The sequence below is a fragment of the Delphinus delphis genome, chromosome 17, assembly GCF_949987515.2.
Source record: "Delphinus delphis chromosome 17, mDelDel1.2, whole genome shotgun sequence".
Classification (NCBI taxonomy): domain Eukaryota; kingdom Metazoa; phylum Chordata; class Mammalia; order Artiodactyla; family Delphinidae; genus Delphinus; species Delphinus delphis.
The window spans coordinates 72,406,751-72,549,470 of NC_082699.1; the positions used below are offsets into that span (position 1 = coordinate 72,406,751).

Sequence of the window (142,720 nt, forward strand, 5' to 3'; positions counted from 1 at the left end):
CATGGGGAGACAGCTCCAGTACCCAAGGGCTTCAGGCTAAAAGCAGGGGCGGGAACGCCTGTAAGTTGGAAACCAGAGCTTTAATTTGTAGAGGAGGTGGTGATGGTAACCAGGGCCCCAGCCCTGAGCTCATTTGTGAATTCATACCATTTCATGATCAGTGGACTAAAGCCACCCTCCTTTGCTTGCAGCCAGGGAGAGAGGAGCGAAAGATGACAAATGCAAACCAGAAGTAGGAGCAGCCGGGAGGGAATGGAAGGGAGTTGATTTTCTCCACTGGGAGCGCTTTCAAAGCCCGTGCCAGCGCTGGTCCCTGTAACTGTATCTCCACTTCCGCCTGGTACCCTCCCACCGTCTCCCCCGCCCCACCTTTGAGAAACGCCTAGGCAGGATGACCCCAGCTCCTTCTGTGAGAATTTACCGCCCTGATGTGAAATCATAGCCCTGTAACTTTCCCTTTAAGAGCTGTCAGAGCCGGGGAGGCTGGCCAAGCTTGGGCTGGAGGTGGGGACAGAGGGAAGAAAGAAAAAAAAAAAAGAGAGAGAGCGAGAGGCAGGAAAAGTTTTTTCAGAGGAAAATGCAGGGCTTGTCCTTAACCCTGACGTCAGATCTTGCTTTAATAAAACCCCCTCAGGGCTGCGGGAAGAGGCATATCTGGCACTCCTGATGGGCCAGGTCAGTCTCGGCCCAGCTCCCCCGAGAGGTGGCCGGATCCTCTGGGCTGCTCCGTAGATGCCTTGGCCACTGACCTCCAGGCATGAGGTGGTTCCTGCCGTGGGCGCTGGTGGCAGTGACAGCAGTAGGAGCAGTGGGCAGCACCCCAGCCATGGTGAGTCCTGCCCGGAGGGGCATGGAGAGGGGTCCCAGCTCCCATCTCCACTGGTCCTGCTGCATGGGTGGGCAGGATGAGAAGGACTGGAATGTTAGGGGGCAGGGAGGTGTCCACTGAGGAGCAAGGGCGAGGCCCAGGGAGAGGAGTAGGGCTGCTGGGGACAGCTGATCCCGGCAAGGGGAGGAGCAGAGCCAGCACCTGGGGAAACAAAACGAACAGGACTTCCACGCCTTTTATTCCCACCTGAAATGCAGCAGAAAGGGACACTCGAAGGAACAGAGTCAGGGAGCCTGGACTCCAGACGTAGGAATGCCCAGACTGGCTGTGTGACCTTGGGCTAGTCACTCACCCTCTCTGAGCAGCATAAAGTAAGGAAAACTATTGTTAGACTTCTAGTCTTTGAGTTTGGAAAATGAGTTTCCAAGTGTCGGAGATGCTACAAGGCAGGGGGTGGGGGGTGGGGGAGTTAGTAAAAGCCAAGAAAAGTTGGAAGGGATAATATCAGCTCTCAACAAAAGCACTAACTTGCACAAACAGTGCTTGTGTTGATTCTCTAACCCAAATGCGGCCGCCTTGGGCTTGCACAGCCCTCTACAGTTTATGAAGCATGTACATTCGGGTCTGCAGAGGAAGCCCGCTGTTTCAGGGGAACCCTAAGGGTTCTCTCTCTCCCACCTCCATCCCAAGGCACACGGAGGGGAAGGGAGGAAGGTCTGCACCTCCGAGAAGCCAGGGAGTAAGACACGTGGCAGCACAGAGCCAGGCGGCTGGCTCGAGGCTTGGAGCAGGCACGGGGCGGGCAGGAGGTGGGCAGCTGTGAAGAGCTTCTGAATCCAAGATCCCACAGCCCGGGCCAGGGCCTGCTGCCAATAGTAAGGCCAAGAGAACGAGGGAGGATGGCAAGAGGGAGTTTATTACCCATGGACGGCTTTCTTGGGGACTGATGTGCCCCATTCCTAGATGAGGAAGCTGAGGCTTGGGGGTAAGCTACTTGCCCGTGGGCTCAAAGACGCTGGTTCTGAATCAACCAGATCTGAGGCTGAGAGCTGACGGCTGACCACAGGCCAGTTGCTCATAGGCGCTGGGTGATGGATATTCCTCCAAGCACGGTCGTGTGCATTGATGAGATCAGGGAGGGCGTCTGGGTGACTTGCTGTTAAATCCTCCATAACTTGTGCGGCTTCTGAATGTAGTTGATGCTGAACCATCCTACCAAAAAAAAAAAAAAAGAAGAAGGGACTTCCCTGGCAGTCCATTGGTTAAGACTCTGCCCTCCCAATTCAGCGGGCATGGGTTCCATCCCTGGTCAGGGAACTTTTAGGGAGTTTGGAGTTTGGGGTTGACATGTACACTCTGCTGTATGTAAAATGGACGACCAACAAGGACCTACTGTATAGAACAGGGAACTCTGCTCAATATTCTGTAACAAGCTAACTGGGAAAAGGATTTGAAAAAGAATAGATACATTATACGTATAACCGAATCACTTTGTTGTACACCTGAAACTGACACAACATTGTTAATCAAGTATGCTCCAATATAAAATAAAAAGTTTTTTAAAAAAGGATATTAATTCCATTTTACAAATGAAAGAAATGGAGACAGGGCAAATCAGGGACTTGCCCAGGGTCTCACAATTAATAAGTGGGAGGGCTCAGACTCAGATCGTTTCCTGCCAAATCCCACTCTCTCTTCCATAGCTTTCCTGAAAACTGGAGCACCCAGAAGACGCCATATCAGCCTTTATTTCAGGGTTGCAATGTCTGGGAGGACAGGGGGTGGATGGTGAAGAGGTGAGAGGGGTAGGGTAGTGAGGTCTGAGTGAGGAGAAGGAGAGAAGTATGTGGGGGGTCCAAGTACACGGGAACCCCAGGTACCTCCTCAGAGCAATCTGCACTAGGGAAGAGGTTGTACAGGCCCACAGACTCAGCGGAGGGGACGCACAGCACAGGAGCTGGGAGTCCAGACAGACCCAGGCAGCAGGATGGAGGGAAGGTTTCTGGGAGGAGACAAGTTACCTCTCTTCTGTGCCCCTGTCCAGGGACCTTCTGTGGGGACCCATACTTCCCCCCTACAACACTGTTATCTGATTCAGGAGCTCTCCGGATAGAGCCTTAACCCCCCCGTGAGGGCTGGGAGACAAAGGTCAACCTGTACTTTCCTTCAGAGCCAAGTTCCATCTGTGGTCATCTTCCCCAAACTCATACATAAAGGGAATGTGAGTCCATTCAAGGTCCCACTGAGGTTTTAATGGGAAAAAATGATGATAGATGTGTCCATATGGAAGAAAAGGTTCATGAGAATTGCCAAGAAAACTTCTAGGAAGTCGAATTGTGAGGGGGGACTTGTCCTGTCGGATAGTAAAACATTATCGAAAAGTTCCGTAATTGAAGGAGGAAGAGGCCAACCCAGGAAGAGATAAATCCAGGAGCGGGACAGGGCAGTGAGCTCAGAAACGTAGCCAAGTGTACTCAGGAATGTAACATATGATAAAGGTGAGCTACAGACAGACCTTGTTTTTCCATCTCTTTGTTCTTTTCTTCATTCTACATGTAGTGAGTACCTCCCTTGTGCTAAGAGAGAGGGTCTACATTTGGGGGGGGGGGGCGGTTGCCAAGCACTGCGCCAAAGCCTATATATTTATATACGTAAGACCTTCCTCAGTTCATCCACATGACATTTATGATTATTTATTAAGCATCTCCTAAATTCTCATAGCAATACTATTAAGCAGATGTAATCATCTTCCTTTGTAGATAAAAACTAAAGCTCAGAGAGGTTAAGTAATTTGCCCAAGGTCACACAGCTAGTAATCTGTGGAGCTGACCTTTGAACCTAGGTCAGCTCTCAACAATACAGCCTCTTGCCTCCCTGGTCCATGTACGTGTGCACATATGAGAAGCACAAAGTCCGTGACCCTACTGAGCTTACAGGCTGGCGAGGCAGGTGACAGCCACTCATACGTTGGAATGAGAGGAGGCAGGGGTGACGTCATCCAGGAAAGAGAGGCCGGGTGCAAGCTCTGTCACTGGCTGAGGCAGCTCCAGCAGGTCCCCAACCACTCGGACCTTCCCGTCCTCTCTTGTTAATCGGGGCTGACGACCGAGCCCCGTCAATTCCCCGTTGCCGAGGAGTGAACACAGGGCTGCTTGAGGGAAGCCTCTCAGAAGCACATGACCAGGTACATGAACGCTGTGCAGATAAATTCCGGGGCACACATTAGGTCTCTGGTTGTCTGTGTACAGCTGAGACCCATATACCTTTTCCCACAGAAATGTGTGTTGGTGTGCACAGGGGTAAAAGCATGCATGTGTAAGGGACTGTGGCTTGTCTGAAGGTATAAAGCCCCATGGTGTGTGTGTGTGTGTGTGTGCTTGAGGATACGTGGGCTGAGTGTGAAATGCAAACCCACTTTCAGCCCCTCAGACCAACTACAGAATCGCGTGGCCCCGGGTAAGCGGCACACCCCTTTTAAAAGATTGCAGGAGCATACGCGACATGGCTTCTTTACACTTCCTGTGTATAGCTGGGAACTGAGCTACATTTCAAACCCCACACCCACCAGCTCCCTGCTCAGAGCCTCTTCCGTCAGATTGGACACTCTGCTCCCAGCTCTGGGCCCCTCCCGCCCACTGCTTGTCCAGGATGCTGGCGAGAGCGCGGCTCGGACTGGCATTTTGCACCTGGGCACGGCCCTTGGTGAGGGCTCACCCTCTGGAATGGGCACGGGAACGGTGCTCCTTGGGAGACCCGATCCTGACCTTGGGCTGGGCAGTACGTCCAGGCTGTCAGCGGCATCATCTCCCCAGGCTTCAGGAAAGGCCCCTGCCCCACGCCTGCAAAGCAGCCAAACGCCAGGAGGCTGTCTTTGTACAAACAGAAACCCTGGAGTTCCTCCCGGGAAGCTTTGCCATCTCTCTGAGCGGTGGGAATGGGCTGCTCCACACACTGTAGGTTACATATGGGAGCAGGGAGGTGAGCCAGCAGTGGTCCAGGGTGGGATCGTGGGAGGAGCTGGGAGGGATGCCAACCACAGCCCAGGAAGTAAAGCCGGGTAGGAAGGCCCACAAGAGGACCGTATAACACTGCAGACGTCTGCGGGCGAGGCTTCAGCACACTGTCCATTCATTCAGCAACTCCCGTGGAGCACACTCTGTCCCAGGAACACGGATGACGATGAGGGCTAACACTGATCCAGCGCTCACCGTGTCCTGGGCACTGTATCCGCGGCATCTGCGTACATCAGCTCCCTTGAAAACCACACACCTACAAGGCAGGCTTATTATAGTCCAGACCTGCACTGCCCAACCAGTAGCCACTTGTTACATGAGGCCGCTGGGCAGCTGAGATGTGGCTGTGTCCCAGCTGAGCCGAAAGGCTAAAATACACACTGGATTTCAAAGACTTAGTGTGAATACAAGACCGTGAAATTCTCAGGATAATTTTTTTCTGTTGGCTCCATGTTGAAATGATAATACTTTCAAGATATTGGGCTAAACAAAATACATCATGAAAATAAATTTCACCTTTACGTTTTAGTGTGGCTGCTAGAAAATGTAAAATTCCATTCAGAACTCACATTATGTTTTACTAGACAATGTTGTCCTGGAAAGACACAAGTGTACATAGAACGATCGTGATAGGTGGGGAAGGGAAAATACTGAGCTCCTCTCCTTGCAAGCTGTGCACCCTCAGACAAGTAACCCAGCCTCTCTGAGCCAGTTTCTTCATCTGTAAAATGGCATAATGTTAGTACTCACTTCTTGGGTGCTAATCCTCTTGGGAGGCTTAAAGAATAAAGGGTAAAGACCCCAGGCTCAGTACCAGCTGGGCAAGATGGGGGGGGCAGAGTAATTGGTGGGCTGTGCTGGGCTCAGTGCTGAGTTGGTCTTCAGAAGATCTCGAGGTTTCCACATCCTGGCCAGCTTCCCAGAACATGTAGAGGGAGTCAGTGAACGCTTCTGGATTATCACGTAGGAGAAAGAAATACTGATGATGATGATGGTGGTAATGTTGACGATGATGGTGGTGATGGTGATGGTGGTGATGATGATGCTTGAAGGGGAGACTTGTGTCTTACAACCCTGAGTCAGGTTGACAATGACAGTGATTTTCATGCCCATCCACTCACTTGTTCCATGGATGTTAACAGTGCGGCTATGTGCCCAGCCCCTTCCTATTGCTAGAGATGTGGCGATAGATGGTTAACTCAGTCCCTACCGACAAGGACGGCTCACGTGCTGGAGGTAGATTTTTTCCCTAGCACAGACGAATGTGTTGAAAATCTGACAGGGAAGCTTAGAGGGCTTGCAGAAGAAAAAAAACTAACGTTGGGGCCCTGAGCCTGAATTCCTGGGGAGACTTCCCACCCCCACCCCCAGGCACCTGTACATTAACTGGCACCTTGAAGATTCTTACACACACATCGTTTCCAAAACCATCGAATTAGAGAGACTCTGGTATCTCCTCCAGCCGTGACGTCCTGATAATCTACCAGCTCTCCTACCCTTCTTCCTTCCATCATGGCGGGGGCGGGGGGTGGGGGGAAGAGAGACAGAATCAGAGGAGGAGCTGGGCCTCTCAAATGTGGATAATGGGCATTCCAGGGGATGTGATAAAATCTTCCCATCTCATCCCCCTCATCTGGAAGCAAGTCCAGGCTTGGGGCATGGGCCTGGGCTCTGCTCGGCCTTGGTGGTGGTATAAGGGGGAAGACGGAGGAAACGAGCGCCCAGGCCCAAAGGACAGGAAGGGAGGGGTCCTCCCCTGCCCCTCCCATAATCCCGCGTCGAGTCTTAGAGTGGAGAGAAGGGCCATGTGCCCTGAGCCCGCCCAGGGCTGGAAGGGGCAGGAGGAAGGAAGTGGTCTAAGGGTGGAGGAATGTTCTGAGAGAGCTGGGACTCACATCCTGCTCCTGGGGCAGAATAATGTTGCGGAAAGAGCTAGTCATCACCGTGACATCAGACAAGCCACTTGCCTTCATAGCGCTCATCTGTTAATCTTGAAAATGAGGAGGTTGGACTTGACCCCAAACTTGCTTCCAGCTGGAGGCGTGAGCCACTCCTAGGGGCCACAACTCATTCATCAGGTGGGCCAGTCACAGGGCTCGGGTGCCATGATTCTTGTAAGGGAACGCATACTGCTGCCTCTTCATTAAGAGTACGGTTGGCCTGACACCCCAAAAGCCCATGCTCTGGAATGTTCCTCTAGATATGCTTCTGCCCTTCAAGGTGTCCCCAGATATTCTCCCTTTTTCCCACGTCTCCTCTTTCAACTCTCAGAGCGTACACCTGGTCTCATAAAACTGGAAAGCATACCACCAGCTTCATCTCCAAGGGTCCCGCCATCTCAGTGGTACCCGGTCAGGCCTGGTCCTTAGGATGCCCGGACGCTGCTGGTCTTTACCAGTGGCGGCTCCCCTGGGCCTACTGAGCTGGTTGAGTCGCCATCCAGGACTCCAGAGTTTTGATACTTTCGACCACAGTCAATCCCTGAGGCCTCGCACGTTCGAGAAGCATCCTTGTAAATACCATTAAGAGCTCAGTCCCACCTGCCTCCCCATCTCCGTGAATAATGCCTCCATCTGCCCCGTGAGAAAACTGCACCATTATGCACCCTTTTCTCCCTCCCAGGGCCTCCAGCTCCCCGCTCGGACCCGGTCACTAAGAGGACTGATCAGCGAGCCATAGCCATGGGCGTGGTTCCTGAGCACAGAGCAAGGAGTCGCAGACCCCATTCTAGGCTAGGCTTTGGTTTCATCTCTGAGCCTGGATTTCTTCATCTGAAAGTGGAGACGAGAAACCCATCTGCCCGTGCTCTCGGCAGGATGGAGTGGTGGCCGAGGGGAGATGGCGGTACAGCATCTGGGGCTGAGAGCCAGCCCCCCACCTCCGGGCTGGGCCTCAGCTTTTCATCCATACAAGGGACCTAAAAGCCCGACTCACAGAGCCCCAGCGACAGAGGCAGAGAATGCAGGTTGGATGCTGAGCGCGCGTCGAGAAGGAGCTTGGGGGCCGCGATGAGAGAGTGATGATCAGGGTGCTTTGGGGTTGGGGTGCTGTCTTCTAGGCTTTTCTGAGAGCTCCTGGACAGCAGAAGCTGGTGGGTGCGTGCTATGTGGACTGGGGACTGCAGCCGTCTACCCGTCCTCCCTACTGCTGCCCTTGGTGTTCACATCTGCCCCCCATACACACACACACTCACTCCAGCTGTCTCTGGCCCTATACCCCAAGTAGCCACATCCTGACAACTGCAAACTTCAGCTCTTAAAGGATCAAAAGCATCAACCCTTGCTGGGACCTCGCTGGGGGCTGAGGACCACACGGAGCTCACTGAGTCTCACTGAGTCTCACCCCCACTTTACAGACTTGGAGACTGAGGCACACGTTTTGATGACCTCCCTGCGATCCACGCTTCAAGAACACCCCCAAGCTCCCCACACAGGGCTGGCAGGACCCCTTCCCAGGGTGTCCAGTGCCCCAGCCTCTTGTCCACGTTCTGCCCTCCCCACCCGAGACAGGGCCCCATCCAGGAGGAGGGGGGGGGCGGTCGGGGTCCAGGCGGTGGATGGAGGGGAGGCCTTGTCGGAGGCCCAGCTCAGTGAGCTGATGGTCAGAGTCAGACAGCGCCAGAGGGATTGCCTCAGCCCACTTGCCCCTGCCCTGTCAGGGGGGCAAGCAACTCGTCCAAGGCCACAGTCTCAGCATCAGGGCTGCAGCCCAGGGCCTCCCACCTACAGGTCCACCCGTAGGGGCTGAAGACCGTTCCCTCTGTCCTACTGGACGGCTGCTAGCTCTTCCCTTGTATGCAGAACAGGCTTAAGCTCAGAGGGCAGTTTCTTCCCCCTGTGTCTGTACTGGCTCTTGCTCCAGGGCTGGTCCCCTCCCTGGTCAGCCATGGCCACCACCACAGCCAAGCCTGGGATGTGGAAGGCTCTCTGCTCCTTTTCGTGAGTTGAATGAACTGGAAATCAGGCAAGAACAGGGTCTCTTAGAGGTTGCTGGGGGAATACGAGACCCAGAGTCAGAACAGAGTGTATAATTGTCTTGCTGTGTCTCTAACCTCCGTGGGCCTCAGTTTTCCCATCTGTCAAATGGGGACCCGCAGCACTGCCCTTACAGGGGTGTTCTGGTCATTGCCTGGCACAATGGGTTGGCTGACTCAGGAGAGATCCCCGTTTTCCCCCCAGCAGGCGCACACGTCCCAGGCATGGCCCTTAGGTCCTCTGGCCATGAGGCCTGCTTGCCTTCCCCGTGTCCTTGAGCCCTAAGCCCCAGCAACGCTGACCACTGGTCATTCCTGCTCCATGCCACTTTTCAGCACCCGCACGCCCCTGCTCATGCCGTTCCTCAGCTTGGATGTTCTCTTTGCCATTCTGGTCAATTCTCACTCATCCTTTAAAGATGCAGACCAAATGACTCCTCCTCCAGGAAGCCCTCCCTGCTTCCACGGCCCCATCCTTTCCCTTCTCACCTTGCTCTCATAGCCCCTAGACTCTGCTGAGACACCCCGCCGTGTGGCCCTTGGGTGTGATGCCTTAAGAGACTGATACTGGTTCAGATCCCAACTCTGCCACTTGTGAACGGTCTTGGGCAAATGATCTGACCTTTCTGTGGCTCAGTTTACTTATCTGTAAACTGGGGGAGATGGTTATAAAAGCAGCCTGCCTCTTAGGGTTCTCACAACGACTAGATGACTTAGCGTGGAAACCAATAAAAGAGGCATAAAAGGCAAGACGCAGACAATGTAGACCTCATTTTGATCTTGATTCGTAGAAACCATCTGATTTTTTTTTTTAAAGCTTTGAGATAATCAGTGAAGTCTGAATATGGACTAAGTATTTGCTATAGGGAAGATTACAAAATTGTAACCAAACTAAGTTAATCGGTGTGAAAATTGTTTGTTTGTTTGTTTTTAATTCTCCACACTTTAGAGACACTCTCTGAAGAATCTCAGGTACAATCACATGATGTCTGAGATTTGCTTTGAAATCCTCAAGAATGAAAAAGCATGTGTGTAGGCGGGAGAAATGGAGGAAAGGAGGTGGACAGAGGTAGGTTGATAATTATTGAAGCGGGAATAGGTATGTGAGATTCACTATATTATTCTCCCAACAGTGTGAATATTTGAACACGTCCCCAAAAAAGAATGAACACGTTTTAAGTTTGATTATACGTAACCCTGGTAGAAATGCCCACCACTGGCTATGCACTCCGTCAGGGTTAGCTCTTATTAATAGCGCTGTCACTCTGTAACAGAAGTTAGCGATCATTTACTAAAAAAGGACCAGAGAGTAAATATTCTAAGCTTTGTGGACTATAGGCTTTCCATGGAATCTTTCTTTTTGTTTTTTTTACAGCCTTTTAAAAGTGTAGACACCGTTCTAGTCTGTTACAAAAAATGCTGTGGGCGGGATGTCCCTGGGGGCTGGTTTCTGATCCTTGCTCTATAATGCAATTGCCTTTTTCATACTCCTGTCTCCTGGGGAGGCTGGGTGCTCCCTGAGACTTTATACGGGGAACTTTGTAGATGCTTTATATTCAGTTGATGAATGAACAAATTCATGAGGGCTCGTTATTTGGAAAGAAATCTGGCTTCCTGCCCTTTCTACCTTCTCCATATAAAGTCGACTTTTCCAAACAGACGCTCATAAGACTGCATGTTTGCAAAACTAATTAGCAGAAAAGCTCTACAAACCTTCCACCTCCCAAGACGTGCAGCCTGGCCAGCGCTGGGCCTCACGTCCCTAGAGATCCTGCCATCGGAACCGGAGTGAACATGGAAGGCTCTGGGCAGTGCTGGGTCCTCCAAACACTCAGGCCAGGTGCCTTGGTGGGGTTTGAGCTAAGAGTTTTCCAAGACGGTGACCCCACCTGCAGGGCATTCCTACCAAGCCCTGGGTACAGACCCCTAGGGGTATCCTCGGAGGAGGAGATGCTCAGAAAATGTGTCCACCAGGTCACATGGTGGCCGCCTGTTAGTTACACCAGAAAAGTGAGAGCAAACGGTCGGAGAGGGCTGACCACAGGGCATCCCCAGCTCTGGACCCAGGTCTGTGTCCACATTCTCCCACTGCCCATCGAGGCCTCTTTTCAGGGAAGGAGCAAACAGAAACTGCTTCCAGACAAGGCAGCCCTTTCCTAAAACCCCCAGGGCCCAGCTGAGGCTGGCTCAGGCCATTCCTGTCTCAACCCTGCCCCCTGGTGGAGCATCTGGGGGTGGCCGCCCAAACGTGGGCAAGCCCAAGCTCTCTACCATCCCTTCCATTCACGAAGCACTAGCCCACGGTGTGCCAGGCTCAGTGTTGAGCACCTAGGAGTCAAGAAAGGGCAATCTGTCCCTGAAAAGCCCCGCGAGAGGCTCCCATCTCCTCTTCCGGGGACCCCGGAAGCTTGGGCTCAAATGAATTACAATTGTCACCACCCCGTGTTGTAATCTTGTGTGTGTGTCCATACTGTGACTGCCTTCGGGTAAGAACCACATGCCTTGTTCATCTGAGCACCAACCGCGCAGGAGATGCTTAGTACATGTGTGTGATGGGAGGATGGAGGAATGAATGTACGGATATGAATGTGAAGGAATGAAGGAGTAGGGCAGCATGGTGATAAGTCCCTCTGGAGGGACACTCTGGGGACACTCAGAGACCCCTTCTCAGCTGCGAGACTGTGAGCAAGTTACTTAAGCTCTCTGAGCTTCAGTTTCCTCATCCGTAAAATGGAGGTAAGACTGTAACTGCATTAGGGCTGCTGGAGGATGCTGTCATCATTACTATTTTACAAATGAGGAAACTGAAGCTCAGAGAGGGTGAGCACGGCCCTAGGTCACAGAGCCTTGGGAAATGGGTTCCACTCACTGCAGATGCCCTGCCCTTTCCTCCTGGTCCCAGGGCCCTGCTCATCGATGAACCACACACACTCTCAGAGGATGGTGGGGTCTGGCTCCATCATCGATCAGGATGGTTAAGGTCTCAGGGTGGCACCCCACCACTGCCAGCTCCTACTCTCTGCTCCCATGCCTACCACCATTTATTGTTGTAAAAATGTTTTCCTTCTTAATTTTCATCTGCTTAAGTTTGTCCAATAAATATGATTAAATGGATTGATTCACGGCTTTCAACCTGCCGACTGATTACCCTCCCTGCCCAGAGGGTTAAGTAGCAGACATGGTCTTAGCCCCTTTGGGCTTCTTTAGGAAACCACACACCGGGTGGCCACAAACACCAATTTATTGCTTATAGTTCTGGAGGCTGGAAGTCCACGGTCAAGGCCAGCATGGTCACATTCTACATGAGGACCCTTTTCATAACTGGCATCTTCTCATTGTGTCTTCACATGGTGGAAGGAGCCAGGGAGCTCTCTGCAATCCTTTTTATAAGGGTACTAATCTCTGCCATAAGGGCTCCACCCTTATGACCTCATCACCCCCCCCCAAAGACCTCACCTCCTAATACCATGACCTTTAGAGAGGTTAGAACGTCAACATATAAATTTGAGGGGACACATTCATTCAGTACCCAGCTGACACTTAGGGGCCTTATCATGGGGAGCTGCTCCTTTTCTATTTCTTTCATTTTTCAGTCTTTCTCACAAAACAGTAAAAGCAAAGTACATCATTTTCAATTAACTACATGAGGCCTGCTTACCGAAAACGGTGTGTGTTCTGCAGTCTGGCCTGGACTGCTTTGTGGAAGGTTGATCAAGCTGCCGACAGGTTAGGCGTGTAAGTGATGTTCTAGAAAAGTCATGTTAAGACAGGAAAATGGCCTAGAATCTCCCCATCGTACCCTCCCCTGGCCCAGTTCTCTAAGACAACGGTTCCCATTCTCACGAGAATCACCAGGGGTGCAGGTCAACATACACATTCTGGGCCCAGCATAGAAGAGCTGAAGCTGAATATTCCAAGTGGGCTTCAGGCATCTGTATCTTAACCAGGTCCTTAGGCAAGTGGACCCTTGTCACCCTCGGCTGCGTTCAGTGCCCAGGATTCTTCCCAGACCACTTCAGTCAGGCTGTCTGCGGACAGTGGCCAGGCATCAGAGTTTATCAAAGCTTCTGGGTGGTTCTAACATGCGGCAAAGTTTGGGAGCCACTGTAGGAAGTGACTGCGTGAGGCACTGCCCTGGGGGCTCTGAGGATGGAGGTGGGCCGTGGGCTCAGCCCGGGAGCTGAGGGGCTGAGCGGGCAGAACCAGGCAGGAGCCTGAGCCCTGGGTGCCCAGCCTGGGAAGCATCAGGGCACAGCCCCACCCTCCTGTCTTTCCTGTAAACACAGTGGTGTCTGCGGGGAGTCCGCATGCAGAAGCACATTGTAAAAGAGGCTCTTATGTGAACAGCTGCAATTTGCAAGTACCCAAGGCTCTTCTTGATTCTCTTTGGCTTTTTCTCCAGACGATAGATATTCTCCTTGCTTTCTGACTGCTTTCCTTCCCTTTGTTCACCCTTAGCTTCTGCTGTTATAAAAAATGATGTAGGCCCAGTGAGTTTGCAATAGTCCCTGTACCGTGACCAAGGGCAGGCAGACGTGCAGTGCCGTCTTGGGTATTCAAGGTGGCTGATGCGTGTGTGTGTGTGTGTGTGTGTGTGTGTGTGTGTGTGTGCAGTCACTTTCCCTGGGGGGTGGGTGCTGGACAAGGCAGTCGGGATTCAGAGGGTCATGCACCAAAATGAGGAGTCCTCAGGCCCTGGGGTCTAAAGGTCTTCCCAACCCACAGCTCTCATCCAGGACCTTCTAGGGATGGCAGATTTCTACCACTAGATGGCGCCAGCAGCAAGGGCTTGGCTCAGCGGACCCGGGGCCCCTCCCTCCACTGCCCCACGGCGCCATCACCTGCTTCCCTCATCCAGGGCGGGGGCCTTCTCTGCAGCTCCCCTTGAGGAGCTGAGTGCCCTGGGGCTCCCGGCATGCACTTGGAAAGGAGGCTTCCTTCTGGGGAGGTTTAACTTGGTATGGAGACAGCAGGATGGATAGTAACCACGTGGAGGTGGTTACTATCCAGATTCCAGACCATCCCAGCTCAGTTCAAAGTGTCCAGACCCCCAAGTCTTGTGCTGGGCTGTGTGGGTGCGAGGCAGGGCGCACAAGCACGGGAGCGCAAGGGCGAAGTCGTGCTTTCGAGCGTCTGCCCTTTGCCAGGCCTGCATACACAGTGCTTCTGCATACACAGTGCCTCCACCCTCCCAACAGTTCCCGAGGGGGCATTACTGTGGCCATTTCACAGATGGGGATGTGGAGGCTCAGAAAGGTTGTCCAAGGACACAGAGAACCCACTTCTGACTGTCTCGGGTCCCATGCTGTTTTCTTGACCCTCAAACTTAGAGCAGAGAAAAAAGCTTCCAAGATGGTAGACCCTGAAAAATCAAGAGACACCAAAGCCCCTTAGAGTCAACAATTCCCCATCCATCCATTCCACCAGGTGACACTGACACAGCCCTGCTGTGGGCCGTGAGCCGTGTTTCAGGCCCACAGAGAGAAGTAAGGCACAGGCTCTGTCCTTTACAAGTTCACATTTTAGTAGGGGAGGCAGCACCTCTAATACAACCTGGGAAAGGCATGGAAGGCTTCCTGGAGGAGAGGGTTTTTTTTTATTTCCTCTGCCAGGAGTAGGTCTTGAGGGTCTAGAGACTGTCAGAGGTGGTCTGGGGGATTCATAAAGCTCCAGGCCTCCACTGTCACAGACTGACAAGGAAAAGTCTCTCTGCACAGAGTCAGAAAGATGAGGGTGTGTGAGTGTGTGTGTGTGTGTGTGTGTGTGTGTGTGTGTGTGTGAGCGTGTGGTTTCATTGATTTGGGGGTTTGGGGTTTTGTGTGTCACGTTGTACTTTTCGAGGAAAAGCGAACGAGGGAAGGTAACCTAAATGCTTTCCCGATGAACACAGACCAGCCCTGCCAACCTGCAGAGCAGTCTGCTCCCCACCAGCAAACCTGCCTGAAACCAAGCCTAGAGGCGACGAAAGCCTCAAATCAAGGTTTGCAGTTTTGACTTTCAAAGTCCCTTAATGTGTCAAATCAATATTTACTGCACTTGTTATGTGCCGAGCACAGAACCAAGAGCCCAGCTAATCCAGCACTTCAGCCTGGACCATCTCTCCTGGCCTCTGGTTCTCACAGCCAGGCACTCAAGGATGTCCACCACTCACCTCGGCAGAGAGCTCCCGGGGCCGCCCCGGTGCCCAGCACTCACACACGGCCTCACATTGTGATAAATCACCTCGAATAACTGTCTCTCCTATGAGCTGCGGCGCCACAAGCACAGGACATTTTTAATAACTTCATCTTCAAGTGCCTAAAACTTAAGAGAGACGGTGAGCTAGCTCAGCAAACGTTTGTGGAGTGACTGAAAGAGCCCAGAGGGGGCAGAGGTAAAGGTCCCAGAAATGAGAGCTTGGAGAGTCATTTGTGCCTACGCCCTGACATGGCCCGTGTCATCCTGGAGGTGTCCCTCTGCCTTTTGGATCTCGCTTTCCTCCTCAGGAAAAGAAGGAATCTGTCGGAATATCTCAGCATCTATTGTTCAAAGAATGAAGCGCAGATCTGTAAGCCCACAGAGCAGGCTCTGGTTCAAGACGGAGGAGCTGGCCCGTGGGGCACCCCGCGCAAGCCCTGGCTCCACCTCCGCTAACCTCAGAATTCAGGAGCCCCAGACAGGAGGCTCCCCAGCAGGGACCACCGCCTGGGGGTGGGAAAATGCAGCCTCCACTCTCCATCCTCAGGCAATTCCCTTCCTCCCTGGGCCTAGGTTTCCTCCAGTATAAAGAGTGAGGGGCCAGGAGGGCCGTTCAGGAAGGCAGCCGGAGGGGCCGGGCGGGGGACTGGATCCCTGAGATACAGGCAGTTGGAAGTTCCTAATACAGGCCGGCACCCCACAGCAGCCTCCCGTTCTATCTGCCTGATCTTCAGCGCAGCGGGGGCTCTTTGGGACTTATGTCTCCTTCCCCGCTGGCCTGTTGTCCTGTCCATCATATTTGCCAGCATAAAGATGAATATATGGGCTCGGGGATGGGAATGGGGTTCTGGGGAGGAGTGCAGGTTGGGGAAGCGGAGTGGTGGTCCGTTACCCTTAGCGCAAAATAAGACCCCTCTCTGCATGGTTTGCACCAGCAACAAGAGCATGACTCCCTTCGCTACGGAGGCAGAGCAAGCCAGCTGCAGGAGCCACCCATGCAGCCCTTTCCTGGGGCTCAGAGGGGAAATAAGAAGGAGAAGAAAATTCATAAAAATACCTGCCTGAAACCCGATGTTAAATATGCATATCACTTACATGTGGAATCTGAAAATAAAAAGATACAAATGAACTTATTTACAAAACAGAAGTAGACCTACAGCCATAGAAAACAAATGTATGGCTACCAAAGGGAAAGGGGGTGGAGGGATAAATTAGGAGTTTCGGATTAACAGATACACACTACTATATCTAAAATAGGTAACTAACAAGGACCTACTGTAGAGCACAGGGAACTATACTCAATATCTCCTAATAACCTGTAAGGGGATATAATCTGAAAAAGAATGTACATATATGTGCATGTGTCTATGTATGTATGTGTAACTGAATCACCGTGCTGTACACCTGAAACCTCAGTGGAGAGGGTAGATCTTTAGGACGCAGAGAAAAGAGCAACCGGTGGATGGGGTGTGGGCCGTGCCACACGGCGTGACTCATCAGAAGGCATTTCCTCAAAGCTGTAGCTTCCTCATCTTCAATCGAGGCCAACTCAAGGACCTCCCAGGTTTCGGGATGATCAGAAGGGAAGGAAACACCCATGGGGCTCAGAGGTCTGACCTAGAGTCTGCCCCCTGCCCCCTGGCCTACCAGCTGGGGAATTTGGGCGACGGGCTTAAGTCTCTGAACTCCGGCTCCTCCTGTGGTTGCACTGAGGAGAAAGGAGACGTCTGGCTAGTAAAAGTATGGTGGAGAAACATAATTTCGCGTAAACCTTTTGAACACCGTGAAGATGGGAAGGTGACTGCAGACCTTTGGCCTCTGAACCCCTTACCTGGCAGCTCCCTTTATGTCTGCCCTTCCCCTGCAGGCCCTCTCTCCAGCTCCCACGGCCACGGTCTTCACCCCGGCTCCCCTGGAGGACACCTCTGCACACCCCCAGTTCTGCAAGTGGCCGTGCGAGTGCCCGTCCTCCCCGCCCCGCTGCCCGCTGGGGGTCAGCCTCATCACAGACGGCTGCGAATGCTGCAAGATGTGTGCTCAGCAGCTCGGGGACAACTGCACGGAGGCTGCTGTCTGTGACCCCCACCGGGGCCTCTACTGTGACTACAGTGGGGACAGCCCGAGGTACGCAGTAGGAGTATGTGCACGTAAGTGACACCCCACACACACCATCCGGCCAGCCCCCAGCATCCCCAGCTCTGGCCCAGGGACCCCCACCCATTGCCCTTCCTCTGGCCTGGCTCCAGTTCTGCAGGAAATACCCCCCGCCCCCTACCCCAGGCCGTGATTAGAGGCCAGAGGCTGGGCTCTTCCTGAGGAGGGAGGGATGCTGCATTCCTCTGGCACCCAGAACCTGGCTGTCTTCTCTGTTCTCCATCCATGGATGAGTCCAGGGAAGAGGTATCCACCAGTCAAGCCTGGTTCTGTTTTCTTAGTGGTAGAACTCTTTGCTGGTTGCCCATGACCTCCCAGGGGCACCAGGACCCTGCAGAGCTCCAGATATTTCAGTAATATTGTAAATTAAAATAACATGGCTTTAAAACATTTAGTAGCCTTGAAAGGATAAAACCCAGCAGGCTGAAACCATCCCTTCCTACCACCCACCCATGTTCCTCTGGTTACTACAGTCACTTTCAGCTTTCAGCCCTTTCTTCTGGTAGTTGCAAATCCTCAATACATGTCTTCAGTTATACATTGATCAGCTTTAAATATCAATTGTGGATAATCTATGAATGATCCCTATATGATAGCTAATGTCTGAGTTCCTTACTACCACCTGACGTCTCCCCCATCTTCCAATATCATTGTCATATTTTTGGTTATAAACCACTATTTACAATATTAGGATTATGTAAATGTTTTTCACTGTGACATGAGACAGTGCACTTGTTTGAATTTCCTTTATTATGAAGGCTTTTGTTTTTCCTGGGGTTTCTATTTGCCTTTGCTTTTGCTTTACTCTTTGTCCTTATAATAGCCCCATGCCAGGGGAGAGGCTGTTTGTTGTTTGTTTGCTCTTCACAGGGTTCTACCATTTCCTTTGTTGTTCTCAGAGACCTCCTTTCTGGGACTTTCTGGTCTCCTGCTTCTATCTGGACTGTTATTCACTTAGCTTGAATCATCTAAGCATTTATTCAAGATACCTGATCCAGCATGATGAAAAGACGTCACTAGGCATCATGACACAGCAGCCTAACTTCTGAAAAGTTACTCAAAGCCTCATAAACCCAAGAACTCCCTTCTTCCCTAATGCTGAATCCAGCTTTCCCCGTAACTATGATTCTAACACACACCACTGCATATTCACCCACAGCAGACTCCCTCACCCTCAGTTAACCCATTATATTCCCTGAAGTGGGTTGCTGACGAGGGTTATGCACAAAATTCCAAGTCAAAACAATCATGGTTAACTTACGAGCACTTTCTGCTCTTTCGACCTCAGTTCATGCCTCAGCTTTCACACCAAGTCATCTGTCTTTCGCGGTCCAAGTAACCACCATTGATTCTGCCATCTTTCCATCTTCCCCCCTTTTACTGAAACTCATTATTAACCCCACAAAACTCTGTTCAGTGAAAACTTGCAGATTCCATCCGCATAGAATCATCTGACGTGTTGGTTAAAAATGTTATTCCTGAGCCCCACCCCAGACTTACTCATTCCAGTTCTCTGCAAGTGGAGATGGGAATCTACAACTTTAACAAGCTCCTTGGACCACTCCCGTACTCAGGTCTGAGACTGACTGCTGACGTATATAGTCACTCATATACTCTCTCCCCCTACCCAGGTAAGGAAACCAGGCTGAGCCCTCCCGCAGTAGAATCCCCTCCACGTCTCTGAGACCGTCTCATCATTCCTTTCCCCTTTTACAACTGTTCCTTAAGGTCATTAAAAGGAAATTCATTGTGACTATATGATTCCCTAAAGTTGCAAAGACATCTCACCACGTGCTAGGCACCACAACTTTATAGACATTCCCTCATGGACCCATAGACTGTACAGACCCCGGGACTGCCTATCCTGCCTGCCTTTGCCACCAGGGGCCTAGAAAGCCAGCTTCCCAATCTAGCACCAGCCCTCTCTCTTTAAATGTCAGCTCCTGTCTTCACCTGGCTCCCTCTCGTCATGAGTCTCTATTTCCATTCCTTGTATTTGAAAAGAAGACTGGTTTTCAGGAGACTGTAATGAGTACTACACTTGCCAAGGGTTCTCTGGTCATATAGGTCTACAGACTTCGGAATAAATAAGGTTCAATAAGTGAAACAGAACTTTTCAGAGGTTTTAAACGTTCACGTCCATTGTCAAATTCCAAAAAGAGAGCTGACATGAGAGGACTTTTCTTTTTGAACTTATTTGCACAGTGAACACGTTTTTCCAGGCAGAATTTTACCCAATGACCCACCTACCCCACCACACACACTCAGATACACACACAGCATGCATACATGTGCGCGCACGCACACACACACAATTCACCAGTGTGCTACTGAACATCTTCCCGGAAATGCTGCCATAGTGTCTGAATTCATGAGACCCTAATGCGAGAAACAAGAGAGTCCAGGGTCTGAGACGCTAGAGAGGAAGAGGCTTTGGGGCGAGAGGGGAAAGAGAAAGAAGTGTTCCTCTACACACACAATCTGTCAGCAAATGGCCAACAACCAATGGACGATCCCCAGGCCAGGCTAAATCTGTCCTCAGAGATGTGCGTGTCATTAAGCCAGGACAAGGAAATAAAAATGAGCAGGTGCAACACTGGCACAAATAACTCCAAGAGAGGATCACAGGGATTATGGCAAACTAGTGAATGCAAGCTTTGGCCACTGCGGCCAGGCGGAAAAGTGAGCTTGGTCTGATCCCGTCTGCTCCGTTTTCAAGTGAATCCAGAAAGAAATCCAGATTTGTGTATGATTCGTAAATGTTGGCAACACATTGAAAACTTTTTTTAAAAACACTCCACGGGCCAAACTAAACACCTCTGTGGGCAGCGAGTGACCTCTGGATTAAACTGTTTGGCTATTTTCGTGGACAAACATGACTGCATTCAATACAGCTGGGTCAGGATTGAGGGCAGTGTGGTTTGCTGGAAGGATCATGGAATTTACAGGCAGACAGACTTGGGTTTTGCCTCCTGGCTCTGCCACTTACTGGCTACGTGACCTTGGGCACGTCACTTAAGGAGCTTGATCCAACCAGCTTCGCGTGGTGGTTGAGGCTGCTCTTGGTGAGTGTCTCATGTGCTTCAACTTTCCTTTGTAGAAGTTCCCTTAGCCTTGTCCACGGTCATCCTCAGAGTCTGGGGGCAGGGCTGGTTCCAAGCGCAGACTCTCCCATCTGAAGAGTGAGGGAGTAGAAAACCCATGCATGGGGTTTGGAGCTAGACAACCTAAGTTCGAAGCCCAGCGCCGTAACTAACTAGTACAATGGTCTTAGGAAAGCTGCTTAACCTTTTTAAGTGTCAGTTTCCTCATCAAGGAAAAATGCAATGAATGAATAACGCCTACCTCTCTGGGTGATTAGGATGTCAAGTGCCTGATACACAGTAGAAGCCCAATACGGAGTAGGTCTCACCCCATCTGACATCCACCCATCCGTCCACTGATTCATTCACGCGGTGAACACAGGTTAGTGATAATACAGCAATGGGGTTACAAGGCATGGCCCACTGTCCCTGCTCCCAGGCAGGTGACAGTCCAGCAGGGGTGGGGCAAGGGGAGTAGATGTCCAGACGGCACAGCAAGGTGACTTGAGTTCCTTGAAGTCCGTCAATAAAATGAAAGCCCACCCGTTCATGCCTGGACTTGCACATCTGAATGGGGAAGGAAACTCAGCCAGCTTCCCCATCTAGCCAGGAGCTAGCTGGTCCTTCAATTAGTCAGGAAGAAATCGAATAAGGAAGGGGTGCCAGAGTCCGCTGACGAGACAACCCACAGCCATCACACATACCAGCCATCGCTTGTCCCTACCCCCTAAACCTCCCAGGAGACTGCGAACAACTTCTAGAGGCAACGGTTCCCAAGCCTGGCTGCAAACTGGATTCACCTGGGAGCTACCAAGGGCAAAACAATAAAAAATACTGAAACCCAGGTCCACCCTCATATACTGGAGCATGGTGTGGGCATCAAAATTTTAAAGAGCTCCCCCGGTGGTGCTATCGTGCAGCTGGTGTTGAGAACCACTGTGCTAAGGGCTCCCAGCACCCAGCGCTGCCCTCTCCACCAGAAGTTCCTACACACGGGCAGAGACGGGCTTCAGCACTCCTTTCTCCCCCTCCACCAATACACACGCGCATGCGCACACGCTCCCTGGAGCAAAAGCGCACCGGCAGGGGTGACTCAGAGGCAAAGATCAGTGATTCACCCAGCGCTTCCTCTGCTTTGTTTTGTTTTCCTATTTCCCCTCCTTTATTGGTGTCTGGTGGAAGGAAATGGATGGTGGAGTCAGAGCCCCCAGACTTTGGGAGCAGCTCCATCAGTCACCTGTTGGGTGACCTCAAGCACTAACCCCACACCCCCAGTTCCCGTCTCTGCCAAAGGAAGAAAACAAAGCTCTCCTAGGGCAGTCCCTGCGAGGACTGCGTGAGATACCAGATGGTGCCTGGCTCCAGATCAGAGGGGCAGTAAGTGTTAGCGCCTTTCCTTTCTGTACCTTCTCCAGCACAATCACCTCCCAAGGAAACAGGCAGTCACCCCAGTATTCCCACAGGCTGCCCTCACTGCTCTGCTGAGCCGAGCTCTGTGACCTTAGGTGTGTGACGCAACATCGCAGAGACTCAGGTTTGCTGTAGGTGAAAATGCAGGTGATGATGTGGTATCGTTTCCTTATGGGATGAAATCAGCAAAGCAAGGAAGGCTAACACAAAGCAGGTCAGGCAACCAAGAACCCTCACTCCTGTTAGATACAGGGATGATGATCACGATGACGATGACGACGATGACGATGATGACGATGATGATGATAATGACGACGATGATGATGATGGTGATGATGATGATGATGATGGTGATGATGACGATGATGATGATGATGATGATGATGATTCACCTTCGGGTGAATCCAGGAGATAAGCTGGAACTCTTGGCAGACTAGCCCTCCTCGGGTGAATGCCCTTGCCACCCTGGGCTCTCTGCTTGCACTTCCAGACACTGTCCTCAGGGTGGGACCCGGCATCAAGGGTGGGAATGCTGGTGGGGGCCCAGCAGCCCCAGATCTCTCCTGGAACTCCAGGCTTGCAGAACAAGCTCCACACGGCCACTCTGATGTCAACCAGGCATCTCGTGTCTAGTGAGGAACTTGAGTCCACCCACCCCAACCTTGCTCCTCTGAGGACAGAGCATCCCTCTCCTTCCAGGGCTCAGGACATAGAACTAGGAGTCCTTCTTGATGCTTCTCCTCTCATCCTTGCATCCTATCTGTCAGCGTGTCCTTCCAAATATACCCAGAAGCTGAGCCCTTCTCCTCCTGGCTGTCCCTCACTGGTCCAATCACCATCACCTCTTATCTGGATTCCTAGTGTGGCCTCCTGACACCACCCATACCCATCAGTCTGTTCTCAACTCAGCACTACGAGTGTTTTTGTGAAACATAATTCGTATCATTGATTCAACAGTTACTCATTGAGCACCTACTGTGTGCCAGCCTCAGTTCTAAGCTCTAAGAGCTTTGTATTTTCCACTGAGCCTCCAGGGAAGCCCCCTCTCACCTCATCTCCTGCCTCCTGACTTTCTCTCACCCTTCCCTGCCCTCTCCCACATCCCAGGCTGCTCCCACCTCAGGCCTTCCCGCCTACAGCCCCTCCCGGCCTGGGCAGCTCACCTCCTTCCCATCTTTGCTGAATCATCCTCACCACCGTGAGGCTTTGCTGGCCCACCTTGTTTAAATCTGCAAACCATCCCCCCCCCCCACCCCCCCGCACTCCCATCAACTAGACGACTATATAAATTTGCATTGAATGAACTGAGTCTTTGTTTCAAAGTGTTCGAATTGGCTTTACTGCCGGGCTCAGAACCGTGACCCTGGAGGCAGAAAATTGTCAGGACCAGGTTTTGTGCCCCTTGATGGGACAGGACCAGGGGCTAGCCACCTGGCTCCCCGTCCCGGCCTCCCACCCCGCTCCAGGGTGGCACTGCGTATTTCTCCGCGGGTTAAATGAACTGGCGCTGCCTCTGCTCAGGTGCCACCGAACTCCCCCCACGCCGCCGGCTGGGCCCAGTAGCTTCTCACTGCTCTACCTTCGCCCCTCCCCTACGACGTGAACGTGGGGGGGCGTGGCCCAGCGGGGGCGGGGCTGCCCTGCGGGGGACGCCGGAGCCCACCTGCCTGACCTTCAGCGCCTGTGTCCGCAGAGGTGGTCGGCGTGGGCTGCGTGCTGGACGGCGTGCGCTACAACAACGGCCAGTCCTTCCAGCCCAACTGCAAGTACAACTGCACGTGCGTGGGCGGCGCGGTGGGCTGCACGCCGCTCTGCCTCCGCGCGCGCCCCCCGCGCGTCTGGTGCCGCCACGCCCGGCGGGTGAGCGTGCCCGGGCGCTGCTGCGAGCAGTGGGTGTGCGACGACGACGCCAGGAGGCCACGCAAGACCGCGCCGCGCCACACGGGCGCCTTCGGTGGGTGCTGCGCGCGCGGCGCGGGGCGCAGGGCGCGGGGGGGAGGGCAGGCCCTGGGGTCCGGGGGTGTGGGGGCGGACACTCCCGAAGCTCTGACTGCCCACCTGTGATTGACAGGAGCCCCCGGCCCCCAGTCCACCACTCAGGAGCGGTGTGACCTTGGGAAAGTCACATTTCCTCCGGGATCCTATTTCTCCACTGGTAAAATGGAAATAAGACCACCTGTCCACCTGTCTTATGGGATCCTTCATGCGTAAAAGGAGGAAGTGCTTTGTAAAGAAGGAAGCAGAGGCCTGCGGTTCCTTATTCTCTTACTAAGGAGTTTAGGAGGGGAGGGGTGGAGGCTGAGGAAGGACCGGTGTGAGGGGACCCCGGGAGGAGAGGCTTGAGCAGCAGGTGGAAGGGCAGAGAGGGAGTGGATGGCTTCCCGCTCACTCTGGGGGATGGGTGGACAGGTGAGACTTCAGCCAGGTAGGCCAGGCCAGAGGAAGCTCCGGAAACAGAGGACAGGGACAGACCTATTTGTTTCAGCCACAGCTTACATGAGCCTAGCCAATGCCAGACACTTAGCTGGTACCAAATCATTGTTCGTCATATGGATGGATGAATGGATGGAGGGATGCAGGGATGGGTATGTGGGCCGAGGAGACCTGAACTGGGGCAGGAGCAGAGGTATCAAGGAAGGGACAGATGCAAGAGGAACTGAACAAGTAAGACTGAAGGGCTCGGCGTCAATACAACGGGTGGGGGGAAGGAGAGAGAGGGGTAACAGAGACTCCCGGGGCTCGTCATTACTTAGGACAGAAAGCAGGGAGTACTTCTGGGGAGGAGAGCACCCTTGCTGGAGACAGGCTGAGGCTGAGGCTGGGTGCCCTGCCCATGAGATCACCCAGAGGAGCGTCCTGTGGGGAAAGCACTGGAGGAGGGAGGTGGGGCGGAGAGAGAGCTCCGGAAGTCTCCGGCCCAGAACTGCTGAGGGCCTAGGGGTAATGTGTTGGGGGGGCCTGGGGCAGAGGTCTGGGGGGCTGATGTTTGAGGGAGGACAGAAGAGGAGACCGAGGGGGAGACAGAGAAGGAGAGCCAAGCATGTAATGGGAAAACCAGGAGCGTCTGATGACGTGGGAGACAGCAGATGAGGACACTTCTAGAAGGAAAGTGTCCACCAGGCAAGTGGACATGAGGGAGTGAAGAAATGGCAATGGAGTTTGGGCGTTCTGAGGGTACTGGTTGTTTTTTTAAAGTTATAAGTGCATGAGAGATTGTGCTCAGAGAGAAGTGCTCAGAGAGACTGCGTAGAGCAGGGTTTCTCGACCTCAGTGCTGACCTCATTTTGGACAGGATCATTCTTTATAGAGGGGACAGTCCTGGGCTTTGTAGGAGGAGGTTTACACCTGGCCCCCACCTACTAGGCGCCAGTAGCACCTTCCAGCCAAGTAGCGACAACCAAAAATACCCCCAGACTTTGCTAGTTGTGACCTGGGGGGCAAAATTGCCTCTATGGAGTACCAGTGATGTGGCCCTGCGACACCACCATGTAAGGTGAGAGAGGGAATGAAGCTGAGGAAGACGAATCCAAGAGGCAGGACGGATACAGGAGAAAGAGGGTTTCAGAAGCCAAGTGAGGGAGGATTTCAGAGAAGAACAAACTGGACAGGAGAGGGGAGGAGAAGGGAGGGGAGGGGAGGGGAGGGGAGGGGGGAGTGTAAAGGCCAGAATAGAGACCTGTCCCCAGGCTGCCTGCCCCCAGGGGTCTGACTGGACCAAGAAGGAGGGTGGTACTGCCACCCCTACAGTTCAGGGATGCACAGCCTTTCTGGGTGGGGCCTGGGGTGCCCCATCCGGGGCTGAGCAGCTCCCGGAAGCAGCAATCCCCTGCCCATGGAGGAGGTGGCCGGGGAAGTTCTGTCCCCAGCAGGCCTCCAGGGCAGAGCACAGGAGGGTCACGGGGTGAGGGTGCAGGGCAGCGGCTGTCTGCCCATCATGTCATTGTGTGTGGCCCAGTGACCCCGTTCTGACCGAGCACAAGCAGAGCCCCTGCTGAGTGGCTGACCCAGAAACCAAAGCCCTTTCATCCTTCCAAGCAGATCCCCCCCCACTGCCCTCTCCATCCGTGCTCGCAGCCCCAGCTCATCCCAGCCCGGACCCTCCTCCCTTCTGTCCTCAGAGGCCTCTTTTTCCTCTCTTCTGTCTTGTCCGTCCTCTTCTCTTACTCATGTATTCCCGCGTTCATTCACCCGTCTCCCCTGCACGGCTGCTGTCCCTGCCCGTTTCTGTCTCTGGTTGCCATGCGTGTGTGTGCCAGGTTGGACCAGCTTCCTCTTCCAGTCTTTCTCTTGGGTACCGTGTTCCATCTCTCTGTGAGATCTCTCCTTGGTCTTCCTGGCTTTTTACCTGCCTCCATCTCTAGCTCACTCCAGTTACACATGCATCTGGATGCCAGGATATACGCGTTGATAGAACCAGCCAAGAGTTGGGGTTCAGTCCACCTTGACTGAGGGCTCACTAAGGGCCAGGGACAGCTTGAACGCTGTCACGTGTCTGAACCCATCTTTTCTGTCCCCAGCCTGGGACAGGAGGGAGAGAGGTGCTACTGTCAGCCCCTCTTACAGGTGGGGACACGGAGGTGGGAGCTAGTTTATTGGAAGCTATCCAGCTACTAAGTGGTGGTGCTCAGAGCTGAACCCAGGCCATTTGCCTCTGAAGCCTGTGTGTCCCCTTAACCACGATGCCCACAGCATCGCCCAGATGAAATGCTGGTACTACAGTGCGGGCATTTCCCTTTGACCTTTCCCGCATAGCATAATCTCTGCAGGGGCAGGAACAGTGTCTTTTAACCTTTTATTCCCAGCCCCTTGCAGATGCCTGATGTGTACTCAGTCAGTATCTGGACCCTTTTATTGCCGTACTAGCCCTGCAGGGCAGATGTTATTATTCTAGTGAAGAGCCTAAGGCCCAGAGGGGCACAGCCTCTCGGTGCTCAAGCAGGAATTGAACTTAGGTCCACCTGTCTCTAAAGATGGTCCTCCCTCCGGAGAGGTGTAAGGAGCTCAGAACAGCCCTCCTCTCCCTGGGAAACTGTGCTGAAGCCAACTTGCCCTCTGTGCTGAGGGACAGCCCACCTCTGTCCTGCCTGAGGTTCAGGGACCCCAGCCCTTAGGGCGGTGGCGACAGGAATTGGGGGCTGACAGAGACTGGAAACTGACAGGGCATCTGGTTCCCATCCGCAGCAGCCATGGATGAGGTAGAGCCGTGGCACAGGAACTGCATAGCCTACAGCAGCCCCTGGAGCCCCTGCTCCGCCAGCTGCGGCCTGGGGGTCTCCACGCGCATCTCCAACATCAATGCCCGGTGCTGGCCTGAGCAGGAGAGTCGCCTCTGCAACCTGCGGCCGTGTGACGTGGACCTCTGGCCACACGTCAAGGTGGGTCCGCCTCCCAGGGTGGGGCAGGTGTCTTGGGCGTAACAGACAAGCCTGGCTTTGAGCCCGGCTCCTGAGCTTGCTTGTGGGGGGCCGTTTGTATAATAATTAAGCCCACGTTGTAGCAGTTTCTTGGGATAACATGTGTCACTGGGTTGGTGGGTTGTGAATTTCACTCAGTGGAAGTGGTGACCGTGTTATTACAATCAAGGTGACTCTGGAGAGATCCCAGGGTCCCTCAGAAGTGCTCTCCTGTGGTGATTCCAAGGACCCCTCACTGACTGCTCCTGGGCCAGCCCCCACTCACGTGACAGCCACACGGGGCGGTAGGGGACAACGGGACTCAGGACTGCTGGAGTCAAATGCCCATCTGCTGCTGACTCTGTGTGACTATGGCCAACCTCCTTGCATCTCTGAGCCCCAGTCCCCTCATTGGTAAAACACCAGAAATGATCTCGGACATCCCTTCCAGCTTTGAGAGTCAAAGATAATTAAAATAAAGGATCAAGGGTGTAGTGGCCACAGGAGACTAAGACCCAGTCCTTGGAGTTAGAAACGGATCTGATTTGCTTAACCCAGGACCTCCTTGCTAACGCCTTAGGACTGGTCATCTGCCTTGGTGTCATGTGAAAAATAAAGAGAAAGAAAAACTCGGCACTGATTCCATTTGGGGAGCACTGCTGGTTTCTTGGGGATGCTGAGGAGAGGGTTGTCCAGCAGGCGAGATAGCCTAGCTTCCCACAGTTCCTCCCCTTGTCTCTTTTCCCTCTCTGAATTTCCCCTGCCCTACTAGCCTTTGTATTCTTGGTGCTTGGTACTCAGCAAACATCTCTTAACCGAAAGCATGGGAGGGAAATTTACCAGCCACAGGACAGAGAGTCCTAAGCTGGGTGAATGCACGGTGCGTGCGAGGTAGGGGTGGGCTCACCACCAAACGAATCCACGTCCCGTGCTGTTGCCTCATGCTTTCCACCCAAGTTCATTTCCATAATTCTGTGCCTAAGAGAGCTCTCAGATCAATCATACAAGCCTCAGACCCACCCCACATCGCCTGGATCTGCTCTACCTCCGTTTCTGGCATGGTGCCGGTACAGAGTAGACCCCGACGACCATTCATTCAGTGAGTTTAGTAAGTGCCTACTATGCACCAGGCACAGAATTAGACTGCAGGGACACAGAAGGAGCCCCATCTCGAGTGGCCCACAGCCCGGTGGAGAGACAGAGCTCCCTTTGGATAATGGCAATCCAGTTGCGTGGATTGTGAATGAATCCATTGCATGGAAAGGGTGTGTGGGAGAGTCTGTCAGAGGCAGAGGAGGAGCAGAGTTTAGGGTAAAATGCATCCCCCAGTCAGGGAGGCCATGATGGTTCTGCCCCTAACCAGCGAGGGGTACTTGATGGGCTAAAGCGGCCGCAAAGGCATTCCGTGTTAGTGAAACTGACCAGGGACTGGGCATTGGCAAGGCAGGAACACAGGAGAGAAAGGAAATTGCAGCTTGAGAGGTACCACCACCGCAAGGCAGCCCCCTCCTGTGCTCTTGTTTCCTCCTGCGTAATATGACTGGGTCTTGCTGTATTCGGGGTGATCCTTCCCAGTTGGAAGATGCCGCAAATCTGAAAGGGAGGCGGAGCGCGTGGAGAGTGAAAAGGGAAGAATTGAGGGCTTGGAGGGAAGAAAGTGGCTGTTGATCCTCTGAGCATCTCAACTGAAACCTCCTTTCCTGCAGGAAGGGAAGAAGTGTCTGGCCGTGTACCAGCCAGAAGCGCCCGTGAACTTTACACTGGCCGGCTGCACCAGCACACGTTCGTACCGGCCCAAGTACTGTGGGGTCTGCACGGACAACAGGTGCTGCATCCCCTACAAGTCCAAAACCATCGACATCTCCTTCCAGTGTCCCGACGGGCCTGGCTTCTCCCGCCAGGCCCTGTGGATTAATGCTTGCTTCTGCAACCTGAGCTGTCGGAATCCCAACGATATTTTTGCCGACTTGGATTCCTACCCTGACTTCTCAGAAATTGCCAATTAGGCAGGCACAAAACACGAGCTCGAGGCCTGGCCCCATGCTTGTAAAGCAGGCAGCCTTCTGAGGCCCACACTGAGCCTTCTTTTGTCCACCTTAACCCTGATCCGGACCCGTGGCCCCCTTTCCTGTCTCCGACCGCCCAAAGCACCCATCGTGGTGCCGCTCAAGCCCAGACAATGGGTGCTCTCCTGGACAATTCCACGCACACTCCAAGGAAAGTGCCAGTCTCCAGCCGTTCTGGTCGGTACCCGAGGCTGGTCCGGCCTGTCCAAGTCACTGGACGTCTGGCTGGATCTTGCCCAAGTCTCAAGGAACAGAATCAGCTAGGCATTCAGTGTCACTAATTCCTTCTTTAAATACCAAATCGTAAGGCTCTCTGGGTCCATTCAGAAGGATAGATGGGATTTAGAGCTACTCCGATCGACGGTTGTGACCACCGCACACCAAAGTGTCTCTCATTCCAAAGATTGTGCCTCCCGAGGTCACCCAGCATTTGCCAAGTGAGGTGAATTGCTGTTTGGGTTTGGTTTTTTTAATGAACAGTTGTATCCATTATTCCGGGCATTGTTGAGGTCAGGTTTCTCTTCACCCCTGCCCTGTGAGGGGTGTACATTGGGTTCATCCCAGTCAGAAATGCAAGACGATAAACGTCCTTCTTGTTCCTGGGAGAAGTCCCCAGTCAATACTCCAGGGTCAGAGCAAGGTCCGCCAACTGTCAGAAGGAGCGATTGACTCCAGCACTGAATCTGCTGCTCGTGGACAGGGCAGAGTGCTGGGCAATTGGCCGGGCTCCTCACTTCTGGATCCTCTCCCTGCACGGGAGCTCGTGAGAGTTGGTGGAGTCCCCTGGGGTGATGTCTCTGACCCCTGAGAATGGTGCCCTGTGACATTCCTGTGCTCTTAGGGAGCCTTGGGTCCAGCGTGAGTGTGGGTCAAACCAAGAAGTGGTTTCAGAAACAAGAAGTGGGTCCAGTCTGCATCAGCCTAGGGTGGCAAGGGTCCCTGGGCCCAGGACATGTCTCTTTCTGCCTCAGTGACCCATTTCACAGACTGGGGGTCTACTGACCCGTAAAACCCGGTTCTGGTACAAAGACAGAGGTTAACCAGTTGTTTCAAAACAGAAGTATATTTAACAGGGATGAAAAGCTGAAAGGGCTTGAAGCTATTCAACAAAAGGAAGAGAAAGTTGCTATTAATGGAAATGAGGCTATTATTTATTTTATTAGTAAAATATAAATATTTACTGCTATAATTCTTTTATATAGTACCTTCTATGTGTCAGACATTGTTCTCAGTGCTGTACGTAACCGTTAACACTAGCTCATGGAAACTTCGAGGCCGTGTTGAAAAGTGCCGTTACTATTTCTGTTCTTACAAATGTGAAACAGAAGCTCAGAAAGGGAAGGGAGCTTGACTGAAGTCACCCAGATGGCCAGTGGAGGAGTCGGAATGCAAATCCAAGTTGAAGTGACTCTATAACCCATCTTTTCCCTCTACTTTTAGAGCTTCCAAATGTGTCAGAGCAGGAAAACATGTCAGGACAGGCGATTCTCGCATCATTTTTGCTTCTTCTTGGTGTCTCTCTGGCTCTTTTCACAAGAGAAGAGAGTGTCTGACTTTCAGATTATTTACGTGCCTAAGCGTCAAACAGAATCTGGGCTAAACCAAAATCCATTGAATCCCCTACAGATCGTTCCCTCCTTCAGATCTGAACCAGCTCTCATGTGTGTTTGAAGATGATTTTGTTACCCAGTGCTGCAGACTGAGTGACGGGGCGGTTATTCATGAGGGAATTCTGGGTGGCGAATTGTGGGTGGGATTCCTAGACAGGGAAGAAGGGTTGAGAATGTGCCCTCCTTAACGGTGACCTCCGGAATGCCCGATGCAAGGCATACAGTGGTGCTCAATGTGTATTTGATGAATAAAGGAAATTGTGTACATGTTCCTACTTGTATTCAGAAGATCTCTTTCTTCCAAAGGTACATGACAATCCGATTTTTATCAGCCAAGTCTTAAATGCCGTAGAAAGACATTTACTATTGAAAGAAGTGTACATTTTTATTGGAAAAAAAACAAAACAAAAGAAGAATTCCTGTGTGAAGAGAATTTATCCCATGAATAATCTCTTCTCTGAGTCTTCATGGAACATGTTGGATTTTCGTAGAAATCACCTGCCACCTACAAGCTACAAAGACTAGATGAACGCTGACCCCATTTGAAATTCAGCAGACACCCAAGAGCTAGGTTCTTACTGAATTTGCTTCCCAGTTTGGGAAAGTGAGCATGGCTTCCAAGATCCTAGGAAGCCTGCTTGGTGGAATTGGGGGTTTTATCCTGGGAATGGGTGGGATGGCGTGGCCGGAATGCTCCGGTTTGAGAAATGGATCTGTCCTATGCAGGCCCCAGACGGAACGTCTCAGCCCCGTGTTTTGAAGTCGTGGGGAAGGAGCTATGGGCCCAGCCGTGGTGTGCCCTGAGTCAGTAAAAGTTACAAATAATAATCATAATGAAAAGCTGTCCCTTTACTTAGAGTGCTTGCTTGGTACCAAGCGCTCTTAAGTTTTGAATTATAGTACTAATCATCACAGCGATTTTGAGGAAGCATCTCTTGCCTGTTTTATAAATGGAAAGTCTGGGACTCAAAGAGGCTGGGAAATCTGCCTCCCAAAGTAGCGACCCAAATCCCAGCTTATTCCACTCTTCCTTGCTCTTGGGGAGGCCTCCGGGGAGAGCCTGAATGAGCCCTATCGGAGTGTCACGTTGGCGGGGGGCTCAAATAGAGCAGGAAGCTTGCCACTCTAGTCCTCTGTGACCCCGTGTTCTGGGGGAAGGGAAAGGTATGCTAAAGATTTGTCAACTTTTGGTGAAGAAATTCATGTAGGTGCTTGGAGTGAACATCTCGTGTGTGTGTAGGTGTGTAGGGGAAAGAGGAAACCTGAATTTACTGAACCACCGATGCTTGCTAAACCTTATCATTAGCATCTGTTGAGCACTTACCAGGCCTTATACTGGGTGCTTTACTGCAGTGTCTTATTTAATCCTCAGAGCAAACCTATGAGATATGGCCTTATTATCATTTACCCATTTTAGAAATAAGATAGCTGCGGCTATTAGAGGTTAAGTTATTTGCTCAATGTCTTACCAGCTAATGAATTACAGACCAGGATTGCACACCAAGGTTAGTCTGACGTCCGAATCAAAAGGCACAAGACGTGCTTTACTGACAATAGCTGCAATTTTAACTTTGAAAGGGATTCAGAGAGTGATCAAAGAAGGTCGATTCAAGTGATATGATTGTCTAGACTCTCACTGACATTGTAAGTACTGTGTATACCTAGAGATCGTGGGGAGGTAATGTAGCCTGTGACTATTATACTGAATCAGGTCACTGATTTTTAAAGACTTACCTTGATCCAAAGTAACTGCAATGATAACCCTGCACAGCTGGGAATCATGAATGGTCAGAATGGCCAGCTGTGTATTTCTGCACGTACACATAGGTGTTGTATGTATGTGTGTGTGTGTGTGTGTGTGTGTGTCTGTTTTCAGACTATGACTTAATATTTAAGTATCCCTACTGCCATTTTGGGGACTACAAAATACATATGAAGAAATGTCTTGGAATTTCCCAATAGCGGAGAAGTAGCACTTGGGCAATCTGTCATGTTTTACAACAGTCCTCATTTTTCTCATGATTTGGGTAGCACGGAACGTGTTTATTTAATGTGAAGGGTTTTCATTGCTCAAATTCCCTGTTCATAGCTTTTCGCCTTAAAGCAATATATCATCCGCAAAGTGACTTACTGGACTGGGTGAATTTCTTGTATATTCAGTTATTATGAGGCAATGATGGAACATTGAACACGTTCAATAAATGTGCAGCTGGTGGAAATTAGGTCCCAGATATTTTATACATGACAATAAAAATAGCTAAAAGTTTGGAAATGCACTGAGAAACATGAATTCTGGCATGTAGAAAACACCAGGGGTACAAATGTGTCCAGGCCGGAAGACATCTCATGTAAATATAAAATGAACATTTGGCATTCATTCACTTACTCATTTATTCCATGCCTTTTTATATCCCCAACCGCCCTGTGGGTACCTGGAGGTCAGAGACCATGACTGCATCCTCTGAGCCTCGTACGTGTCAGGGACTGGGTAGCAGGGGTTGGATGGATGGAGGGATGGGTGGATAGAGGTCCATTGCCAGCTGCCTTGGGAACCAAGGGGAGTGAAATGAAGTATAAGGAGGGTTGCAGGACGCAGTGGGACCAGTTCTGACTTCGGGAGGCCGGCGGACCTTTCTTTTATTCTTTACTGGAATTCCTCACTTAACCGATCTGTGCTTCAGCGTCCTCAGCTGTGAAATGCAAAATATGACAGTACCTTCCTCGTGGGGGTGATGATGTGATAACCAAAATGCACGACCAGCTTTAGAATAGCGCTTGGTACGTGGCAAGCACTTAACAAACGCATCTATTATTTAGCTGAGTCTGTTTCCTTATGAACTGGGAAGAACCCGCAAGGCGATGGTAAGAATTGAAGTCAGTGTTTGTGTCTGCATATTTTCAGTCCTATCACAAAGGTAAAGGAAACGTGTCACCGATATTCAGTTGAATGCTTTAATATTTCCATCCTATGCTTCTCGATCCCTTAACTTTTTATGTTTTCATTTTATGCTGTAATTTGATTAAGCCCCCGGCTTCTTGAAGGCAGGAAGGGTGCCGTACTTTTCTGTGTCTCCCAAACCCAGTGCTGTGCGTAGCACACGCTCAGCTCTTTGAACAGGTGTGCAGATGGCTGAGTAAATGAAGGGAATGATGCACTTGATACCTTCCCGCTAAATCCCCCTCATCAACCCAAAACACGTTATGTTATTATAATAAAGTCTAGGGCAGAATCCATTCCAGGACAAAAATAATTGCCCCATGAATCATTTCCAAGTACACTTCTATCCTGAAACATACTTTTTTCAAAATTGGAATTCAGATCGTGGAGTCCAATGGATGCCTCCAATTAAGGTGCATGTGTGGACTCTGGGAAGGATTTCAGATGATATCAGGTGGATGAAGTTTTGGGAAAATGGGATTCAGGGAAAATGGCCAGAGCATTTTATTATGAAGGCTAGAAAGCATATAGCAGAGAAGCCACTGTTCTCTCTCACCCTCCACCGATGAAATGAAGATGCAGAAGCATCCTATGTATTCAGAGGTCCCAGTTCCAGCTGAACCTGGGCTCTTTCCAATGTAGAACTGAGCAAAAATGATTTCTAAGGAGATGAAAAGGCTGGCACCAAACCCAGGTATGGTTTCGTATATTATATGCTGTAAAGAATGTTTCCAGATCTCCATGCTAAATCTTGTTTTTCACACACCACTAGCGAAAGTGGGTTTCTTAGTCCATTCCATAAAGAGGAAAAGGAAGCTGCTAAACCTGGCTTATTGATGGCCATGAGAAAAATGTCAGCCTGCCAGCGAAGGAGGAGACAGAAGAATTAAGAACCAGATGAAAGATACGGTAAAGGCTGGTCACCGCCTGGGTGGGACTACTGAATGGAGGGACAGATGTCCCCATGGGCAGTAAAAGCCGCAAGGTCCTCCAGTTTATTAGTCCCAGGAACTAACCAATGTTCTACAGTCCCAAGACGGCAGTAGGTGGCTGCATTAGTCACGTTCTCAGCCAACTGTTTTCCAGACCAGAGGGACGTAATCCATTTTAGAAATCGTTGCACAAGCCATTTCGTCTCTGTGAGTCTTGGCTTTCTTATCTGTGAAGCAGATAAAGATAAAAAGGGAAAAGAAACTATAATAAACGCTACATATTACTATTATTAGTGATGCATTCTCTGCAGGGTGCCCTTGTCACGAGGTCACATGGTCAGTGCTTCCTGGGGAGGGCGGGGTGTTCAGGAAATTTCTCAGAGCAGGAATGAGGAAGGGCCTTTCCTGCAACAGTGAGTTTGGCTGTCAGTGGGTTTAATGGCAAAGCACATAGCAATTCACCGGCTACAGCTGCACCAACTACTCGGAATCCTGCCGTGTGTATGTGAGGGAGGGGATGGAAGTAGTGTGAACTAACCTCTGATTACAATGTAGCATCTCCTCCGACCTAAAGGTGGGCCACAAACCGTAACGTCACCAGTTGAAATCACATATATTATCACAATGGTGGCAGTTATCTCGAGATGCTCTTATGCTCATAGTTGATTGGACAGCGGCTGGACACTTGAATCAAGCTGGTCCCATTCAATTCTTACCCTTGAAAGACACAAAGACCCATTTAGTTCCAGGTCCAAGAACCAGAAGGTCAAGGATCCCATCGTTTTATGCTTTAGAGATGCAGGGAAATCTGTGCTTAGAAAGAAGGAGGCTCATCTGCTCACTAGGCCCCCTCCCTAACCCATCTCCAAACCCATAAGGCCAAGCTTCCCCTCTGCCCTTGGATTCCATGTGGAACACAGTTGAAGGGTTTGCATGCAGCCTGAGAAGCCCAAGATGGATTTAAGCTATATCTAGGGACCCATCCAGTGACCGATAGTGAGGTGGTGTCTGAGAAGCGGAATGAGGAAGGTGGCAGATGGGCCTCTGTTGCCCCTATAGAGCCTGCACGTGGTTGGTCTTGGTGCACACTTGTCTCCCAGCTGCTGCTGACACCCAAGGGTCTGGGGATCGAAACCAAAATAAGCAGCTAGGAAAACAGAAATAGATCCCCAGCTGGCAAAACAGCCTCTGGGCAAACCATCTCTAAATAGCATCTGATACATGCAAACACCTGCAACGGTTCATTTCTCTCGATGGAAGCCTGAGCTCCAGGGAGCTGATCGTGGCAGGTCCAGGGCGTCTCTGCGCCACACGTGCGCCCACTGCCATGGTGATTCCCCGCTGGCTCTTCTATGCCTGACTTTCCTTTGCTCCTGACCCTCACACAGGATCCGTCACGGAAAAGGCCCTTATTGTGAATGTAGAATAAGGATGAGCCTACACGCTCCTCCTCCTGCATCTACAGCAGGGCTCCTTAACCTCGGGTCCTCGGACCAGGGATCCCTGGGTTAAATTCAGGGGTCGTGTGCTTGGATGGGGGGAAACGAATCTTTGTTTTTACTAATCTCTAATTGCAGTGTGGCATTGTGGGCCACAAACCCTAATGTCACCAGCTGAAATCACATGTATTTTTCTTACCACAGTTGTGGCAGTTTTCTCGAACTGCTATGATGCTCATCACTACCTTGAAATTATATTGAGACCTGCCTCCACATCACTATTTAACTTACTAATAAAGAAACGTCACACAATCGGAACATTTGGAGAACTACACTTCACCATCAGTGGTTTCTTTTGCACTGTTATGTGCTGTATTTCATGCGTTAAAACCCTTCCTGACGGGCACACCACACACGGTCACCTCATCCTTCCCTGCCCAGGCACTTGCTGCATGATGGTGCAGGCTGCAACAGTGTTTATAGCTAATTATGCTAAGAAACTCTTCAAGGTACGCGAAGAAAAAAACCAATATAATAAACAGTAAGATAGTTGCTTAAAAAGGAGGGGGATGTTAAGTGTGGGCTGCATTTAGGGACTTGCTTCCAAAGAACAAGTATGGGGCTTCCCTGGTGGCGCAGTGGTTGGGAGTCCGCCTGCCGATGCAGGGGACACGGGTTCGTGCCCCGGTCCAGGAGGATTCCACATGCCATGGGGCCGCTGAGCCTGCGCATCCGGAGCCTATGCTCCGCGGTGGGAGAGGCCACAGCAGTGAGAAGCCCGCATACCGCAAAAAAAACACCACCACCAACAACAAAAAGAACAAGTATGGAAAAGCAGAAAAAGTAACTTAACAGTTGAGACACCTGGCAAACACGACCTCAGCCAGGCGATCAAAGTCAACCTCATCCGTGTTCAATCACGTTGGCCCATCATGCTGACAGCACGAGGTGATGAGAATGGCACTGAGCCTCCAGGGTCTTCATTCCAAAAACTCAGAACCCCAACTGGACCATGAGAAAACCATATACGCAAACCTCAATTGAAGGCCATTCTACAAAATGCCCCACCAGGGCTTCTCAAAACCGTCAAGGTCATCAAAAGCAAGGATAGTCTGAGAATCTCTTACAGGCCAGAGGAAGCAAAGCAGGCATGATGACAAAATGTAACCTGGTATCTGGACGGGATCCTGGGACAGAAAAAGGACAACAGGGAAAAACTAGTGAAATCCCAAGAAAGTAGGGAGCTTAGTTAATAGTAATCTATCAATGTTGATTTCTCAGCTGTGACCAATGCACTGCAGTATCATGAGATGATAACAATAATAGGGGAAACTGGAGGTGGGGTATATGGAAACTCTCTGTACTATCTTTGCAACTGTTTTGAAAATTTTAAACTAATTTTAAATAGAAATGGGAGGTGGTACTGAAACCTGTTGTGTCTACATTTTTTTTTTAAATACAAGGGCCAGAAGCATTACAGGGATTGTCACTGGGTGGTCTTTCCACACGCTTTTCTATAATAAAAATAAAATGTGAAAAAGATGTTTCCTTCTAATTACAGGTCGAAAAGCTTGATCCCCTTGTCACTGTATTATTCAGCTATTGAGCGCTTGAAACAGGGCTGGTCCGAATTGAGATGTGCTGTGACGTAAAACACACCCTGGATTTCTTAGTAGGAAGGAAAGAATGCATGAGACCTTAATAATTACATTGATCCTATGTTGAAGTGATAATACTTTGGATATGTTGGGTTAAATTATTAAAGTTAATTTCACTTGTGTCTACCTTTTTTAATGTGGCTACTTGAAAATTTGAAGTTACATCTGTGGTTCGTATTATATTTTTACTGGACAGGGATGCTGTAAAGCAAAGAATTCCAAAGGTGAGGGGCACGTGGTAGGAAGCCCCAGGTAAGAAAGACCCATCCCAATGCACGACCTCTCAGGCGGAGGAAAAGAACACAAGCCACTGCAAAGTTACAAATTTATTGGTCTGGAAATAAATACAAATATCTCATTAAGAAACTCCTCTGGAAAGACTTGTACACAACAGTTTCTTGTTCTGATTCAGCCATTTCTGCCTCCCAGGGGGTAGGTCGCAGGTAAACTGAGTCATTATTCCCCCCAAGCTACCTAGAAGGCTTGACTATTCCTCCCAGTAACCACTAGGCCCCGGCGGCTGACTCACAATGTTCCCTTCACTCTGATCAAACTTCCTATAAGATCCACGGTTAGCCAAAGTAAAAATCAAAAGGCAGTAAGTAGTACAGGAACTCGACAGCTACGCTGACGTTGCCCAGAAATGTCAGTGATGCCACCCGGTTCAGCGAGAGGGTAGAGGGGCAGGAAGGCGGGAGAGGGAAGGAAAGCCCATGGAATACACATTCCAGAATCCTTGCATCTTCTGGGCCACCACTCCCCAAGGGAATCCCCACCCCCTACAAGAGCGAACAGTTCTATCTGAAGATCCCGGAAGGTCACCAGGTCAGAAATGTTTGGCAGTCAAGTTCAGATTCAACCCAGGTTGTCCAAGATTGGAAGCTAGATTTAACTCAATCACACATGGTTCCTGGGAACCAGATGGGATCAACTGAAATCACAACTGCACTGGACTCCATCACAACCACGAGGAATCCTTTACATCTAATAACCAAAAATACCAGCCCACCTCAATGCCCCTGCCCCCCTCCCCCGGCCGCTGCCTGGAGACGCAGCACAGCCAGGCGCGGCCCTCCATTTCAAAGCAGCAGCTACAAATCTACACGATCTTCCCCATGAATGAAATGATCACTCGTCCATGTATTTGGGGTAGGAAGTAGGTGACGTGGAGGAAGAGGCAGGCAGCAGAATCAAAGCCTCAAACCCCCGATACCAAACGTTTGCCAAGACCGTCTCTTTGAAAAACTGGGAGATTTTGTCACCTGCTTCTGTTGTCCATTAAAAAAATGCCAGAAAAACAGGCTTCTGGCATCGGCACTGAAAGTGTATATATGCGCAGACGTTAAAAATCTACTTCTTCAAGTTCACGACAGAGATTTGCTCTTCCAAACACTTCGGAGCCGCTGCATAAATTCCACCTCTTTCCCCGCTTCCTGTTTGGCTTTGCTAAAAGAGCTCGCCACCATTCCCCCCTCTCCCCCTCTCCAAATCAGAAGGGGTTTGGTTTCCAGAAACTGGGTCTGTTTTTTCTTTAGTTGGAAAGGAAACAGGAAGTAGGTGGGCTGGGCTTCCAACAAAACGTCCCTTCGCGCCAGGATGCTCAGGTCAGCCTAGCCTTGGATTGATCAAGTGTTTGCTCTGTGTTTCTTGTTTTTGGCAGTTTGGTGTCTCTGAGGGAGGGTAAGACAGTGGCCTCTAGGCCGCTCGCTAGTGGAAACAGGACACTGAGATGCTTCTTTCCCTTTGGTCCACTCCACCCCGCCCTCGCCGGAAGGGGAGCCCTCCACAAACCCAATCTCACTTTGTCCTCACCAGAGCTCACTCGTACAAAATAAGCTTTGGATTAATACCGAGCTACATGTGGTTGGCAGGCAGGGGCGGGGAGGGGCCGGAGGAGGGGCAGCTACAGCGATTGATCCCAGAGTCCAGGGGCGGCCGTCCCCAAGGCCACCTAGCAGGACACCTCCGTGGAGTTGGGCCCTGCGCTGCTCCCGGGGCCGCCGGAGTTGGGGACGATGTCCAGCCGGGCGCCCTCGCTGGTGTGGGAGCGGCTGCGGGCGCCCTCCAGGGACGTGACGCTGGAGCCTGAGGCTGTGCGGGACCTCATCAGGCGCGTCATGCTGGCGGAGGGCACTGCGAGAGAGGAGAGAGACCCGTGAGGGGATGGGCCAGCGCTGGAAGCACCTGCACACCGGGGATGCTGCCTGCTGTGCGCCCCACCCGCCTGGGCACCTTTGCTCCTGTCCATCCTCGCAGCCATCCGGCTGCTGGGCTCCGCATCGTTTCTGTCTCTGCCCACAGAGGTGGAGCGCAAGACCCAGGTGGAGTAAGGACTGGCTGCGATCCCACAGCGGCGTGAACCCACAGCTGGTCTGAATCCCAGCTCTGTCTGCTACCTGCTACTTGAATCCCAGCTCTGGGGCTTTGGGAGTGTCCCTCTCTGAGCCCCCGGCCCCCCCTATAAAATGGGAATACTACCACTGACGCCCTGGTAGCAGCGCCGGGGTGTGTGCCCACCACCCCGTAAGGCCAACAATGACCAGAGCGGGGAGGACGTTCAAGGTTGGCCAGGCTAATCCCCGCACGCCACAGACTGGAAACCAAGGCCACACAGAGTGGTCAGCTGTCGTCTCTCCCTCCAGGAAACCTGCGAGCTCCCAGGTGCTATCAACGGCACTGTCCCTTCCAAAGGATTTAAAATGCCCTTGAACACAGCAGGTGGCTTACAAGGTGGAATGAAGACAAAAAATCGCCCCGCCTGTACTGGGTGGAATGGCATCCCCCCAAACTCACGTCCACCGGCACCTCAGACTGTAACCTTCTTTGGAAATAAGGTCTTTTCAGATCTATTTAGATACGATGAGGTCACCCTGGGTTGGGGTGAACTCTGATGCCATGGCTGGTTTCCTCTTAAGAGGAGGAGACACAGGTGCACACGGGGAGAAGCCATGTGAAGACCGGGCAGAGGTCAGAGTGATGCAGCTAAAAGCCAAGGACTGCTGGCAACCACCAGCAGCTGGGACAAGGCAAGGAAGGATTCTTCTTAGAATCTCTGGAGGGAGCGTGACCCTGCCCACATCTTGATTTTGGACTTCTAGCCTCTAGAACTGTAGCACCGTGAGAGAATAAATTTCTGTTGTTCCAGGCCACCCAGTTTGTGGGGATTTGTTATGGCAGCCCTGGGAAAGTACTACACCACCCGACTGAAGCGTCATTGCCAAGGCCATACTGAATAATGGATATCACACACTGAGGCAGCTGATAAATACAGAGGCATGTAAGGGCTACACTGTTCACTCAGTGGGCACAGGTGTTGGCTTTCTGTGGCAGACACCCACAGACAGAATTCATTCTTGCTGTACCGAATCCTCTTCTTACAGAGCTAGTTGCTGAATCTGGAGAAAAATTGGGATCAGTCCTATATCTGTTGCTCACATATTCTCTCTGAGCCCCTGTTTCTTGACCCCAGATCTGGGGGCTTACTGACCTTGCGGGGCTCTGGTGACCCTAGCATGGTGTCATGGGTGCTGGGGGCTCATCATTCTGCCCACTGCTGTGAGCAGACACTCAGTAAATGAATGACTACTCTGTCTTTAGTTGATGCCTCCAGCTCGCTCTGCTGTCTCTCCCTACGACCTGCAGGATGCTTCAGCTTTCTGGAAATAGAAGCTTATGTGGGGGGGGAAAACAAGGCCTGCCTTTCACTTCCTTTCTCCCCAGAATGCACTTTCAAAGCAGAAATCTAAACCCAGGGCAGGTCCAAGACAAACGAGTTGCAATTCATGGCTGCAAGGTAAATGAAGGCCTTCTCCAGTTACTGCCTTTGCCTGCACATTTCCTCGGAGGGAGAGAGGCTGGAAAGGCAGGAGACCCACGAGCAGATGTTTTCTGTTGGAAGAGGGCACGTTGGGACAGGGATCCTGTCCGAAGCATGTAAATCAGGCTCGTCCACTCTCAGTCACTCCAGAAACTAAGGACGGCTGAGGCCAACCTTAGACTGCATTGCAGTCTGTTGACCAAACATAACATTACTATTTTAAATGAGCAAACGGTTTAAGCCTCAGCAAAAAAAAAGGAGGGGGGAGTGATGAGACGCTCAGACTTCCTTGTGAAGGTGGGCACATGAATTATAATTCCAGGCAGCAGACAAAGAACCCAAAGAACCACACCGGGGCCGGAACCGTGGCCGACACACCAACATATACCAACGGTGGCTGCTGCCCAGCAGTGTGCTTACACTTGGTGTTGTCTGTCCTGGTCATGGGACCGCATTTCTGAAAATGTGTCTGTGAATAAATGTCTGTAAATAAACGATAATCATAACGCGAGAAGCTCCAAGTTCTTTAATTGTGCTTCTATTTATCCTTCAATTCCCACATCTAATGATTTAGCAAAGACATGCTCTGTCTTGAATGTAAGTGGCTTTATCACCCACTTGTTCAGAGCTTTACAGTTTTCAAAGAACTTTCGCAGATCCCCACTCTGCTCCTTACTTAATCTCTCAAAGCCTCAGTTTCGTCATTTGTAAATGAGGATAAGAGTATCTCCTAGGATTACTGTGATGATTAAAGAAGAAAAAAATAAAGGATTTATTAATCTTTCATCACCACCACCACCACCACCACCACCATCATCATCATCATCATTGCCATTTTACCAGCATCGCCATCATCACTGCAAGTCTCTTAGAAAGAATGTAACCAAAATTTAAAAGATTTTCATGGTCTCATTGTTTGTTGTCTTCTTGGTGCTCAAGGGATAATCCTCACCTAAACCTTAAAACATTCCCTGGTGTGAAACAGCTTCTGTTCAACAATGGAGGGAGAATGAGGCACTGTGGTATGAGGAGACACTGGAACCCCTGCCCTGGGGCCCATCCTCCACACACCTAAATACTTCTTCCCTGACCTGCCCAGTTTGCAAAAAGGCTGAAGCTGGCCAAGGTGATACAGAATACTGTACTCATCCCAACCTGGTTCCAGTTCCCACAGCTGCCCTTCAACCCACCGCCTGCCAGGAAAGGCCATACTCACTGTATCCCATGCCCTGCACGAAGTACTTGAAGGCCTCGGCAAGCTTGGCCGGCTGCAAGAGAAAAGAGGGGAAGTGCTGTCAGTCACCAGAGGTCCAGATCATGCAGCCGTGCCTGTGGTCACCTTCGTTAAAGAGCTTGGCCCAAGACAGAAGGCCACCTCGGGTGGATAGGACAAAACACGAAAGGAAAGGAAAGACTATGGGATACTTATGGAGACCAAAATTAGCTTTGACCAGAAGTTACATGACCTGTCTGAGCCAGTTTTCTCACCTCTAAAATATGGGCAGAGTGCCACACCTACTCCTGAGGGCTTCTCTAAAGAAGACATCATTGGATAAAGTGATGTGTCCAACTCAGGGTCTAGAATGTAATAGCCACTCACTGTGCTAAGGGCTTTGCAGCATTATCTCATCTTCCCGACAATGGCCTTATGAGGTTAGTACCATCTTCATATATGTTTCACAGCTGAGCAGACTTGGAGAGATAAATAATCCGTCCAAGGTCTTATGATTAATCAGTGGTCTTGTATATTAACCCAGGGCTTTCCAAACCCCATAACAGTTTACTCTCAGCCTCAGTAGCAGGCTGGCTGGCTGGCTGGCTGGATGAAAGGATGGTGGATAAATGGATAGATGAAAACGAAAAAAGATCGATGGAAAGAAGGAAGGAAGGAAGGGAAAAAGGAAGGAAGGATGATGGATAGATTAATGAAAAGAGAGGCTGTATGGATGGAAGGAAAGAAAAAGATGGTCAAAGAAGGAAGAATAGATGAATGGATGAATGGATGGATGGATAGATGGATAGGTGGACAGACAAATCAATCGACTGGGCTACTTTAAGTAAAATGAGTTGGGAATGCTGAGAACACACCCAGTTCTACCAATTACACTCAAAAATTTAATCTAAACGGGAGGTGAAGGCCATATTCGCAGGCTAATTAATTCCAACTCTTTTTTTTTTTTTTTTTTTTTTGGTGGTACACGGGCCTCTCACTGTTGTGGCCTCTCCCGTTGCGGAGCACAGGCTCCGGACGCACAGTCTCAGCAGCTATGGCTCACGGGCCCAGCCGCTCCGCGGCCATGTGGGATCTTCCCGGACCAGGGCACGAACCGGTGTCCCCTGCATCAGCAGGCGGACTCTCAACCACTGCGCCACCAGGGAAGCCCTAATTCCAACTCTTAAATGCAATGTCCTGGGTCTATTCTCACACCCTCTCATTTCACTGGTGAGCAGTCATCGGGGAGGGAGTGTCCCTGCCCACCTCCACCAGCTCCTGCCGCTGTTCTCAAAGAGCCAAATGACATTTAAAGAAGAGCCTGTGCTGCAATTGGCCTCTGGGGGTCACGTGATGATTGTAAGAAGGGGACGAGAGTTGCAGGGACATCTGTGTTCAACATGGCGGACAGAAACAAGAGGACAGGCTTGGAAAGGAGAATATCTGGGCCCAAACTCGGCTCCCCTGGGTAACCAAGGGCAATCTCTCCCATCTGTTAGCCTCAGTTTCCCTTCTGTGACTGTGATAGAATGCATGCTCTTCCTTCCTCTAAAGACTGTTGCAAGGATTGAATGGAATGAAGGATGGGAACGCCCTTTGTAAAAACACACCCAACTTGCAAGGGCAGGAGGAGGAGGGATTACACAGTTACTGGTCCTCATTGGGCTGCTCTCCTGGGAGCCTGGGCTAGCTCAGCTCCTGCCATGACATATAAAACGTGTTTTCACTAAGGATAGAGTTAGATTTCTCTCATTTCAAGTAGAGAAAGGAATAAAGGGAGGAAGGAAGTATAGGTGGAAAGAAAAATGGCGCCCCTTCTCTGCAGCCAACTTTTGCTGCACTGTCTCAGTAGCAGTGTCAAGCGGGCTGGGTGGATGAACTAGTCACTAGTGTGCAGGTATTAATCCTGTTTACATCCAAGCAGGGCTCTACTGGAAAGCCATCTGTTCCCTCTAGAAACTGAGACATCCCATCCTTCTCTGGCTACTCCAGCTATCAACTGGGCAAAACACAACAGCAGATAAAAAGCTGAAAATATTTTGTTCTTTGCCAGTGGGAGCAGAGAGAGACACTGGAAACAGAAGTTAAGAGAGCCACCCGAGGCCACTTGTGCCGCTCACTCTGCAAGGGAGGCTCCCAGGGAGCTCAGCGGGACTTGTCAGGACTGGGGGGGCACCTAGAGCTAGAAAAAGGCACACATCCGATTGAGAAATCACTGGATTACCGAAGCTCTGAAGTCCCTTTCAGGACTGGAGGGAGAAAGAAGGTTAGGGGACAGTTTGGTGGAAAAGACAACCCAAAATGCACAAAATATTTCATAGTAAGATAGAGTGCAAAACTGTACTGATAGAAAATTATAAGAAGAGATAAAAAATTCATTCACTTGTTAGGTTGGGGGGTGGTATTTATGGGTGGAGACTTGGAGGGGACAGTTATTGTGCTGCAAACACAGTACAATGATTGATATGTTTATACGTGCACACACACATATGCATACATGCATACACACTCACACGCACACATATGCATACATGCATACACACGCACACACACATATGCATACACGCACACACATATGCATACATGCATACACACTCACATACACACATATGCATACATGCATACACGCATACACACTCACACACATATGCATACATGTATACACACTCACATACACACATATGCATACATGCATACACACTCACATACACACATATGCATACATGTATACACACTCACACACACATATACACATGTGCATGCACACACACACACACAGAAACACACACACACACACACACACAAACACAGAAACACACACACACACACACACACAGAAACACACCCTTTGGTCCAGCTCCTCTCTGCGCTCCCTGCTTTGCCCCTGGGCTCCAGGAGCCTGTGGCTCCAGCGGAAGCCTGTGGTCTTTGGGGTCAGACACACCTAGATTCTGATGCACGACTGCCAAGCTGTGTCCACTTGGCAAATCCCTTCACCCCTGTGAACGCCAGCATCAACTACTCCACAGGGGCTTCTGGGGGACGACCAAGCAAGTCCTGACATGCAAGCACCTTTTATAAACGGTAGCAGGTCCAAATGTGTCATCAGATGTAGCAGCAAAGTGGGCGGCCAGCAGGCAGTGAGGGAAAGGGGGGTAACGGGTCCCAGAGGCACATGCCCTCCACCTGGGGAGCGGGGACAGGTGTCACTCACCTGGGAGATCTGTGGGAGGCCGCCACAATCCGCCATCTGGGAGAAAGAAAGCTGGTTAGTGCCAAAGGCCTCACGTGGAGGGGATGCCGGCTCTGTGGACCAGCTCCAAACGGGCACCCACTCTGCCCGCTGCCCTGCCCCGGGCCTGCCTTGCTGAGGGGGGCCTGGACATGTTACAGGTGGGGAAACACCCACCTCACCTGGCGCGCCTGCTTTGGTTACCATCCGTCTCGGCGTTAACCATTACTTGCAGCTTCCAACAGGCCGGGCGCTGTGCTAGGCCCCGTAGATGATTTCTCTGCTCCCCCAAAACCCTGGAAGGGACGACTGTCCCACTTTAGAGGCAGAAACTGGGCCAGAGAGAACTTGAGGAACTTGCAAAGTTCTCGCCAGGGTCTGTCTGACCGGAAAGCATTCACTGCACGAGGCCCTGGACACACAATCTCTTTAAAGACCCCTCAGAAGGAAACTGCAGGATTCAAGGCTTCAGGCCTGACGGGGCTCCTGGTTGGCCACGCTTGGTAAATGCTATAATTTCCAGAGTTGCTAGTAAATCACCAAACCCAAAGCCATCATCACTGCTTAAAGCCATTCCAGGCATGTGTGAATACTTATCCAAAGCCCAGGGTTCTGGAGCACTTGGGCAGCGAGGTGAGGATGGGGAAATAGGACTGGAAGGTCTCGGTGAGACTGAGTGGGGCTGTGGCCAGCCTACAGCCCAGAGTCTCAAGACTAAATCCCAAGGGCTAGCCTCAAGGTCAGCTAACTTGGGGCAGCCTTCAGCCCAACGGGAATGCAGCGACAGAACTCCAGGGGCCCATTCAGCAGGGCAGGGTGGTGCAGTGGGGACAGTCTGTCTAGAATCAGGCCCCACCCACACAATTCCTATCCATCCCTCTTCAGAGCACCATGGCCGGCAGCCCGTAAACTCCTGGGGTACCAGAGAGGGATCCCCTCATCTTTGCAGCCTTGGGTTACCAGCCAGCACCCAATAGATGTTTGTGAACAGACACATTAATTCACCATTTCTGTGATTTCTGACCACCAGCTTTGCCATAATCAGGCACAACTCAAGTTTGCAGGAAACTTAGGGATTTCTGAGAGAACAAATGTAACCCTCCATCATTTTCCCTGTACCTTGAGAAGAGTGGTCTTCGTTGGGTCCAGTTTCGAGTTGCACTCCACCTAGACAAGAGGAGGGAGAAGAAATTTGCAAATTGTCTACCTGGAGCCAAAGTCATAAATTTTCCCCCTCTCCCTGCCACCCTGCCACCATCACCAGGAGCTCCAGTATTCCTACGGTCATGGAAGAAAGAATGTGGGCTTTGGGATTCAACAGATGTGGCTTTAAATTCCAGCCCTACCATCACTAGCTATGTGACCTTGGACAAGTTACTTAACTTCTTTGAGCCTCAGTTTCCTCATCAATAAAATGGGGATAATATCTTTTTCAAAGGGCTGTTGTGAAGATGAGCTAAAATGTAGAAGGTGCTCCAGAAACGGCTACTAAACGAATGGGCTTGTTTCACCAGCTGCTGCCAGTAATTCTTCAGATTCAACAACCCCAGTCCCAACAACCATTCTTCAAATGAAATCATACCCACCAGGATGGTTTCTTTCTTCAGTTTGTCAATGACCCTCTTAAAAGTGCATCTAGAAGTGGGCAAAATACCCGCCCGTAACGTGTGATGTTCAAAATGCCTATGGTAGAATTATCACCTCCCTTAATGTAAAGAATATATCCTTATCGATGCATCTTATGATTATGTCCAGTGGACTAGATTGCAAGTAATTCATGGTTCATTTGGATTCCCCAGGTCTCTACTAAATGAACATTTGCTGACCCTGCTCTAGCCTACTGCACAAGGCATGTCACTACTCTAGGACTCTGCCCACTAGCCCCCAAGTCTCCCGTGTCCTCGGCTATGGGGGTGTTGGAAAGATGGAGTCCTGTTTTGCCTCCACCACATCACAGGTGGGAATTAAGGGGTGAAACGAGCCAGAAAACCTTTCCTAAGCCCCGCCCCCCAGATGCCTGTCTGCCCCACCAGACGGATCAGGCTCCAACCAGGTCTGAAAGCTCCACCTGATTCCCAAACACGCAGACAGTCTCCTAGCCAGGAAGCCAAGCAGAAACACGCCCGTATAAACAAGCCAATGGGAGGCAGGTGAGGGGGCCTGGGAGAGGAGACAGAGGCCCCACTGCCAAGCAACTAGGGCTGGCAGTCACCAGGGAAGGAGGCTGGTGGCTGGACCCTCTGACCAAAGGCCAATATGGCATCTAGAAGATGTCACTTGCCCTGATGGGGAGCAGAGGAGGGGAAGAGGGTGGGCAGGGAGACTTCATACCAAGGTAACTAAAATTGGACCGTTGAGTTAAGCACAGAAACCAGTGGTTGATTTCTACATACCACAGCGTCCACAGCAGGAGAACTGTCCCCAACCACCAACAAAGCAGGACACCTGGGGGCAGGGAGACAAGGGGGAGTTAACACAAGGTTCACTGAGAGATTCTCATGCTCCCAGCCCTGCCAGGCTGGGGCCAGAATTCTAAAAAAAAAAAAAAGATTGACTTTGTTTTCCCCAGTACCTTTGGCTCTTTTTACTACCTTCATTCTCTATCCTCTGCTTTATTCTTAGGAAAAAACGGGTTAGTAGTCATTTACACCTTAGTGTGAATTTCAGCCAGAGAACTTCTATGCCCTGATGTTTTATTTTCAAGCACCCTCTCCGCAGGGAAGGATGAGTAGGACTTTGCCAGCAATAAAAAACAGAGATGCAAACGACATGCCTGACAGAGAAAATGGCATGTGCGAAGTTCAGGTGTCAAATAATATGGTTCACTTAAGGAACTATAAAAAGACATAGTTGTTACTATTGGAATCCAGGTGGCTGTACCCACAACTGTCTTTTCCTTCTAGCTCTATAGGGCACTTCAGGGTGGGTCCTATGTCTTATTCATCTCCAGGCTCTGTGAAGCAAAGCCTCACACAGCATTGGGCATAGCGTAGGTGCTTCATAAATTCTGTCCCGCTGTGGTTATTAGCATTCCTTGTTGGAGGTCCAAGGCTCCCCCCACAGCTCTCAGGGACACCCTACAAACCAAATTCCTGCACAAGGGGAAGACCAGTGAGGCTGGGCTGTGCTCAAGCCCTGGGCAGGATCCACGCAGTTCTCGCTGACTGGGCTGTCCTAGCACAAGGGGGGCAGTCCTGCCAAACTCAGAACTGAGGTGCTGCTGGCAACGGTAAGCACAGCTAAAGAGACGGTGCAGGAGAGAAGGGCAACTCACTGCAGGGTGACCGTGTGGGTTCCGGGCATCGGCCGCTCAATCTCCAGGTCCCGCCGGCTACGGACAAACAACAAACAAACATACCTGTACATCAGCAGACCCTCCCCTGGAGGAAGCCCCTCCCACCGAGCCAATCCCAGGAGCTCCTGCACTGGCCGCTCTGGCAAACACCCACCTACATCCCAAGCTGTGTCAGGTCCCACCCCAGCCTCTCTGGGTCCATAGAGGTGGCTTCAGAGACAGCGGGACTCATGGATCCCACCTCATTGTCCCCCAGGTGCTTTTTTCCTTTTATGTACAAATCGCACCCTCCTCTACAGAAGGTCCCTGCTTCCCATCCCCCCTCGTAGGAGCCTCTACCTCCCAAATGGTGTCCAGGTTCTTCTCTTAGCCTCACTCTCACTCTCGCTCCCGACTCTGAGTCCTCTACATAGTAACCAAACCAACTCTTTAGAACTCAGACCTGATCCTTTCACTCCCTCGTTTTAAACCCTCCCACTGTACCCAGTGCGGCTCCATTACTCTCCCCTGCAGACAGACACCAGCCTCTCCCTGCCGGCAGCTCCCACCATGAGACACCCTTTCCCGGCTCACAGCCCGGAGCCAGCCCGGCTGCATTCAAATCACGCTCCTCTGCTTCCTAGCTGTGTGACCTTGGGCAGGATGCCGAACCTCTCTGTGCCTTCACTTCCTCAGCAGGAAATGACGGTGAGAGCACCCTCATCATAGGGTTTTTCAGAGGCACCAGTTCGTCCCTGCAGCATGTGGGGCAGCGAGGGGTTGTTGCTCGTCTCCTCTGGGTGCCCACTACCCAGCTGAAAGCCTGCCCTCTCCAGTCCTCACTTAGCGCTTGCTGAATAAATGAGCACTCAGCCTCCGTGTCTTTGGTTACACGCTGGGGCCATTACCAGTCACCCCTGCACTGAGAGGCTGGGTGGAGGGTAAGAGGAAAGGGACACGAATGCCCTTCGTGAAGCCAAGTTATTAACATGTGAGAGACACAGAGCCCAGGAGGCTTATTCCTGCCCCCTCTGTGGGAGCTGCAGGCTGAGTTCCCTGGAGATTTCAGAACCCCTGGCTGCTCCCAGGGGCCCCGAGCTGTCCCCTCCCCTAGCTGAGCCCCAGACCAGCACTCAACTATCTTTAAGAGGGCTGCGCCCTCGCCAAAGACCATGCTCGTGTGTCCTTATCCTTGGAGTGACTCCTTCGCCTCCCAGCAGCCTCCCTGGATTCTTCCCGTCCTCCCCCAGGGCTTTGCTGCCTCCCTCTCGGCTCTCCCCACACCCGGACCTTCCTTAGGGTCAGCGTTGGCACAGGCGTGGACGCAAACCCTTTGCGATGTGACTGTTCCCACTCGTACGTGCGCCCCTGGTGGTCTGGAGTAGAAGTTCAGTTTGCTCCTTGCAAAGCACTCAAAACTCCAGGAGGCACCTGACTTCCCAGGGGCCCTTACTGGGCACCCTTGTTCTGTTCATCTATTTGCTCAGGGGCTGCATCTTATATTAATTTTATAATCCCTCCTCTCTTGCCCCATGTTCGTTCCGGAACTACAAAAGGAGCCTGACAAGTGGCCATCGTGTGGCCCAGCGGCATCCTGGTACCTGTTGTAGACGTTGATGAACAGGTGCAGGTTGCCGGGGTTCATGTCGTTCACGATGTGCTGGCGGCAGGTGTGGACCACCTCCACGTTATTCTGCATTTCCTCCTGCATTGACAGAGGGGAGAACGTCGTTCGTGGGAACTGCGGCCACGGGCCGGTCACTACCCTCACCATCCTTCAGGTTATCCAGCTACGTCGTGAAGGCAGTAATGCCTATTCCACGAGCCTGCTGTGGAGCCTGAGGGAACCTTCAGGAAAGCGGGAGCCGCACCCAGATGCAGACTGGTGTCTGGATATCAGCTGGGAGCAGAGCGAACGCAAAGCTGGGGGGCTAGCACGCCCTGCTGGGCTCAGACTTCAGGAGTTTTGATCTGAAGTCGGTCCTCTCGGCTCCGTCACTGCCCCTTAATTGGGCGAGTGCTTCACCTCTCTGAGCCTCAGCTCCCTTTTAAAAAAAAGAGTGGGGATGACGTTACCCGCCTTCATCAAATTGTAGGATTTATCAGAGGTTGGCCACTCTGGAAAGCCCACTGTCAAGAGTAAGCATGGAGGCGACTGTTAGCAATTACTATTATTTTCTTTTTAATGGGGAGAGGTGAAAAGAAGTTTTTCATGTTTGCAAAACAAAACCAACTCATGCAACAGGAAGTTGCCGGAATGAAGGGCAATGTTGATTTCCAGGAGGGCCAACCAGACCCTTGCAGAAGGCTGGCCTCAGCCTTCCCTCTCCCTGGTTCCTTTCTGAATGTGAGTTGGGACAAACAAACAAGTTATGAGCTTGCTCTGTTTCTCATTTGTGCAACAGCGGATGCTACAGTTTTCACGAAAGGGTCTGATGTGATTGACAACAACCAGATCAGGAGCGAGAGGGAGAAAAGGGGGCCCAGTGTCTCCCTGAGCTGTGTCAAGACAGTCCACGGTCACTGAAGCAACAAAGAGACCAGCTTTTCCCCAAAAAACATCAGGAAAAAAATAGTCCGAGGAATTGTGCTGGGGTTACAGATGGAAACACAGCTGCAGCAACTCGGGGGTACCAACATATACCCCAGGTAATTTGCGGTACAGTCAGGCAAAGTTCTTACTCTATACTTGACACCCCTCTTCCAGGAAAACACAGATGCTGGCTCCGATCTTTCCCATATTGCTGTCAGATTCAGATTATACACTCAGGGTGGAGAAAATGTATTGCAAACCGTGAAAGGAAGCATGAGAAAGGAAAGGGGACTCTAGTAGGCTACAAGGTGGCCCCAAGGACATGTTTCACATCAAATTCCTGGACTCTGCGAACGTTATTTGGAAAAGGTCTTTGCAGACGTAATTTAAGTTAAGGATCCAGAGATGAGGTCATCCTGCCTTATGCCGGTAGGTTCTAAATCCAGTGACAAGTGTCCTTGTAAGACAGAAGGAGATTTGAAACAGACACAGAGAAAGCCGCGCAAAGATGGAGGCAGAGACCGGAGTGAGAAGCCACAAGCCGAGGAAGGCTGAGGCTACCAGAAGCCGAAAGAAGCAAGGAAGGTCCTCCCCTAGGACCACGGGAGGAGTGTGGCCCGGCCAACACTCGGTTTCAGATTTCTGGCCCCCAGAACTGAGAGAGGATATATTTCGGTTGTTTTAAGCCACCCAGTTTGTGGTCCTTTGTTACCACAAACTAATACAAGGACCAAACACAGTGCACACTTCAGCAGCCCAGCAAAACCTCTGCTTCCCTGGGTGTCATATGGTCACACGCCAGACGGTCACTCTTCAGCTAAGGAGCAAACAGTGGTGTGTAGGCCACACACAGTGAACAGACAAGTCACCTCAAGCTGGGCAACTTGAAGGCCACGTCAGACCCCTGCATCAGAGCAGTACCTCCTCCAGCCCAGCAGGAGGCACAAAGCCAGAGTCAGGGGCCACGCTGGCCGGGTGGCAGGGCAGAACCACACACCACTCGCGTGCTGCCCGGGGCTTGGTTCAGCCCATGCTCAGTGGGGATAAGTGCACCACAACCCGCCTGAGAGCCAGGCACCAGCAGAGGCACAGATGGTTACCGGAACCCACACTGGAGCGAGACTCGTAGGTTCCAACCCCAGCCCCTCTCGCTGGCTGCAAGACCTCACACAGCTCACTCAACCTCTCTGGTCTCAGCTTCCCCATGTACAACTGGGGAAAAAAACAGATCCATAACTAGGAATAAAAGGTCCTCCTCATACGGTCATAGAGTCCTTAGGACCAAGGCCGACGCACAGCAAATTCCATGGATGTGTTTGCTGTAGGCTTTGTTATAGCCCAGAACTGGAAAGAACCCAAATGTCCATCAACAGGTGAGCGGAGAAGCAGCCTCTGGTACACCCATACCACAGAACACCACTCAGCACTAAAAAGGGACGAACTCTTGATTCGCCCAATGACATGGATGGATGGCAAAATACTTTAACGCTGAGTGAAAGAAGTCAGATTTAAAAATAAAAGAGCACGTACTGATACTGTTTACATAAAAATCTAGGAAATGCAGATGAACCTACAGTGACCCAAAGCAGATCAGAGGTTACCTGAGGAGGAGAGAAGGATTACCAAGCGTCACAGGGCAAGTTCTGGGGGTTACGGTATTTCCTTAGTCATCTGTGATGGCTTCAGTGATGGTTTTAAGAATGTCAAAATTTGTCAAATTTGTCAAATTTCAATATGTGCAGTGTACTGTACTTCAACAAAGCTGTTAAAAAAAGACTTCTGTTAAAGGGAGAGCAAGAGAGAAGGAATGGAGTGACGATTGTGAATGAGTAACGATGGGCTATTTCAGGAGGGTCAGACGGAGCGGCCCCTCGCTGTGCCTGGGCCGTCTCTGCACTCTACAGGCCTGGCAGTACACGACTGAACAACACAACGACAGGCCACGCTGCTCACCTTCCCGAAGAGGTGAGACATCACCATGTCTGGAAGGGCTTGGGTCCATCCGGAGATCTGGGAGGACAGAAACAGGGATTAGAAAGCCGGCGTTCTAGTAGCCGGACAAGGTCAGGCCAATCCCACTGCCCTGGGGGCGGAGCAGCAGTGTGGGCTCCCTGGCACTCAGGTCTGAGGACGCCCCTTTGATGGGAAGGCGGTTACCTGTCTCCAGTTACTTACTTACTGAACCTGGGGCCCTGGAAGGCAGGGTCATCGATTCCTTACTCTCAGAGCCCGGGGCACAGGAGATGCGGAGAAAATGCATCTGAACAAAGACCCCACGTACTCCCAGCTTTTTCAGGCCTCAGTTCACCAAGTCCTCGGTAAAGGACTTCTAAACACACACTGAGCTCCCAGTCTACATGCCAGCATCTGCTTACCTCAAACTATATCACCCTCTAGATTTTCCCTCTTAAGCCAGTTTCCTCTCTCTGAATATACTGACCTTCTCTTCTCTACCTGCTCCTACTGACAATCCTAGGTATACAGCAGGAGCTCCATAAATGCTAGGCATACAGCAGGAGCTCCATAAATGCTAGCTGTGCAGGAGAAGCTCCATAAATGCTAGGTACACAGTGAGAGCACTGTAAATGCTAGGCATACAGCAGAAGCCCCATAAATGTGTGTTGGCCAACTTGAGTGTCAGGCAGGAACCCATAGGGGAGAGAAGCTCTAGACCTGGGGGACCTAGGCTGACCCATCTGCCACCTCCCGGCTGTGTGGCCCTGGGAGGGTAGCAGAGCCACTGGACCTCAGACCCCTCATCTGTAACCAGGATGCCAGGAGCTTCAGAGTCACAAGGCCAAGGTGAGGGTTACACACGGCAACTACACATGTCACAGGATAAGACCCCAGTGCCTGACACACACTAGACCCCCAAGAGAGGTCTTCCTCTTCCAGGGCTGGGGCTGGAAAGGAAGGATACGGTGCAAATACTAAAAACCCCCAAACAGCCCTCGGGCTCCACTTTAGCCAGTGGTCAACGTCCCAGCCCCCACGTCTGGCTCAGAACAGCTACCAAGAAGCCAAACTGGCCAACTGCAGTGCCATTGCCTTTGCTGGAAAAAAAAAACAACCAGGGAGTGTGTTCTGCTTCTGAATATCACGCCGGTGGGAGGAAAGGGCTCCCTCATCCTGGCGGAATGTTCCAGGAAGGAATGAAATATCACAGTGGCCAGGATGGGGTGGGAAGCAGGGGGAGGGAGACCCCTTCAAACCCCCTGTCCCCAAGAGCCGTCCCAAACTTGGCAAAAACACACTTTCAAAATGAGAAGCCAGGATCACCCCGGCTTGAAAGTCTGTCCTGTTAGAGTTGGAATGGTTTCCCCCTCTCCTTGGCAAATACTGGGGCCTTTATGAAAAAAAACAATCATCTTTTTAAAAGATAAACAAGGAACCCAGCCAGAGCACAGCTTCCTGAGACAGCTCGGGCCCTTTCCCCAGCCAGGGATGTGTCCTGCTAGCTCTGCATTCCCAGACCTGCAGTGCTTGGGTCTCGGCGGGCATCTGACACCTGCTGATGGAGAGACGGGGCCGGCGGTGAGCCCAGCTCAGAGGTGATTCCAAGCACCACAGAGCCCAAGGGATCTTGTTTGGCCCCAGTTCTCCCACTACCTGGCTCTGTGCGGCCCTAGGCAGCTTCCTAACCCCTGCGACCCTCAGTCTCCTCCTCTGTAAAATGGTTTTAACAATCCCCACTCCTGGAGTGATTGAGGATTGAATGAGGTCATGAAGGTATAGCCACGGAGAGTAGAAAGAGAACTCGATAAACATTCAACACTTGTTAGCTAATTATTATTATCGTAAAGTTAAGTGGCATAGAATCAGTACCAGATACGTTATTTCTTTTTCATTAATAACATGTAGGTGACTGGGGTGACAGGCATCTGTCTTGTTCATCTTTTTATTCTCAGCATCTTGATCTAAGCCCAACATATGCTAAGTCCCCAGGCTGTCCTTATCAAAGCTGGCTCGGGACCCATGTCCCACTGGTATTGCTGGCTTGGACAGCAGTGTCCTATCGAAATCTGAACAGCACATGGCTGAGGTCATGTTCACTACTCAAAGCCAAGCGGAGGAAAGCTGCCTTCTTTGCTGGGGGTGGTGAAGGGGTGGGGCTAGGAGAGGTCTCTTGCATTTTGTGCTCCAGGCAGAGTCAGGCACACCTGCCCCTCTGCAGACTGGGACACCCCTTGCCCGACCCAGGCCCCCAGCCGCACCTTGGAGGCGGCCCAGTCCATCCAGCCTTCCGCACAAGGGTTCACGTTAATGAGGACGAGGCCCTCCACCATCTCAGGGTTGTTCAGCTGCAATTGGAGACACGAAGTGAGAGAGACAACTTAGCCATCTGAGAGACTGTGAACTTTAAAGTCAAACCAAAGACTGAGAAAAGTACCAGAAGAGGACCCGTGTAGACCCCCAGAGCAGGCTACTGCTCTCGACACTGCCCCCCTTCCAAAACTGAGGTTCCAGCTTAGTAGACACTAAATGGGGCTCCTGAGAGAAGGGAAAGAGGAAACCATAGGAGAAGTAGGAGCACATGTGCTTGGCAGACCTACGTGGGACAAGTCACTTCACGCTGCTGCCCCTCAGCTTCCCTAGCTGTGAAATGGGTACAACATACCATGGCCCTCATAAATCAGACAAGCTAATCAGCTCTTCAGTAATCAGTAAGAATTCTATTACTTCTCAGAGATATGGAGACAGAGACCTAAGATACAGTTGAGACCTTATTTTATCTGCTCAGAGCCTAGACAGCCAGACCATTTTGTATTCGTGCCAGCATGCCTAACCTCTAGCAAAGTCCAGCAAATAATAGCCCATCAGATTACATACAGTTGAACAAAATGAGCATCACTGCATTTTGAAACAACCGTTTGGTAAGGCTCCAAAGGACCCAGCAGCACCTGACCGGGACCCCTAGTAACGTAAGTGACATCTGTCATGGTAGCACCTACATCTCTGATTAGCTTAGAGTTAGTCAGGGTCCAAGAGTTCCCTGACTACAAAACCTGTGCAGCTGTCACAGAAGTAGCCCAGTAGAGTACTCAGTGACATGAGGACCCGGCCACAATCACCGCGAACCGAGCGAAGATGATGATAAAAGCACATGTCTCGTGTGGCATTTCAGCGAAGGGAAAGAGCTGCTGGTGTGTACATGAGTGCACACCCACACACCCCATGTGCATATGTAACTCTGGACCACACACCCCGAAGTGCACTGTGGCTCTCCTTTGGGAAATGGAATTATGGCTCATTTCTTTTTCCCTTTGGGGAGTTTTTTTTGGTGCTTTTCTAATTTTCTTCCTTAATCTTGAATTAATTTTCTTTAAAACATATATATATATTGTGCATATATATAGAGAGAGAGAGTTGTTTTTTTTTTTAATGAAAGAACTCACAGCAAATCGAGTGAGGATGTAGGCACCTGCTCCGGTTCCCATGCCAATGATGCTTTTCAGTCTGGAAGGAGAAATAAAAGTTCATGTCCCAGAAGGAGTGAGCGATGGGAAGCGCCCTTTGAAAACCTTCCCCGCCCCTTGCCCTGAGGAACCTCATCTCCCCAAGGGTGTGTCGTGGGCATCGCTGAGGGTGGCTGGCAGGCTAGACAAAGTGGGACCACGCTGCCGTACGTGCCCTGCAGGACCTGCAATGCATCATGCTTTATGTCTGGACAGAAGACCATGACCTTGGAAAGACTCATGCCTTTTCCTCACTCCTCGCCCGACCGCGGCCAGGCTCTGACAGCCCCGCTGTCATTTCCGGGAAGGCCTATTTACCAAACTGCTTCTTCCCGCTCTCCAGCTTCATTTTGGATTCTAAAACTTGGAATGAAAATGAATTGGGCAAGAACATGGAGGTGTTCTCATCGTACAAAAGGCTCCACTAAGAGGTTTCCTTGAGCCCTGAAGAAATAAAGGCCTGGAGGGAGACGTTAAGCGTTCAGGCAACCCTATTCCAGAATGTTCCATGGGAAAGAGAAAGCAATAAAAGAAGAGAGGCTAGGAAAAGATGGGTGGAGTGGCTGTCATCGGGTGATGGATTTTGACTCAAGGAGAAAAGCCCAACTTGCAAGAGGCAGACGGGAGTAAAGAGACTGCATGAAAAACACTGTCTGCAGAGTATAACAAGCTGATTTCTTCCCTGATCTTTAAGCATTAACCTAGATTTCAGTGCTGGGGCCAGATCAAGACCCCAGGAGAGGCAGAAGCTAGAGATCACCCTTCTCTGCAAGCTGGTGGGGGAGTGGATCCCTCACTCTTACCCAAACTGGTGAAGGACTCCGGGCAGCATTTCCGCCAGCTGGTCCATGGAGGGGTACACGTACCTTGGGAGAGGCCATGCAGAGGCAGTTAACAAAAGCCGGGACCTCAGCGGAAATGAACAGTGCAAACGAAAAACACTTGATAGGCGGAGACCGTGCAACAAACCGCCCCGTGCGCCCAGACTCCCCAGTCTAGTCCCCGCCCGTGGCCCCCATTCCGAGCACCCCACCGTGTACACAGCCTGCTCCTCTGAGCAAGGATGCTCTCCAGGCCAATTCCCCCACCTTTTACTTTGTCAAGTGACCCTTTACAAACCACTTCCTATGTTCCAGGTCCCACAACAAGCGTTTGATGAGCATTGTAAGCTCATTTAATCTTTACGACTAGTCTGTGAGGTTGCTATGATTTCCCTCATATAAAGATTGTGAATATCATTAAGGCTAAGAGATAAGTGACTTGGCTTCGCAGACAAGCAGGGATTTGGAGCTCTCAGGATTTCAAGGCCCATGTACTCACTTACCTTCCCAAAGGAGGCACCCTGGCAGCCCTCCCGTGAAGCCCTCCTGACCTTGGGGAAGCCCCTCCCTCTCATCTCCTCTCCCCAAGAGATGCTTGAGAAGAAGCCTGGGAGACAAGGCAGAGAAGGCAAGCCACCCTGATTGGCTGGACACAGTGGCTTCGGGAAACGGATACCCAGGGCGGTTTTAAGGCACAGGGATGCCTCGACTCGCACATCTTCCGGGACCACTCCTCCTGTTAACAGAGGGCTGGGGGAGCTCCTCTCTGTTCAAAACTGGCCCATGACAGCAGGTACCGAGGAGGGTGACAGTGAGGAGGACTCACACTGGGTGACCAGGGAGCCTGCAGGCTGCCTGGGTCTGTACATTAAGGCGAGGGCTTCCCCTCGGCAGGAAACAAGTTTCCCATCATCCCCTCCTTAGCAGGGCCTGGAAAGGGTCTCCTGTCCCCACTGTGCCCACCTTTCCAATGGGGACAGCAGAGGCCGCCTCCCAGGCTGGATCCTTCTCGGCCAGCAGGTGCTCCTTCCAGATTACCTACCATTTCTAGACTGGCTCTCCTCTTAGCCTTTGCACATGCTGTGCCCTCTGCCTCCCCAGAGCAAGTGTATGCTCACCTCCCTCGAATTTCCAGAAGGAAGCCCTTCTGGGGGCCTTTGCCCGGCCAGGTGCCTACAACCCTAGCCAGAGTTCCCACACATTTTCTTTCCCATCTTCCTGGAAGGAACTCGATTTGTCCTTTTCACCAAGGTCTTGGCTGTCATCAGGGAGTCTGGCCCGTTTTATGGAAAGCGAGTCCACACGGCACGCTGTTAGGAGCCAGCTCCTCCGAATGCCCCGTGATCCTGGAGGCAGGTCCCTGGGGGAGCCGTCAAGATGCCCCACAAGACCCACTCGGTCTAGGTGCTGGGGGGAGGGGGGCTGACGCCCACTAGAAGGCATTCCACAACGCCGACTTTGGGGCTCAGGCAGGCAGGAGGGAGTCCCTTCAACAGAGGAGCTGTTGGGCCTTTCTCATGCCAGGCTCCTGGCGAGGCAACGGGAACCCACGTGAGCAGAGCAGACACGGTCCCGTGCAGGAGCCGGGGGGCAAGTCAGCAGAAACAAATACGCGTAACTCATGACGGTGGCGACCACCGGGGAGGGGAAGGTGCTGAGAGCGGGAGGCTGAAGCAGCGAGATCTGTTCTGACCAAGCGGAGGGCTTCTTGGAAGACGTGCCATTGAAGGGGACGTGGGCGGGGGGGAGCTTGAGGACTGAAGGGTGTAGGGAACGTTCTAGGCTGGGGGACCAGCATGTGCAAAAGGGAGAGAGCCAGGAAGGCCCCGGTTGGCGGGGCTACACATCGACGAAGCCGTTGTCTTTCTGAAATGGCCACGGCTCGGTTTGGAGCCAGCAGCCCCCAAACGGTGAGAGCTGGGGAGACACCTAACTCCACAGCTTCTTTCCTCACTGCTCTTGGGGGGTGGGTACACAGCCAGCAGGCGACAGGGTTCTACCCACGAGGCCCCATGTGTAGAAAGCTGACTCCAGAGCCGGGAGTGACCCGGCCAGGGGCCCCATCCCTGCTTTGCCGTCTCAGCCTCAGGATGGGGGCGTGCACCCTGGAGGGCCCAGGAGACCCCTGACCACGCCGGGCCCCGCCCAGACAGTGGGTCCCACCAGCCACACGCTGGAATCGCCTGGTAACTTAGGGGAACGAATACCCTGCGCCTTGGCCTCCGGGTCAAGGGAATGAAAATTTCCGCGAGCAGGGCCCAGGTTTCAGAATAGTTTTAAAATCTCCCCGTGGGGAGCTGAGAGTCACTGGGTCACCCCAAGTCTTTCAAACAATTTGTCCAAACAAAGATGGATATGCTGACAGACGCTTAATCTGCTGCTGTATTAAGAAGCTTTGAACTCTTTTAACGTGTGTCTGGGCATCCCTTCCCTTCCTCTCTGATAAAGATTAATGATTAAGGATGATTCAGAACACTAACAAAAAAGATCTCTTTGTGCTACCGAGAAGGCCTCTTTGACAGACTTTAAACCCAAGAACCTGGTCCCACCTTGGTTGGATCACAGCACGGTGAGGGGCCTCCGAGAGGTCTGCCACCCCCACGTGACCCTGACTGTCCAGTGCCCTCGGTAAGCTTGCCCCCAGCCTCACAACGAGAGCTGAAAGTCCACATCAGCCACGCACTGGGGAGGAGCAGGCAGTGTAGACACCCGGGACCAAGGCAGCCTGATGTTCCAAAGAGAGTTGGAGTCTTAGAGCCAGCAGACTGGGCTCAAACCCGACACCCGCCCCCGCAATGAAACCAGCTGTGCGAGCTTGAGCAAAGCAGTTAACCCCTCCATGCCTCAGTTTTTCCATCTAGAGAATGGAGCTACCAGCACCAGCCATGTAAGGATTAAACACAAATGACATTTGTAAATAAAGATGATTAAGTCTGGCCCACAGGACGTACTTCATTTTTTCGTCTCTATTTTTCTTCCCAACCACAGGACGTACTTCATTTTTTCGTCTCTATTTTTCTTCCCAACCTTCTAGATCTTTCTCCTAACTATTTCTTCTTGTCAAGACCCTCTTCCACTTTAGTCCTGTCCGGGCCATGTACCCCTAGTAAAAAGCCCGACTAGCTGGGCTGCTGTGGTGGGGTGGGGACAGGGTGTCTGGAGGGGTGAAGGTCGGGGAGCTATTGATTGATGGTTATGGGGGTTCCGTTTAGGCTAATTAAAAGGTCCTGGAGATAATGGTGGTGATGGCTACAACACAGTGTGAATGTATTTAATGTCAGTGAACAATACACTTACAAATGGTTAAAAACAGTAAAATTTAGCTTATATATATTGTATTACAATTAAAAAAGAAACCTTAAAAGCCTGACTAATGCCTCCTCCCACCACCTGTTCCCACCCTGCAGGGCTCTCCTTTCCCTGTCCTGGGGCCCGAGGCTCCCTCCTCTTACCCCGTGGGGAAGGATGCCGCACTGTCCTGCTGGCCGGGGGCGTCCACGTGGCAGACAGCAAAGTGCTGGGTGATCTCCTGCATGTCCTCGGAGTTGAAGAGGGGGTTATAGCAGGTTTTGTCTGGAGAACAGGCACGGGAGAGAGAAGAGGAAGAAGTTAGGAGAGAATAAAGTCTGTATTCATTCTGTTGGTTTCATGCCTACACAGCAGGGGGAAGGAACTTTCAAGAAAGAATGGCTACATTTTCTTTCCCACTTTCCTCTGGTGATAAAAGGCAAGAATAAGTCATGAGGCAAGGGAGTGGGTGTGGAAGTGGAGACGGTCAGTAAACTCTCCTGCCTATGCTGGTGGATGACATAACCTTCCAGGCAGCGCTGGGAGGGGATCCCATTCCAGCTCCTGCTTCTTCCCCCAACAGTCGTGGCCGTGACGGTCCTCGTATGAGGTGGGGTTGCCCCACTGACACTCTCTTTCTCTCTAGGTGTCCTAAACCCTCACCTCAGGGATACTGGCCAGGGCACACAGGATTTTCAAACAAGGAGGACCACTCTTAGGTGGGCTTGGACGACCCTCCTAATCGCTGAGGCAAAGACGGCCAGCTGCTCACCGAAACACTTCCCTTTTCTTCCAGGACACACTTCTGGACTACATTTCCCAGCCTCCCTTGCAATCAGAGGCAGTCGTGTGATCAGATTCTAGCCAATAGCATGTGAGGCTCCCCATTTCCTCATAACACCTGCCACCCAATCCTCTAGGTTTCTCTCCTCTTTCTTTTGTGACTGCCAGGTGTGGAGGAGCCAACAGAACCCTCAGAGGCTCCAGGGGACGGTGGAGTCACAGCTAGAAAGAGCCTGGGTCCCTGAATCACCACATGGAAGGTGTCCCACAGAATGTCCACTGAGTTGTTACAGGAGTGAGAACTAAACATATATCATGTTAAGCCACAGAGGCCTTGGGTCTGTTGTTACAGCGCTCACTGTACCCTAACAATGGAGGAGTAACACCGCCAAATGCAATTCCATATCCTCATCAGAGTCGGTGGAATAAGGTGGTATATATCAAAGTACCCAGCATCGGATTTGGTACATGATGGTTACAAGGGGGCATATGGGGGGAAAAGAGAGAGAAAAGAGAAGTGAGAGTGAAGGAGAAAAATGGTTTTCAGTGACTGACATCCTTCGTAGCCTCGCGGTATTAATAAGCTGTTGGAAAAACAATGTCATTCAGTCCATCTGTTAATCAAAAATCGAGCAAGCATCCAGCTCGCAATAAGCACTGGACCGGGAAGGGCCACAAGCGCCTCTGAATCATCACAGAAGCATTTCTGTTCTGTGTAACTGTAATACTAAGTAGATCTTGTTCCAGTCCCATTTGTTCCCACATTTGGGAACACTTCCTGGTCATCTTAAGAATTCGCGATCTACACATCCATAGCAGCGGTATTCAGAAGAGTCGAGAGGTGGGAAATCCAAACTCCCGTTAAACGAGCACAGACACACAGAACGCGGTGTATCCGTACAATGGAATATCATTCAGCAAAAGAGGATAAAGTACTGATATGTGGCACAATGCGGACGTACCTTGCAAACATGACGAAAGAAGCCAGTCACGAAAGACCACACGTTGTGTGATTCCATTGATAAAATATGCCCAGAATGGGCAGATCTTAGAGACAGAAAGTAGACTAGTGGTGGCCCGGGGCTGGGGGGTATGGGAGACTGGGGGGCGATAGACAAGAGGACAGAACTTCTTTTCAGAATAATAAAAATGTTCTAAAATGGATCCTGCTGAAGGTTGCACAATCCTGTGAAAACACTAAAAACCACCGTAGACCTTCATTAAAGGCAGTCACTGTCACACAGACTGATGGTGGAGGACTCCTGAGTCCCCAGCATCTCCCAGCACCCAGGCAGTGCATTCCGGGCTCGTCCAGTCTGTGGCAAGAGTTCTCCCCAGAACAGCTCCAGGAAGTCCCGGCAAAAGAAGATGAGGCAGACTCCCTGCCAGCCGCCCTTCCTAGCTGTCCTCTCCTCCAACCCTGGCAGACACCCGCTCGCCCAGGACACGCGGCTCCTCGGAACTTACGGTTCATGCCAATGTCGTGGTAGGTGAGGATGACGGGTCGGTTCCCCTTGGGGGTCCCACACAGTGTGACGTGAATGGAGCCATGCAAAGTCTCGATGTCCTGCTCCTGGGGAGAGACAGACAGACGGGCCTGTCATGTGGGACCCGCAGTCACGGTGTGGCTGGAATTACAGCCTGCAGACACCCAGCGCGCGTCTCACTGCGGTTGGGGGAAAGCTCCTAGTTTGGTCGTGGGAGCACTGGGCTTCGGGTGGCAGCTCTCTCTGGCCAGAGAAGCCACTCTGAGAAGCAGAGACAAAAGGGGAAAGGGGTACCAAGGAAGCACCCCGCCATCCGTTAAGGTCAATGGTTGCCAATCTGAAGAACTCGGCTCAAAAATAAATACACCCCAATTTTCAGGTTCCGCCTTGAGAGCGGGAAAACTCAGTATCTGAGTTTTGAACAAAATCCCTCTCCCTTCTCCATCCCAGGCTGAGAGATGCTGGGGCTTCCAGGCATCCGCTCTGAAGACCCCTGAAGCATCTCCCAGGCGGCCGTCGTGCTTCTGCGAAATGGGAAGAACAATGGAACCTCAGGGGGAAGGGTGAGTGCTTCGTGCCCGGGCCCATCCCCAGCACAGGGGTCCTCCTGGGCTACCTGCCTTATCCCCCCAACCAAAGCACAGAGGCCCCCATCTCCCCAGCCCTCTCTCTCTTCCTCCGAGTGCCTGCTCACTCCTGCCTATACAAATGCTGGAAAAATCCGCAAACGGTGGGGCAATGGTCCAGCCCCCAGGGGGGACCACAGATCATCTGCTGGGCGGAGCCCTGGCCCTGAAGCCACCGTGGGAACAATGGTTCACTGTGGGGACCGCATTCTCTATTGTCTCCTCAGCTGACCCACAAGGCGCCCTCTAAAAATAGGCCAGGCTGGGCAATGTCCCCACCAGCCTGGGGCATCAGGGTTCAAATCCAGGCTCTGCCTTCCCCAAGCCCTCTGAGCCCCCGGAGCCCCATCTGTAAGACGGGAGGGAGCTGACCACCCCGGGTTCTTCAGCAGAGGAGATAAGCCTGGTGAGGGATACAGTCGCCGGCGAGATGGGGCTGCGCGGGACACGGGGGCAGGGGGGTAATGATGCGCCTGAGCCCCACCTTGGTGGCAAGTGTGGGACGTCTGGCCCTGGCTGGCACCCAGGATGTGTCTAGCAGCCCCCAGGGGTGGGAATGGGTAACAGATGCTGACTGATCTCTTTGAAGACCTTAAAATGATAAAGCCGTGGGACCAGAGCTAAATGTGTCCAAGAAGGAAGAGGCTGCCTCTGTCCTGTTTACTATGACATCCTCGGGCCCTGGCACAGCTCAGGATCTGCTGGATAAAGACCTGACACTCGCATGATCATGGTAAACAGAGCTTCTCTAGGGAGTCCATTAATCTATTTTGGGTTCAGGCTCCACTCTGTCCCCTAATTGGCTGTGAGGGTGTCGGCAAGCTCTCTCCCCACAGAATTCCCAGGACTGGTGTGAAGTCTCCCAGGATTGGCACAAGCCCCCCGGAGCACTAACGCTTCACCCCCACGAGGCACTACAGAAGTGCTGTGACCATGGCCCGCGGCCTCACACCACTGCAGACTTCAGCCTGGGCCTCAGAAGAGGCATCAGCTGTGGTTATCCTTATCTGGAAGGATAAAGAACCCAGTCTCAGAAGCTGGAAGTGGCCTGGTGTAGGTGTACAGGTGTGGCAAGGTCGCCGAGATACAGGGATAATATTCGCTAAGTGCCCACCAAGAGTCAGGTGAGCTGAGCGAACCCATTTTCCAGATGAAGAATTCGAGGTGACCCAGCCCCCGGCCAAGAGCACACAGCTTGTAGTGTGAACCAGGATTACAACCCACGTCTGCTGGGCCCTCATGTGGGTGTTGGCCCCCATCAGCCGTCCTCTGAGTTCTGTGTCCACCTGCCCACACGGGGAAGAGGAGGGAAGGCAAGTGTGACCTTCCTCATGCCTGAGACCCACTCCTTAAGTCACCCGCGCACACGCACAAGGTCCTCGGCTGGCCCTGGGCCTCTCTCTCCACTGGCCCAAACCAAGAAGGCTGGGTCTGAGACTGGATGGAGGAATTAAAGCTCTCACAGACACGTCCCTTTGTCCTCTGCAGTCCCAAAGGAACATTCTGCCCTTCTGTCTCCGTGGGGATGAATCACCCAGTGTCCTGGAGGGAGGAACCCACCCGTGTCCCCCGCGTTCTCCCAAAGAGAGGGCACCCAGGGACCCAGAACTGCATGGTCCACTCCCTGTGCTGATAGGGGAAAGCCTGTCTCAGGGCTCCTCAGGGGTCCCCCGTCTGGCTAGAACAGTGGCTGGAAACACTCACAGAACCCGTCCACCACCCAGACCGCCCTCCTCAGCTCTTCCAAGTTCAGAGCCAGATCTCAGGAGTCCGGGCTCACAGGGGTCTGATCCAGCCAGGGGCATGCAAGAAAGAGAAGGCCAGGCGGCCTGGATTTTCCTCTCACCTCCTCTGGAAGAGTCTAGAAAGCCACTCTCTCAGGGGCAGAGGGGAGGGCAGTATGACGGCAATTAGCATCGTATCTGGCCCTGCTCTGAGGATTTTACATCCACTCTCCCGTTGAACCCACACAACAACCCCACTGGGTAACACCTGTCCGCACTTCAGATGAGGAAACTGAGGGGAATTTGCTCAAGGTCACACAGCTGGAGCAGTGCGGCAGGATCTGAACCCGAGGCCGTCCAAGTCCAAAGCCTGTGCTCTTTGCTGTCTCCGTTTTAACACTCTGTGCCAGGTGCCCCGTGAAGAAAGAAAACTTTTAACATGCAACGTGCACAGTGACTCTCTAAAGAGGGACGCAGGAAGTCAGGTCCCCACTGACGTGCTATAGATTGTTTTTTATCTCCCCAGCATCTCCAAAACCCAGTAATCCACGGGGCAGGTGCTGGGATACGCTGGTACATAGAACAGAGAAATAACACCTGCTCCTCCCACACTCCCCAAATACACATCTGCCCCCAAACTGCAGGCACGTACAGTAGGCGTGTCTGACTTGGAACAGCCTCGGCACAAACGTCACTTCCTCGGGGTGGCCCCTCCTGCCACCCACTGTACACAGGACACATGGTTCTTGTCCTCTTCCTTGTAGCATTTACCACAATGGAACGTATCTGGTTCTTAGCCGTCTCCCCAGCCTGACTGCAGATTCCCAGGGAGAAAGGCTTGCTCTGCCCTGGAGAAGGTGCTTAGAGATTTACACAGTCTACACCACCTGTAAGCTGGTAAGCTGTGAAACGGCACCGATGCCTACTGTCTACACTGCCTGTAAGCTGGCAGGTGGTGAAAACAGAACCTACCACCAAGTGGTCCTCAAAGATTTCAGCTCTTCGGCTGCCAATTCTGGCTTGAGAGCTTTGTGAGCTATGGCAGACTATGTCGCTGGGCCTCCCAGACATTCGTTGTCCTCTTCTTTACAACAAAATTCCCAGCAATGTGCCTGATGAAATTCTCTCCTTCCACATCTCCCTTGTAGCCAAGGATGGTCAGAAGATTCAGTTCGGGCCAATGAGATGTCAGCAGAATTTGCTGCAGCTCTGAGGAGAATTCTTTTAAAGACTCAAACTTGGCCTTTTAATTTTTCTTTTTCACCCTTCCACCTGCTTACTACCTGGAACATGGATGAGATGCCCAGGGATTCAGCAGCCATCTTATGAGCATGAGGACAAAAGCTACACGCCCAGGGTGGCAGAGCAGGAAGCTGAAAGGAGTCTGAGACTGGGTGATATTCACAGCCTGCTGTACCAGGCCTTCTGGGTCAGCGAAAATATCAACCATTTCCTTGTTTAGGGCACTGTTTGTTGGGTGATATTAATTCTAACGATACACCCACCATGGGACCTTGGCCAAGTTACCGGACTTCTCTGAGAATTCCTCCCCTCAGCTGTAAACTGAGGTCAGTAACAAAGCCTTCTGCTTGTGGAGATGCTCCCAAGACTTTTAGTAGGGACTGGAAAGTGTTTTGGAAATTGCAGCGTTTCCCTCCATGCTGGCTGTTACAGATGCCGACCCCAGAGACGATTACTGTGAAGCCACAGGGACTAGTCCCCAGGGTTTAAGGCAGCTGGTTGGATGATCTAGGAGAGCTCTGAGACCAGCTGCTGCACCTCCCTCCATAATCCGCCTGCCCAGCAGGCCCCAGGGAGACGCTGAACGCTTTGGACTCTAAGAGGATGACACACTTACCCAGGCTCTAAGTCAGCTGGCGCGCTGGGCCGCCCCTCCCCTCGGTCTAGCAAGCCTTGGTCAAGCCACAGCCTGAGGGCAGAGGGCGCCCTTTGCAACAGCAGGCAAAGAAAGCTGATTTAGGCTCATCAGATGTAGTATTAAGGCAAGGCTTGCTGAGGCAAGCAAGGCAAAGCATGAGAACAGAGGCTCCAGAGAAAAGGCCAGGGGCTTGCCCCACCACCAGCTTTATGTGCAATAACCCCTCCCCCCATCTTCCTGGTCCATCTCCTGTGCCCTCAGTGGGGGAGGGGAGGCCTGGCTGAGCCACTGGTCTCGTCCTGACCATTCAGTAAGGAGCACATGGATTATGAAGACTGACAGGGGACGGTACGTGTGCGCACAATCGTATTTGCACAGAAGGGCAGCCGTCCCCTTACCGGACAAACACCATAAAGCCAGGTCTGGCCCCGGTGCTCTTAGGACAGACATTTCACAGATGGCAAAAGCCAGCCTCCAGGGCTGAAGCCTAGCCCCCAAAGCTACACAGCTGCAGGTAACAGAGTTAAGATTCTGGACAGGCCCTCGGGCCTCTGAGTCCTGATACCTGGCCCCCTGGGACACCTAGAAGAGAAGAAGATCTCAAAGGGGCCAAGCTCCCTCCGTTTCTCAGCTTTCTTTAATGCTGCCATCACATGGAGAAACAGAAGAGTTAGAGTCAGGGAATGATCTGTAGCGGGGGAAAGGGTACCAGCCTGGGAGTACAGCGGGAAGCTGGAACCCACGTGACGACGGCGATTCTCCAAGCAAGAAAGAATCAGGAGGAAAGTCTCTCCTGGATTAGGGAAAAGCGGAAGAGTGGAAACAGGGCCATCCCCGGAGCAGAGGGAGGCAAAGGACGCCTGTGTGCTGAGTCTGATGCTGTGTTTACGTCACAATCGTGACACCCTGGGGACAGTGCTACTACCCCCATTTTTACAGGGTAGAAGACTAAGCCCCCAGGAAGTCAGGTGACTACCCAAGAACGCAGGGCTAGCAGCGGGAAAGCTGACCTGAACCCGCTTCTGTCCACTGTATCTATTTTGCAGCACCAGGAGATGTGTGTCTACACTAGGTCAGCCTGATGGCCTGGGCTGGACCGACCTGGGAAGCCCATCGGAGCCCCATCACGGGGACGCTGTCGGGCGAGGTGCTCTGTCCCTTCCACCAGGAGGGCATTCCCAGGAAGCCCACAGAGGAGGGCAGAAGAGGCAAAGCCTCCCTTGGCACTGACCCAGATGCGTGCCGCTGCCATCTGTCGCTCGGAGTTCGCTCTAAGTCCCAACGGCTTTCCCAGAAGTGAGGCTGGGGGCAGGCGGGGATGGGAAATGGGTTGAGGACTTCCAAGACTCCGAGGTCTTCCCACCTTCAGTCAGGGGGCAGGAGGACAAGAAGCAATCGTGTGCCAAGAAAGAAATGCGCAAAAGGTCACCATTTCCATTTTCCCTGTGAGCTGATCTGCTTCCAAGAGACGGGAAAAAAAAGTCAGCACCCACACGATGGGGATCAGACGTCCCCTCCGGCCCAGCTCCACCAGACTGGGAGCTCCAGAGCAGGAGCCAGACCCCAGGAGACCCTCCGGCCCACTGCCCCTCCTGCCCCGGCCCCCTCTGTCCCCTCCACCCAGAGGGCCTGTGGGTAACATCAGCTCATTGCCCGGAGATCCCTGGTGAGCACACAAACACAGATTCCCATGGAAACTGAATCAAATCAAACCATCCAAATAACTAAAGATCCAGGTGGAAGGAATTAGAAATAGCACCAGGAGAGGAGATTTGGGGCCAAAGGAAGTTACCCAGCCCTGAGCGGGGAGTGACGAGCAGTGGACTCTGCTGTCCCCACGCTGCCCTCCCCCCCCCCACCCCAGTTATATGGCCTTTGGCTCCGCACTGAGTCAAGCGTTGCCATCTATCTCATCATCGTGTGACACTGGGCAAGTCCCTTAAACCCCCGTCTCTTCAGCGCGGTTGGCAACAAAACCTCTTTTAAAGGGTTGTTTTGAGAATTAAATGAGATGATGCAGGAAGAGAGGGCAGCACAGTTTCTGACAAACAGCTGACGCTCAAGATACACCAGCTCTTACGACTCCCACGGTTTAGTATGTATCTAACAGTCAGATGGACCAAACTTAGGACTATCTCAATAGTACCCTTTGACGAGTTTCTTAACATCTCCAAACTGGTCTCTCATCTGCTAAGGAGAGTATCATTTCCCACCTTGGCAGGGAAGCCCTGAGACAACGGGTGGGCACGCAAATACCCATTTGTTCCCTTCCCACCTCTCCCTCCCCTCAGTGGCCTTCCACCAAGTGGCTCCCCACCTGGAGCAGAAGGGGTAGGGGTGGATAATAAAGCATCTGCCAGCTCTGATATTCTTGGATTCTAGAATTCTAGCCAAAGAAAATAAACCAGAACCCAAAATACTCTCACTTTCCCCACTCATCAGATTTGCAAACACAACTGCCTAGTCTGATGCCAGAACCTTCTCTGCAGAGTCAGATCAAACCACTTCCTTCCTGCAGCCCCAGCACCTCAGGCCAACCGCCCACCCAGCTCTGTGCTCTGAGGGCTCCAGAGCCTCTCCAAGGGGGGACAAAGTAGGGTCTCAGGAGCTGCCCATCCTAAGGTGACGTCAGGCCAGAAGAGATAAGGCCGAGACGCCATCTGCTCTGGCAGCTAAGCTGTCTCCTAAGACAGCAGATCTGGAGCTGCTTCTCACTGAGGACCTCTGGGCTAACAATGTGTATTTTGATTCATGCAAAAAAAAAAAAAAAATTCTCGACCACTTTGGGAAAGGAAACGAGTCTGCCCGATTTAGTCAAAATGCTGAAGTACCAAATACTCCTCGAAAAATAACATTGGCTGCTTTTGGACACACACGGTGAGGCAGCTCAGCCTCCTTAAACTCAACTCCCAAAGCACTGCCCGGACAGGGCCCTGATTCCATGAGCCGTAAGGACCAACTAAATGAACAGATGAAAGTGGGTGGCCGTTGAGGATGTCAGTTCTCGGGTCCTTACAGCAGCTCCCCCTCAAGGGCTTGAACATAAACCCACCGTAGCACGGTTCAGATTATCTGCCTGGCCAGATCCTTTCTGACAGAAATTGCAAAGGTGACCTACTAGCACTGCAGTACACGTCGTGGTTGAGAGAGCTGATCTGGGGCAGAGTTGGGTTCGATGCGGCCCCTGCACAGTCGCTGGCCATGGGAAAGCCTCAGTTTCCTCATCTGTCAAGAAGGCATGAGGGTACAAAGTCCCAAAAGATTCAACAAAAGCCCCTGGGAAAGCCTGGGCCCCCGCCTGGCTCCTCAGAGAAGCTGAAGCCCACAGCAGGCAGGAGACTGTCGTTTTGCAGGAGCTCCCGCGTGAATCCAAGGTTAGGGTGGGTGGGAGAGTCTCCGCGCTGGTACGCTCTGCAGCCACCGCTGACCAAGGTGCTGTCAGTCTCTGCTCCCGGCCCCGTGACCCAGAGAACGTCAGCCAGCACGGTGCACGGCATCCTCTGAAGGACATCCTTCAGCGACCCACGCCCACGATTTTAGAGACTGCTGGAAATCTGGGAAACCTTCACAGATATCATGAGTCAACAAGATCTAGTAGCCAAATCTAAATGAATATAGTTTTATCCAAAGATCTTTTTGGAAACGACCTTGACAAAGTGTCGCTCGGCACGCGGATGCAGCTCAAATATTGTGATTCATTTGTAAGATAACAGCTTCCAGGAAGAATACACTTCGCCCTTCGAGGACTCAGAATCCAAGCCAGAGGGACCTCTCCATGTGCCAATGCCTCTGCATGGGTGATCGGTCCCTAATCTTCTCCTGTCATATGACTTCACAAATCACTCAGGTCTCAGTCCAATGTCACCTCCTCCAAAAGCCTTTCCCGACCCCTTAACCTGCCCCATCTCATCAACCTGCACCATCGTCTTCCAAGCCCCTACAGTAGCTGGGGTTGTCATTTTGCTGAATCCTTCATGTGTGTTGCCTCCCCCTTCTAGGGAGTCAGGAGGCTGGGTGCAATCCTAGCCCTACCCCTCTCCCACCCCGTGACCTCAGGCAAGCGACTGAACCGCTCTGCGCTCAGGCTCTCCATCTGTCAGATGAAGACAGTTCGTTGTGAGCAGTGGGAAAGCAAAACCGGGCAACACACGGGGAACGGTGCTGAGCTATTCGCTTAGAACTGAAGCCCCTGGAAAGAGGGCTCACTGCCTGTCAGGCTCACTCCAGTGTTCCCAGCACCTAAGACAATGCCAGACACAGAGCAGGCATTTGTTCTAGGAACAAAGGAATGCACAATTGGGAAAATGCATCCACCTCCCAGGACAGCTCTGGGACTCACTGGCTCAGCCCAGGCTGGGGCACGATGTTGATGAGCCGTCTCCTGCCTCCCCAGCCCCTCGCCGAGGCTAACCTCTGTGGTCTTCAGGTTGCCACTCTGCTGACGTTGAGGACGTGGCAGCCCGCCCACTCCAGCCTTAGCCACCTTCAAGTTCGCCTGCGCAGGGCCCAAACTCCTGTCCCCTGCTCTTGCTACTACCTGTGCCCGGAGAAGGGAGCGCATAACAGTGCTTGGCAAACCGTCAAGAGTGACACGGAAGCGAGGAATTATCTTCACAGAGAAGAGATAAACTACGTTTTCCAGGTTTCTTGAATGACCAAAATTTTAGCAATCTACAATAACCATAGGACCCAACAATTCCACTTTGGGTACACACCCAAAAGGACTGAAAGCAGAGTCTTGGACAGGTGTTGCACACCCATGATCACAGCAGTGCTATTCATAGCAGCAGAAGGGTGGAAGCAACCCAAGTGTCCACTGGTAGATGAAAGGATAATTAAAATTCGGTCTAGACATATAGAGGAGTATTATTCAGCCTTCAAAAGGAAAGACATTCTGACACAGGCTACAGCCTGGATGAAACTTCTCTCACGTGACATTAGGTGAAGGAAGCCAATCACAAAAGGACGAACACTGTGTGATGCCACTTACGTGAGCTACTTAGAGTAATTAAATTCTTAGAAACGGAAAGTAGAATGATGGTTGCCAGAGGCTGGGTGGAGGGGAATGGGGAATTAGTGTTTCATGGGGACAGAGTTACAGTTTTGCCAGATGGAAAGAGTTCTGGAGGTTGCCAATGGGAAGGGGGTGGGGGAGGGATGGACTGGGAGTTTGGGGTTAGTAGATATAAACTATTACATATAGAATGGATAAACACCAAGGTCCTACTGTAGGGCACAGGGAACTCCATTCAATATCCCGGGATAAACCATAATGGAAAAGAATATAATAAAGGAGTGTATAAACTTGTGTAACCGAGTCTCTTTGCTGTGCAGCAGAAATTAATGCAATTTTGTAAATCAACTATACTTCAATAAAAAAATTAATTTAAAAAATTTTTTTAGAAAAGAAAGAGTGCTGAGATGGATGGAAGGAATGGTTGCACTGTATTATGAATGTACTTCATGCCACTGGAGTGTGGACACTTAAAAATGGTTAGGATGGTCAATTTTATGTTGTATGTGTTTCACCACACACACAAAAATAAAAATTGGAAGAACTTCATGATACAGTTGGTAGAGCAGGTGTGTTATTGGACCAATACTGATTGGGAAACATCACATCAGGGCTCCCCTCTGTCACTGTCCTCTCTACACAAGGCTGGAGCGAATTTCCCCATTTCACAGATGAGGAAACTGAGGCTGAAGGGAGGTGAAGCATCTTGCTCTGGGTCAAACAGCCAAGAAAGGGCAAACCCGGCTCTCGAGTCTGGTTGAATCTGTGGCCTTGACCTTGGGGAGGAGGGACATCAAAAGGCTGCTGCAGGAAGACGAAACCACAGAGGGGATGGCTGCTTCGGTGGCGGGAGCGGGACCGAGAGCTGACATTTCAGTGACAGAGAAAGTACGTTAGTCTCCCTGCCCGGAGCCCCGCCCAGCCCAGCCCCGAATGATCAGCCAGCCCCTGGGGCTGTCACTCAAGCTTCACAGCCCCCAGAGCCCATCGAACAGCCAGGGCCGCGGCTGCCACAGCTGCTGCATCTTTGCAGCTCTACTGCCCTGTCACTCGTCTCTCCCTGTTCTCAGGAGGGTGGGAAACGACCAGACAGAGGATCAGGTGTCATCACCCTCAGCTGCCCGCACCTCACAAGCCTGGACAAACGATTCCCCTCTTTCTCTGTCCTTCAGTTTCCCCAGGTGTAAACTGAGGGGCTGGGTGAGCCAAACCTGGGACCCCTGGAGACAACCTATTCACCTCCCACTTTCCCAGAGCACCCCCATGTACCCAGTGTCCTGTGAGACAAGAGACCAGCGGGGGGAGCTCTGGCCCGGGGACGGGAGAGGCAGAGACCTCGGCCCGTGAACGGCACAGTAAGAGCACGGGCTTCCTTCCCGCTCCAACAGACCTGGGTGGGATACCCAGTCCCAGCCTCCGGCCTCAGTTTCCCCATCTGAACGATGAAGATAACGGTATCTCTGCTTATGCTGTTGTTGAGGAGTTAAATGAGATATTGGCCGGGAAGCCCTTAGCACACGGCCTGGCTCGCAGGAAGCACCATTAAACCAGCCTCATCAGGCGTGGGCAGAACGAGAAGCTCTCAGGGCTGGAAGAGGCAAGGCCCGGGGTCTGGTGCCACCTTCCTGTCACTGCAGGGGACCTCAGGCAAGTGGCTTCCGAACCCTGACTCTCTTCTTCTTAAACAAGTATAACAGAGTAGAACCAGAAGCCATGTCCCATGAGACCAAGCGCTCCTTGAAGACTGAGGTCTGTATTCTGGGTGCCGATACAGCCAGTGAAGTGATGGGTTCGGGTCCCCCAACCTTTGATGGCCTAGAAGGTGCAGGGAGCTGACAGTCTGAGTCACAGTGGGACGAACAAACCAGGCATGGTCGGTCGGCGATGGGTGGGGCTGAGTGACTAGCCATTGTCCTGGGCCTGAGCTACTCATAGCCCTGCCTCCTCTCAGTCTTGGACCCAGGGAGCTGCCCTAGTCCTACCCATCCCAGGTCCCTCTCTGTTCCTCTGCACAAAGGTGGGCTGAGCCCACCGGGTGGCCTGGCTTCCAGCTCTAGTAGGGCTGCAGGCTCAGTCAACACCACCCCGCTGAGCCCCCACCAGCAGTGACCTCAGAGGAGAAAGTGTGCCTGGAGGTCTGACCACGTTTCCTCCCACCCCCGGGGACATGTGCAGGGGGGAGCTGGTGGCTCAGGGGGTTCCCAGACCCTGGAGTCTAAGGGTCGCTTCCACATGTCCATCCATGCCTATGACCTGCATTCTTGCAGAGAGTGTGGCCTCTGCTTTCTAAGCAGTAAGCGCCGCTGTGAACGGCACTGGTGTCTGAGTTACAGCCGGGAGAGATGGGGAGGGGCCCGGAAGTCGGGAGGGCCAAGTCTGCATGACCTGGGGGCACCACTCACCTGCAATAAGGTGATACCAGAACCCACACCCAGGGCTCTTGCAAAGAGTAAATGCGTGCACTTAATTAAATTAAATTAAAGTAAAGGCGGCCTGCCTAGAACAGCGCCTGGCACACAGTAAGGGCTCAAAATCAGTCATTCTTACTGTTTTATTAAATTTACAGATGGAGGGTAAGGGAGGCTCAGAAGAGCTGAGTAACTTGTTCAAGGGCACACACCTTGAAAGGGTCAGCTAGAATTAAACCCGGTTGGCCTGACTCAAAAAAGGGGGCAAAAAAGATGCTTTTGTTCAAGATGCCATGACATCTCAGCTGTGGCCTGACTATGGCAAGTTTCACCGTCTGGGTGGCTCAGTTTCTTCATTCATAAAATGGGGAGATGCCAGCCCTGATCTGAGTTCATCCACTGCAGATGCACTGAGAGGCTGGGACAGCAGTGATGCTATAAACCCAGGGCTGATGAGTCAGAGAGCTGCTCCCGGAGGGTGAGAGGGCATCTCCAGGCTCAGCTGCTTTTAATCACAAACCCCTGGGGTGGAAATGACCTGTCCCAGCCCGAGCTGTCCCTGCAGACTGCCCCAGACGCCCACTGACAGCGAGGGAGGCGAGAGGGCCCCAGGCTGGAAGGACCTCCCTCGGGCAGGCGGCATCCCTGCCAGCTCACGGAGTCGCCTTCAAGCCAAGCCAGCACCGCTCTTAAGTAAAGGGCATGTGACGGCTGCTAACCCTTGCTCAGGCTGCCTGCTCTGGCCCTGACACAGACGCTGCTAGGAGGCTGTAAAAGCAGGTTTCATGGTCAAATCACACCGGGCACTGTCTAACCGTGCAACTGAGGGCCAGGCACGCTTAACCTCTGAGCCTGTTTCCCCAGCTTTAAGAATGGAGACAGCAATCCCGACTGCACAGCGCTGCTGGGGTTCAGTGGGGCGTCCCCTGCAGAGTTCAGGTGTCACACGTCTGGATGTCCAGGGCCTGGTGCACAGTGGTGGTGTAATAAGTGTGCTCTGAACAAGTCAGTGTTACACAGTAGGATGTGTTGGCCTCAGAGAACAAACGGCCGGACAGAAACCAACACCTCGGACACACCCCGTGGGTTCCACAGGCGCGGGTCAGGGGGGTCTCCAGGTATAGCCAGGATGACGCATAAGTGCACTAAGGCCCACACACCTTGAGTGTGATCTTCGCACATTCACCTCCCTGATTTCACCCCAGCCGACGTTTCCAACCCCTCTCCCTCTTTCCCCTTCCTTCCAAAGACAACGCCAAGATTCCCAGCCTCTGATGGGTGGTGGGCCGATCGTTGAAATACAAGATTCAGGAGGATGAGTGAGCTATTTGGGGGGGGGGAAGGGGGTGAAAGGTATGATGGAGACGCAGGGCTCAGAATGGGCCGGAAGCCCGGGCACCTGTGTGATGTGCAGGCAGAGGTCCAGGTGAGCGTGACGGCCTGCATCTGGTCTCTCCTCGGTCCTATCTTTTCCAGGAAGCCCACAAGACCCGGATGTGCTCAGGCTTCCGGCTCCATCCCCAGCACCTGGCACAGCATGGGGCCCATGCAGCTTTGGGATAATGAGTCCAGGATTTACAGTTCCTGAGGTTCTGACCCACCCCTGGGCCATGAGAGGCCAACCCACTCTCCCCAAAACTTGTTCTTGGACAGACCTTTAGATGCACCTCCCACCTAGCTCTCATGTCAACCTGGAGCAGAGATGGAGCCAGAAAACCACAGAGAAGGCTGGTTTCACTTTCCCAGGCACAGCCAAGAACGTCAAGCCTCTGCTTCCTCCATTCCCTCCCATCGCAGGGTCCCAAGCCCACTCAGTGTCTTGCCATTCCCTCCACACACGCCCCACAGCTCTGCCCAGCTCTGCAGGGTTGAAGGGGGCTGGATATCTGTCCTGCTTTCACAGGGGGTAACTGGCTCCTACGCCCTTGGCCAGAACTCAAATGCGCTTCTCTCCGGGGAGAGAAGCTGAGTGTGGGGAATCAGCTGAGGCCACTTCCTTCTCTCCCCTTACCCCTAACATCTGAACACTTAACTAACCAATGGAAGAAAGAGGAAAAGAGAGAAGACAGAGTAGGAAAGGGGGAAGGGAAGCCACGTCTTCTACTTGCCTGAACATCAAACTCTTGCAGGAGGCCAGTGATGGTCTGTGGAAAGACAAGAGACATGGTCAGTTTCATCAGTTTCCCGGAGCAGAGAAATAATGTCAGAACACACGGACCTCTCCATGCCCTGAGTCTGTTATATCTACCCTATGTCCTCTGTGGGGCCTCTCTAATGCCTTACAGAGAGAGACTTTTCATCTCAAAGAATAGCAGTCCAGCAGAAAAGTAGACACAGTAGATGGATTCCTTTTTGACTGCAGCCTTAGTGAAAAAAGATCTGAAGGTCTAAGCTGACCACAAGCTTGAGAGATACAGGACTGTAATTGCCTATTAACTGATCCCTCTGTCTCCACCTATGTGCTATACTTTTAAAGCTCAAACCTGACCATGTTACTGCCTTTAAATTTCTTCCACGACAGCCTATCATCTAGATTAAAGTCCAATCTCTCATGGGTGGAAGAGGAGAACAGAGCATTTCCCTCAATCCAACAATTCTGAGTGTCCAGCCCAAATTCCATCTTTCACCAGAGCTGACACTGGCAGGCCAAGCCCAGGAAGACAGGAAAGGGGCCCTTGTCCCCTGAGTAGCAGTGAAAGTACAGCTCAGAGTTGAAGCTGGAGCCACCCTGGGCCAAAGTTTCCAAGAGATGTTACTGGCATGCTTTCCTCTCAGCTCAGAGATGGAGTTCAAACACCCCCTGAAAGCGGAGGCCCAGCTAGACCCACTACTACCCACCATGAAAGAAAACAGCTCAGCAGAGCAAAAGGCAAAAGAGGTGACGGAAGGGGAAGGAGGACCCCTTGGGACAGCCAGGGGTTGGAAGATAAGATTGTAACAGCCGCCTGCTGAGAGAGATTAAAATAGCTTCACACCCCCTGGGGCTGGGGTTAAGAACATTAGGGAGTTTGATAAATTCAGGTGGAAGCAAATGTGGCCAAAAATACTTCGTGTGTGTGTGTGTGTGTGTGTGTGTGTGTGTGTGTGTGTGTGTGTGTGTGTGTTGCTAGGAGGGAGTAGAAAAGCTATTCTGAACAACTCTAACCTTCAATATGTTAACAAGAGTGCAGAGGTCATCGAGGTTGAGGACAGACATCAGGAAGAACTTCCCAACAGCAAACCTAATTAAAAACGCTTTGCTGAGTCAATCTAAGGAATTGGAAGGTTTACTTCCATCTAAACCTTGAAAGAAAGGGTCAATATCTACTTAGAGATAGGCTGACATGAGATGATAATCTTTTAGACGTTTGTTTGAGAAGTAAAATTTTCCAAGGGTAGCACTGTGCTGCCTAAAATATATAAATGCTGTGTTTAAAAATGCATTTACCCTTGCACTCAGCGATGCCACTTGGGGAGTTTACCTTAGAGCTGCACCTGCATGTGTATGAAATGAGGTACGTGTAAGATCCAACGAGTGTATGAACATCCTGCCGCACTGTTGGTAATGGCAATGTGGACCCCAGTGTCCACATACAGGGCACTGGTCAAATAAATGTGGTGGAACACTGTGACACTGGCAAGAGAGAAGCAAGTGCTCTATGGACTGACGTTGGAAAGGTCTCCATCGTAAGTGGTTAAATAAATAAAGCAAAGCATGGTATACTATTTCATATGGTTTTTCAAAAGGGATAAGAATATGTTGATATGTATCTGTATCACCTAGGGGTTGTTTTTTTTCTTGTATGTTTGTTTGCTTTTCAATACTGTGTCAAAGATTCAGACAGAAGAGGAAATGGATTTGCAGCATGAATAGTGAATAGTATTATAGTTGGCAAACTATGGCCCTCCCCATTCCTCCACCTTTTTTTTTGTAAATAAAGTTTTATTGGAACACAGCAAGCCCATTTGCTTACATATTGTCTAGGGCTGCTTTCATGCCGTAACTATAAAACTGAGTAGTTACAACAGAGACCATGTGGTCCTCAAAGCCTAAGATATTACCATCTGGCCCTTTATAGCAGATGTTTGCAGACCCCTAGCATGGGAATGATCTCAAGCATTCTGCAGCTTCGCCTGGCCTGGCTTCTAATACTAGCTGTGTCACCTATCCAAATGAACTTGGGCAATTCCCTTCCCAACAAGACCAGTTTCCTCATCTATATAATGGGAAATAGAAAGTTGCCTCCCACTTTCATAATGAAAAGTCCATGAACTAATGGACCTAAAACAGAGCAGCCACTAGCAGAGTCATAAGCCCATTCCAGTGGCAGCCGGCCTGAGCTTGGCTCCAAGCCCCACATTTTGTAACCATGTGACCGACCCAAGAGGACAAATTAACCTCCTGGAGACTCAGCTTCCTCTTCTGTAAAATGGGAGCAATCAATGAACCTAGTTTCTAATCAACCACAGCCTTATCCTTCCGTTTAGCAGGAGAAAATCCATGAAGTGTGACTGGCCCAGAGACAGGCACACAGGACGTGGCTCACGCATGCTAATTATTACTTTCAAAAGCATTGAGTTGACCTCAGAGTAACTGCACTTTTGAACCTGAGCTTTACATTCTAAAAAAAGGTGTCTCATCACCGGCCGCTAAGAGGCTCCGTGAGAACCGGGACGCGAACATAGTTTAAAAATACAGCGTCAACTATGTAAATGAAAAGCCTTTTCACATCCATCCACAGCTGGTCCAGGATGGATCATGCCAGGCTGGGCTGTAGGGCAGGGGCTTCTGTTTCCAACAGGGAGGCCTTGTCGACCTGAAAGGTTTGCCCGAAAAGATGGTAATAATTGTAGCAACAAGAGCTCATGAGCAAAGCTGGTCCCCTTCAGGGCGGACAGGGTTCTAACGGCTCCACATGAATTAACCCACTCTATCCTCACCCTGGCCCCATGACATAAGTCCTAGTGTCACTGTTTTTTAAAGTTGGGGGCCTGGAGCACAAAGAGGTTGAAGGATTTGCTGGTGGTCACAAAGCTGCAGGGTGTCACAGGCAGGATCTGAACATAGAGAGTCCGGTCCCAGTGTATGTGGCCTTAACCTCTAAGCTATGGGGCAGACAGAGTCGATGGACAACGGGCTTCATGCTGAAGGTTTTAGAACCACAGGATGCCAGAGGTGGAGGTGACAACTCTGGTTCAATGTCCTTACTTCACAAATGAGATCAGTGAGGAGAGGGCAGAAAAGCCAGTGGTGGGTGAGAGGCCTGGCCACAGTGCCTTAGCACTCGGGAGCCAAGCTGGGACTTGAACTGGTACTTCTTGTCCCTTTGCATCCCTGGACAAGGTGACCTGTGGAAACCAGGAAGCAGTGGGCATGTGCGTGTGTGTGCATGTATACACACGTGGCAGTGTACATGCACGCGTGTTCCCATTGTGCACACACGTATGCCTGTGTACGAGTGGGCATGGGATGGGGTTAGCCAGGGGCATCTCCACTCACCTCTCCTTTCTCCACCAAAGGCTTCACCTCAGCGAGGTCCACGTCCTGCAGCTCCCGAGACATGTCCCTGCTGTCACCTGCCTACAAAGGGACAGAGACCAGGAGGTTAGCGCTTCCTGCTGGGACATGTTTTCAGAAAGGAGCAAATCTGAGGCCAGGGAGCAAGCCTTCACTTGCACAGCCCAGCAGCTCCTACGTCCTACCCACCGCCCCATCCCATCCCACTCTTGGGGACCCAGGGGAGTAGATTTCCTAGGATGGGAAACTGAGGCTTACGGACGCATCTACACTCAAAACCAGGCCCTCACACCCAGTCCAAGACCACCCACCACACCGAAGACGTTTCTCCCTGCATTTTAGAAGGAGACCCACATCTCCAAGCCCAAAGTCAGGCAGCCCCAGCTTGACGACCGAAAGGGGGCAGAAGGTCGCAGAGGCCCGCCACAGGCAGGCGTGGCACTAGCTTCCTCCTTCTTCCTCCTCAAACGAGAGGGGCCCCAACAGAGGGGCGGCCACGCAGACGCCCCCGTGTCCAGCTCTGTCCAGGGCACTCTGCTCCATGCTGTGGGGGAGAGGGGCAGGAGGCAGGGAACACCTCACGCCAAGGGGTCTGACACTGACCACTCAGGAGGATTTTGAAAGAAAAAGGACTTTTGAGGCAAAAAGCACTGCATGAGCCAGAGCAGGGGTGGGAGAGCAGGGGTGGGGAGGGTCGGGGTGGGGGCAGAGATCGGGGTGCGGCAGAAGAGGTCCTCCTTGGCTCTGACGCCCAGGCAAGTGCAGAAGAACCAAAGGAGCTAAGCTGAGCAGAGCTCGGGCGGCGGAAATGCCACCATAATCGACTCCCTGGGGAGCGAGGCTTGGGCGGTGACAGTTACTGAGCGCACACCTGGTTGCCTAATCAAGGACCTGGTGGCATAAACGTTTCTTGTTACGGATGAATAGTCAAACTGGGAGAACGAAGCGCCCACCAGTACCGGGGTGAGGCACAGAGAGTCCAGAATGAGGGTTCCGTGCTGCAGGCAGAGGCCAACGAGACAGGGTGAAGAAGTAAGTGACAGGAGGAGGCCAGGGACCCTCAGGTCACAGACCCAGATCTTCCGCGTCGGGTACTTGGTGAAAAGCCGCCTGACCTCGGCCCTCACGCTGCTCCTTTCCAGGATGGGGACCTCGCCCCAAGCTCCCCGCAGACGTTAACAGCCAGAGAGAGAATGCAAGTCTCTGAACTTCCAGCCCAGGGCTCCTCTGAAGATCCAGCTCCCCGAACCCAGAAGAGCCCTCTTTATGACACACCTCTCGGAGGTCAGCGGGCGAAAGAGCAGGGGCCACCCGGCCCCCAGCCCTGCGCCGCCGTACATGGCATTCCGTGGGCAGATCCCCTGGGACGCTCGGGTCTGGGGCCCCGGCACGATTTTCCCCAGCAGATAACCAGCCCCACAAGAATGCCTTTATGCAGCCTTTGGAGTCCAGGCTCCAGAACATTCTGAAAACAAAGTCGGTTTTATATTTGTGAACATTGCTGGGCAGCTGCCAGCTTGGAAGCAGGAGGCATGAAAAGCCAAGGTCTGTCGGCCTTGCTAACTCAGCGTGTTCGTGGTCCCGAGACCCTGGCCGTGGGACACCTCGCCTACACAGCGCAGGGAGACTTCCAGAAGCCCGGGGCTCTGGCAACGCCACCGTTCGTGCTCAGAGGGAAAGGACTTTACGTTTCACAGGGGCTCCTTCAGAAGCCAGGGATGAAGTTGGGGTCTCCCGCTACCCCCTGCGCGGGCCCGGGCAGGCCTCCTTCAGCCCCCTGTGGACAGGTAGCCTACCCGGCCCCTTCCCTTCCCTACCTGTAGCTCCCAGCATCACAGCCAGGTGCAAAGTCGGGCCTCAACTCGCTTGTTGAATAGACAGATGAACGGCTTTCGTGCAGCTTCAGAGCAATGTTTGTACGTAAATTCACTCTTACATGACCACCAGACCACAAGAGTGAAAACAGGTCTACATTTATAGGGGCTCATCCCAGACTGCAGTTCAGCCCGGTGTGCTCAGGTCTCCTTGGCTGCCAGGTGCCATGATCCCACTAGACTGTTGGCCTCTACCTGCCCCCTCATCCTCTTTCAGAACAAGAAATAGTTCAAGTCCAACCTTCCTGGCTTCCCGAACATGCTCCCAGAGACATCTCTTCACTCCACGCCTTCTTTTCCTTCCGACAACCCAGCTTCCCAGACCCCAAGAGACAGTGGGTTGAAAAGGCACGAATCCCTTGAACATCAGCATTTGAGAATCGCTGCTTTGGGCGGGTTGGGTGAGGGCGCCGCCCTCCATGTGCTCAGGGCCTTGGGGAGGCTCAGGGCGGAGCCCACGGAGAGCTCTCCCGGTGTTTGTCTAAACGAGGGTGATTCTTCCCCCCCTCCATTTGGCGCTGTCTGGAGACATTCTTTTTTTTTTTTTTTTTTATGGAGACATTCTTGATCATCGTGACTGGGCGATGCTACTGGCATCTAGTGGGTGGAGGCCAGGGCAGCTGTTAATCATCCCACAGCGCACAAGATGCTCCCGCAGCAGAATTATCTGGTCCCAGTAGGGAAGAGGCTGAGACACCCTGGCCTAGACCAAGAAGCAGCTAGTGAGGTCCCCAGGACGCCGAGGTCTGCAGGGAGACCAGATAAAGCAGAGGGACGCTCCAGTTCTTCTTGTCCGGGGCAGGGGGGTGCCTGCAGGCCCGGGGCAGCCTGTAGCTGATAGCCGTAACTGCAAATGTCCCAACAGGAAGAGTTGGCCGGGACCTCCATCTAGGTCACTGCCCGCAATAACCGAGGCTGCCCAAATGGGCTGCAGAAGGTGCACCTTGAACCTTCCCCCTCCCCATGCCCCCCACCGCCCTCCCTGCGCTACTGGAGGAGCAAGAAGACAGCCTGCTTGGCACCCAGCTCCGCCGACTTAGGCCACTTGAGGCCAGCCCTCACCCTGTCTCTGTCGCCTCAATCCAAAAACTTCGCAAACTTTTGGTTCAGAAGCTGTTTGCCTAAAGGAAACCTTACAAGGAAGTTCAGTACATAAAAATTGATTGTCTTTAAGAAGAAAGCTGACGTGCTTTGGGTGAAGCCAGGGACATCTCCCAGCAGCCCCTCGGGCCCCCCCTTCCTATCATCTGCCACCGCCCCCGGCAAGACTAGCCCTCAAAGACCATCTGAGTTCCAACAAGCGTGGACTGTACGGCGATTTACTCGGAGGTGGTTTTCCCGTACAGTAGGTTCTCATGCAGGCACTGAGCAGAGACAGAAAGGACCCCTGATAGCTCCGTTGACAACTCTATGTGACAAGTCAGGGACCGATGGGAGGGGACCTGATTTGGGTGCTCTGGCTGGTGCCCCCGCCCCCACCAGGTGCCACTCGGAGGGTCACACCAGGGTCACTCCCCACAGCCGACCTGAGGCCCAACTTGGCTCAGCAAGCTCTCTCCCTGCACCTGAGGCCGAGCGTTGGATGCCCGTCCCTGCCCTTCTCCACGGCCTCCTGAAAAGTCCCAGCGCAGCGTCGGACTGAAAAGGGCTGAGGCAATCATGCAATGGACAGGGGGTGACAGGGCCAGGCCGCGCAGGGCACAGGAGTGGGAGCCCAGGAGTCCGACTCCCAGCCACCCTGCAGCATGGGGATGGGGCCGTACCTGCCAACTGTGTCTCAGCACAGAAGGAAGCGGCTCCAGACAGGAAATGAGGTTGGGACAGGCCTCCTTCTGCTAAAACCCCACTCCGTGCCCAAAACGGGGCTCCAGGTCACAAGGCCAGCTGCCAGACTGGTTTATACCACATATAAACCAGTGGTATAAACCTTTCCCACCTACTTGCCCAGAAAGAATTCTGAGAAAACCAACATCGCAGAAGTGAAAGGTAGCCAGGAGCTAGGCGGGGAGACTTGAGGGTCAGACCTGGGCATCACCATTGATTGGCTCTGTGATCTCAACTCTGAGCCTCAGTCTGCTCATCTATAAAATGGGCGTAACAACTCCTGTTCCCAGTGAGTAGCAGCGGGGCTTAAATGAAACTATGGCACACAGAATGTGGCAAACAGCTGCTTAATTAATCAGTGCACTTTTCTGGTTGCCTCAGAGACCGCGGACATCTGTGGGGACACAAGTCTATGCTTTATACATTCTTAGTCCCCGAGTGGCCCAGCAAGCAGGGGACACAGAGAAGAGCTTCAGCAGGTGCCACATGGGTTTCCAGCAATCAGACCCAATGCACCATCACACAGGTCAATGAGTAACAAAGGCCCAACGGGTGCGGGCAAATACCTTTCCAGTTCAACAGACCCAGGAGTCAGTCAGCAATTAGCTGGACTTCATGGGTTCCAGGGAAGCCAAGACTGAGATTTGTCCAGAGGAGGGACATAGGTGACCTCGGGGACTGGGAAGGCAACGGGCAGAGGCATTTCAGGCAATGAGGTCACGTGAGAGCTGTTAACCAGTCACTGGGAGAGTGAGGGACACAGAGCCTGGGATTCTCAAAAACCCTGGTAGAGCAGCAGGAACACTGCTTAGGAGTCGGGGCATGGAAACCCCGCCACATGACTTTCCCCAAGTCATTCATCCCCTCCCTGGGCCTTGGCTTCCCATCTACTAAATACGTGGCGGGTGTTCTATGGACAGCACCTGGTCCCCAAAGCTCAGGATGGATAGGAGCCTAGGGGAGAGTGCTGCACGCAGACAAAAGGGCCGTGCACCCTGAGGTCCTACCAGGGCCCCATGCAGCTTGGCTCTGCCTGGATCCATCTGCCCTGGGAACCTGGAAGAACCTCTCCTCCCGGCCTCGACCCTCCCTGTCCATTAAACAGGGTCTCCCTCCAGCTCTGGCACTCTTCTAGCAAGCCACACAGGGGGACCTATCTGCAAGCTCTGCTGGGCCCCTAGAACTCCCCCGAGGCAGGGCGGGGGTGTCCAGCAGACAAACATCCAGGATGTGCTCTGGGAGCCCCAAGATGCGCCCATCTCAGCAGGAGTGGCCAAAACCCTGCACGCGCACAGCAGGACCGCAGCAGCAAGAACTTCTATGCACCTCCCGGGCTCCAAACTCTGTCCCTCCTTTGAGCTTTCCAGCAACCCCAGAAGGTGGACCTTAGCGTGAACAATCTGACAGGGAAACGGAGGCACAGAGAGATTATGAAATGTACCCCAAGTCGCCAAGCATCAAGATGACACAGCTTAAAGCAACCTTAAAGGGGACAGTTGACCGCGACACCAGCTTGCTCTAAATAGACATACATACCGTGCACCCAGCCCCGGGGTGAGGATGTGCTGAGGATGGGCTATGTGTGTGCCCAGGAGGCTTCCCCTGTGTGGATCAGCTGGGGGAGTCATGTGTTTCTCCCTCTACCATGGGCAGCCCCCCAGAGCCACCACGAGAGGCCCCCTTCCCTGCAATACCACCCGGGATCTTCCTGTAGGTTCTCAGCCCCCCTGAGCCACCATGAGAGGCCCAGCCCACGTCTTAGACTTTTCTGTTCTCCCTTCACAATACCCAGAAGGACTTCTGTGTTTAGCTTTTCCCCAGAGTGCCTTCCTGACATGGCAAATCCAATACTTTGAAAAAGGGTTCCCTGCATTGTTCTATCTGTTCCTCAAGGAGGTCCCTGGAAGAATGTGGATCTGATCATCCCAGCTTACAGATGGGTCACCTGAGGCTCAAACGCCAAGGCCCATGTGACTCCCTTAAGGCCTAGACTCCATCCTTCGACATGGGTGCAGGTGTGCAGGGCAGGCGCAGGCAGACCACAGCCTCCTGGAGTCCTTCAGTGAAGCAGAGAGAGAGGGCCCAGGAGCGACTGTTGATAAGTTTGCATTGATTGTGACGGTCAGCCAGTGGTCCAGATCTTGTCTGCTCCAGAACACGCCTGGTTTCCAAGCCACATGAAAGCAGTGTTTTTTCCAGCACACTGGGCTCTTTATAGAACAGAATTTAAAAGGGGGGCGGGGGGATCAACGGGTGCTGCTGTCGCCACAACATCTTCCCCGAATACAGGGACCCCCGGAAGGTTCCAGAGAACAGACCCCTGTCTGCGTTAACCTCAAGGAAAGTAGCCTTGGGGTATGCCTTGCCTCTTTCTGCCTTGCCTCTTTCTGCCTTGCTGTGAATGCGTTCTTTGGTCCTTTCTTTGCCAAAGAGATTTTGATGCCAAGCTACCAGGCAGTTGGTGGGTTCTCTTGATGTTTTCTGGACCTTTCGAAACCCAAGGCTCTGGGGAGGGTGAGGAACTTGGTGGCCTTAACTCTCAATGTTTTTCTTAAGTAATAAACCTAGGAAAAAATATGGCTGGACTCACTGGACCTTCAAGAAAGTTCCCCAGTTGAGGGGAAGGGAAGTCAAAAATAGGGTTTTCAAAAGTCAATAAAACAGTGACAACACAATTGCGGAAAAGCAGATCAGACGATCAGAATTCCTCGAGGCCCCTGCTGCTCTGCATGGAGGTTGAACCTCGGCAGCATTCAAGGAACTGACTGATATTGAAAGAATGAAAAAAAAAAAAAGAAAAAGGAATCACTAAAGAGAAGACACACCCAGCTGCATGCATTCCCCAGGTACGAGTCTAGAGCTGAAACGGAACTTGTCTGTCTTCGGCCAGAGCACAGAACCAGCAAGAAGGTCAGGGAGTGTGTCTGGGACACAATAGCAGGAAGAGGGAGGGGCCAGCACTTGGTCCTCGCCCACCCCCTTCCCTGCAACACCACCCAGGATCTTCCTGTAGGTTCTCAGCGGAGTTCTGGCAGCCCAGCTACGTGTTTGGCAGAGAGAAGATCAGACCGTCTGCAGGGACGAGCAGAATGATGGAAGTCCAAAGGAGGATGCTGGGTGGGTCAGAGGATTTTTCTGAGAATCTGCGGGACAAGCATAGGCGGCACTGGATGGTCTGTGGGATAATTTGTGGAAAGCACACAGACGGAGCCAGTGTCGCATTGGATGTGGATGTAGTTTCTTCCTACAAAACCCTTTGTCCCCGAGATGGGATGAGTGCCACGCTGACGGGATCCTTCCCCGAAACGGTCTTGCTGCTTCTACCCTCTGGATGGCCTTCCGACCTTTCCTACACAAGAGGGCCCAAGTTATTTCCTTAAAAAGTGGAGGTTTCCTTTGGACCAACATTAATTGAGCGCCTACTAAGTGCCAGGTTCTCAGGTCTACGGGGAAAAGGGTGCCTAAGGAGACAGCCCAGAATGATCCAAGAAGGGTACCTAACCCAACCTGCCTTCCCGGAGGGGAAAGCCAGGGAGGGCTTTCTGGAGAAAAGAGACAAGTTCAATGATTAATAAGGAGAGGGGAAAGGAGGTGAAGGCTTCCAGCTAAGACAGTCCTCAGAATTACCTGCCTCGTAAGAATGCCTCTCACACCCACATTCAGAGAGGGCTGCCCAGAACCTTCTCAAAGCCAACAGGGTGGAGTCGGGGGTCAAGATGGGGGAACAGGATGGAACCCCGGTCCCCATCCACCTCTTTAAGCAGAGCTGCACATGGGCGTAAAATTTATACGTACAGAGGTTTCCACAGGTTTAAGGAGGAAAAAAAATCTATAAAAGATAAGGCCCCCAGACTGCTAACGAGCCCCATTTCCTACCACCTGTTGGAGGGACAGCCCTGCCGGAATGGAAACGCCTGGAGCTGGAGCCCGGGTGAGCAGGGCTTGGCAGGTCTTCAGTAAATGGAGTCAAAGATTGGGTCAAAGAGAGACCTCTGTGTGGACCCGAATTCTGTAATCTGGTCTGTCCTGTGGTGCCAAGTCAGATTCCCAGGATTACCCAGGTCTCTTCTCACAAGGCGCCCACCCTGGAGAGCTGGGCTCCATGCACACCTGATAAGAGTCCCCCACCCCTCCTGCCCACCCCGCTCCAACAAGCCTGGGCTGGCACAGCAGGGGGCCAAGTGAGTGTCCAGGGAATTTAACCTCCTCAGGTTCTGCAGCAGAAATGGCCAACCCGCCTGTCTCTGTCTCCAAACATAAAGAGAGAGAGCAAGCAGAAGGGCAGGGCTGGAACCAGACTGAGATCAGGGAGGCAGGAAGGGCTGCCCGAAATGAATCCAAGAAACAAAGTTCAAGTTCTAAAGACAGGTCCAGAAGGCTGTGGGCAGGGAAAGGTCCAGGGCGGCTCACGTGGAACAGAACCCCATCACTTGATTCTGGACAAGCAAGTGACCCGCGCAAGCCTCGGTTTTCTGACCTGAGAAATGGCAAGGATGTCTCCTATCTCAACTGAACCAGGCGATGCCCTGAAATCACAAGTCACATTAGCCAGATAAGAGCTACGTACTGAGTACTGTGTCCCCAGACCCTGGAGGCATGAGAAATGTGGCCACCCCTTTCTTTTCCTCTCCCCCTACCCATTATTCTGGAGCAGGTATCCTCAACTCTGGCCGCCTTCAGTACACCCTACCCCCAGCCCAGCCCAGGGAGCTTTGAAACAATGCAGATTCCTGGCATATCCCAGACCTACAAGGCCTGGAAATCTGCATTTCAGACCAGGTTCCCATTACATTTTTATGCATTCAGCATAAGCCTAGCTTTTTTTTTTTTTTAAATAAGTGTATTTATTTTTGGCTGCGTTGGGTCTTTGTTGCTGTGTGCGGGCTTTCTCTAGCTGCAACGAGCAGTGGTCACTCTTTGTTGCGGTGCGCGGGCTTCTCACTGCAGTGGCTTCTCTTGTTGCGGAGCATGGGCTCTAGGCGCGCAGGCTTCAGTAGTTGTGGCTCGCGGGCTCCAGAGCTCAGGCTCAGTAGTTGTGGTGCACGGGCTTAGTTGCTCCGCGGCAATGTGGGGTCTTCCCAGACCAGAGCTTGAACCCGTGTCGCCTGCATTGGCAGGCGGATTCTTAACCACTGCGCTGCCAGGGAAGCCCAAGCCTAGCTTTTTGGAAAAACTTCAAGAAGCAAGACATGAGTCCAGCATTGCAGGTGCTCCCACTGGTCTGGGTAAGTTTAGAACAAAGGTTCCTGCCGCTGATTGCCAAGGAAGTGCCTTGTCATTTGTGGAACTGATTGACAGCAAAGTCCCTCACGGTGTCCTCACAGGCGAGTACTGTTCTCAGTTCCTTCCACGGATTAACTCAATTAATATTTACACGTCCCAGTGAGACAGTGCTGTCTGTTATTCCCATTTTTCAGGGGAGGAAACTGAGGCCCAGAGCTCCTGATTGCCTCTCTGTACTTTTCATTCAAGCCCTTATGCAATCACCCCAACACGCTATCATGAAAAAGAACAAAGGCTTTCAAGTCTGACTCCCTGGGTTCTTAGTCTGGCTCTCCCACGTTCAGTCACGTGGCCCACAAGCAAGTCCCTTCAACATTCTTGGCCTTGGTTTTCTCATCCATTCAATGGAGCCAAGACAGCCCAAGCAGAGCTCTTGCAGAGATGAGAGGGGATGCGAGGATACAGCCACTGATCTGAAGAGAGAGAGGTCTTGTCCCTCCCCGGCCCCCTCCGCCTGAGTCAGGCCCCCTCCCTGCTAGAATCTCAGATGCTGAGTCATCACCTTGGCTTCCTTTCTGAAGCACAGGGCCTTCTGAGTCACGCCTTGGATGGGATTCTCTGGAGTTGGGTCCCAAGGAAGAACTGCAGCTTCAGGCCATCAGAAAAACACAATGCGATCTTTCTTCCCCTTCCTTGCTGAGGCAGCCCAGGCCAGATTTCAATGCACTGAGGGGAGGGAAAGGGGGGTCCAGCTCTGTTTAGATCTGGGGTCCAAGCTGGAGGAGGCAGCCCAAATCCCATCAACCACCGCTTAGCGGGGCTGCAGCCCTTTCTCACTAGACTGAGTCTGCTAATCTCTCAAGAACACACAATTCACACTGAAAATCAATCAACCACCCACATTCTGTCTGGAAAGTTTCCTCACCAGAAACTCAGTGAAGATCCAATTTATTTTTGCCCCTCTGACAGCAGAAAATAAATCTCTCAAGACTGAGACCCCCTTTCACCACCTTCAATCCCAGCCAGGAGACCCCTGGAAAGGGTCATGGAGAGCCGATTCCCGGTTTCGGCTCATCCTTGGTAAGTCGTTCCCTGTCTCAGTTTCCATCTGTAAAATGGGTAGAAGTTGGACCAGTAAGTTGTGTGAGTTTTCAATTCCAGTCCAAATTATCAAACCAATGGATAGTAATCCTGGATTTGATTCCCAGGAGAGGAGACCCTAAGAGCTGCTCCAAGGTCTGCTTGGAAAGCCCAGGCACATGCTACCACCGAAAGGTCTACTGCCTCCTCGGGATGCTGGCTACCTGCGGGATCATCGGGGAGTGGGCCAGAAGGGAAGGAGCCATTCAATTCATTCAGCGTCTGTATTTGATCCCTGCCCAAGGACCTGGCCCTGGGCCAGGTGCCAAGTGATGGGGCGAGGCAGGCAACAGCTTCCTTCTCACTCTCTAATGAGAGACAAGGTCCCGCAAAGCTACGAAGGGACATCCCAGGCTTCGATCCTTACACCAGAGCACTGTCCCTTTGGAGGTTTCCCAGCACTTCCAGACCACCTCTACCTCCCCCCCTCCCCTGACTCCCACCCTGTGCCGCTCCATTCCAGCAGTTACCACCACAGAGGGCTGGGGGCTGCACCCGCACCTGCATTCCTCCCCTACTTGGTGAGCCCCTTGAAGGCAGGTGCCGGGGCCGGCACTCTCTGTACCTTGCTTATTTCAGTTCACGTTTGTGAAACTCAGTAACGATTCCAGAATTTCTATAAAGGAGGAGGCTGTGCTGGAAGGTTTGCCTTGAAACTGCATTTTTCATAGCAAGAACACGGTTTGTGTTTATTTTGTTCTTTAGGAGAAGGTGAAGTATGGCTAATGGCCATTAGGAGGAGGCTAAAGCCCTCCTGCGTGGCCACTGGCTGAACTCTCTTCGAATCTTTAATCTTTCCCAGTAGCTCAAAGGAACCAAACAAACTTCAAACTGAAGCGCCCAGGACATCTGCGAAGAAGAGTTGGTCTCGGGCACAAGACAACCGGGCCCTCCGCCCCCAGATTACCCTCCCCCACCAGCTGCCAGGCACCTCCCCCTTCCAAGCCACAAATCGGTGCTGCCCCAGACCCACAGGGACGTCTGACAGCAGAGGCGACAGACGGGCGAGTGGGACTGGTGGGCTGGGGTGGGGGGGAGGGGTAAGGAAAAGAGCCACTAAGTCCCAGCGTCAGCCACTAACGTGACCCAAGCGGTGACCGCGCGTTTGCCCCGGAGCGCACCGCTTTGCACCACACGCCCTGCCCACGGCTGAACCAGAGACCGCGGCGGATGGCCCAAGAACGTCCGAGCAACTCCAGAGGCTCTCCTCCTGCAGGGCAGGAGAGGCGGGCCCGGGAGGCAGGGGAGAGAGGCGAAGCGGGGGAGGCTGGGCGGAGGCGAAAGTGACGCCACTCGAAGCCCCCTCCGGCCCAGGCCACCTCTTCCGCGACGCCACAGTGCCCACCCCAGGCCACCTTGGGGGCCGCACCCTGCCACCCTCGCTCCCGCGCGTGTCACACGCGCTGTGACACACCTCGGACCCACCCCACCACGAACACACACACACACACACAAGCGCGCCCCACCCCTGCTTCCAGGCTGAATGGGCCCCCGCCCCTCGGACGCACCCTGACTCTGGGCACAGTCTGGGAAGCAGGCACACCCACGCCCCCTTCTCCCGCCTCATCCCCATCGCCGCTCACCCCTACCCACCGCCTTTCTACACACGCGCACTCAACCCCTCCTTCCCCAGACACCCCACTGCAGGGACAAACGCCACCCCGCCCCCGACACACGCACTCTTGGTCCCTCCCCCTGCTCCCAGCTCCAGCTCGCCCCCCGGCCCGCGGCGCCAGCTGTGATCTGGGAGGGCCCCGGGAGCGCGGTCAAGGTGTGCCCCGAGCCTCTCCACCCCCGACCCCGACCCCCAGGATCCCACTTCCTCAGCTAAGGGAAAGGTGAACGTGGACCTTTTTTTCCTCTTGTAGCCGAATCGAAACCCCTCACTCCGGCAGTGCCCGCGCCCCCAAAGCCCCTGCTCGCTCTCGCCCTCGCGCCACGGGGAAGCCGAGCACTTGCAGCTCCGCGGGGCCACAAAGGGCGGTCCAGGAGCTGCAGCAGCACCCACGGGCTACCGATCCTTCCCCGCCCGGCGGGAAGAGGGCGTCAGGCTTACCTGAGGTTGAGAGAGAAAAGCAGAAAGAGCCGGAGCTAGGTTGGCGGCGCCCAGAGGGAGCAAGGAGAGCGGCGAAGAGAGGCGTGCGCTCCCGAGCCTGAGCTGGGAGCCAGGGGAGGTTTGTTTATGCCCCGGAGGAGGGCGACTTTATAGGCGCTGTGGCCCCGCCCCCCGTGCCTCGCCCCGCCCCCGCCCTCCCGGGCCCGGCTCGCAGCGGGGACACACCCCTCGCCGCTCCCTCCTCGCGGGCGCTCCTCCCGCTCCCTTGGGCTCCACTGGCCGTGCTGGGGCAGCGCGCGGCGGGCGCCCGCCGGAGCCGCCGCCTGTTGCGCAAGCCCGAGTAGGGGCGCGGCGGGGAGGGGCCTCCGGTCCCGGCGGCCGTTAGGCTCTGCTGTCCCTTCCTTCGCCCGGAAGGCCGGGGCCTCGGCGTGTGCAGCGGGCGTGTGTGCACCGGGGATGCGTTTGTGCGCGGGTGCGTGTGCCTGTGCGCGCTCGTGCGTGTGCATGGGGACTTCCGTGTGTCTCTGTGTGACCATCTCCATCTCAGAGTTTCTTCTTCCGAGTCCCGTCGCGCCACGCCCTGACATCCCTTACGGGCGATTCCCTACTTCCTCCAGGTTTTAGCTCCCGAGCCCCATTTAGCTGCCTCCTTTGCTTCCCGGAGACCCGCTCCCTGCGACTCTCACCCCATGCCCCTGCCTTGTTGCATCAGCTCTCCGCTGAAATGCAGGCTCCCATTTAATCACGTCCGTCTTGCTCAGCCCATCCTACAGCCTGGACACCGCCCCGTCCCCACCCCCCGCACCGCTTCCTACCCGCCTCCAGAGTTCTGAGCCCACCCGCCCTTTCCCGCCCTGGAGTCCTTCTCCCCGCCCCCAGGACCCTGGCTGGAAGGGAAGATTCTCACTCTTTCCTCTTCTGGATCCCAGAACTTGTACTGAGCGCCCTTTCGACGCTTAGCTTCCTTGTCTGCTGTCTGGTTTTTGACTCCGTGTTCTTAAGCCGCTCTGCAGGTCAGAATGCCCGGCGGAACTCTTTTTTATAAGGTACGTGCCAGGGCTCCACCCCAGGACAGTTTGGTTAGAATCTCAAGGATGGCAGACCAGACGTCTTTTAAGAGCGTCCCAGATGGTTCTAATGTGCAGCCCCGGTGAGAATCACTGCACTGCGAGAGCATCATTTTATGGGTGAAGAAAAGACCCTGTCGTTGTCCCCAGGCCCCTTGCCCAGACTTGTGTTTGCAGGGACCTGCGCCCCTCCCCCTCCATCTGCCTGCCAGTGGTAAACCTCTTCCCTCCACCATCCCAGGCTTTGCTCAAGGCAGTGGCCTGCCTCTCCTCTGTGTGTCCCATTTGCCTGCATGGGCTCTGATATTTACCTATTCTGTCATTCCACAAATATTTATTGAGCCACTGCTGTGAGCCAGGTCCTGTGCTCAGCTTCTGGGAAAAGGAGTGAAAAGGCAAGGTCCTTTCCCTGGGGTTCATAGCACAGGAGCCCCAAGGCTCATTTTCTCCATCTGCACAAGAAGGTTAAGCTGAGCTCATTCACTGGGTAACTGGATTGAGCACCTTTTCTGTCCAGGCTCTGTTCTAGACTCTGGGGACATGGTAATGAACAAAAAGTCTACCTTTTCCAGATCCACCCTGTTGTAGGAACACCCTCCCCGGTCTAGCAGTCTGCAGGCCAGCTTTCTTTTACCCCACCCACATACATCCATTTTCCCTTACCTCCCCCATTTTGACTTTGAACACACATTTCTTGAGCCCCTATGGTTTATTACCTGGCAAAAATATAGAAGGTCCAGTTCGAAAGTGGAGTAGGCTGCCTACTCCTTCATTAACAAGTGGAAGCTTTGAGGAAGACTTGGGGGTGGGGCACACAGAGGAGCCCAGACCTGCAGCCAGATTTGCCCAATGGGAGGCTAGACTTCTGCTTAGGAAACCAGCCTTGTGGAACACAACGAGCAGAGAACACGTGAGAGGGCAGAGGAGACAAGGCACCAGAGGCAAAGAGAGGAGAGAAGAAGAATTCTACAGGGGAGGAGAACGTTCTGAGAGGGGTGGCGTTCTTCAACCAGGGTGAAAGGAGATCGTTGCAGAGTCCACATCAGCTTGGAAGAGTTCTGATGAACGTGTCGTTTGGGTCCCAGACTCCCTCTCATGGGTCCAACACAGCCACGTTTTCCTTCAGTGCTGCAATGCATTGTTGTTTCTGCGGTGCACTGAGTACCAGATGAAGCCGTTTTCTTGCGTTTCGCTGTAGGAAGGACTGACTTGGGGGCAGCCCCGGCTGCACACACACGGGTAGAAAATGCTCATCCTGTGGAGCAGCCCCAGGGAACTGAGAGCTTCCTGCAGCTCCGCATCCCCCAGCCCAGGCCAGCTGAGACAGCAGAAGCTCTCCGAGCCAAACGTGGGTGCAATTGTACTGAACTGTTTAAATTATTTCTCTTTCTCGCTGGTCAGCAGTAGAATTAGGTTTGCTTAGTCAATGCACGTGTGCTGCAAAGCCAACACAGAATGAGACTGGATTTTCTGGACTAATGTCCCTGGAAATTTCTAGTTAGCAACACCAAAATTTTTTTCATAGGCTGTTCTAACTAAAACGACCATAGGCATCATTCTTCCCGGCCTTCTTTCTTGGAGTTCATGGGTACTCAGGCTTGAGAGAGACCCAAGAGAAAGCTGGAGTTCAGGGGAAGAATGCCTGATTTCAACACCCAGGAGCTGTGGTACCTTGGGCAGTTACCCTGCCTCTCTCTGCGTCTCCTCGGGGCAAGAGGAGCCGTCAGACCTAATGACCACATTTTATGAGCCCACTGCTGCAGTTCCTATTTTCCCCTCCCGTTAAGATGAGAAAGTGTCCCTGAAAACCCAGCATCCCACACTCTAGTATTGGGCTCCGCCCCCCATCTTCAAGCTTCTCCAGAATCCATGTCTCCCTCTCTTGTGAGTTGTTCTAATCAACAAGTACATGTTCACGGCAGTCACTGACCCATTCTAACAACCTCCCCTTCCTTTAACTTTTCAGTGTTTAATTTATCAAGTTGCTCACAGGTCAGTCCTGGCTTAATAATTCTACAAAGCTTGTTAGGAAAAACAATAGCCTTCGCTGCCTCCACACCCCACCCCCCAACTTTCTTACTTCCTGCGCCTCCTTGGAAGCCAATTACTTTCATCTCTTTGCAGATCATCTGTATCTCATCTCTGCCACTCACCGGCTTTCTACCCCTGGGCAAGTTCTGTAATTTCCTGCCTCAGCCTCCTCCTGGAGAAGATGTACTCATAATGACAGAGTTAACTTCTAGGGTTGTCGTAAGAAATATGAGTTACTACATGTAAAGGACCTGTGAAAAGTCCTAGAACGGTGCCTGGCACGTAGAAAGCCCTTGAGAGAATGTTAGTCACCACCATCATCATCATCATCACCATCATCATCTCATCCCACCTCTCCTGACATCTTGCAAAGTACCTGATTCATACAGAAATCCAGTAAATACTGGTCGAATAAGTGAGTGAATGCAAACGTTTATTCCTGAACTCTCCTTACTTTATGCAGCCTTGCTTGGAAACTTTGTTGGGAGGGGAAGGGATCTCTCTACTTGCTTCAGGAGCCCAAGTGGAAGGATCTCTCTCTGTGGACCTGTGTACATTCTCCCAGTCCTCTGAGGGCATCCTTGACATATAATGTCCAGTTGTGAGCAATGGGGAAAATCCGCAAAAGCAAAACAATTCCAGAGGAGGGCAGGTGTTAGCGTATGTTCAGGGTCTGTAATGAATCTTTTACTTTGAACAGAAATGAAGAGGTATACAACGTTTGGCCCATAAAAATCAGGGTCTCTTTGCTCCTGGTTTGTAGTAGTTTGTCAGGGATGCTGTAACAAACTACCACAAACTGGGCGGCTCAAAATAAGAGAAATGTATTGTTTCACAGTTTTGGAAGCCAGAGGTCCAAAGTCACAGCGTCAGCAGGGCCCTTGCTCCCTCTGCAGCCTGCAGGGTAGAATCCTTCCCCGCCTCTTCCAGCTCCCGGCGCTTGCAGGCAATCTTTGGTGTTCCCTGGCCCGTAGCTGCCTCTCTCTGATCTCTGCCTCTGTCATCGCATGGGCTTCTTCCCTTGTGTCTCTGTCTCTGTATCTCTCCTCTTCTTATGAGGACACGAGTCATATTGGCTGAAGGGCCCACCCTAATGCAATATGACCTCATCTGAACCTAACTGATTACCTCTGCAAAGACCGTAATTCCAAATGAGGTCACATTCTGAGGGGTGAAAATGAATGTGTTGGGGGGAGGGGGGGCAGTGGTGACAGGATTCAACCCAGTACATAGTTAATATGTATTTAACAAATATTTGCAGAGAGACCTACTAACCTGCCGGCTCAGGGCAGCCCTGATGAAGCTACTCTGGGATATGATCCCGCAGTAGTTCTTAACGAGCTTCCCACCGGCCGCCCCACTTCTGTCATCTACCCTCTCCATTCCCTTCATCCCATGCTTGGCTGGCATCTTGAATAACCTAAATCATAGGTCCTGCCTAATTAAACTTTCTATTGCTCTCGCTGCCTGCCAAGTTCACCACCCCTCCCCCGTGTGTCAACGGAGATGTCCCTCGACATGTCCGCATTTTTCTCTCCGTCCTTCAGTCACTGGGTTACTCACCACTTTCCCTTGAGTAGACCCTCACGTCTTCACCTCTGAACCTTTGGCCAAGCTTTTTTCTCCTTCTAGAAAGCCCTCCTACATCCCCTTCTCTGGAGTTGTCACTCATCTGGGGAAAACACTGATTTAATCTAGAAAGGACCTGCCTGAGAACAAAGCTGGTGTGTGTGGAGCACACTGATCTAGGAGATGCTGAGAGCTGAGATGCCACCAGACTGGTCACCCCCATTTCAGCTCTTCCACCGTCCCTGAAATCAGGCACATGGGTATGATTTTCACTGCCAGTGAACGGGGAGTGGAAGTGATTTGTGTCCCTTCCAGATGGGGACTTTAACAGCCAGCCTATAATTCACCTCCTGTCCTGACCATTCTTAGCCCAGCCACACTGACGACTCCAGATGGTAGAAACTCCATCCCCTGGGCCCTGGAAGGAGGAAACTCAGAGCAGAGTCCCCAGCTGACCAAAGTGGACGCGTGACAAGGAGAAGAAATAAACCCTGTTGCCACGTGCCACTAGCATTCTGAGGGTGTGTGTCACTGCAGCCCAACACAGCCCATCCTGACTGGGTCACCATCTTCCAAGGCTACGGCAAATGTCAGCTCCTCCAGTAAGCCTCTCTTGTTCTTCTCCAACTAGATTCACTTTTTTAAAAAATTCAATACGTAGTTGGTCTAGCATTTAAAATCCATCAGGCACCATGTGAAGTGCTAGCAATAAAGAGATGAAAACGGCATGATTCTATAATTGGAATTGTTACACATGTTGTTAAGAACACAGAGTCTTAGAAGACCGTATGACCCGAGATCTCACCTACTCTCAAGGTTTTAGAAAAACCCTCCTGAAAAGGGGGTACTTGAAGCCGGCAGCCGTTAGGCCAGGCACGGATAAGCATGCTCTCACCACCTTCTGCCCCCAGAGCATTGTGCGTTCTCCTTTCTTGTCATTAGTTAGAACCCATTAGTGTGTAGGTGGCATAAACATAATTTCAAATGGCTTAAGCAATAAAAGGGGGACATACTTAGGGGCTCATGTAGCAGTAATAGCCAGAGAATTGCTGGCTTCAGGCATGGCTGGATCCAGGGCCTGGTGTCACCAGATCTCTGTCTCTCTAGCTCTCAGTATCTCCCAGATCAGTTTTACTCCATGTTGGCTTTGTTCTCGGATGGGTCCTTTCTAGAGTAAATCAGAAGGCTGTCAGTTAATTTTAGGTCAGTTCTTTAGAGAACTCCTAAACTCTGAGGAGGACAGAACCCTGGGAAACTTCCCCTGTTTTCTCTGAGAGGTCATGGGAGCTTTGAGGAGCCTGAATGTATGTTTGGCAGCGGCTCATCCTGAAGCTGCTGACCCTTCACTCTCCACCCGCCTTCCTGGCTTGACCTCCTGTCTCCACCACCACCTGCAACTGCACTTTCCAGCCTAACCTGCCTGCCTGCCCGGCCCAGCCGTTCTAGCTCCTTCATCCTCTCTGCTTTGCTTGTACCTCTGTAGGCAGAGCTCCCTGCAAAAAGGAGCAGCAGCTTCTCTGTCTTGGGACCACACTACTTTGCACAGGGCAGGCAAAACTTAAATAATATTTGCTAATTGAACAGAAGGAAGGAGGAGAGGAGGAAGAAGATGTGAACTTATGTACGGACAGTCGACTTAAAACTACTGTAACCAAGCAGGACACCGTGGGGCCTTCCCAGGACAGACACCTGCCACCCATGTCCTCCACCTGCCTCTTGTCTGTAGGAAAACTTTAGCCAAAGAATAAATTTAATCAGAGAAACAAGAAAAAGCCAAGGAAAGCAATCAAACAACACCCAATAGTAATAGTTTACCCATTAAACAAAGTCAAGGACTTTTAGTTCCTCCTCAAGGGCTATAGATAATATTCTGAGCCATATCCTTTGAGCTGTTTTGCAGATACTGAAACCCCCGCCAGGTGGGAGAAGTTAACCGTATGCTGCCCACAAGCACATAGACCCACACAGTTCGGAACCAGAAGGTTGGTGATGCTGACTCCCACTTACCTCCCCACCAACCCATCAGAAGAGTGTCCCCGAGCTGATCACATACCCTACAACCTCTCCTTAGCATGTAGCCCTTTTACTCTTTTCCCTGTATAATCTCTGAGCAAAACCTGGGAAGCGGGGAGTTGGTTTTAGGGGGACATGAGTCCACCTTCTCCCCAGAATTGCAGGCTTCCTCAATAAAGCAATCTTTTCTTTTACTCAACACTTACCTCTCAGTTTTGGATTCCTGAGCCACGAGCAGCTGAACCTGAGTACAGTAACACAAGCACTAATCCTCCAGCTTTAGGAGATAGGATGGTTCTTCGGCATTTCCTAAACTTTAATCTGCTCTTTTTGCCTCCGAGTCTGCATTTACCTTATCTCTGCAGGTGCTCTGGGCACAACTTTAGATTGTCTTAGTTGGTAGGAAGTTAGACCAGAGTCTGATAGGTGTCCCTGGGGGCTCCTGGCTGACAGCTCCCCATCCACCATCACCTGGGACCGGGTCAAGAAACGCAAAAGGATTTTTTTGGTAGCAACCATGAATTTTACTTCCCAGCCAGATTAGAGAAGGAGTATCACGTGACTTTGCATTCCTTGTGTTAAACCTCAGCCGCCACCACCCCTTTCCTGGACCTAGCGGCAAATTCCATCTTGGTCAATAAATTATCCTGCCAGGCCCAGTGTTATTACAATTAGGAAAGGGAGCTTACTGCCTTCTTCCCCCCTCACAATGCTTTCTGAAGTTAAACCTGAGTGATTCTTAGCCTCACCGCTTGCTGGGAGCGTCCAAAAGCACAGCTCAGTGCAACCCTGATTCTGCAGGGGCCTGTGGCTCCCTCTTTCTGGACAGAGACCGAAATTTCCACCCCACCCAAGCATTCAAGCAACGTGTGCCCTTGGCCACCATCGGGATCACGTGCAAGAGGAGGGGGCTCTGCAGTGCACCCGAAGGAACAAGGTGCAAACATGCCCCCCGCAAGCTGCAAGGAGCCAGACGACAGACGTGGGCATGGACAGGGCAGAGCGGGCTGGAGCAGAAGTTAGGTCATTTTCAAGGTACAAGGCAGGCGAGGCATAGCTGCCCTGTTCCTAAGCAAAGAACAGAGGGATGTGGCGGGAAGACAAACAAGTCTTTACTTAAAACCCAACCAGGTTCGGGGCTTCCCTGGTGGCGCAGTGGTTAAGAATCCGCCTGCTAATGCAGGGGACACGGGTTCGAGCCCTGCTCCGGGAAGATCCCACATGCTGCGGAGCAACTAAGCCCGTGCGCCACAACTACTGAGCCTGCGCTCTAGAGCCCACGAGCCACAACTACTGAGCCTGCGGAAACACAGCTACTGAAGCCCGCGCGCCTAGAGCCCATGCTCCCCAGCAAGAGAAGCCACCGCAATGAGAAGCCCGTGCACCTCAACGAAGAGTAGCCCCCGCTCGCCGCAACTAGAGAAACCCCGTGCACAGCAACAAAGACCCAACACAGCCAAAATTAATTAATTAATTAATTAATTAATTTTAAAAAACCCAACCAGGTTCACCTGAGCAGGTGGACAGGTTTGTACCTAGTATTCTTTCTATAAGTGCAGAGCACAGACTTATCAGAGGGAAGTGCCACTTGTTCTGTGGGCAGTGTGGGCACTTTTAGCCCCATTTCACAGATGAGGAAGTTGAGTCCCAGACTGGGCTGATAGCACAAAGCAATCCAACTCTTGGCCTAGGCCTGGGAACGTGGCCCTGGTGACCCGCAGGCTGCATGGTTGCTGGACAGGGAGCCGGTGACCTGAGCAGTTTGTCTCCGAGGAGGAAGCCAGCCAGGGAGTGTACGGAGAGGAGAAAAAGTGGCTGCCACAGTCCCCCAGCCTTCCAGGGAAGCAGGGGACAGAGCCCCCAGAGCCATGTCAGGGCGGGGGCGGGGAATGCAGCCTGAGTGGCCCAGTGCACCCACAACAGACAAACAAGCCCTTGTTTATATCAAGTCCAAATGCATGTTTGTCCAGGCAGATGCTGACTTAACCTTCGGCATGTGAACAGCAGCGGCAGTGGACCGTGGCTTAATCCTGAGCCTGTTATGAACCGGGGAATGCTATAGAATGGGTGTTACTCCATAGTAAGAAACAAAAAAAGTTTCAGAAACTAACGCCCCCTGTAGAACTATTAGAAAATTCAGAGGAGCGCTAAATACATATATATACATACAACCAAAAAAAATGTACAGAAAATTCAGCAAACAAACCACCCCCCAGAAATAATCTCTCTGAATATTTTAGTGCTTTCGTCCTTCCAGATATTTTCCTATGGGCTTGTGTGGGTAAAGGTATATTTACAATCGTATGATAACATTTAATTGCAAATAGATATTTTGATGACAGCATTTAATTGCAAATAGATATTTTGATGACAGCATTTTGATGACAGCATTATCATATAATCGTATGATAACATTTAATTGCAAATAGATATTTTGATGACAGCATTTAAAAATGCTATCATACTATATTTTTATATGTTTTATCTATAAAGATACATATACGTTTATAACCTGCTTTTTTCTAACAAAGCCATACATGATAGACACTTTGCATTTTAAAAAAATCTGTCCCTACATTTTTTACTTTCTTCTTATAAAATGCAACAGCATAAAACGGCAAGTGCATCAAATGTAAGTGTACGGTAGACTAGAATAATTATAAAGGGAACGCCTGTGAGAATGACAGCCGCCTGGCGTAAGACAGGGACCGCGGCCACCCCCGGATGGTTTCCCCACTACCACCACCGCCATCCGCGAGGCTATAAGATCCTCCCTAGTGACACGTAGTATTTATTCCATTACATGGATGGACCGCACTTCATTAAACATGTCCCAGATTGATGGATATTTTGGGTGTTTCCAGTTTTCTGTGGGGATGACTATCCCCGCATATGCTTCCCCAAACCCATCATTGTATAATACTATAGAGCAAAATCTCTGGGCCAACAGGTATATATATACATATATATGTGTGTGTGTGTGTGTGTGTGTGTATAATTATATATATTTATATATTATATAAATAATTATAATATATATAAAATATGTATTTTATATATTTTTTCAAGGCTTTTGATACAGTGTTGCAAACCACCTTCCGATAGGCAGCGTGAGGCGGGGTCCCAGCAGGTGTGCGTGGGCATGTCTCCGCCCCTGGGACTGTTTGCCCATCTGATAGGTGAAAGCTGGCACCTGGCACCTCATTTTCTCAATGCATTTGCACACCTTTGTTTGCTGATGAGGCTGAATGATGTCATTTATTTTATGTATTTATACTTGGCCTCCCAGGATTAGAAGTGAGAGGTCCTATTATTAAGACGTCATCTCAAGAGTTTGTCCCATCTCTGTGTTCATCCCTAAGAAATAAAAATCCCATCTCACCCCTCCTCTCTCTTACCCCACGTCCGGAGCCAGTTTTCAGCTCCCAGGCTTGAAGCCAAACTCTGTATGATTACTTTAGACAAAGTCCTTGGCTCTAACAAAGAGCTTCGGGAACAGGGCTGCCACCCGCCTCTCTGAGCCTCATGATCCTGGGCAGACAGGAGGAGAGAACAATCAAAGTGGAAAAGAATTTGAACTCTATTTTTTTTTTTTTTAGAGACTACTTATTGAACACCTATTATACACCAGGCACTGCATTAGACAGTACGCATTTTATTTCTAGTTTTTACAGCAACCTGCAAAGCAAGTATTATAATCCCCATTTTACACTCGAGGAAATTGAGGCTCAGAGAGGGGAGGTGACTTGCCCAAGGACACACAGCTAGGAAGACTAACCAGTGTGGCTGATTCCCAAGAACCTGCTGTCTCTGGAGGGCCTGGCACCATCAGCAGCTCTTTCCAGTATACGGAATGACCATCACTATTTAATGGCATCTGGGAAATATGTCTCAATCTGGGAATTTTCTTGGAGGATGTCACTCTTCTCCTGCGGTGGTACCATTGCTGCTTGATGCCACATCCAGACTGATGGAGAGACTGCTTCATACCTGTCCAGAAGGCTCTCCCTGATGGAAACTCAGAAGGTCTAACCTGATGATTCTTAGAAGGAAAAAAATGAGGGGAAGGGGCTTTCAGTGACTAAATGTCAATTCTAAACCAGGGTCTTTGCATACATCATCTCCTACAATTAGCAGTCTAACCTCAAAGTAGGGATTGTCTCCATCTTGCAGATGGGGAAGCTGAGCCTCAAACAGATAAAATCCTGGGCCAAGGATTCATGGCTAAGGTGAATAGCTGATACCTATTAAGCACAAGGGACTGGGGACTGTTATAAATCATTTGCATGTGATAATCATAATCTTCGCCACATCTCTAAGACTTAGGGTACCATTTTTGTCATCTCTACTTCATAAATGGAAACACCAAGGCAGAGAAGATTAAGTAATTTGCCGAAGACGGCCCAGCTAGTACATAGTAGAGCTGGGATTCAAACCCAGGCGGTCTGGCTCCCAAATTTGTCCCTAACCACTGTGTCTGGAGGGTCCCCGAACCCACATTCTTTCTCCTAAACCACCCAGTGCCTTCTAAATGCAAGCGGCTCTACAAACACTCTTGTATGTAATGTTGGTGGGGAGACGCTTGGAGCCAACGCTTTCTCTCTGTAGGTGGAGGACCTGACAGTCAGAGAGAGTACATCGGGCCCCAGGCCCCCAGCCCTGTGACTCTGAATCCAGTCTTCCCACAATCCCAGCCAACACCATCTCTTCTCAAAGGGAGGGAGGGTTTTGCCGGTGATGTCACTCCTGCCTGCTCCAGGGCAGTAGGGCTGCACTCTGGGGAGGGGTGACAATGTGTTTAATCATTAAGTGCATAACCGTGGGTGGCTTCCTCTGGCTGATTATTAATAGAAGCTGGGGAAGGTGGACACACTCACCGACGGGCCAGCGGTTTCTGGCATCACCTGGGTGATTCAGATTTTAGGCCGTCTCCCTTGACACGCCCCCTGGCTGCGGGCTGGGCCTCTCACCACTGGGACACCGCATTCCCAGGCAAGCTGCTGTCTCACCTTCCTCCTTGTTCCTCACCTACATCATCTGTTCCCAGGCTGGCTGCAGGAACTGACGCTTCTAGTCCGTGAGACCTGGGTTTAGATCCTGGGAGACCTTGGCTAAATCGTCTGACCTCTTGAAACTTCAGTTTCCTCATCTTTGAAATGGGCACGACGACATCTAAGTCGCAAGGATTGGTGGGAATAATCACATGGCAGACATTCAGTGAGCCGCCACCATTCAGATGAACTACCTGAGGCTGCCCCACTGGAATCCGGTTGCTGTGGAGCTTAACGGCCTCTGTCACTTTGCACGTGCTGTTCCCTGTGCTGTGAACGTCTTTTCCTGGCCTCTCGCTTTCTTCTCCTTGTGGGGCATCACAGTTTTATGAAGAAGTGTAATTAATCGCAATATTAAACAGTGGGGTTCTTTTAAAGTTTTTTCAGTAGGGTTCTAGGGGAAAAAACCTGGCCATTTTGAGCCTTTTTTTTTTTTTTTTGCGGTAGGCGGGCCTCTCACTGTAGTGGCCTCTCCCGTTGCGGAGCACCGGCTCCCGACGCGCAGGCTCAGTGGCCATGGCTCGCGGGCCCAGCCGCTCCGGGGCATGTGGGATTTTTCTGGACCGGGGCACGAACCCGCGTCCTCTGTATCGGGAAGCGTACTCCCAACCACTGCGCCACCAGGGAAGCCTCCATTTTGAGCCTTCTTGACCCTTCTTGACCCAGAGTTGGGCTTACCGGGCTCAAAGCAAGACACAGCCCCTGCTGGGTTTTGTTTTGGGAAAGGCTGAAGCAAGTAAAATTTTGATTCTGGCCAAGAATACCAGAAGGGAAGGAGAGAAGCTAGAAGGTAGAGGGGGAAGATCTCTCTGTCTGGGGTGCGGGCAGAGTCTAGGGTTCTATTAGCAGCCGGGACCTTTGACCCCATGTCTTAAGGAGGGGGAGGGGCGGCAGTATCCTCAGCCCACCCTCTCCAGAGGGTCCTGGTGCCCAGGACGCATCAGCTTGGGTTACCCAGTGTTTGGCTGCTCCGTAACCCAGCCCTGGAACCTTGCTGTGACACCGGTGTGGGAGAGCTGGGTGCCCGCTCAGGACTGAGACTGAACTTCCCCCAGAGCTGGCAAAAAGGGAACTGCCAGTCAGGTTTTATCTGACTTAAAGAAAATAAGGAAATGGACGTTTCCTGTGCGCCTGAGTGTGCGGCCAGAGGTGTCAACACCACACCTGCAGCAGGGTGCCCGCATCCCCGCAGGAGACAGAGCGCCAGGGCATGAAGCGCTCCTGGAGAGAGCCTGCCTTAGGAAACAGGGTGGATGCAGGTCTGATGAGGCAGCTTCCTTGATGCCCAGCCCTGCGCTTTCTAATATAATAGCCAGTAGCCACGTGTGGCTATTTTAAAATTAATTCCAATGAAATGAAGTGAAAGATTAGCTACATTTCAAGGGCTTATGATAGCCCCACGTGACCCAGTGGCTACTGCACCAGACAGCAAGTACTTCCATCATAACAGGAGGTTGTACTGGGCGCCGCTGATCTGGACAATTCTCTGGGAAACAACTTTCTCTACTCTGCCTGACAGCAAGTGAAGACCTCCGCCCTTTCCAGGGACAGTTTTAATAATTTCCAACTATCAACATGGAAGAAGAGGCTTAGAAGAAGCGTGGGAGACAATTAAAATTTACTCGGAGGAAGTGTTCATACAAACAGTGTCTACCTGGCCTGTGAAGGTATTTGTGGTCATTTTGTTCTCTGAGACACATCTGTGGGTTCCTCCTCCTCAGGCCTTCCAGGATGCCATCCGGAAGGTCGCCATTGCCGTTTCCCCCCATGGCGCCCCTAAAGGAGGTTTTCTGTGATGGCAACATTGCAATGAAGCCTGAATGTTTTGTTTGCAGGGCTGTCTCTTCTTTTGTGGGGCTAGCTCTTTGAGAAAACTCTCCTGGTGACCAGTGTGTCCCCGGCATCCAGAGCCTGGCTGGCACAGAGAAGACGCTTAATAAACGTTGATGAAAGGATGCATACGTTGCCGGATGGCAGGCTGGCTTGCCATCTGATATAATTGTATTTAATGTCTTTAATGTCTGATATAATTGTATTTAAACCTTATTATCTCCAGGAAATTTCTGCCAACTACAGCCTCCAACTCTGGGCAGAATCATAGGTATTTAAGGGCCAGAATTGCTCTCTGCAGGGATCCAAGATTTCCCCATTGCTTTCTTATGTTCACAGAACTGGCTTTGGGATTACAGGTAAAAGAGCAGAGAGATCAGTGACCAGAAAATGGGGAGGGCCGGGGGTGGGGTGTGGCGTCGAAACTCAATATGCAAAAAAGGAGAAAGATGGATGTAGGCGGGGCATTTGGAGTGGACAGGCCCTTGTGTCTGCCCAGGGCAGGTGCCGGCCGCTATGCTAACAGGCAGCCCAGCTGGAATGGTGTCTCGCCTGTTTCTCTGACACCCTCACCCTGCTTGCATGCTTGGTCATGTCCTGCTCGTCGGCCACATCCCCCACACACGCTGCGTCAGCCTCACAAGATGCAGGTAAGCCTCTGGCCCAGGCCCAGGTATGTCTGGTAAAGGTCACCTGCTGGGCAGCGGTGACTGAGTGTCACTGCCTCTCCTTTCCCCCAAATACAGAAATCCCCCATTTTGACACTTGGGCACTGACTTTGTTTTTAAGCATTTCCATGTAGATATTAGAGAGAGAACAACTGAAAACAATTTTAGTCCTGCCTTCTTCCAGGAAGCATTTGAAAGGGCATTCACTCATTCACCCATTTGTCCAACACTATTCCCTTCTAGGAGCAGTGTTCTATATTCCACTGAGTGCTAGACATTGGGAAATGGGTTGGGAATCTCTGCCCTTGAAATCTGGTGGGGCAGGGGGACAGGTAATCATCGTCATAATTGTTCATTTACTGACTGAGGCCCTGTTCTAAATATATGCTGTGTTTAAAGCCTCAAAACATTCTTATGAGGGAGATCCTATTGTAACCCCAATTTTATAAATGAGGGAAATGGACACAGAACTTATGTGAAAAGATGTCACACAGCTTGTATTTGTTTGCTAGGGCTGCCATGGCAAAGGAACACAGACTGGGCCGCCTAAGCAGCAGAAGTGTATTTTCTCAGTCCTGGAGGTTGAAAGTCCAAGATCAAGGTGTGGCGGGATTGATTTCTCAAGTCTTCTCTCCTTGACTTAGAGATGGCTGTCTTCTCCCTGTGTCCTCACATGGTCTTCCATTTGTGTATCTTCTTGTCCTAATCTCCTCTTCTTTTTTTTTTTATCTTATTCATTTTTATTTTTTTATTTTGCATTGAAGTGTAGCCAATAAACAATGTTGTGACAGTTTCAAGTGCACAGCAAAGGGACTCAGCCGTACATACACATGTCTCTTCTTTTAAGGACAACGGTCATATTGGATTAGGATCCACCCCAATAACCTCATTTGAACTTAATTACCTCTTTAAAGACCCTGTCTCCAAATACAGTCCCATGTTGAAGTCCTGGAGGCTAGGACTTCACCACATGAATTTTGGGGGCCACAGTGGCAGAGTCAGGATTTGAACCTAGGCCGGCAGCTCCAGAATCCATGTACTTGGGCCAAGTACTGCCCCTTACACAGAATTGCCACTGTGGATGACAGAGCCACAGAGGTCCCCTAACCTGAGGTTGGAGGAGTCCCAGAGTAGGGGGCACCAGGAGACAGTGAGAGGGACTGATGGCTGGTGTCCTGCAAGCCCCCTCACCACAGCTCTCCAAACCCTGGTACCCCATGTTCCCTGGAAGTTCTCAGGCTCCAAAAGGACCTCCTTACAAGGCCAGGGAATCTCTCTTCCCCTGCAGCAGAGCGACAGACATGTAAACAGAAGAAAAGTCCCTGCTCTCCACCAGGCACCCTGCTGGGTGCTTCCCCTCAGGACCCATTCAACTCAAACAATAACCCTGCAAATGGGTGATCGGTATCCCGGAGAGGAGAAGATGGAAGCCGGGTTCTTTGTGGTCCTACCTTTTCCCACATCTCAGAGACATCACGTCAGAAAATATTCTAACTGGGAGGTTTATATGAGCTACAGGATTCAAGAATTCTATAGCCGAGGATCCACTGAGGATCAGAGAAGGCATGTGGTTTACTGAAGCCATAACACTCGCTCAAAAGTCATAGCTAGGACACCCAACTGGACTTTGAGCCTATAAGGGCAGGGATGGGGTCTGCCTTAGTCACCCTGAATCCCCTGCATGGAAAACCAAATGAGAAGAAAGTAAGCCTTTTGTACATATTTGTGCATATTTGTTTGAAGAATGAATGAACAGTGAATAAATTAATTCCTAGACCAAGCTTGTTTGCTTGTTTTTGCCCCATTCCACTCCAGAAAGAATGGGTTCTATTAGTTCTCTTCATCTTTCTCCATCATAGACACCAGTTTTTAACACAAAACCAGCCAAAATAAATATGATATTTCCATCTCTCTTGTATGTGACTAAGTTTGGAGCAATACTAAGTTTTAAGTAGAAGTAGTTGAAATCTAAGAAATATGTTTAAAGGGAGAAAGCATGCACAAATTAATCTGCTTCCTCCTTAATGATGGCAAGAATGAAATGCAATGGCTGGAGCTCCAGCAGCCATGGTGGACCGTAAAGTAACCTTAGGAATGAGATGTAGCATAGAACACGAGAGAAGGAGCCTGGGTTATTGATATCATGGGGCACCATACCAGCCCTGAACAGCTCCTCTGGACACCTTGGACATGAGAGAGAATTAAATTTCTATATTGCTTAAACTACTGTTATTTGGGTTTCTTTTTTCTATTACTCAGAATTAGACAAAACTATTTCAAGTCTCTAGTAGAGAAACCTGTTTAGCAGAGAGGAATTAGTCAAAAGCTAAGGCTATAGATTTAGATGTACTTTCTAAAGGATCACTTTGTACAAGTTACTCTACCTTCTAGAATCTCAGCTCAGGGTTAGTAATAACTTCTACCCTGTAAGGTGGGTGTGCAGATTAAGTGAGCTATATCATATAAAGTACTTAGCACACAGCTCGCTGTGAGGTCCAGGCAGTGGAATATTCCCGTAGAGATCCTGCCCTGAGCGCCCAGGCCCCAGCATGGACACAGGGGCAGCTTTTGTCAGATCATGATGACAATGACGATGCTTTCCCTTCTGTCATAGGTGACCGTGAGCCAGCCTGGACTTGACCATGGGGCAGCCCAGGACTCTTGACGGAGCCTTCGTCAAAGGGGGCAGAGGGCTGCCAGGCAGGAAAAGGCACCTGGGGAACTCCCTTGACTTTGCAGCTTTTTCCAGCTCAGAGAATTCTCTGGAAATGTGGGTGGGCCTAGGGGGAACTGGGCTGACTGTTCCACCACACCGCAGGAATCAGAACACCACAGCCTCTAACCATGAAACCATGTGCCTTCAAATCAAAAATTTTGACCACTCTATGCCCCCAGACTGTCCAATACTTTAAGTTATAGGGACAGAAAGAAGTCTGGCTCAGACAGTTTTAGTTTGGAAGGGTTTGTCCTGTCTCGTATCTGTTATTTAAACAGGCAGGAAATTCGCTCGCTTGGTTTACCTGCCCTGAAACCTTGGGGAAGAAGCCATTTTAACTCGTTGAGCCTTAATCTTGTCACGTGTACGATGGGGATAGTAATACCAACCTCAAAATGTTGCTAAGATATAAAATACAATTTTCTGACAAACAGTAGGTACTTAATAAATATTCTCTGTTCCTTCCCTTACCCACCCCAGCCCCCAGGGCCACAACAGCGGGCCCCTAGAGGACACAGAATTTATTTCAAGAGCGCAAGTGGAGAAGGATGTGTATTTGTCCTACGTGATCTCCTGATCACAGGTGAGCCAGACAGGGGCAGAGCCCAGGCCAAGTGACACATGTCCAGGTGCAGCAGTGCCTTGCAGGAAAGCTCTGCTCCCTGGCCTGGTCCACATCACACCAAAGAGAAGTGTTTTAATGTGAATTAAATATTAAGTAATTTGGAAGTGGCAATATCTTTTAATTTTTTAATTAAATATTTAAATTATTTTATATTTTAATTTTTGATAGAATCTGAGATATCAGAGATAGCAAGATTGTAATGGGACTTTGGAGATCTGTCTAGAATGGATAAATGGGTTTCACCTCTCCTGCATGGCGGTGGATGAGAAACGGCTGCCTGGAGTGCACTGCGTTAAGAATTCTCTCGTCATAGCAACTAGTGATGTCTGCCCTTCATGTCAACTAGTGATGTCTGCTCTGGGCACAGGGCAGAAGTGTGACCATATACACATGTCGGGGTCTTTTCCATCCCTGGGTTAGTCCCTTCCTATCATCTGGTTAAACCTCATGAAGCTAGGTAATAGCTAGGTAGTAGCTCAGAGACCTTCCCTTGGTGATGGTCTTCTCCAGGCAGAGCTGGAAGTGAAAGATACATGGATCCTGTGTTCAGTTATCTATCCAGAACTGAGCACAGAAGACCAAGCATTTCACACACATTGCTTCTGATCCCCCCAACAGCTGTGCAGCGAGACAAGAGGATACCCATTTTACAAATTAGGAAATTGAGTTTCTGAGAGTTTAAGTGACTTGCCAGAAGTGTAATGAACTGTTAAGTGGCAGAGCTAGAATCTTCCATTCAGCCACACCGTGTTCCCATGGGGCAAAGGAGTGGACCCTCCAACTAGCCCATTACAGAAGCTCTCTTTTCCTTGGGCCTCACAGAGTTACCCAGGCAACCTCTTTGGTCTCCATTTGGCTTTGACTCTGGGACACAGCCTTGGCTTTCACCAGACAGTGGGGTGGTTCTTCCAGGGGTTGGGAAATGCCTGTGTTTTGTCCCAGACAGTTCCGCTTGTGCCAGAAGCACGTTCTCCATGGACTCACCTTTGAAAGTCATTTTCTCTGCATGCAGAGGCAGAGCCAGGTGCTGACTCAGGGCTGCCCGGATGGTGCGGCTTGCTTATTCCAGCAGAACTGGGAGTGTTAATACCTGTGTTCTCTCCACCAGCTTCTCGCCTGTGGGCCAAGGATCTGGGGGGACCAAAGCAAGCTCTTCGTGGGAGCCTAGGAGACTTCGCTCCCCCTCACCTGCACCCCTTCTTCTTTGTATTGCCTTTGCGCTAATTTTGCAAATGTTTTCATGTTAAGTAACTTTGAATAGGGAATACATTTTAATAGCTTAACAAAATAAGCAACATAAAAAGGTACAGATGAAAATGTCTTATTCCCGCTCCTGTCCCAACCATTGAGTTCCCTCCCCTCCACCGTAACAACCAGTTTTGTTACCTTTGTGCAAGTCTTTCCTAGTTTCCTAGAGAAAACACTCTCATATCTGAACATATGTGTCTATCACCCCACTTCTACTGGGCAGAAGTTAGCATAGTGTATATATCACCTTAGACCTTGTTTATTTCAAGTAACAATATATCCTGAAGCTCTTTCCTTATAAAACATTAAAAAAAGTCCTTGTTCTTTCTGACATTGCATAAATTCTATCGAATGGATAACTAGAGTATTTGATTAGTCTTCACTTGGTAGATATCAGGTACATTTCCAAATTTTTACTGTAAATAATGCTGCAGTAATACATGTCACATAGTAACTGAGTGAGTTTATCAGTTGGATGAATTCTAGGAAATGGGATTGTTGGTTCAAAGGGTACATGCTTTTATAACTTTGCTAGTATTGCCAAATTGCCCTTCATAAAGTTTGTGCCAATTTACACACTCACCAGCAATGAACCAGTTTCCATCCAATCCAATCTCATTAATAGAATGTATTATAAATATTTAAATTTTTAAGTAAATCTGATAGGTGAAAACGGTGTCTCAGTTATCTTACTTTAATTATCTCTTATTTTGTGTTAAGCTCTACATCTTTTTAATATTTTTAAAAGCCATTTAGGGGGCTTCCCTGGTGGCGCAGTGGTTGAGAGTCCGCCTGCCGATGCAGGGGACACGGGTTCGTGCCCCGGTCCGGGAAGATCCCACATGCCGCGGAGCGGCTGGGCCGGTGAGCTATGGCCGCTGAGCCTGCGCGTCCGGAGCCTGTGCTCCGCAACGGGAGAGGCCACAACAGTGAGAGGCCCGCATACCGCAAGAAATAAAAATTTAAAAAAAAGTTTTGCATTGACATCTATTAGTGAGACTTGTCTCTTTGTGTGCACCTGTGCCTTCAGGAGCACGTGGACAGCAAGCTTGCCATGGCAGGAAGAAAGGGAGGAGGTGTGATGACCTGCAACTGACACAAGTCACTTTTGCTCATCATCCGTTGACCAGAAACAGGTATAGGGTCCCAAAGTAAGTAGAAAGGATCAGGTAGATATGGGGTGAGCATTAACGTCTTCTGCCACAGGTGTTATCATTAGTGTCTGTATGTTATAATGGTATCACTAATAACAGTGGGAATGTAAAATGCTTTCTGCTTTGGGGGCGGATAACAAGAATTGTTTTGTGAAACACGTGTGTTAACTTTCCTACTCCTCGCTGAAGCCCTGTGAGGTGGGTCAGAGCATGGTCCCCATGTACAGCTGACTCAACCAGGGAGAATGAAGTTAAAATAACTTTCTCTCCATGGCTGGCTAGGAGAGGAACAGGCAGCCTGCCGTTAGCGCTCACTGGACCACTTCATCTGACAGCTCATGGGAATGGAAGCGTGTTAACTGCAGGTGAGTTGGTAATAAGACGTTATTCTACTGCACACCTGCATCTTGGAAGAAGAGAAAGGGGTATAGTGACAGCTTCTTTGATAAGACTTGGGCAGAACTGAGATTCCCTCTCAGGAGCAAATCACGGTTGTCACCTCTCTGGCGGGTTTCAGCGGAGAAACATGAACGATCTAAACCGTCCATCATTCAAGGAAGAGAACAGTGTTGGAAGACAGTTGCTTCATACAGAGCGCTGAATATGTGCCAGGCTCAGACATCTGTGTCATTTAATTGTCACAACCCGCCTGTGAGTACGCATTATCACCCCATTCTCCGGATGGGAGCTGAGGCTCATGGAGGTGAAGTGGCTGGACCAAGGTCATAAATGGAGCAGGGTCCGGACTCAAATCAAGTCCTGTATTGTCAAAACCCACGCTCTTGGCTACACCCATAGTCCATCCCCAGCTAAGATGCCAAATGGTCTTGGAACATGCTTGCAGCAGGAGGGAACAGCCTGGAATTGGATCAGAAGACCTGGATTGGATTCCTGATAACTGTGTCCTGGAGCAAGTGACTTAAACCCTCTGTGCCTCTGTGTCTTTAAGCACATAGTAGACTTAATGTAAGGTACAGAATGTGAAAGCACTTTGCAAACAGTAAAATCTGGGGAAAATATACAAGCCGCTGCTTCCTCCCCTGTCCTCCCTCTCCTGTGCCTGCTTCCCAGTCTTAACCTCTAGGGAATATTTAAGTCCCCTTCCTGAGCCCTGGACCAACAGGCTGCCCTCCTAAGATGAGGCAGAACAAGGTTCAAGCTCGCTCCTTCGGTGAATAAGAAACAATCCCATTTGTGCTTATAAATGTTCCCATTTTAGGAGGAAATTCCAGGGTCTCAAAATGTAGGAAAGACTTAGCATAGGGAGGGGTGGCTGCTTCATGCCATCCTGTCTTCTAATTGCACAGCAATCCAGGGACGTGACAGTGATGGGCACACCCTGGCCACCGCATTTCCCAGTGAGGTACACCGAGGTCAGAGGAGCCCGCACTTTCTGGAAGGGCTCGCGGCAGAGAGGTGATGGGAGCTGGGCTGTCTGATTCCACACTTCCTCCTGCCTCACCGTCCTGTCTCCCCATTCCCTTTCCCAGCTGATGACTTCACTCTCCACTCTGGGCTCGTGGGTGTTGCCCTCTGGCTGAAATTAGGCAAATCCCAGATCTTAGCTAAAGAAATAATGGGCCCCCAAGAAGTCAGAATTAGGTTCACGAAACATCACGGGGATTACCCAGGGGGGTTTATTAAGTCGGAAAGCTAAGCTAGAAAGCATCTCTTCTTGCAGGGCTGCTTCTCACAGGCACAGATAAAGCAGGCCCGCTCTGCTGCTCAAGGACGTGGTAGAGTCTGCCAGCTTTTCTGAAAGCGGTTCCTCAACTTTCATGGGAAGAAGATGAGTCAAGCTTGGGGAATCTACTTTGAGAAGGGGTCCAGGTGGCACCCCCAGGGGCCTCCCTGCCTGGCTGCCATCATCGTGCACATGTGGGTGCCCCCCTGCTCCTACGAAAGTCCCTTCGCACCACCCAGGGCTGGGGAAGGGAAGCAGGAGGACCACTCCAGAAAGCTGGGTTGGTTCAGAATCCAATCCCAGTGGAGTTGATCTGCGGCAGCCACGGGCACCCGTCTTTAAAAGGCCCTTGCAGGGCTTGTACAGAGATTAAATGCATGGATTCATTTATTTTTCAATTATTACTTCATCCATTTTGCCCATTGCATTGAGGCCGACCATTTGTCAGGCACGAAGACTCCAACGGAGCCTCGGACAACATGTGCTCGCCCTGGTGGAGCTTACCAGCGGGAGGAGATGGGTGGTATCACAAGATGACCTGGAGAGCCAGGTGAGCTAAAAGGTAACCAGAGTGAGAGGGGCTGGTTGGGAGCACCATCCAGGAGATGCTGAGAAGACCTGAAAGACAAGAAACGTCCCCTGCAGATGGGGTGGAGCAAAGGAAGGTTCTGGTAAAGGAGAGAAAGGAAGGCAGTGGGCAGGCTGGAGTGCAGGAAGGCGGGGCTGAGTGGATTGAGAGGGAGGTTCCCCAAGCTGGTGGGTGTGCCCAGGAGCTCAGGTTCCCTTCCAGGGTGATGGGAGGCCTGAGGTCCTCAGCAGGGGAGCCAGGAGATGATTTGACTGCTGGGTGCAGGTGTGGGGCAAGGTTGGCAATGCAGCGATCAGGAGGAAACTACTGCAGCTGTTCTGGTGAGAGGTGACAGTGCCAGGTCCCAGCCTAGGGCGGGCAGCTCACGTGGAGGGAAGGGACAGAGCCGAGATGCGTTTTGGAGGTGTTACTGGTATGCTATCCAGCCCAGACCCTGGCGCATAACAGGTGCTCAGTAAACATTAGCTCCCTCTGCTGTGGGCTCTGAGCGTGATTAATTTCCACACTCTCCCTGCCTAGCTTGGCCCCTGTAAACAGTAGACGCTCATGGGCATTTGTTGTGCTGAACTAAACACCTTTTACCTGTGTGACCTCAAGGAAGTTCAGTAACACCTCCATGTCTCAGATTGCGCATCTGTAAAATGGGCGTGATACCGGGACCAACCTCACAGAGTTGTTGTGAGGTTTTAGTGAGTTTAGAACAGGCCCCGACACCTAATAAAAATTATCAAGTGGTCATGATTAGTTTTATTATCATTATTTACGTCTCCCCTTCACTCTCACTCCTGCATACATCATGATCTGGCTAATGCGAGTCACCTAGAAACGCTATCATCCCCTGCGCGGTTTATTGTACAACAAAGATTACCCCACTTAAAACTCTCCCACTAGACATCCACACAAGTAAAACAGCCTTTCATAATGGTCTGAGCCCCGAACCCATTTCTCTTTTGCACAGACACTTGAAGGGGTTTTTGCACGGAGTTAATATTCCCTGAATTTTCTAGGATGTAGCTACCATGTAAATTGAGGGAAATTTGTGCTTTGTTGGCTCTGGGGTCTTTTCAAGAGTTGTTCACTGTTTTGGAAAATCACATCACTCCCAGAAGTGCTTTTCGTCACCCACAGAGCACACCCAGGTTGGTCTGTATCTGTAACTATTCATGGTGACTTTTTTATTTATAGGTGTAGGCAATCTGACTGCTTCGTTATGTTTTCCAGTACAGTCTTGCCCGAGTGTTTACATATCAAAATACGTATCAGTGTATTGCAAAACAGTTTCCTCTTATTCCTCCTTTGTATTAAAGTTAGATCATCATATATATTTTCTTCAAATCATACATCAACTATGCTCCAATATAAAATAAAAATTTTTTAAAAGAAAAAATATCATACGTAAAAGCAGTTTATACTACGATTTTGATTTCGAGATAGCACGGGATTACTTTTAAAGGGGGGCACGGAGTCGCTGATTTTTGCTAGGAGATAAGTAGGTCAGGAAGAGGAAGCGCCTTGGTAGAGGGTCATGGTGGAATCTGAGGCATGTAAACATCACTTAGGGAAGTTACTTGATGCTCCTCCAGTAATTCCTCCCCGGCCTCTAGGCTGCACTTTCTTCTGGTCTTTAAGACACCAGCAATATCCATGTGTCTTTGCCCTTAACTGGCTTTAGAAATAATTAAGGGTTTTTGCTCTTCAGGGTATGGGTTGCATGTATTTGTCTTTTACAGGGCAAGGGGCCCGGCTGGAAGGCAGAACTCCTCAGTTTGAGTTCCCTTGTGCGGCTAACCTGGGGACCCTGTACTTCTCTGAGCTCCTGTTTCCCCAACTGTAAAAGCAAGAATGATAGTCCCATCTCCGAGGGGGCAGTGTTTGGGGATCTGTAAAGGGTCCCATGAGCACAAGGCAGCTTGCCCTGGAGGCTGGGGCCCCAGGCACTGAGGGGAGTAAGTCAGGACGCCCTGGAGAGTGAGGCATGCTGAGAAGGCCTCCAGATCCGCTCTGTCCACCCCTCCCCCTCCCCCCTCCCGCCCCCGTCGGCACTGCCACCCCAGGTCTGCAAGGCTTACCTTCAGTCTCCCCACCCGCAAAGCAGGCACAGAACCCACTCACCAGACGTGTCCTAAGGCCCATTTGCCCACGAAAGTCCCATGAGATTAATTTAAGGTTAAACTTCTTCACGGAAAGGGGACATACATTTACTCAGAAAAAATAGTCTCTATTCTAATAATGCAAAGAAGCTAAACCCCAAACGTTCCACATGTCTGGAAATAGCCTCAGGAGGAAAAATGACTCCCAGGGAGGAGGGTGATGACGGTCACGTCCACGTGCTGTGCCAGCTCCCACGCAGGGCTCCGGTGTCTGAGCTGTGAGCAGAAGGCTTTCCCTCCTCGGACACTGGGTCAGCCCAGGACCACTGATTTTTCATTTGATGAGCACCTTCCCCCAGCCAGGCCCCTCGGGTTGCTCCAGGGCAGTGAGGAGATGGGTACAGAGAAAACCAAGCACAGGCTTGTGTGCCCACCGGACGACTGAGGTAGGCTCCAAAGTGACGTGAGCATGGGGCAGGCAGGTGTTAGGGAAGGTGCTCGAGAAGCACCACAGGAGATGACATTTTTAGACAAAGAGAAGGATTAGAAGGCATGGCAGTTCCAGGCAGTGGGAACAGCAAAGGCATGGAGGCATGAGAAAATGTGGCGTGTTTAAGACAGATTAGTAATAGATGTATTGGGCATAATATGGGGTTTGGAAAATCTAGAATCGAGTTTAATTGGGTAGATGGGGGCCAGCCAGGAAGGCCCTTGTAGACTCTCATAAGGATTTTTTTTTTTTTTTTTGGCCACGCCTGGCAGCATAGGGAATCTTAGTTCCCGACCAGGGATCGAACCTGCTCCCCCTGCACTGGGAGCACAGAATCTTAACCACTAGACCGCCAGGGAAGTTCCTCATAAGGAATTTTGACTGCCCTTTGGGCACTTGGGAACCATTGAAGTTCTGCAAGCAGGAGAGGGCATAGATTTGTGTTTTCAAAGGGCTTGATGGGGCTTCCCTGGTGGCGCAGTGGTTGAGAGTCCGCCTGCTGATGCAGGGGACACGGGTTCGTGCCCCGGTCCGGGAGGATCCCACATGCCGCGGAGCGGCTGGGCCCGTGAGCCATGGCCGCTGAGCCTGCGCGTCCGGAGGCTGTGCTCCGCAATGGGAGAGGCCACAGCAGTGAGAGGCCCGTGTACCGCAAAAAAAAAAAAAAAAAAAAAGAGCTTGATGTCTTCTATTGTGTAGTGGAAGCACAGAGCAGGGAGAGAGTGGATGATGGTTATAAAGGGAGAGACCATGGAAACTGAACTGAGGCTGTGGCCATGGGAATCATTAAGAGGAGGTGGGGCTGAAAGATGCTAAAGAGAACAGAGCGATCAGAGTGCAGCCTGAGCGGCTATCACCAGCAGGTCCCCGGGCAGAGAAAATTTGCCCAGAGGTGTAAAGGATATAGCTAAGGATCTGAGATACAAGATGATGAGCAGTTTTATATGGGTTGCACCTGACGTGGGACAACGTCACACGAATCTTTGGACCAATCCTGAGAGTTGGTTGGTCCTGGGATATTTGTTCTTCAGAGAGAGAAAGTGACTTGCTCAAGGTCACACCTCCAGGAACCAAGCCATGATTACATCTGCTTATTAACTGGGATCCTGAAGGACAGAATTTTGAAAGGCCCTCCCGGAACCCTTGGTTGTCTGCCGCTGTGACACTGAAATGTGTTTCAGCATCTGAGGAAGGGTGTGGGCTGTCCTCATGGGAACGCTGCCTGGATGTCATGGCATTGTGAGCCTCCCGAGCTATCCTGGGAGAGAAGATACAAAGCCATCACTCTGAGCAGAAGGGTCTTTGGTTACCATGGTGACTGGGGATGGTGAGAGAAGCTTCTTGTTCTCGTTGTTAAAAACAAACAAAAACAAAACAAAACAAAGTGAGGCGTGGTTCCTTCTGTGATAAGTTATAAAATGCCTGACATGTTCTCCCAATCTGGATGCCTCTCCTCTCTTCTCTCTTCCCTTTGACTTGTGAATTTCTCATTACTGCTAAATAGGTCAGTTGAACTGGAAACATTAATAGTTTGTGCTCTTGGATGCCAAGGTTCCTGCCTGGCCTTCCTCACCCGGCTCACACTTCAGAGCCCGACTCAGATGTCCCCTTCTCCTTGAAGCGCCCCACCCCCTGCTTGCCGGCTCCATGGCCCCTACAACATGCCCTTGGCTGATTGAGGAGGTCACTGTCTCTGGAGCCCTCCTGCAGCACCGATGTGACCCCTCCTGGCACCCATTCCTCAGGCGTCTCCCCTACCTAGACTCTGAGTGTTCTCTCCTTTGTATCTTCCCACCTGGGATGCGACTGCCACCAAATTGTTGAATGAATCAATGAACAAAGGGATCAAACCATGCGTGAATTTAAAGGACAATAGTAAGATACTGTAATGGAAACACTGTCTTTGCTATTTTACATATTTTATTACAATATTTTATTATTTTACATATTTTATTACAATATTTTTATAAAACACACATACTGAATCCAAAAAAATCCTGTAGTGCCTGTTTCAGTTCGTTCAGGCTACTGGAACAAAAATACCATAGACAACAACAAACACCTGTTTCTTACACTTCTGGAGGCTGTGGAGTCCAAGATCAAGGCCCTGGCAGGTTAAAGCTCACTTCCTTGTTGGTAGACGGCCAACTTCTCACTGTGTCTTCTGTGGTGGAAGAGGGTGAGGAAGCCCTCTGGGGTCTTTTTTTTTTTTTTTTTTTTTTGCGGTACGCGGGCCTCTCACTGCTGTGGCCTCTCCCGTTGCGGAGCACAGGCTCCGGACGCGCAGGCTCAGCGGCCATGGCTCATGGGCCCAGCCGCTCCGCGGCATGTGGGATCTTCCCGGATCGGGGCACGAACCCGTGTCCCCTGCATCGGCAGGCGGACTCCCAACCACTGCGCCACCAGGGAAGCCCTGGGGTCTTTTTTATACCGGGCACTAATCTCATTCACCAGGGTTTCACCTCATGACCTAATCATCTCCCAAAGACCCCACCTCCTAATACCATCACTTTGAGGGTTAGGATTTCAATATATGAATTTGCGGGAGGACACAAACGTTCAGTCCATACAGTGCCCAAGGGTGTCAAATGAAAAGTGAGTCTTTTTTCCACCTCCTAAGACCACTCCCCAGGTGTTCCAACCCACAAAATGTTTTTTTATATTTTTAGAAATTTCCCAGTGTTACATAACTGAGGACATGTTATACAAGTTGTTCAATTAGAAGAAATAAATAAAACAAAATAAAATCTTTTTTATTTCTTATAAATCTTTATTTAGAGCTATATAGAGTTCCATTGGACAGATACGTAATAATTTATTTAACCGAGTTTCTATCAGAAGATGAGGGTGATATGCCAATTAACGTGCTCACGACTGGGGCCTGTTTTCCTTCATCTTCAGTAGCACTAGGTACTATTTAACTCATCTTCGGACCTCACTGGTCAACTTCTGGATGAAAGAGGTGGGGTCGTCGATGTATACTTACCCATGCAATTTACACTGTGTTATGCTTAACAATTAATATGTCTGTGCGTTTTCCCCGAAGACTGTGAAACTGCTTTGAAGGCAGGGGCTGTATCTTGCATAATTGCTCTTCCCCATGTTCACTCAGTAGGTTTGTGGAATGAATGAGTAATCGAATGTCTGAATGGTCAGGTCTGGAGGACGTGAGGTAGGAAAGGTTGGCAAATATTTTCTGACGCCAGGTCAGTGGCATAAACACCAAATTCGTTAAGATGTTTACTGCATTGTGTTCCACTAAATCAATGCAACTATTTATTTGGTCCGTGATTAATGGATAGTCAACTTCCTTTCAATCTTTTACTATCTAAACAACACTGTATGCTTTTCTGAGTACTTCCTTACCAAAAAGTTCTGGGAAATCCTAAATGTGGAACTGCTGAATCAAAAGTTTCATTATTTTTAAAGATTTTTGTTCCATCTTATCAAAATTTCCCACCGGGAAATTTACAGAAGATTTTTATTCCAACAATGGTCTATGAGTCTTGGCAATACTCTCTTCCATTCTTGGGTGGGGAAAAATTAGGTGAAGTTTAAATGTGTATTTCTTCAATGATGTTGGGTTGAATATATTTTTATACATGTGTTGGCAATTGGTATTTCTTATATGAATTATTTGTTCTCATCCATTGTCAGTTTTTCTGTTGGGATTTTGTTTAATTTCTCATTGTGGCCGAAGGTTTCTTTGGTGTTTCCAATAAGCCACGTCTCCTGGTATTCATGCCTTTTCTCCCTTCCCCCTTGAACCTGGGCTCCTCTGGTGACCTGCTTCCACTGATAGAATGAGGCAGAAGTAACACTGGGACAGTTTCAGGACTCAGCCTTCACAGACCGTAGCAGCTTCTGCTTTGGCTCTCTCGGAAGCCAGTTGCCAACCATCTAATCCTACCACCATGATGCCACCGTACTGTCAGAGGCCCGGTCTAGCCATATGGACAAGCCCCGAGGTAGAAAACTGAGGCTCCAGCCAACAGCTCTGGCTTGGCTCCTGGCAGCCAGCCACGTGAGTGGCCACCTTGGGAGTGGGTCCTGCAGCCCATTCCACCCACTGCTCGCTGATGAGCAGACACGCAGAGCTGAGAGGAATCGGCCGTGCCAAGCCCTGTCCAGTTGCAGGATCAATAGGAAAATTGATCAAACAAATCAAATTGGTGTTTCAAACCACTAGTTTGCAGTCATTCGTTATACCCCAGTAGCTAACCAAAACGTCTACTATTTATACAAATGCTACAGATTAAAGTTTGTATGTGGACAAGATTAAATGTCCGAAGTTAACCATCAGTGGTTCATTTTATTTTCTCCAGGATTTATTTGGGTCTTCATTACAGCTGATTGATTTAATCAGATCGATTCCTTGTTCTCTGCACGGCTCCAGCTTTTGAGGTCATGCTTGAAGCTCCCACTCGACTCAGTAAAGTAGCTAATACTCCCCTATATTTCTGCTATTGTATTATTTATTTGTTTGTTTATGTTTATTTATTTACTTTTATATGTTATATTGAATGTTTTCATTAATCTAGAATTCACACCGAACCAGGGCAGAGGTAGAGGAGAAGTCGGTGGGTGCCCAGGGCTTTCTCTGGACCTCAGGTGAGAAGATAGAGGAGGTGGGGTGGGAAGGGGCCAGCTATCTGAGACAACACAGTCGGCTGGAGGAGGGCTGGCAGGTGACATGGGGGGCAAGGGTCAGGAATAATCCAGGTGCCCTCACCAGCCCGGGGCCTCTGGGCTCCCTCTGATGTGACCGTGGTGCCTCGTCCCCAGAGCCCGTCTTCCGTTCAGGCCCCCCTGGGTCCCCATGGCATGTGCCACCCCTTTATTGCTGAGAAGGTCACCAAGAGTCCCTTTCCTAACACCACCAGTTCTGAAAATAGCCACGTTCAAGCCCATCTGGGAACGAGTTGTAGGCGGAAGAGGGGAGGGTGAACAATACCAGGGAGTGGGGCGTCCTTCACGATGTCTGGCCTGCCCTTGACCAGCAGCCAATGTCAGGGAAAAAAGACTGAACAAAAAAGAGGCAGGCAGGAGGCACACGTCTAGGTTAAAAGAGACTTAAAATACGTCATACATGATGCACTGTGCGGACGTTGATCAAATCCTGATTTGAAAGAAAGAAAAGAAACATAAAAGTTATTTGGGAGACAGTTCTGTGCATTTGACTATGGGCTGGGTATTAAATGATATTAGGAATTTATCATTAATGATCTCAGGTGAGGTGATGGAGTGTGGTTATATGAGACAAGGCCCTTAGTTTTAGAAGATATTTGTTGAAGTGTTTAGGGATAAGTGATCGTGATGCCTGCATCTTATTTTCCAACGTTCCAGCAAATAAAAAAACAAAATAAAAAGAAGATGCGAATCCTGTTGAATCTTAAGAAGTAGTTGTAAGAATGATCATTGTGTTGTTTTCAAAAAGGAGAGATAAAAGGCAGGCACGGTGCCAGGGAAAATGAGACACAATCTCTTTGGGTCCTCTCTCAGTATTTTATCAAGACCCTCAAGAAAATGCCGGTCTGCCTCAGTGGTACTCCAGGGCTCAGGCCCCTCCCTCCCGGGGCTGACTCTCTAAGTGCCCATCATCAGGGTCTGGGCATGGCAGAGGGAGTGTCCTCCCTCATGGAGCTGAACTTTAGGTCTTATGGATCCTAGAAACTCATCCAGGGCAGCCCTCAGCAATTTAAGGAACCTCTCTGAGGACTGGACCCAGCCTGGGAAGGGGGCCCAGCAAGCCCACCACCGGGGTGAGCTGAATGAAAGGGTATAGATGTGTGTGATATTCCTTCGCCCACCATAGGAGGCGTGTTGAGATCCAGGGCCTGGCCCACACGACCTCTCTGGCCTCCTTCCTCTGCCCTGCCAGGCTGTGCAGTCCGCCGATCCCTGTGTCATGCATTTGAGCCTGGCGATCGTTCTCTAGGGCGAAACTTAGAAAGTGGGACACAGATCACTATTGATTGCTGGATACCACGAGCATTTCCCCACGGGGCTGGAAAGGTCATTGGCAGTTCATTTATTCACTCATTCAAGAACCTGGCTCTGCTCAAGTGCTGTTGACCTAGGGACTGGCGGATAAATGAGGCACAAACGGTGATTAAGTCCATCACGGGCTATGCCTTTAGAGTCAGCATGGCACAGCGGAATAAAGAGGAGGGGCTTACCAGCCCAGGGTGAGGAAGGGAAGTGGTGGGGCAGGGAGAACAGTGAGTGGGGCCAAGGGGCTTAGGCTGGTCTCGTGAACAGTGATGTTGATCTTTGCTGAGGTCCTTGCTCGTGTCAATGCGGCAGGCATCGTCGTCTTCCACCCTCCCAACGATCCTAAGAAGACCTGATTCTCATCTCCCGTCTCATCCCCAGACGGGACATCACGGTTGAGAGAGGTTAGGTAAGTTTCCCTAAAGGCTAGCGATGCGGATGAGACCTGAGCCCACCCATGAGGCTGCCCACTCAGCTGTGCTGCTACCATCGGGCATCACTGCTTCTTCAAGGAACGGGCAGGAACACAAAAGCCTAGAAGGGGAGAGCTGCCCATAAGAAGGGCAATGAGTTTGGCAGGGCAGGACAAAGGGTGTAAGGGGAAGGGTTGAGACTTCACCGGGCTCAAGCCACAAACCCTTTATTAGCTCATCTTGCCGGAGTGGAGCCTATGCTCAGGGAGGTTAAGGGAATTGCCCAAGATGCACAGCCCCAGTGGCTGAGCAAGAATTCAGACCCATACTCTCCGCGTGAGGACCTGTGGCTCTGAGCACTGCGGGGCTGGCCTGACAAGCGCTGGTTGACCTTAGTCTTGAGCGGAGCCAAGGTCAGCTGGGTCTTGGAGTTGGGGTGGGAGATGTGAGCAGGGGGCAGGGAGCAGGGAGCTATTTTTTTTCTTTTCTAGTTAAATAAAAAACTGTGTAGCAAAAATGCTGCCTCAGCACTCAGCCCACATGCACGAGGACATGGACAAATGCATTGACTGGGCTGACTGACTGAACTCCTCTGAGATGGGGCCAGAGAAGGCAAATATTTAACCAGGGAAGGGACAGGTATGTCCTGTGCTTCCCAGAGCCTACAGGACTCAGCCCCAGCGCTGACCCCGTGAGGGCCCTGTCTGGGGATGCCTTCCCCTCCCCCCTCTCGCCTCCCCTGGGGGTGCTTCCCGGCAGCTCCAAGCCTATAGGGTGCAGGCTCCATCCTTTTCTGGGTCCTCAGTGGTGGTCAGCTAAGGTGCAGGCATCTCCTATAATCAGGTCAGAAACCCGTAGCTATAGAGGTTTCGGGGGATTAGGACTTCCGCTTTACAGACGGGGAAACTGAGGCCCAGAGAAGGGAACCTCTTGCCTAGAGTCGCACTAGCAGAAGAGGGATACAAACTCAGTCTCCTGACACCCATCCTTCTTGTCTTCGTCTGCTCAGGCTGCTGTAACAAAAGACCATAGACCAGGCGGCTTAAACAACAAATACTGATTTCTCACACTTCTGCAGGCTCAGAAGTCCAGGATCAAGGCAGATTTGGCTCCTGGCAAGAGCTCTCTTCCTGGTTTGCAGATGGCCACCTTCCTGCTGTGTCCTCACAAGGTGGAGAGAGAGCTCTCCTGTCTCTTGTACTTTTCACGAGGGCGTTAATCCATCATGAGAGCTCCACCCTCAAGGCCTCACTAACCCCATTCAACATATGAAAACAGTGAGCTTCAGAATGAGAAAAAGAATCACATAGCAGGCAAGTAGGAACAGAATTCTGCTGGGTCCCAAACCCATGAGACTGACTGAGATCAATCTCTGTGGGCAGGTTCCTACACCTGGGAGAACAGGGATGGGCAGAGAGGCCAGAACAGGAAGTCCAGGGAAGGTAAGAAAGGAATCGGGGAAGCTGGGGCCTCCCCGCTAAGTCTGACCTACTTCTCCACTTTGCTGAGGGCAGTGCTCAACATGGGCACCATCCGGCCTGGACGGGTCCTCCCCCGGCTGGCTCTGAGCCCCGGGGTCCTGCCCCTCTGAGAGGCAGCAGTGGGTCAGGCCGGAGCTGTGCCAAGTCCCCCCACCAACCTGCCCTGGCAAAGGTGGTGCTGATGTGGGGAGTGGGGAAGAGGGGAGGGGTCGGAAAGCGTCTCTGGGGTCCCAGGTTCCCTCTGCACCAGACCTTGGGGCAAGGCCATGCCCACAGGGCAGTGGTATACCAAGGGTCTCTCTCTACTCCTTCTCTCCACTTAGTACCAGAAAATGTTTCAGGAGGCTGGCAACGTCTGCCCTGGGATCCTGGGATCTGGGATGGCTCACCTGAGCAGAGCAGCTCATGAAAAATAAAGGGACGCTACATCTGTTTGTCATTGCAAGGGTCAAGTACAGCCGTCAGAGGAAATTCACAACAGCCAGAAAAGGTGAAAAGGAAAATAAGTTGCCTACGATCACACTGGCCAGAGACCACCACTGTTAACAGGTTGATGCATTTTCCTCCCACACCTTTTCTTGGTCCAGCAAGGGAGAGTGGAAGTAATTCACTCACTCACTCATTCATTCATTCATTCTGCTGGGTGCCAGGGGCTATTCTAGGCTCGGGGAATGTATAGTCTCAAGGTCTCTTCCCTGGCAAATTTGGATTCAACTTTTGCTCAGCCTCCCAGTGGCCCAGTGACTTTGGGCGGTGACTCCATGTTTCTGGAGTCTGTTGCAGAGTCTGTTAAATCAGAATCAGGAGGCACAGCTCAGTGCACTGCCAGCGGCCTGGGAGGCAAGCGTCTTGCTGATTGCTCTCAGGGTAATGGCGGCGATCATCAGTACACTGTCCCCAGGCTGCGCATCGGTCCCGGCACCCGTGATGGGGATGGTCCAGCCCCTGTGGGTGGCTGGCCATTGTGCCTCACAGAGCGGGTCCATTCCAGCCGACACCCAGAGGCTCCGTTACACCCGGGCTGCTCCCTGGAAAATGTCCGGCCTTATGCCTCAGTCTTACGTCTTTGGGTCACAAGAGCCAGTCCGCACCTGTTCCAATCCGTGGCAGGACCCCATGGAGTTGGAGTTTGATTGAACCCAGCCCCGGCTCCTAGAGACGCTGATCCTGGCTGACACATCACCCTCTCTGCGTCTCGCTTTCCTCAGATCTAAAATAACGACAATAATGATTACCTGCCGTGAAGGGTAAATGAGATAACACCGACAAAATGGTTAGCACGGTTGCCCGGCACATGGTAAACACCCCATAAAGGTTAGAGACTTTATTACCTCAATTCCATGTGTGAGAGCAACGTGTAAGTTACCAAAAGTCTTCCTGGGAGGCTTCTCATAAGCTTCAGGGTGGGGAAAGTGGATTCAGTGGATCTCACGGTTTTCTTTTATGGTCGCCTCCAGTTAAAGCCCTGGATGGCTGTATAATGGGCTGTGGTCATCATCATCATTAAGTCACTGGTCTCTTCTCCAGACTGAGTACACTCTTCACGTGACCAGTGTCCCAGGGGGCCGTGCCGCAGTCTGTTACCAAAGGCCCCTCCCAAGACCCCTCCCCAGGGTTTGAGGACTCTATGGTCCCTCCCACAGCCGTCAGAACTACTTCCTCCCGACAAGAGCACTTCCTGCCGCCAGGACAGACTTGCTGGGAACAGGCTCTGCTCAGCCCACAGGGCTCTGCTCATGGAGATGGGGTTGGGGGCTGCCAACATCATTTTCTGAGGCACAGTTTCAAGGCATTAAATAAAATCACAGAGGACGAAAATTATTCCCAAGTTAATTCCTTAAATCCTCCCTGTTACACCCAGAGCAAGTCTCAGTTTGCTACTGGCGTTGACGTTTCTCTAACACTTATTCTCCTTTCCTCGTAACAAGGAGAAAAGCAGTCTCTGTGCTCAGAAGCTCCCCGGGCAGCTGTACGTAGCTCGAATTTAATACCTCTTTTGCCTTTGATGGTGTTTATTTCTACCAGTGATTTCAATTTATGACCAGCAAAAGGGCTTCTCCACTTAGAACAGTGATGCAATGTTTTCCTTAATTTTTTATGTTTCAGTTTATATAAGGGAATCCATTAAATTTTTTAAATGTGAAGTAATAAATTTTACCAAATGTGCTTGGGTGATGGCAAAAATCATAAACGTAATATTCCCAAGACTGCCGTTTGGGAAACATTACTCAGACACAAACCTGAATCCAGGCAGGGAAAATGAGGCCCCAGAAGGGGACGCCAGGCAACCAGCATGTGGAGGAGATGGGACCACCCAGGGAGTCACATTTATTATGTACCTGCTTTCCCTAGGTTACTCTTGCCACCAGCCTGCAAGATGCCATTTTCCCTGTTGCGGTTGTGAAAACTGGATTTCAGAGACGTTCAGTGACTTTCCCGAAGTCACACAGCCCATTGAGGTGGAGACAGGACCAGAGGTCTTGTCCCCTGGGTCAGTGCCCTTTCCACCCTGGCGTGAAGCTTCCCTGCTCAAGGTCCCTTCTCCCCTCCACTGCACATTTAGGGAGCTGAGTTTGCAAGCTCTGAGCTGTCTTTTCTGAGCACACCTCTGTCCTCAGTACTAACTCTAATCCTGGTTATACTGGCTCCATATAGGGGGTGGGATTCCTCATTGTGCTGACCCTCCATGAAGCTCTGATCCTTCTCCTAAAACTGCACCAGACCCTCTCTATTTTCTCTTGCAAGAAGCCATGCCCGGCCATCTAGAATTCTTGCACCAAGGAGCACCCTCTCGGACCTGGGGCCTTATTTATATTAACTTGACCTTGCGCACAGCCTTGTGTGTTACCCCACTTTCAACCTGAGTACACTGAGGACCAGAGTGGTTCCGTCACTTACCCACTTACCCAGCAGAGAAGGGGAAACACCGGCATTCCAGCTTGGTCCCCCTGCCCTTGACCTCTAATTTCAGAGAAGCCTCCATCTCCCTGACCTTAGTATCTCTGTAATAGCCTGAGTCCCTTACCTCTGGTCTCTCTCCTGCAGCTGGAAGCATCGGCCACCTGATTCTAGGCCATCAGTTGTCACAACAGGTTCCTGGGAAGAGGTGGTACTGGGGGATGGAGGGGAGGCAGGAGCACCTGTTTCCTCTCCTGGAGACCCCGCCCCTGGGCGTGCAGACCCTTGGCTGCAAGGGCAGAACGGAGAGAAGAGTCTGGGCTGGGAAATCGGAAACCTCCGTCCCCGATCACTCACTCACTTGTAGGGACGGACCTTGGGCAACTGTAGCCCCTCAGTTTATTCATCTGTAAAATGGGCAGGAGCTTCAGGAATTGTGAACTCAAGGGCCTTATGTGGCCCACAAACACTCTTTTGTTCCTTTCTTTCTTTGTGTTCCCACCCTCCCGCCAACAGCAATTTAAAAAATCAAAACATTTCAAATAAAAATCCAACTGTCCAGATTTTTACTTGAAAAGGACAAAACTGGCATCACTGGCCTCATTTCCTGCAGGACAGAGGTGGCTGGAGTACAGTTCTGGCCAGCCTGGGGTATGGGACACCAGCTCTCCAGACCTCCCCATCCCTCCTAAGCCCTAGGGTGTCCCCAGGTCAAGGGTCAGCTGCCTTTAGCAGTGCGTTTCTTCTGGTGGTTTATTATAAGGGAGGAATAATTCTCAGTATCTGTGTCTTTCTAAAGTGAGAGAGGAAAACAGCTGAATAGAGAGTTTATCTAGGAAAGGAAAATTTTCCCTTTCTTTCTTTCTTTTACAATTTTTTGGTTTTTTGTTTGGTTTGGGGCGTGTGCACACACACGCACGCGAACACGCTCACTTACGCACACGTACACGCACACGTGCATGGAAACGACAGATCTTCTTATTTAATATGCAAAGTGGGTCTCTCATTTCCGTGGTCGGCTGTCTGCCCCTGGAGGCCCTGGAGAAGGCTGTGGCCCAGGGCTGGGAGAGCTGGAGGCTCCTTCCCGGGAGACAGGCTCTGGAGCAGCTGGCTGACCACATGGCAGCCCAGAGGGTCAGCCGCCCGGAGGTTGAGTCCAGAAAGCACTGTTTTGCTGTGTAATTAACACACAGTGTTCATTTTTCGGGCCTGACTTGGGAACGAGAGCCAAGAGCATTCCGAAGGGGTCAGGAGGGAGCGTGTTTACCGTCAGGCTGGAGAAGCCACTTCCTCCAACGAGCCCTTGGGGCAATGCTTTCAAGATCTCGGACTCAGCAGATTCTCATCAGGCACCTACGGCATGCAGGCTGTGGACCAGGCCTGGAGAGGAGTTCCATCAGTTAGATGCCGTCCCTGTCCTTAGGGAGCTCCAGGGCTGTGCGAGAGGCTGCCCTGTAAAGGGAAACCCCAGGGGCGTAAGAACAGTGACAGTGATAAGCCCAGGGAACTGTGCGGAGGAGGGTAGTGGGCAGGGAGGCTGGCAGCCTGGGGCGATGAATCCAGGGAAGGCAGTGGAAGGATGAGTTTACCTCTCCTAGAAGGCCATTTGCAAGTGCCTTCTTTTGGAATCAATGATTTCTTTTCCTGACTGCAAGTGTGTCATTTGTTCTTTTTCCCCAAAATGTTAAATGCTATGAAATGTGTGATTTCAACCATACATGTTCATCGGAGATAATCTATGACCAATGTCGGCTGTGTACGTTTCTCCAGGATTTTCTTCCAGGCTTCAGCATAACCAAGACCCCTGGGGTCTCACTTTGCTCCAGGCCTGAAAGCATCACGTGGTTTCACTTATTTAATCTTCACAACAGCTCCATGAGGAAAGTACTATCTGCACACCCGTTCCTACATGGGGTAACTGAGGCACAGCGAGAGTGAGTCACCCGGTTGGGTAACACACAGGAAGGAAGGGGCAGAACCAGGACACCTGGCTCCAGGTCTGAGCCCTTAACGCTGAGACACAGGAAGTCAAGATCCTCACCCACACTCTCCCAGCTGGTCTTATTCTAGAACACTTGGACTTAACCCCGCTTTCTGCCGCCTTCAACATAATGGTTAAATACATACACCTACATGAAAATGTTATTTGTCCCAATGGTCTCCTGGTGTACTAAGTATCCTGCATTTCAGGCAGATCTTGTGCTACTTTCACTGTGACTACAAGCAAATCTACCTCCTTCATTTCAAAATCTGGTACTCCAAATTCGAACATCCCGTCATCGATCTGACCCATCTCTTCTTTACGGTTTTTTGGGTGGTTTCCAGTTTTCTGCTCTTACACACAATGCTCCCACGGGAACCGTGGCAAAGGCTGATGAGCATTTCAGCTGGACTGGTTCCTAGAAGAGGGGCTGCCAGGTCAGTGGTGTGGACATGCAGCCCAGACGGGCTTGCCAGGCCGCCCAGGAAAAACTGCTCAAGGGCTCGCTTCCGTTTGCTGGAGCAGGAACGTCTGAGCTGGGTGGTGTTTAAACGCCTTTTCCCAGCCTCCATGCACTTTGTGTTTTCATCTGTGCTCTTAGATGGCTTTGAGAAGGTCATTTAAAAAACAAACAAACAAACAATCATGCAATTAACAAAAGCCGCCATGTGGTCAGCAGCTACAGTTCCCGGGGGGACAGGTTGGTTTGGTGGTCCTGGTGAGTAAGTCACACGGAGATGCCCCTTCCTCCCGGCAGTGGCAGCCCCCAGCCAGCATACACAGCCCAGAGAGCAGAATTCAAGCTGGACTTCAGCCTCCACGTGTGCCCTTGCGCAGGGTACAGCCTGACCAACCTCGCGTGTCATTCTAGTTGGAGCAGTGAGCTGGATCCCGGCTGCCTGGATTCAAATCCCACCTTTAAGTACTATGAATCATGTGCTCTTGGACAAGCCACTTAAACTCGACGTGTCAATTTCCTGGTGTGAAATCGATGCCGGTCATAATACTGTCTCTCTGCCTAGGCAGCAGCTGTGACAGTTAAGTTGAAGTATCGAAAGCCTTTAGAGGTGTACACGGTAAAGATTAAATAGATGATTTCTACCAGGCAGTTAATCATCCCGCTGGGCAGTTATTAAGGCCTGACCATCCCTCCCAGAGGCTTTGTTTTTCTCCAGCAAAAAGGCTTCCTTTGGCCTTCAAGGGTGCGTGTTTTAATGGAAAGATGCTCAATTTGGGAACCAGAGAGAAAGGAGCTGGGATCCCGACTCTCCCCTCCAATCCATGTGACTTCAAGCGACTCCCTTTTCTGGTCTGATCTTTACATCACAGACTTTTGTGTATATATTCGAGACCTATCAGCGTACCCAGCCAAGAGGGGCCCCATGAATGCTGGCTTCTCTATCAATTCAAAGAAACCAGTAGAGGGTGGGAGGTGTGGAGATGGGGACCAGGGGGGAGGAGAGGTGTGTGGAAGGATCCAGAAAGGAGCCCATATTTTTGGCTTCCAGGGCAACCTTCCCAAAGCCATCCATGGTGGCCAGGTCCTGCCTTGCCAGCCTCCCCAGGCCCACCACAGAGCCATCCCGAGGCCAAGGCACCAGCAGGCTCAACACCTCAGGGCCCAGCACACTCCCTCCTCCAACCCCACTCATCCTTCAAGACCCAACCTCATGCCACCTCCTCCTGGAACTTGGACATTTTCTCCAAACTGGAACTGTCCCCTCGTGGGATCTCCTCCGGCTCTCCTCTTGTACCTTTTTGCAGGGGCTTTGATTCCACCTGGATTTCAGTCCCTGTGAGCTGCTCTGTTCTCCCTGGGAGATGGAAGATTCCAGAGGGCAGAGGCTGGTGTAAAGCAAGGCAGGTGGGGGGCTGGGGGCTCGTAGTCATGAGGTTACCATCAGGCGGTTCCTGGGGCGAGGCACTTAACCTCTCTGCCTTAGCATGAGTCGGGGCGACACTGATCACCCTTTGCGAGCACCCACTCCACCCTGCTCTGTAGCTGGAGGGCTGCGTGCATTCTGCGGATTCTTAGAGCCGGTGTGTTCTTCTCCCTCTTCCGCTTTTGTAGGGAAGGAAGCGGTGGAGACTCAGGAGATAGCAAGAGATTTGCCCAAGGACACGCAGGCTGTAAGGGGCAGAGCTAGGATTTGAACTCAAGTTTGCGAGTACATGCTCCCAAGTGCCACCTCCTTCACAGCCCTGCAGGTGGGAGAATCAGGGGAGAAGTTGACGGGGGAGAGTTCTGTATCCTATAAAACACGGCACATGGATTTCTGTTAAGGAATTTGACCCGGCAACAGCACGCAGATGTTGATTGCCTCGAGCCATCATGATTCGGGTTTTCGAGTCCAGGTGGAGCAAATGATACCAAACCCCCAACCAATCCCTTGCCAAGCCGGGAGACCCACCCTGCAAGAGAAAAAGAGCTGCGACCCCAAGTCAGGAGATGTGTGTTTACCTCCCAGCTCTACCCTGACACTGCCGTTCTCCCCTGAGCCTTGGGAACCTGTTTTGCTGGAGGATTTGGAAGCTGCATGTGTGAAAGCCCTGGCACCGTCATGACCATCATCACAGATGAGGAAACTGAAGTTTAGAAAAGTGAAAGAGCCCCCGGCCTTGTAACTCAGGTGAGCCAGCGGCATATTTAAACACCAGACTTGACTGTGTACGTTCATCTGCCCTGCAAGATGCCTGCACATGGGGTGTTTATATGAGACCTGCAGACCCGGGGGCTGGCATGGCCTGGGTCTATGTCTTTCTCCACGCTGCCTGCCCCCAGCTGTTTATAACGCTATTGGAGTTTATTTCTGCGAGGCAGGCAGCAGCCTGCCCACTCGCACTTCGCTTGTTTTACGACTTCCACGTATGAAATGAGCTGAAACCCAGCCAGATAAGGCCTGACCCAGTAAAGAGCCTGTGGAATGACAAACGTTTCAGCTTGTCCCTGCAGTGGCCACACCCAGTGCCTCCTGTTGGCTGAAACTGCTGGAGATGTGGTGTCCCCGCCCCCAAAGAGGTGGCACCTTTTATTTTATTTGAAAATTGTGTGAAGATGGGTGGAAGAGGTCTATTCCTGCAAAACGCTGGTTTCTCACCCCACTGGCTCCTGCCTCTAACTGGACTGGTGTAAGGGAAGAGCATTCTAATCACAGGTTCACAGGTTCCTGGGCCAATATTAAAGCACCGGCTGTGTGACCTTAGAGCAAGTTACTAAACATCTCTGAGCACTGCTGTCTTCAGCTGGGATAATTCCACATATCTACCACCCGGGCAGGGAGAAATAATAAGACAGAAAAAGCAAAAACAGTGCCAGCAGATGGATGATGCTTGGTTTATGTTAATTTTTTTTCTTTGCCTTACCGTTAGAAAGAGATAATTTTATCAGTTCTTTTTTCAGAAATGCGTTTTGGTCTGCAGAGACGTGTTCGTAAGATGTCGCTCCTGGGAACGTGATAAAAATCACTCGGCCGCATTGCTTGCTGGTTTGTGAGTCTGTATCTAGGAGCTGACTAGATGGCAGCCTGTTGCATTCGTTAAGCTACCAGCATTTATTGTGCACCACTGTAGACCCAGACTGGAGCGAGGAGCCTGGGGGTTGAAGAAACCCAGGTCCAGTCTGCAGGAGCTCGCAATCCAGTGGAAGAGGAGAGACAGCTCCAGCCAGAATGGACAAGCACGCCGGGGGACACCGCCAGGGAGTTATTGCTTCAGACTGTGGGGCTCTGGGGGTGCATCCTGGAAGGGCTGGCATTTTAAGTGCCTTAGAATATGAGCAAGCCTGCTGTAGGCAGAGCTGGGAAGAAAAGTTATCCAGGCGTAGGGAACAGTCATGGAATGACTACGGTGTCAAATTTGTTAAACTATAGTGTAGATAAGGGCTTCTGGAATGCTAGTTGGCACCAGAATCACCTGGAGGGTGTGTGAAAAAACAGATCACACAACCGAGATGTCCTGCAGTAGGTGAGTGGGTAAACTGTGGTCCATCCAGACAGTGGAATACTATTCAGCCCTGAAAAGAAGTGAGCTATCAAGTTATGAAAAGCATGGAGGAAACTTGAATGCATACGACTAAGTGGAAAAAGTCAAACTGTACCGTTTACATACTGTGTGATTCCAACTCTATGACACTGTGGAAAAGGAAAAGCTATGGAGACAATAAAAAGATCAGGGGTTGCCTGGAGCTAGGGAGGAGCGGGGGATGAAGAGACAGAGCACAGAGGGTCTTTAGGGCCGTGGAAGCTACTCTGTATGATATTATACTGATGGATACAGATCATATACATTTGTCAAAGAGAATGTCCAACACCAAGAGTGAACTGTAATGTAAACTATGGGCTTTGGGTGATTATAATGTATCAATGCAGGTTCATCAGTTGTAACCAATGTATCACCCTGGTGGGAGACGTTGATAATGCGGGAGACTATGAAAGGCTCAGATTCTGTGTACCCTACTCCTCATTCACACACCGTCAATCTGTCCTCAAACATTTAATGAGTGCCCCGTGCCTAGGCCTAGGTCTGGATCTGAATCCTGGCTCTGTCTCTCACTAGCTGTGCAACCTGGGGCACCCAGCTTGTCTCTGTGCCTCAGTTTTCTCGTCTATAAAGGGGGGATGGTAACCTCTATTTGCAGAGTTACTGGAAAGTGCCCAGCCTACTGCAAGCACTCCATAAATGGTAGCTGTCATCAGTCCTTAAGACGTGAAGAGTTCTGCAGGCTCTGGGAAGTCCTGAAGACGCCAGGGTGTCCCTGCTGCTGTCCCAGCAACCTTGGACACCCTGCCAGTGGGACTTGCTCTTGTGCAAGGAGACAGCAAGTCCCAGTGGAAATGCAGGTTCCCTGAGAGCAGTGGAGCTCCCGGAAGCAGCAAACCTGCAGGAGTGCATGCCCCACCTCCCCCAAACTGCAGCATCAACCTTGAGCATAGCTAATATTCTCCCCAATTTTCCAAACACGCAGAGAGATAAAGTAGCACGTCCAAGTCAACCGGTTAGTCTGGAGCCGCGCAGACCATGAGTCCAAGCACCCCTGTTCCACAAGCACGTCTGTCCACTCCATGCTCCTGGGATACACATGACACCCAAGTCACCTCTGCCCTGCTGCTCCCTGAGCCGGGAACACCCCTCCTGCCTTCCAGGCTCTTCCAGTTCCAGAATCTTCTGCAAACCCTAGTTCACAAAGCCCCTCCTCCTGGAAGCTTCTCTGTGGGCTCTGGACAAAGGTTTTGGTTTCTCCTCACCTCCCACAGTCCTTTGCCCAAGGCTCTATTACAGCCTTATCTCCACCACCTTAATTACCTGTTTGTCTCCTTCCCAGTGAACTGGAGCCACCCAAGGACCAAGACCTTAACTGAGAAGTAGGTCTATTATCTCCAGGACCTTATCACTCCCCTCCCTGGATTATAGTTATTTAGGTTCCTACCTCCTCTCCCCACCGTGGCTGGCTGAGCTCTGGAATGATTTTAAAACCATGTCACTGTTTGTTAGCCAGTGCTTTCCCAGCAACAACTAGGCTGAGGCCCCTGACAGTTTTCAAATCACAGGTTGGGGACACATGTAGGAGGGAGAGGCTCTGGGAGAGGTGGGGAGAGAGAGAGAGAAAGAGAAGAGAGAAAGAGAGAGAGAGAGAGAGAGAGAGGGAGCTTGAAATGCTTAAAATGCCCAATGAAGGGACTTCCTGGCAGTCCAGTGGTTAAGACTCAGTGCTTCCACTGCAGGTGGCAGAGGTTCGAGCCCTGGTCAGGGAACTAAGATCCCACATGCCTCGCGGTGCGGCCAAAAATAAACTCATTAATTAAATAAAACAAAATGCCCAGTGAAGACAGAGTTTACCCTGGTTCAGATGCGTCCCCCAGGGCAGCACCTTTCTCCAGCTCAGCCCTGGACCTGGTCCTGGCTTCCAGCCACCCATGCGGCTGCTGCAGAAGCTGCTTCCTGGTGGAGACCCCAGGACCTCGCCCGCCAGTGTCTGGCTCCGTACTGCAGAGGGCGAGCCCAGCCACGAGACCAGACCGGATCCTGAAGCCGGCTTCGGCACCAACAAGCTGTGTAACTGTGAGCACGTTACTAGGTCCATCTGAGTCTCAGTTTCCTCCACCTTGAAATGGGACTAGGACACCTCAGGTACAGGGACCCTGGGAGGGTTCAGTGAGATGATGGAGCCAGAGCCTGGGGCACAAGGTGGGAACTCTCTTCCTGCTGAAACTGAGCGGGACACTGTGGGGCTCCTGCGCACTGGAGCCTTTCAAACATCTGCTAATCAGGGAAGGAAGGGGATGCAGAGACAAGGGAGGAACAGTCAAGAAACAATAGTACAGCCTTGAGGCAGGTCCCGGTGCTACCTTGAGGGATACACGTAAGAATATCTCTGAGCTCTTCTGCAGAACTAAAACCCGCACCAAATGGAAGATGTTCCAGAGAGAAGGTCACAGTTTGATAGCCTTGAGAAGCTCATCAAAAGATTACCTGAGACCAGATTAAAGGAGTGCAGGCCCTGAACACACCCTGATCCTTATCGAGAGCCCTGCCCTTGAACCATAGCTATAAAACTCCTCACCAACTCCTCCAGGTTGGGACACAGTTTTTCAGGGCACCATCCCACTGTGTCTCCCTTTGCCTGGCAAAGTAATAAAGCTCTTCTTTTCTACTTCATCCAAAACTCTGTCTCCAAGATTTGATTTGGCATTGGCGCACAGAGGCTGAGTTTTTGGCATCAGAACCAGAGACTAAATAAATGAAGTCCAGGACCTCCTGCTGCTCCCACTGTGACTTGTGTAACTGATGGGGTAGCATCACCGCACATACACTTGGGATGAGTGCACTCTGCTCACTTTTCTCTAGTTAAGTAAGTTCTCAATTAAACAACAACAGCAAACATTCATGGCAGCAAAAATCCACTATTTGGGCCCAACCAGCTGTCTTCTCTATTAGATAATAACACTCATTCAACTGACTACTTGTTGCATCTTCAACTACCCATTGTACAGATGAGGAAACTGAGGCCCACGTGGTCAGGCACGGAGCAAAGGTTGAGCAGTTGGGCCAGATCCAAGCCGGTCTGCCCACCAACTGCTCTGGAATCACCAGGGTTCGTGGGGCAACAGGCACCTCCTCTCAGCAGGCCCTCTGCCATTCACTGCCTTTTGTTCATTCAACAAACATTTCTGAGGGCTTATTAAGCACAGGATTTGAGGACACTGTGGAAAGCAAAGCCAGGAAGGCTCCTGCACACACGGGGCTGAGTCTAGAGGGCAAGACACACAAAAACCAAGTAAACAAGGTGACTCTGACTGACAGTGACAAGCATTGTGCCAAGTAAAACCAAGTAAAAAAGAGCCAATGAGGTCCCCTGGGTGGTCAGGAAACACCCACCCACCTCTCACCCATCATCTCATTTCCTCTTGAGGACACACTTTGCTGTAGGAAGAAGATGGAATGTGCCCATTCGACAGAGAGGCAAACTAAGGGAAGTGGGGTGTATAGGTAAGACCCCAAGCCCTCCACCCTCCAAAAGCTTCCAAAAGGCCAATCTGGGCATAGCTGCCCAGCAAGAATCTGGGTCCCTTCTTTCCTGAGGCTCCCCTGTAGCACCCCTGGCTCTACCAGCCTCTCCATCTGACTTCAGGGAGGCCTTCGGGCAGTCTGTGCTCCACTTGTTTTTAGCAGCTTAGAAGACAGGGCGGAGCAGTGTTATTTATGGCCATTTTGCAGATGTGCCAACTTGCAGCTCAGAAAGCAAAGAGCTGGGCCCAGGGTCACTGCCACTGGATGGCCAGGCCTGGCACCTAAAGTCCCTGTGCCTTGGGATAAAATTATAGGTCTGTCTCGCGCGGAGCCGTGGGCTCCAGGAGCAGTAGGCAAGGTCTGGGTGCCTGAACCCCAAGAGGGCTTTTAGCTGGTGCCCAGACAGCCGGGTCTTTTTCTGGTTGGGACTGCCCATCAGCAGAGAGGAGCTGGTGCCGAAAGCCACCCTCCCTCTCCCCCTCCTGCCCGCCCCGATCCGGGATCCTGGACGGGACGTGCTGTGCCTCATGCCCCTCCCAGGAATCCTCAAGGCTGAGAGGTGACTCAGCGCCCGTGGGTGTGGGCCAGTAGGCGGGGCGACCCTCCCCCGCCCACCAGCACCTGCCCTGCCAGCCTGCGCTTTTTTCATCCCCCGCCGCTCCCTCCAGTTTCCTTCCACTTTCCTAGGAGGGACCTCGCACATCTGTCATGTCCTCCATATTACCGTCCTCACTCCCTGGGCGCAGTGCTGAGGGCTCCAGGGACGTTCCCTCCTGCCATCCTGTCTGCAATCCTGCCAGGCCGGCATGGGGAAACTGAGCCTCAGAGAGGGACGGTGACTTGGGTAAGGAACTGAGATTCAAAGCTAGCTCAGCCCGACCCCAAGACCAGGAGCTTTCCCCATGGCAGTCACGCTGAGTGGGGATGGTGGGTCCTTTGGGGGCTATTGACAGCCAACCCCCTTTTGCCCATTTTACAGAGAGGAAGACTGAGGTACAAGGAAGGGAAGTGGATGGTGGGGGAGAGGCAGGTCACCATGATATTGTCCTAGGACAGGACAATAATTCCCTCTCTGTTCCTTTTCGGGGTGGGCTCTGTGGCTGACAGGAGCAGGGGTCCACCCAGAGGAGGGGAGGTGAATGAATGAATGAGTGAGTGAATGAATGAGGTGTTGGGACTGTACTGCCCATGTGACAGTTTACATGTGGTTTTAGAGCACTTGAGTTGTGACCAGAGCAACCAAAGAACTGAGTTTTTCATTGGATTTCATTTTAATTTGTTAAAATAAAAAGTTAAAAACTGATAGTCAATGCAGATATTGGAAAAGTTTGAAGTGTGTTTGGAATGGGTTGAGTACGTGAACCTACTTTTTCCAACTGCAAATTTTATGAAATCTAAATACAGATCAAGTACTTCAGATGAAAATTTAGCATCTGAATAAAGATGTACTCTGTAGTGTGAAATCCACACCAGATGTCAAAGACTTGAGAAACAGAATATAAAATATCTCATTATTTTTTTTATCGATTACATGTTGAAACCATGTTGGGGATATTGGGTTAAATAAAAATATAAAATTTGAGTTCAGTTCATTTGCTTCTTTTAACTTTTGAAAACATGGTTACTAGAATGTTTTATGTATTAAATTACATATGTGGCTGGCATTATAGTTTTATTGGATAGCATTGTGTTGGGCAGTGGCTCAGTCAGGATAATTTCACACCTTTTCCAAAGAACTTTGCATCCTTAAGTTCAGAGGGGCCAAGGGACTTGCCCAAGTTCACACAGCCAGGAAGTGGCAGAACCAGGAGAAGAGAATATGCCTATCCTGACCGTCTGCCAGTTTCTTTCCCGCTTTGGGCTTTAATCATAGCTTACTGGCAGGCCCACCTCTAAGTGCTGCACCTGCGTTATCTCACTTAATCCATCCACCTCCCTAAGAGGGACTCACATTACTCCAGTTCTAAGACAAGCAAACAGAAAAGTTTCATTCCTTGCCCAATACTATACAGTTAGAAATCTGCAGAGTTGGGATTTGAACCCCAGGCACTCTGGATTCTGAGGCCTAAATACTATGTGAACAACGTGGAAGTGAATGGTGCATGGGGCCTGTGGATTGGGCAGCACTCCTGTCACTGAGGCCTTTGGGTGATACCTTGGCCTCTGGGCACTAGGAAGCCCTGGACGGGGGAAGGGGGCGGTGGTGAGCTTGGGGCACGCATGTCAGACAGGAGCTTCAGGAGACGGCTCTCGCTAAGACATGGGGAGGGACTTCAGGGAATGAGTTTGGGTTCCAGATTCCAGGTGTGAGATTGCTAAAGAGCCAGGTGAGAGATGACTCAGGCTCTGAAGGTGATGCAGAGAAGAAAGGACACGGAAGCAGATACGGAGCTTGTTTGCAAAGCCAGCTTGTCAGACGCGCACTGGGCAAAAGCCTGGGGAGCGGCTGAACCAAGAATCTCAGGTGGCAGCCTCACCTGCACAGAGTGTGGCTGGTGGCAAAGACACCCTGGGGGAGAGCTGCGCAGGGAGCCCACCCACCGCCCAGTAGGGCCCTCCTAGGGCCTGGGCCCTACTGGGGACAGCTGGACAGAAACTCGAGGGCATGGGGTTTACCTTCAGACAAATCAGGATTTCAACAGGAACTTGCTGCTCCGTGGCTTCGGGACCTTGTGCTCACGGTTTAACTCTTCAAAGTTGCAGTTGCAGCCTCCCGACCAACCCAGGATGCCAAACACACCAAGTCATGGCATTTCAACTAGACACGGTGCCAGGGAAGATGCCTTCACCCAGCGTCTTCCAAGGGCTCCCTAAACACTAGCTTTAAGATCGGGATAGAAATCCTGGAGGGGAGCAAGCAGGGAGTAAGGTGATTGCGTTGGTAAAAGATAGACATACGATTAACTTGGACGAATGCTTAAAAATAGCTTTATTGAGTAGTAATAAAATGTTTGCTTACTTAAAGGAACTACATATTTAAAATTGCAAACACCCACACTCCTCATGCCCAGTTCTTCTTTCCCAATTGTTTCTTTCTTTGTAATACTGATCACTGTTTAATATTCAGCTCTGTGTCATCTATGAATTTATTTTGCTGAAAACCTATCTCCCCCCAATGGAATGTCAGTTCCACTAGAGGAGGGAAGTTTGGGACTGCTTTGTCCATGGAACTCACAGTGCCTAGAACCGCACCAAGCACTTAGTAGGTGCTCAATAATCATCTTTTCAGTGAATGAATGAAAGCATGGTGACAATAAAACAATGACCGAGCATATAATGCGGTGCCCCTGGCAGGAGTGGGGGATGAGGCTAGGAGGTTGGCCCATCACAAGGGCCATTCCTCTGACATGCATTAGAAGCTCACTATGGACCAGGCCCTGGTCCAGGAGCCTTAGAGAAGGAGTCTCACCTAGGAGACCTGTCAGGAAAGGAGAACACGGTCCCCTAAGTCCAAGTGTCTGGCTAGTGCAGCCCAGGTCTCAGGGAAGTCGCCTTAAGCTCAGCTCAATGCCAGGTGCAAGGTGATGAGGGTGATTGTCTGCCGTAGGCCAAGCCGGCCTGGCCGTCAGCAAGGAAAGAGAGGTGGTGTAGGGGAGGGGCGTTGTCCCCAGTGGGGCTGGGGAGCGCCTTCTGGCTTATCTTGTACCCTGGGTGTGTCCGTTTCTGCTTCTCCTCGCCCCACCCTGCTCCCCTGTTTGCCCTGGATATAGTCATTGTTGCTTTGAAGCTGGCTGGTCACTCTGGGGAATCTGGAAGCTCTTCTAGGAGTTCAATGCAAGGGGGACTCGCTGAGATGGAAAGAGGCAGGCAGTGCCAGGCTGGTCTTGGTGGATACAGAGCCCTGGAAGGAGCAGCTTAGGACCACCCAGGGGCCAGCGGAGCCAATCTCCTCTGTTAGTGCTCCTTGGTGTGGACTGTAATGGCGGGGATCCCCTGGGTCCTAGAACTGCCAGGGCCCCGTTCAAACGCGCCAGCAAAACCTCTGAGCTGTGTGACCTTGAGCTAGGTACTTCCTCTCTCCAGACTTTGGTTTTCTGCACACGAGCACACACACACACACACACACACACACATACACACACACACACACACACAGTCATTATTTTTTTGCCTTACAGAGTTGATGTGACTATTAAGTGGCATATATGTAAATACTCCCTTTTCCTCCTTTATACATGACTTTGAAATCTTTTTAAAGATGATCCACACTCAAGTCATACATGCTTATTCCAAAAAGATTTGAAAATACAGGAACTCAGAAAGAAAAAATTAAAAATCACACCAAGATTAAAAATCTCGTTCTCAGCAAGAGAACGAGAAGACAAGCCACAGACCGGGAGAAAATATTTCCAAAAGATGTATCTGATAAAGGACTGTTAATGCAAAATATACAAAGAAACCTTAAAACTTAACAATAGAAAATAAACAATCCAATTAAAAAATGGGAAAAAGACCTGGACAGACAACTTTACCAAAGAAGATATACAGATGACAAATAAGCATATGAAAAAAAATGCTCGATATCATATCATTAGGGAAATGCATATTAAAACAACAGCAAGCTACCACTACGCACCTGTCAGAATGGCAAAAAGTCAAAACTTTGACAACACCGAATACCAGTGAGGTTCAGGAGCAACGGGAACCCTCTTACATTGCCGGTGGGAGTACAAAACGGTGGAGACACCTTGGAAGACAGTTTGGTGGTTTATTACGAAAGTAAATATGCTCTCACCGGGGCTTCCCTGGTGGCGCAGTGGTTGAGAGTCCGCCTGCCGA

The 142,720-nt window shown here is 51.3% G+C and overlaps 2 protein-coding genes across 2 annotated transcripts; one reads left to right on the forward strand and one right to left on the reverse strand.

The window, feature by feature from the left end:
• The first annotated feature begins 757 nt into the window (after window positions 1–757).
• On the forward strand, window positions 758–29,038 carry CCN4 (cellular communication network factor 4). The gene is made up of 5 exons (XM_060035311.1): window positions 758–829; window positions 16,860–17,139; window positions 23,333–23,593; window positions 26,821–27,014; window positions 28,739–29,038. Exons 1-5 carry the CDS (start codon window positions 758–760, stop codon window positions 29,036–29,038), a joined length of 1,107 nt encoding a protein of 368 aa, XP_059891294.1.
• An 8,948-nt stretch (window positions 29,039–37,986) lies between these two features.
• Window positions 37,987–92,944, reverse strand: NDRG1 (N-myc downstream regulated 1). Its single transcript, XM_059995221.2, has 16 exons — window positions 92,844–92,944; window positions 80,709–80,789; window positions 77,338–77,373; window positions 63,559–63,664; window positions 61,473–61,593; window positions 58,003–58,065; window positions 57,140–57,200; window positions 55,958–56,044; window positions 53,697–53,753; window positions 50,812–50,915; window positions 49,211–49,267; window positions 48,330–48,381; window positions 47,056–47,103; window positions 45,919–45,954; window positions 42,709–42,760; window positions 37,987–39,808 (listed from the first exon to the last, which is right to left on the reverse strand). The coding sequence occupies exons 2-16, from the start codon at window positions 80,769–80,771 to the stop codon at window positions 39,627–39,629; spliced, it is 1,125 nt and encodes a 374-aa protein (XP_059851204.1). The 5' UTR covers window positions 80,772–80,789; window positions 92,844–92,944; the 3' UTR covers window positions 37,987–39,626.
• Between the last annotated feature and the right edge of the window lie 49,776 nt (window positions 92,945–142,720).

Coding starts and splice junctions, on each gene's coding strand:
- CCN4 (XM_060035311.1), top strand. CDS start 758: ATGAGGTGGTTCCTGCCGTGGGCGCTGGTGGCAGTGACAGCAGTAGGA. Junction 23,594..26,820: donor GCGCCACACGGGCGCCTTCG/GTGGGTGCTGCG, acceptor TCCCATCCGCAG/CAGCCATGGATGAGGTAGAG. Junction 27,015..28,738: donor ACCTCTGGCCACACGTCAAG/GTGGGTCCGCCT, acceptor CCTTTCCTGCAG/GAAGGGAAGAAGTGTCTGGC.
- NDRG1 (XM_059995221.2), bottom strand. CDS start 80,771: ATGTCTCGGGAGCTGCAGGACGTGGACCTCGCTGAGGTGAAGCCTTTG. Junction 56,045..57,139: donor ACATCCTCACTCGATTTGCT/GTGAGTTCTTTC, acceptor CTCCAATTGCAG/CTGAACAACCCTGAGATGGT. Junction 39,809..42,708: donor CGTGCAGGGCATGGGATACA/GTGAGTATGGCC, acceptor CCTCTCTCGCAG/TGCCCTCCGCCAGCATGACG.